This window comes from Vigna unguiculata, chromosome 7 (genome assembly GCF_004118075.2).
Source record: "Vigna unguiculata cultivar IT97K-499-35 chromosome 7, ASM411807v1, whole genome shotgun sequence".
Taxonomy (NCBI): Eukaryota; Viridiplantae; Streptophyta; class Magnoliopsida; order Fabales; family Fabaceae; genus Vigna; species Vigna unguiculata.
The window spans coordinates 1,754,301-1,896,359 of NC_040285.1; the positions used below are offsets into that span (position 1 = coordinate 1,754,301).

Genomic DNA, 142,059 nt, shown 5'->3' on the forward strand with positions numbered 1-142,059 from the left:
AACGTGTTATGAAATAAAGCGAATAACAGAGAGAAGAAAGAATAATAGATAAGAGAGAAGAGAAAGAAACATTAGAGAATAGAGAATAGGGAGCAACTCATCTGTGTATTATTATTGATAGGAAGAGTCCTATTTATAGATACAATATGTAATCCATAAAGGAAACAAATCAACTTAGTTAATACAAATATTTACCATAAAGAGTAATGAATCATATCAGTAAATATATCAAATCAATGGACAATCATTAATTCATAATTCATAACCGTACCAGTGAAATATAACTGTAGAGAATTTTATTTTATTTTTTCAAAAGTGAGTTATACAAATATTTTCTACCACATGTTCAAATATTTCTCATCAAAGTGGTACTATAGACTCGTGTGGGCAATAAAAATATCAAATTAAATTCGACATAAATAATATCTCAGAATTTCCAAAGCGAAAATTATTGTGTCCAATATGTTATGAGTAGGATAATTTATTGTCATAAACCTTTAACTTCTAAAAAGTTAAATATCATTTTATTAAAATAATATTAAAAAATGTTATGTTAGTTGCTTTTAAATAGGGAATTTTTAAGTAGATCACTCAAATAAAATTAGGAAACAGTTGGCTGGGAAAATATTACATTAGGAAATACACTTAAATAAATTTGGCTTAAAAGGTAATATATTATCTCTTTAATAAAAGTAATAAATATTAAAAAAATTAAATAAAAGTTATATCGCGCCAGGTAGGGGTCGAACCTACGACTTTCTGCTTAGGAAACAGACGCTCTATCCACTGAGCTACAGGCGCTTACGTAAGTTTGCACTTGATTACATTTATGGCGTGGTAGCATTAAAAAAAAAAAGAACTAATTAATAGCTTCAATTTAATTAATTATTGAATTAATATTTTTAAAAATGAATTACAATATTTATTTATATTTCCAATTGATGAATGAAAGAGCATGAGATTCTCTTAATCTGAATCTTATCACAACTTGTAACAATCTATAGGATAAAATTGAGTGCATTATTTAGATTAAGCATGTTTCATATGATTGGGTCAAATTTTGGTCTCAAATTGGATAATATTTACTTATTCAGCTTAAATTTGAATTTTGTACTTATATTTTATGATAAAAAAGTTAACTTTCAACTAATACAATTTTTTTAAGATTAACTATTCCGCATTATTCATATAACTTTTTATGTTCTAAGTCGTGTTAATATTTTACAAATTAAGAAAATCAAACCCCGAACCTAACACTTTGAGATGTGGTGGTGACTATAGATCATGAATATAAAAATAGTGATTACATATAATCATTTAAATAAAAGAAATGTCAATCTTAAATCAAACACATTAAACTTAATGTCTACTTGTTTATATATAATTATTTAAATAAATTAAATGTCAATCTTAGATATGTAGGGTTAAATATATTTTTGTTCTTTTGATTTTCAATCAAAGTTGGAATTTGTCCTTTTAAAAAATTTAGACCAATTTAGTTATCAAATTTTAGAAACGTATGAATTTAATCCTTTTAACCACATTTTATTAAATTTATTTAACGTTTGATGATAGCATTTCAATTAATATTGAAGCAAAAATGTATCAAACGGTGTAAACAACTCAAATACTATCATAAAATGTGTTTAAAATATCAAATAAACTTAACAAAATCTGGTTATATTATATTACTTCATTTCTAAAGATAAATGACTAAAAATGATCAAAATTTCAAGAGGATACTAATTTCAACTTTTATTAAAAGTGAAGAGACTAAAAATATATTTAACATAACACAACTCAATAAATTGATATTTACTTCCAGTTTTTCAAGAAGCGAAGACGTACCATGTGTTCAAAGAGTTCTTATTTAAATAAAAACACTTGTATCAACACTTTTCATTGAAAATTAAATATTTTTAAACCTTTAAATTTTACAAACTAAAATATAAATATCAATGATGAAACCACACCAACATTTGGAATATAATCAAACTATGAATACAAATTCATCAATAAGTAACGTTTTAACATCCAAGTAACTACTATAAAATATAAAGATTGTAACATAGTTACCAAATTTTATGTTTTGGTCATCCCTATAGTAACAAAATTTGCCTTAAGATAAGTATGTAGTAACAAATTTATCAAGACTCAACAGATTATATTAGGTAAAAAATAAAATATAAGGTATAAACCAAAATATAGAAAAAAAAAATATAATAATTATATACTATTCACAACAACAATTTGAGATCAATTAATTCTCAATTTAGAAATTAAGTTTAAGTCTCACAAATAATGAAAAAGGAATAACAAATAATTGAAATAGAAAAATAGAATCATTAACGAATATAATTTAATACCCATTAATTTTTTTCTCATCAACTAAAACAAATTAATTAATTAAGAAATTAAATTTCATAACTTAACGTTTCAATTGAAATGAAATAAAGAAATTAATTAAAAACATTGGTCTAATTCAAATGAATAGTTATTGTTTACCTATGTAATTAATTATTATAATTAAGTTTTGAAAACCACCCTATACTTTAAATTTATCCAAAATTGATATAAAAGCCAAAAGACTTTTAAATGTCTTTATTATTTTTAAAGCTAATATAAGGTACTGAGATTTTAATTAACAATATAGAACAATATTCAATTTAACTTTTAAATATATTTGTCCTTAATCGTTTGTAATATATAACAATATTCAATTAAGATAAATAAGTATTTATATTGCAATTTATAGAACGCTATTCAATTAACATAATTAGTATTTATATTCTATTAAAAAAAAGTACTGACAAACGTAAAAGGAAGATTAGAGATAGTAACGGCTGAAGTTCATAAACAACACAGAATATAGAATGCATCATAAAATAAACCCCAAAACACCAATCTTCATGAGTCTTGACTAGAACCCTAAAAATAATGATTTTCCATATCCAAGTTCAGCGTCCAAATCACACTCTTCGGATCCTTTTATAGCTTTCACCAGATCTCTTTTTGCCATTTCAAGATTTACCTCTGCTTCAATTATCTTTCTCCTCAAAGCCTTTGTTTTCTCCTCTAAAGTACACACATTCTCCTCTAAAGTATCCACATTCTCCTTCAAAGTAATCACATTCTCTTCCAACCTTTTCACTTCAACAACTTTCTCAACACGAGTTTTAATGCCTAAGGCAGATTCAACATGTGGTTTTAACCAACCCAAATCAAATCCAAATGTCTGAAGTTCCTCCCATAAAGTTTGGAGATGATTGCAAGATTCATCATCCATGTCTCTCACCTTTTTAGTCTTCAGAAAATGAAGAACTCTACCCAGAGCTGTAAAAGCCCATTCAGTAAATCTTTGACTTTTCCTCTTCTTGCTATCGATAAGTGATGGATAGCATGAACAAACTTGTTCAAGTAGAGGAACAAAGTGTTTCTCTACTCTTCCTATGTCCCTAAAATCCACCATCTCAACAAATGATGAGGTTGGGATCATTTCCTTGGGTGAAACATTCTCGATGCTTCCAGCAACCTTTTCATCAATTTTCATCTCTGATTCAACAACTTCTTTCTCTTGTTCTGATTTTTTGAACCAGCATATGAACTTCAATTATACAAGTATCATTCATTATGAAACCACGACTAGAGTCACAAAGATCACCCAAAGGTACGAAGGATTTGTAACCATGATCATCCTCTACTAAATTGAAGGTGTGACTAGTTTCTGACAAATTCATATATGAAAAGTCAGTTGCTTATAAAATAGTTTAAAACATATATGAAATTGGAGAGTCTGACTATTCAGGAATTTAAGGTAGAAAAACATATTAAGGAAAAACATATAGATAGAAAAAGCTAGTTTCATTCGCCTGAGAAAATAATATTAAAATATCAACAAGAGAGAAAAGTGTGAAATATACCTTTGATTATATTCTTTCCGTGATCGAGCTGATTAATAAGATTGATTTTGAAAACTGCAAATTTTTGCCATCCATGAGGCATAGTAGCAGCACCAGAATCCAAATAAAGTGACAAATCCTCAACTTCATTCCCTTTTGGAAAGATAAGAATCCTCCTATAAAAACAAAGTAACAAACTTAATGAGAAAAAGATTTATCCTCCTATAAAAACAAAGTAACAAAACTTAATGAGAAAAAGAGACGAAATCATATGAAAGAGGAAGATAAAAAGTATGTATAATAATTAAATGAAGCACCATGTATGGCCATGGAGAGAAAACTTTTCCGAGTATATTTTGGAGTCTAACTTGGAGAAGTTGGTAATGGTCCATGTAAATTTCTCAAACACTTTATCCTCAGTATTCTGATCATCCATTTCAGTAACTCCTGAGTTTCAACCTTGCCACTGACAAAACAAACAGTGTTGAGTTTCACTTAGGAAGATCAAACCCATGATTAAACATGACAAATAAAGACATTTTATGGTCGAATAAAGTTTTATCAAGGATGGAAGTCGTTAGGAAAGAATCGGTTTCGAGTGAAACCGTTTTGGATCCTATCGGTTTTGCTTTTTTATTTTTTTTAAATTTTCATTTTTATATTACAGGTAAATTTATTAAATAATACTACATACAGTTTTATATTTTATGTTTATTAGGATTAAAAAATAATAATGTAGTTGACACATTTTACTAAAATAATATGTTTTGGAGTATTATATTGAGTTTTAAACTAAAATATGTAATACTGATATTAATTTTTAATATTTTTTATGTTTAAGCTTTTTTTAATTAATAGGCGTACTTTTTAGGAAAAAGAGGTTTAGAAAATTAATTAAAAAAGCACAACAAAAATCTGAAAATTAATAATATAAAATAAAAAAAAAGTATTACATTTTTTAGTTTTTTCTTAAAATAAACTCTAACCTTATAATATATTCTGCCATGACATGAGAGATGCAAACTAAAATCATGTAATAAAAATTAAAATAAATGTAATTGAAAAAATTTAAAAACCAAAACCGTTAGATCCAAACCGATTTTATTTGAAATCGGTTCTAATCCTAACCACTTCTATTTCTATTATTTCTATTGAAGTTGTTATCATTTATAACGTTTTTTACTTTTTAAAAATTTTAAAAGAAGACGGTGCCACTAACGACTATCTACTTCACTTAATGTATCGTTACCCATTTTCATTTGATGTATTGTTATCCATTATTTGATGTGTCGTTATTCATCATGACGATTTCACCCATCTTGTATAATATTTTAATCAATTGATTCATATTTGTAAATTAATCTTCAAGTGATCCAAATCTGTAATTTTGCCTATGTTGGTTGTTAGTTATTGGGTGTTTGAAAAACATAGAAGGCTGAAACATGAAAAATAAGCAAAATTTGAATAGCAGAAAATTATATTTTAATGTAAATTTAGGGAAATAACTAAATGAAACTTCATTTGGGTAACAGTAACAGTGGAACCTCAAAGATATCTATAAAATGGACAGCTATAGAATTAACATAGCATGTTACACAGCACTGACAACAATAGGAAATTCCGATGAATGAGAGAGATTGTGGCAAAATGAGAGCCAGTGAAGGTTTATATAGAAAGCCAAATGCTGCAGGTTTAATTAATAAATATAAATTTTATGATGAAACTTACTAATAAATAAAAATATTATTTTAAATTAAAAAGTATATATTCTTAAATTAAAAGAAGTTGTTAATATAAATCATTCATTACAATTTATAAACAATTTGTACGTATGAAATTTAAAATAATTATTTTATTTTTAAGCAATTCGGCCTTGGTAGACGCGATTTTATTGGGTTGCTCATTGAGAACAAGTTTAGAAAGTTGTTTTTACATTGTTAACTCTGTTTTCCAATGTCCTGGAAATTTAACCACACAATGATAACTGTAAAAGTCACAAATTTTAATAACTCTTCTTAGTGTCTAGTTTCAAAGTTGATTCATTTTCTTGGATGAAATTGAGTTCAATTTTATTTTCCCTGCTCAGCCTTTTTTATCCTATTCTTATTTTTATTTTAAATAAATTTACTCATATGATAAGAATACATAATTTTGTGAATAATAAAAAATGATGTTATAATTAATTAAGACAATAAAGCTACTTTCATTATATTATAATTATAATCATAATATCATTCTATATTAATTATAAAATAGAAGTCACTTCCGTCGTCCATTCTCTCAAATATTAAAGCAAACAAGTCACAAAATTTAATAACTCTTCTTGCCGTAGTATTTGAGAAATGTTTATTGATTTTCTTGGATGAAATGTCGAGTTCAGTTTTTCTGCTTTCTGTTTCAGCTTTTTTTAATCTATTTTTATTTTTTAAAATTAGTTTATTTATGTATTAAGATAATAGAAATTACTTGTCCTTTTAATACTATTCTATATTAATTACAAAACGTTACATTTTTCTAAACAATGAAAATGAGTAAGATGATGATAATAGTCACGCTATTTGGATAACAAAAAATTAAGATAAAAATAATTTTTTTTGAGCATTCAAGAAAAAAAAATTAAAAATTTTAAATTAAAAATATTTAACTTTTTAAGGGGTTTAAAATTTAATTAAATAAAAAACATATAAAACACTTGTAATAATAAAAGAAAATTGCTAATATATGGTAATAAACACTTCAAGAAAACTGTTTTGGGAAAATCATTTATTTTATTTCAAACATACGAAAATTTTCATATAGGTAGAGTAGTTTCAGAAGTTAATAGAAGTATGACAAAATATATATATATATATATATATATATATATATATATATATATATATAAATAAGGTTGTAGGTTCAACACTTTCCTTGATAATTTCGAAATATAAGTTTGTATTACTAATACCAATTTATTTATATCATTAATCTTCCTATAGTTTTTTTTTTAATTTGAAATTATTATTAGTTATACCTCTCGTCATGGTACTTAATGAAATAAAATAAAATAAAATAAACAAATATAAAATAAAAAGTATAAAAAAGTACCGCAAAAATACTGTGCACAACACCAATTTAAGATCAACTTTCCCCTTTAGAAATTAATTTGAAGTCTAAAAAAATATAAAACTGATGAAAAAAGGATAAAAATATTTTGAATAAAAAAATAGAAATTAATTGAAATGAATAATTATCTTCTCAATACTTGTGTAATTTACTATAAAAAGTAATATTTACAATTTCACTACGATCATAAAAACCCCTTATAATCTTAATCGTAATTTCAATTTTAATTATCTATATCACTCATGTTAATTAAGATTACGAACAACAAAAAGAATATACCATGCATCCTAAAAGAAATACATAAATGAACCCTTAAATATCAATTTCATACTCACATCATTTGTGGTCAAAGAAGTTCAAGACACAAAAATCATAATGATTATGAGAACATATAATTGTTCATAAAGTTAAAAAAAAAAAAAAAACATGTAAAAGAACTATAATAAATTATTCGACAAACAACATAAAGAATCATGATTTTTCATATCCTAGTACAGCATCTAAATCAAAGTCTTATAAGCCTTCTTTTAATTATATTCTCGTCCAATGAGCTACAGGCGTGCAAAGCGTTTGCACGGATTCGAGTTGGGTTGGATTGAGAAAATTTCAACTTTTTCAAAAGTGGGTTGAACTCAACCCGGCTCACTTAATCCACGGATTAAACGGGTTCGAGTCGGGTTGGCCCACTTAACCTACCAACATTTTTTACAATTTTTTAAAATTTTTTAAATTTTTTTTTTAATTTTCTTTTAATTTTTTTAATAATTATTTACTACTCCTATTATATATGTTCACAATTTCATATTTTTAAATGCTAGAATGTTGCTTAATTATATTTGAATAGTTTGAATGTTTAATTAATTTGATTGTCAAGTTATATATGTTGATACTTTAATCTGTAACTATAATCTTTATAGTAAATTATTCAAGTAATCGTCTTTTAAACAATTGTTTCTAAATTAGCATGAAAAAAATGTATAATTTTTTTATTTATATTTTGTTGAATAGCATGACGGAAAATTTATAATATTAGCTATGTTTTCTTAGACTATATGGATACTTTCTTAGAAATAATTCTTCATATATTGGTGGTGAGCATGATCAACACATTGGTTCTTGATTTTATTATGATTGTCATCTCATGGGTTACTTAAAAATTTATTTAAACATTTGAATACTAAAAAATAAATAAATAATTTTTTTAGGTGGGTTGGTGAGCCAACCCACTTAACCCACCAACTTGTGGTAGGTTAAGTCGGGTTACAAAATTTATGGCTCACCATAAAGTGAGCCGGGTTGAGTTCACTCATTTTCAATCCGGCTTGTGGTGAGCCAACCCGTGTGAGCCGGGTTGGTTCACTTTGACACGTCTAGTCCACACTTAATTATGTTTATTCACAATTATACTTTAGAAAACAAAAGAACTAATTAATAACTTCAATTTAATTAATTGTTTTGTCGAATTAATTTTTGTAAAAAGGAATTATAATATTTATTTATATTTCCAATTGATGAATGAAAGAGGATGACATTCTCATACTATAGGAGTTATGTAAGGTTAAATGGATTATCAGATTGAGTGCATTATTTAGATTACGCATGTTTTGGCATTTTTGTATTTTAGGATTTTTTTTACTCGAATTTGTAAAAATTAGTTTGTTGAATTTTTTTTTGTAAAATAGGAACAAATCGTTAAGGCAGAGGACGACATTATAGGTGAAGTCGTCCTTCACCCTGCCAGTTTTCTTTTTTTCTTTTTCAAAAAGTGAAGTCATCATCTATAAAACCTGTTTTTATTAATTTAAAAAGTGAAATCATCCTAGCACATGATGACATTATTTTTCATTTTTATTTTTTGATGTTATAGTTATAATTTTTAGATGCTCTTAAAGAAGGATATTTAGGCATTTTTCATGGAGGGAGCAAAATCTCTACACCCTACTATTCTGCAGCTTTTTCTCCCTTTCAAGTTTGAATACATGTTTATATCTTATCATTTTTTTCAATTTTTTACCTCAAAGAACAAGCTGGGATTTATCCTTTTGGATTCTATGATAAGACTTTTAAAATAAGATATATTGAATGGAATGTTTACAAATAAATAAATTAGTTATATATATATATATATATATATATATATATATATATATATATATATATATATATATATATATATATATGAATTTTACATAATTTAATGACATGACAAAAAAAATTGATGGATAATATTTGAAGCTAACTTATAACTTGATTTAAGAATATAGATCTTATAAAACTAAAATATAACCGTGTCGTAAAAAAAAATGAAAAGTGAATCGTCATGTACAATGACGACTTCACTTTTTAAGTTAATAGAAATCGGCTTCACCAATGACGATTTTGTTTTTTAAAAAAAAAGAAATTAGTTTGAAGACAACTTCACCTATAATATATCGTCCTCCACCATGACGATTTATTCCTATTTGACAAGAAAAAAAAATAACTGACCCACTTTTATATATTTAAGTTAGAAAAGACTCTCAAATAAAAAAAGCCGCATGTTTCATTTGATTGGATAATATTTATTTCTTCAGTTTAAATTTGAACTTTGTTCCTATTACTTAGGATAAAAAAAAGTTAACTTTTACCTTCCGTGCACATCTTTAAACCATTTTTTAAGGTTAACTAATTCGCATACATATAATTTTGTTATGTTCAAAGTCGCATTAGTATTTTACATATTAAGAACATCTGAACCTAATACTTTGATACGTGGTGGACTGTAGAGTCATGAATATAAAAATATTGATTACTTATGATAATTTAAATAAAAGAAATGTCAAACACAATAAACTTAACGTTAACTTTTTTACAACAAATTGGTTTCACCATTTTAAATTTAGTCATTTGCGTGTGATTTCAAATGAATGTTTCATAGTATCATCCCTTGACATGAGACATATTTTTCAAATAGCAAAGAAACATTGTGTCCAAAGAGTTCTTATTTAAACAAAAACACTTATGTCAATACATTTTTGTTGAAAATTAAATATTTTTAACCGAGTTAAGGATAAGGTATATTCAACGAACTAAATTATAAAAAAACCAATATGAAACAACCATACACGTTTGGAATATAATCAAAGTATGAATACAAACTCATCATCAGTAAGTAAAATTTTAACATTAAAGTAGGTACTAGAATGATAAAATAAAGATCGTAACGTAGTAACAAATTCTATGTCTTGATCAACCCTTTAGTAAAAAAACTTCTCATAAAGTAAGTATATAGTAACAAATTTATCAAGATCTCTCTATATATTGAATTAACTCTTTCACTTTTTCTTTTTCTTCAACTTTTTCAAAATGAAATTAAAGAAATATAACAAAATAAAACAGATCAATTAATATAAGTTATAACAAAAATACAGCAAAGATTATAAGAATTATATACTATTCACAACAACAATTTGAGATCAATTAATTCTCAATTAGAAATTAAGTTGAAGACTCAAAAATGATGAAAAAGGAATCACAAATAAATAAAATATAAAAATAGATTTATAGACAAATATAAATTAATATCCATGATCTAAAACTAACTAATTAATTAAGAAATTAAATTTACAATGCTAACGTCTAAATCCAAATGAAATTAAGAAATTAATTCAAAACATTGGTTTAATTCAAATGTGTACTTATCGTTTCAATAGCTGTGTAATTAATTGTTATAATAATGTTTTGAAAAGTCCAATAATTAACTATAAGATTTGGGTTTTAAAACTTCCCTAAACTTTTAAACTTCTACAAAATTGATTTAAAAGAAAAAGGTCTTTTAAATGTCTTTGTTCCTTTTAAACCAAATAAAGGTACTAAGATTTAAAAATTCAGAGATTCAAAGCCCTTTGTTTTAAAAACTAACACCCGCATTTACGAAAACCATCTTAGATATATTTCATCGTTTGCAATATGTAATAATATTCAATTAACATAAATAAGATAAACATTTATATTACAATTAATAACAATACTCGCAAACATAGTATTTATAGTAACGGTTAATTTCTAAAACAACACGGAATATAGAATGCATCATAAAATAAACCCTAAAGAAGTTAACACCCAAAACAAATGCATTTGGAAGCCTAAATTTAAAGCATATAATTATAGAATAAATAATTGAAGGGTTGAAGGCTTAAAGAAAATCATAATGATTTTCCATATCCCAGTTCAACGTCCAAATCACACTCTTCGGATCCTTTTTTAGCTTTCTCCAGATCTCTTTTTGCCATTTCAAGATTTACCTCTGCTTCAATTATCTTTCTCCTCAAAGTCTTTGTTTTCTCCTCTAAAGTAGTCACATTCTCCTCCAAACTTTCCACATTCTCCTTCAAAGTAATCACATTCTCTTCCAACCTTTTCACTTCAACAACTTTCTCAACACGAGTTTTCATGCCTAAGGCAGATTCAACATGAGGTTTTAACCAAGCCAAATCAAATCCAAATGTCTCAACTTCCTCCCATAAAGTTTGGAGATGATTGCAAGATTCATCATCCATGTTTCTCACCTTTTTAGTATTGAGAAAATGAAGAACTCTACCCAGAGCGGTAAAAGCCCATTCAGTAAATCTTTGACTTTTCTTCTGCTTACTATGAATAAGTGAGGGATATAGCGAACAAACTTCTTCGAGAAGAGGAACAAAGTGTTTCTCTACTTTTCCTATGCCCCTAAAATCCACCATCTCAACAATTGATGAGGTTGAGATCATTTCCTTGGATGAAACATTCTCAATGCCTTTAACAAGCTTGTTATCAACATTCTTCAGTGATTCATCAACTTCTTTCTCATGTTCTGACTGTTGAACCAGTATATGAACTTCAATTATACAACTATCATTCAGCAGGAACCCACGACTAGAGTCAAGAAGTTCATCCAAAGGTATGAATGATGGGAAACCCCAAGAAACCTCCTTTGAATTGAACGTGTGGCTAGTTTCTGACAAATTCATAAACCAAGAGCCAGTTGTGTATCAAGTTTAAAACAAAATCATACGATAATTGAGAAAGCGTGGTAAAAGAGTCATTAGGAACTAAATAATCTGAATCTTCCAAAAAGTTAAAATTCGTCCAATTAAAGATACTCTGTATATGAAATTGCTAACAGAAAAATAGTTTCATTCACCTTAGAAAATAATATCAATATCAAGTTGAGAGATAAGTGTGAAATATACCTCCCGTTACATTCATTTTGTGGTCGAACTGATTAATGAGAATGAGTTTGAAATTTGCAAATTTTTCCCATCCATGAGGCATAGTAGCAACACCACCACCATTCAAATAAATTGACAAACACTTCACTTTATTCCCTTTTGGATATATAACAACCCTCCTAAAAATAAAGTGAAAAAACTTAATGAGAAAAACAAATGAAATTATAAGAAAGAAAAACATGTAGAGTAGACAGGAAATGAATGAAGCACCATTTGTGGCCATCGAGAGAAAAGGTATCCGAGTACAATTTTTTGGAGTCTAACGTGGAGAAGTTGGTAATAATGGTCCATGTAAACTTCTCAAACACTTTATCCTTTGTATTTTGATTCTCCATTTCTGTAACTTCTAAAGCTTCAACCGTAACACTGACAAAATCAACAATATTTGATTTTATCTGATGAAGATAAAAAATAAAGATCTTGGATGGTTGAATAAAATCATACGTAAAAATTAACAACATGGTAAGTGTTGCTTGTTTGAAAAATATAAAAGGCTGCGACATGAAAGAAAGAAAAGAGAAGTTTGAATCTGTGAAATGACGTTGGAGATAAGGGTGTTGTAAATAATGAAGTACAGTGAAGGAGAAAGAAGAGGAAGGAATAAGTAAAAGAGAGAAAGTGAAGGTTTTAATGAAGGGTTTCTTTAAAGGAAGTAGCAGTTGTGAGAGATGCGAAAGGACGTGATGTTTCAGAAATGGTGGAGTAGTGTGTGATGTTTCGAATTCCATGAAGTGAAGGGTTTTTGATTAATATGAAGGGTTTGGAAATGCTTTATTTGTTTGGAGTGATCTCCTAAAGTGGAGTAAGAAAAAACGAAAGTTGATCGCAAGAAGAAGTGATTTGCAATGATAATAGATGTGCAGAAAGAGATTTGAGGCAATAAAATTTCATTTACCAAAATACTCTTGTCAAATCACACACTCATTTCAATTACAGCCTTGTGCGAGATTTCTGGAGATGGATCACCGAATGTGAAGATGGTTGGTAGGTGGAAAACTTAGCTGCATTTGAAGGATCATGATGCTCAAACAAGGAGTTTATGATTTTTATATACACCGATATATTAGTATACCGATCGTATTTGTTTTATTTTATATATTAAAATAATAAAATAGAAAAAGTATTATTCAATAAAATATTATGAAAATTAAATTATATTATTGTAAATATTGTTATTAAAATAATTAGTAAATCAAAATAATACAATAATAATTTCAATTTTAAATATAATAAATAGAATTGATATCATAATATAATACAGTTAATTAATTTTACGAAATAATTATAATAGTTTATGATTCATGCGAATATTTTTTTTTCTTTTATTTTAACTTTTTTTAGAATAATAATATAATTGTTATTATATTTATTTAACCATTAAAAATACTAATAATATTATTAATATAAATTATAAATTATAAAAAATTTAAAAGATTAAAACTCTATTTAACAAAAATATTTAGTATAACGATGTTTTCTATAATTAAAAAAACACGCTTATAATAATAACACCATTATGAATAATAATAATAATAATAAAAATAATAATGATACCAATAATAATAACATTTATTGTGAGATCCAGGAAATTTATGAAAATTAATAAGTAATGGAATGAAGAAATGAGGGGTTGAGAATACCTTAAGGGAGTTCTTTGATAAACCTTAGACAAGAAACAATGATAACTTAAAGGGTTTAGAGTACTTGGTTATGTTGGGAGGACTTGGGTTCAAGTCTAGTGTGTGCCATTAGTGTGATTTAATTGTGTTTTATATTACCAAAATATTATGAATGCGGAAACATGGTTTAACCTTATATGAATGTGTGAATTAACAAGAATAATGGGATAGCTTGTTGGTGTGCATGTGTTTGACGAATTGGGAGGTTGTGGGTTCGAATCTTGACTAGAGTAAGTAGGCTATTTATATTTTTATATTTTTGCCAAGTGGTTAAATGATCTAGAAACTGTAGAAATTCTCTGGAAATCAAAAAGGTAGCAGTTTAGGTGTAGTAATGGCTATTAAAATTTAAATTAATTTCGTTTTATAAGTTTTTTTATTTATTTTGGGCTGAATTGGTGAGAGGGGGAGGAGTGAGTGAGAAAACAAAGAGTCATATTGTGTGGCTAGGGAGTTCTGAGAAATTGCAATCCAGAGAGGGAATTAGAGTGGAGGCAAGGAGGGGAGCTTTGGGAAACAAGGAAGAATTCATTTGGGATTTGTTGAAGCTAAAACACCAGGTAAGGGGAGTTGATTTTGTTTGTTGTTTTCGTTTCTTCCATTGATTGTGTGTTGTATGAGAATTGATATAGGAAATGGGTGGATATTATTTCAGAATTCTGTAGTGGGTTCTTGCGCCCTTTGTTTGTGTACATAGTGTGGTGTTTGGCCCATTTTATGGGTGGTTAAGTTGTCATGGTTTCCAAAAGTATGTTATACTTGTGTTTATGCCGATTTAGTTGTCTCGCTGCCTCCATGTTGACACAAGCATGATATATGTATTGTGATGTTGTTCTCAGTACTCTTGAATGTTCTTTTAGTGGAGTAATTGCTTATAAATTTATGTACTCGTTGATGGTTATTGGAAGCCATGGCTGTGTGAAAATTTTATTGGTTTCACCTTATTATTTTTAGTGCTGTCATTTTGTTTCTGGTGTGGAGAATTCCTACTGCTATATGAGATCCTTAGTTGAGTGATTCAATGAAAAAGAAATGAATCTGGTAGTACTGTTATATTCAGACGAAGTGATTCCTACTGTTGTAGGGGTTTGACCCTTTATCATTGATTCATGCATGGGTTTCGTTTTAGTTGACATCCTTTAGTATAAGTGTGTGCACGGAACCATAGGGTAAAGCTTGGTCCTTGATTGGTTTTCCTACTATTTGTCTTGGTGCATGTCAGGTGGTAATTATTAAGAAAAGAGGTCATGAATCAAATTCTTCACAATGGGACTCGTGGTGGTACGATCAGCAGTGTTTAGGCTTCCTCGTAGAATTAGTTGGCCTTTATATTTGTTTATGGCTTTGGTACCTTGGCGGGGCCCATAGAAGTATATAAGTTGTAATTTTCTTTGGGGTGCAGAGCTTGCATTAGTTAACATGCGTGACTTTTCAAGTAATAAAGTATTTTAAGTTTTCTTTTCTTTATTATTATATTATTTTAATAATATGAAAGGGGGCCACGTGTGCTAATAAAAGTGTAAGCATATTTTTTTTATGGAGGGCCGTGAATGTTCAGGGTCACAGTGGTAGAAATCATGATGTTCCTTCCATTTGCTTGCATTTCCAATATAGTACCATGTGTTGGAATTTGACCACTTTACGGCTAGTCCCTTTTTTTTTCTTCTTCCTTTCTTGTTTTTCTTTTAATGCACATGTTAATTGAATTGGTACAAGAAATGGCACACATGTAAATTTAATTGCAATTTACGTGAATATGTATTAGTAAAGTTATTAGTTAAAGTTATCTTTATTATCTATATATATATATTACATTGTTGTCTCATAAATATATAATTAGGGGACTAATATGAAAGTGTGGTTTTGATGTTTAAGATTAGTGTTTATTAAATTTGTTATGTGGTGGCATAAGAAAAGTTATAAAGGCATGTTCTATTAAGTATTTGTCACATGTAGTTGGATATTTAGTTTGTTATTTCCTTGTGATGTTTTGACAATGGAATAATTAAATATATGTATATATGAGAAAAGTAAAGTAATATAATTGATAGCCAGGAGTATTACCTTTTTATAAGAAGGGAGATTCACTTAATTGGATAAGTGAATATACTTTAAATTAAAATAAAATGTGTGCGATAGTCACAAACCAGTGGGTTTGGAAGTGTCCAGTGCTTGGTGGCGCTTATACAGCGACAAGCGATAATGTAGGGGCAGAGGTCCATTGCAGATGGATTTGCAAGGATGGGCTTGATGGCTTGGTCAGGGATATGCTGGATTAGTTACGAGCGGGGAGGTTCGTAACGGAGATTTGAGATGCGTGATTGATGCGGGCGGGGAGGTCCGTATCTGTTGTACTCTTGTGTGGGGATACGAGCGGGGAGGTTCGTATGTTCCGTGCTCACACTTGAGGCTACTATGAGCGGGGAGGTTCATAGTAGGTGTTCACGCATGTTGGACTACGAGCGGGCAGGTTCGTAGAGTTGGACTACGGGCGGGGAGGTCCGTAGAGTTGGACCACGAGCGGGTAGGTTCGTGGGAGCATGATAATCCCTAAGGACCAAGGTTGTGAATGGATCTTTCTCATATAGGTTATGAGATTGGGGTATAATGTTATAGAAAGGTCAATAATCTAAAATTGATTAAGTTGGACTGAGTGAGGGTCAATTCTTATTATTTTATTGTTTGTATTATTTTTCTTTTCAGCTCACCCTTGCTTGTTTGTGTGTTTGTGTTTGGCGATGATTACGTGACTTGTTACGTGGGAGCAGACGTGAATTCAGGTGATCATGCTGACGCTTAGCAACAGAGCGGGGCTACCGATGGGGGATTTTCTTTATGTTATGCTTTCCTACCTTTTGTAATAGACATTATGATGTTTTATCCATTATGGACTTGTAATAAAGATGAGATAGTACAAATGGATTATAGCGAGACAAGTTTGAAATTTCCCGCACTTGGGAATTTATTGTAATGTCTGATTTTCTTAAAGTATATTTTGTGAAAAATCAGTTTTATCTAGTAATATCCATCTGGGTGTTACATTTATGCTATAAATATTAATATTAATGTTAACACTAAGGCTAATGTCAACTATAATAATTTATAAATATATATAAAGATATACATTAACAACAAAATAAATAAAAATGACAAGTAATTGAAATATGATCTCGTATTAAATTAATTTAAGATGTGTGTCTAACTATAATAATAATAATAATAATAATAATAATAATAATACCATTATAATAATATCTTGTAGTGATAAAAATAAAAATAATACAATAACTACATATATAAATAAATATACATTTGTTGTGTCCTCTTTTGTTTATACAATTTTATGCTCTTAATTATTATTTGTTAAATTAAAATAATTATTCATAATAAAAATTATTTGTCTATTTTATCATTTTAATAATTTTAGTAACTATTTTTTTAATTCAAATAATTACAAAGATATAAAAATAAAATGAACAACAAAACAAATAAAAAGTGCAAATAATAAAGATATGATCCAGGGGTCCACCCACTTAGTTTCATAAGTATAAATGATTTGGGGCACAGAATCTGCCATGGATGTTCCATTTTCTAATTTTCATTCTCATATTTCTCATCACATGAATGAGACATAACTGCTTATCATAAGAATAGTAAACTAGAAATCATATTTTGATTGGTTTGAGGATTCCGACCTTGAACTAGAAGAGGTTCTATTTTCTTTGGACAGGCAACCCGGAAAGAGAGATCAGGATGATGGAGACTTGAAGAAGTAGTAAATATGTGTTTAACTATAATAATAATAATAATAATAATAGTAATAGATAATAATAATACTAAAATAATATCGTGTAGCGATAAAAATAATAATAATAATAATAATAATAATAATAATACAACTACAAATATAAAGAGATAAACATCTTTTGTGTCTTTTTTTGTTTTTTCAATTTTATCCTTAATTGTTATATTTTAAACTTAAATAATTCTTTAAAATAAAAAATTATTTTTCAGTTTTATTATTTTACTAATTTTAGTAACTATTTTTTTGAATTTAAATAATTATTCAAATGTAAAAATAAATAAACAACAAAATAAATAAAATAGTCAAGTAATTGAAACATGATTCATAGATGTAAGTAAAAGTAAAATATGTATGTAACCATAATAATAAAAACAATAATAATAATAATAATGATAATAATAACTATTATAATAATTATAGTTCTAATTAATAATAATAGTAGTAATAATAATAGTAATATAATAATAAATATAATTTTAATTAATAATGATAATAATAAAACTTATAGTAATACTGATCATAATAATTATATTTGATAACAACAATTATAGTTAATAATAATTATTATTATTATAATTAGAGCTGATGATAATAATAATAATAATAACAACAACAATAATTAGAGTTATAATTGATAATAATAAAAATAATATAAAAAAAATATCATGAAAATTAGGTTATATTATTGTAAGTGTTATTATTAATGAAATAAAGTTATAAATTCAGTTTTAAATATAATAAATAAAATTAATATCACAATATGGTGTAGTTAATTGATTTTACAAAATAATTATAATAGTATTTGACCTATGTGTGCACGCACATTTTTTTTATTTATTTCGAATATGTTTAGAATAATAATATTATTCTTATTATATTTATTTAACCATTAAAAAAATAATATTATAAATTTTAAAAGATTAAAAATCTATTTAGTAAAAGTATTTAGTATAATAACATTTTTTATAATTTAAAAAAAACACTTATACTAATAACATCACTATGAATAGTAATAATAAAAATAATAATGATACTAATAATAACAAACAACTGATAAAAATAATAATTTTTATGCTATAAATATTAATGACAATGCAAATACTAATGCTAATGTTGACATATTAATAATCTATAATTATATATAAAGATATACATCAGCAACAAAACAATTAAAAATGACAATTAATTGAAATATAATCTGGTAGTAAATAAAATTAAGATGTGTGTCTAACTATAATGGTAATAATTGTTATGAAATAAAGCGAATAACATAGAGAATGACGACAGATAATAGAGAAGAGAAGAAACAAGAGAGAATAGAGAATGAGAGAATAGGGAGCAACTCATCTATATCTTATTATTGATAGGAAGAGTCCTATTTATATATACAACATGTATTCCATAAAGGAAACAAATCAACGTAGTCAATACAAATATTTACATAAAGAGTAATGAATAATCATATGGGTAAATGTATCAAATCAATGGACAATCATTAATTCATTAATTCATAACACTCCCCCTTGAGTGTCCATTGATAAAAGAATGTGCCTCGTTAAAACCTTACTAGGAAAAACCCTTTGGGATAAAAAAAACCTAGTGAAGGAAAAAGAGTACAACATTCTGTATTCTGTAATACAATATTGTTCATCACATATTCTATTTCTCCCCCTCATGTAAACTTACATCATTAAGGTGATGGAGTCCGAACTTGTGAATCATTTGCTCAAAAGTTCTCCTTGGCAAAAACTTCATAAATGACCTGCCATATTTTCACATGAATGAATTTTTGGATATCTATATCATCCTTTCAATTGAACAATACACTATTGTCTTCATATATGGTTGTTGATTCCATCTTTCTCGGGGATAGTCACAAGTTTCTTGCACATGTTGAATTATAAACCTTAACCAAACATATTCACAACTTTTCTCGTAATTTTATATGGTTTGTTTCATATACCTTCATGAAACCATTGTGCTACCACATGTGAACAAACATCTTGTTTGTGATCAACCATTGTGACATTGTAAGAATATGTAAAATAACATGCATATCCATAACCCATTGGTCTGAATCTGAATCATTTGGATGGAATAAGCTCATATTACCCTTAAAGTAACAAAGTATATGTTTTACTCCAAACCATTATCTTCTTGTAGTTGAAGAATTATATCTTGCTTAACAAATTTACAACAAATGCAATATTAGATCGAGTATAATTAGCAAGATACATTAGTGTTTCTATGACACTAAGATATGATGCTTCTAGACCAAAAAGATCTTCATCATTTTCTTGAGGTCTAAGAAGAGTCTTTATCAACATTAACGACCTCACAACTATTAGAGTGCATAATGGACATGACTTGTCCATTTAGAACATTTTAAGCACCTTAATTATATAAGCTTCTTGATATATAAAAACACCTTTATTTAAATACTCAATTTATAATTTCAAATAAGACTTTGTCCTTCAAAGATCATTCATCTCAAATTATTTCTTTGAGTAATCAATTGCCTTTGTGAACTCATTAGGAATTCCAACGACGTTTATGTCATCTACATAAACAATAATTATGGCAAATTCATTATTTGGATCTTTTCATATAAATACAAGACCAAATAGGATCATTTTTATATCCTTCTTTTAATAAGTACTCAATAAGACGGTTATGCCACACACGTCTTGATTTCTTTAATCAATAAAAGAGCATGTTCAATTTTATTGAATAACCCTCTTTAGAATTTGTCTTGTTGGGCAAATAAAATCCTTCAGGGATTTTCATATAAATATGATTCTCAAAAGAATCGTACGAATAGGTTGTAACATCATCCATTAAATATAAATGCAAACCTTGTTGTGCAACTAGGATAATCGAATATTGCAATGTTGTTGCATCCAATACTAGTGAATATGTTTTTTCACAAATCAATACAAGGTTTTGTGAACAACCTTGAGCAACCAATTGTGCTTTGTATCTAACAATTTCATCATTCTTAATTTGATTTTTGTGCAAAAATCCATATGTACCCAATGGGTTTCATAACTTCAGGTGTGCGAACTATATGTTCAAAAACCTTTCGTTTAGCAAAAAAATATAATTATGCTTCTTTGCATATTTTCATTTTGGCCAATCTTTTTTTTGCCGACAATCTTCAATGATCATTGCTTATTGATCCTCATTGTCATTCATAACATTCATCGCTATGTTATAAGTAAAAGTTTCGTCAATGTTAACTTTATTTTGGTTCCATATTCTATGAGTCATGACATAATTTACTAAGATCTCATCATTTTCAACCATTTCAGGTACTTGAGGTTCTTCTAGAACTGAACCATTAATTATGTCAAATGAATCTTTTGGGATTTCAACCTTTTCGATTAGGTCATTTTGCATATTAACTCACTTTCTCATTCAAGAGTTTTTATCTTTGGAATCAATAGGTCTACCACGCTTCAAACGTGTCCACATGAGTTTTTTCAACCCTTTTTTTTTCGCATCATAATAACTGATCATGTCAAATAAGTCAATAATTTTGATTTGTAAATTTCAGTTTACCATGACATGCATTTCAATTGTACTAATAAACTTGTAATACAAACTATAAGAGAATGTTGATAATTTCTCCAATACACTTTCTTTTTCAACTCAATCATAGAGATATAAAGATATTTCATATCTTTTTCATTGTTTGTCTCAATATAATATCCATTTAGACAAATATCATTGAAACTTAATAAGTTTCTATTCAACTTCTTGGTAGAAGTATAGTAGCTCTTCTAAAGTCTTCAAATATATTTGTAGTACTATAAATAATACTAACATCGATGTCTCACATTATCAAACAAGAGAAAAATTTATTACTCTTGAGAATTGTATAAGTTGTTGCACTATCAATAAGGCACATTCTTTTGGTACTAGTGCAAACATTCGTTTTTCATATAAACATATATAAACGTAAATATCAATATGAGAATTTTGTTTTAACACTCTCATAATCAATGAGGTGATCAATGCTTCCATTTGCTTTAGCAAAGAAAATAACAATATCAACATGAGTAGCATCCATATGGCCATAATCAGAATCACCATCTTCATAAGCAAAGTGTGTTTCTATGTTCTTCTCATTATTTGTAAGATGCTTTGGTGTACAATAAGTACAACTCAAATGACCTTTACCACCGTAATGATAATATATACTTTCATCTTTTTGTCAATATTTTCACATTTTCCTTTTCCTTTTTTTCACATTATTGTGCCACTTCTGGTGACAAAATGTGTCTTTGAAATTTTCTTTATAACCATGTCCAAAATCAAGATCATGATCACGATCATGAAAATATAAATCAAATGTTGTTGCATTCACTTCTGGGAATGGAGCAGAACCAATTTGGACATGTTTCATGATTTTCTTGAGGTCAAAAGCTCATTGCTTTGTTCAGCCATACAAAGGCATGAAATAAATTTATAATATTGATTGATGCATTCACTTCTGGGAATGGAGCAGATTAGGCGGATCTCATGATTTTTCATCAAAAGCTTTATTGCTTTGTCCAGCCAACCATACATAGGCATGAAATAAATTCACAATATTTGTGAAATCTCTTTTCACAATATTTTTATCATGTTGCTTAGATGCTTTATTTCTTTATTTAATGATATCCCAATATCTATTGCATCTAAATATATTTCAACATTTAAAATCTAATATAAGGAATTCTTCCTTGTAATATCAAGGGTCACAAATCCAAATTTTGCAACATTTCGTGTGTTTAAAACTAGCACATAAAATAATAATAATAATAATAATAATAATCACCGTCAAAATAAAAATAAAAATAATAATATGGAGATGAAAATTGATAAAGTTAAATAACTCTTATCACAAGAGGAAGAAAATAAGGTAAAATTATAATTTGAGAAAGGATTAGAAAGAGCCTGAATTGAGACGCGCAGAGCATTGTCGTTATAGAGAAAAAGCTTCCACTAGTCGTCAATTGGTTGGAGCATGGTGCTGATAACGTGTTATGAAATAAAGCGAATAACATAGAGAATGACAACATATAATAGAGAAGAGAAGAAATAAGAGAGAATAGAATGAGAGAATAAGGAGCAACTCATCTATATCTTATTATTGATAGGAAGAGTCCTATTTATAGATACAACATGTATTCCATAAAGGAAACAAAATCAACATAGTCAATACAAATATTTACATAAAGAGTAATGAATAATCATATGAGTAAATGTATCAAATCAATGGACAATCATTAATTCATTAATTCATAACAATAATAATATTATTATAATAATATCCCGTAGTGATAATAATAATAATAATATCATTATAATAATATCCCATGGTGATAATAATAATAGTCCACTAACTAAATATATAAAGAGATGCACATTTTTTATGACCTTTTTTTATTTTTACAATTTATCCTCTTAATTATTATTTATTAAATTTAAATGATTATTCATAATAAAAAATTATTTATCAATTTTATCATTCTACTAATTTTAGAAACTATTTTTTTCAATTCAAAAAATACCTAAGATATAGAGATAAAATGAATAACAAAACAAATACAAAGAGCAAGTAATTGAAATATGATCCCGTAGTAAATAAAACTAAAATATGTGTCTAACTATTATAATAATAATAATAATAATAATAATAATAATAATAATAATAATATTGTTGTAATAATATCGCATAGTGATAAAAAATAGGCTTAAATACCTTTTTCGTCCTCATTTTTGTAGTGTTTGTTGTAGATGGTCCTCATTTTGACAGAATGTTTAAAATGGTCCTCATTTATTCAATTCGTGTTTTATTTGATCTTTTTTCGTGACACTGTTTAAATCAGTAACGGGCAGGTGGCACTGTTTGAATTACGTTGCATTGGGGTGTGTTAGGTGTATTGTACAGGTGATTTGTTACTGATTTAAACGGTGTCATATAAAAGGACCAAATAAAACACGAATTACAAAAATGAGGACCATTTTAAACATTCGGTATAAATGAGGACCATATTTAAACATTCTGTCAAAATGAGGATCATCCGCAACAAACACTACGAAAATGAGGACGAAAAAGGTATTTAAGCCAAAAAAATAATACTAATACTACTACTACTAATAATATTAATATTAATATAACTAAATATATAAAGAGATAAACATCTTTGGTATCCTTTTTATTTTATCAATTTTATCCTCTTAATTATTATATTTTAAATTTAAATAATTAATTATAATAAAAAAATTATTTTTCCGTTTTATTATTTTACTAATTTTGGTAAATATTTTTTTAAATTGAAATAATTTTTCAAATGGAAAGATAAATTAACAACAAAACAAATAAAAATGACAAGTAATTGAAACATGATTCCTACATAGTAAGTAAAAGTAAAATGTTTATCTAACAATAATAATAAAAACAATAATAATAATAATAATAATAACTATTATAATAATTATAGTTCTTAATAATAATAATAATAATAGAAATAATTATAATTAGCAATAATGATAATAATATTCATAGTTGATAGTAAAAATGATTATTAATTACAGTTGATAATAATAACCCGTGACGGATCTTGACCAATAATTTTGGAGGAGCTAAAATAATTTATAGTAAAAAATTTTGAACTCATCAATAATTTATTTGGAATAAAAATCTTCAGTTATTCCTTTTTGAATGTAAATAACCATATTGTGTTCAAGAAATTCATCTTTCATCTTATTCCGAATTTTGTTTTGATAATCTTCGTTGTAGAAAATGAAACATTAATAGTTAAATAAAATGAATTAGACAATCAATATAGTAAAATATCTTTAATTTGTTTGTTTTTGTCAAAGATTGACATAATTCAATAATGGTCGACAAATCCTTCAAATTTGAATACGAACATCAACAATGAAATGTTGTAGTGAAATTTTAAACTAATCATATATTTATCAATATACCTATTTTTCTTAAGTTTAAGACAAAGAAATAATTTATCATAATCTAATAAAAATTGAGACATAATTACTAACAAAAATATATAATAGTAATAATATTATATATTACAAATAAGATTAATAACTTTACTGCTAATAATGTTAATAATACTAATAGTAATAATATATAATAGTAACATATAATAATAATAAAATCAATTATTATTATTATAATAGTACTAATATTTGTTATAATTTGACTACTATCAATATAAATAATATCTATAATAATAATATTATTAATAATTAGAAATACTAATACTTATAAAAATATTACAAATAATAATATTATTTATAATTAATATTATAGTTGAAATCATAAATAAATAAAAAAATAAAAAAAAATTGACTTTTGTAGGATTTGAACCCGAGTTCTTTTGTACCAGAATTTTAAAATGACGAAAAAACTAATTTTTATGACATGTGTCAATAAAAAAAAATGGGTAATGTAGTAATTTTGGTAGTATCTTCTTTTCTTAATATGTAATAGATAACTTGTTTAAATATTTAAATAAATATTTATAAATCGAAATGAAGTTGTTCATATAAATAACTCTTCGTAGTTTATAAGCAACTTCTACTTTTTAACAATATACATGTATGAAATTTCTATTAAAATAATATTTTTATAACTTAAATAAAAAGACACAAACCAAAATTATGAAAAGAAAAAACTCTATCACGCTTAAGGATGGCAACGGAGTGGGACGGGGACGGGTTTCGCTATCGTATATCCATCTTCGTAGAAAAAATTAATCTTCATCCCTATATCCAAATCCAACTGATATCAAACTTTTGTCTCATCTCCATCTTCACCGAGTAACGGGTATAATCTCGTACCCATACCCGTTTTCTTACTACTTCAAAATTAATTTTAATTAATTTTTATAAAATAATATAAAAAATTACAGTAAAGGAAACATAATATTATCAAATATTCAATATTAGGAGGATGATTGTTTCTTCGATATCAAATACTTTGAAATAAAATATAATTCTTTACATTTTAAATTAGAATACCAAATCAAATTTCATGAGAACCAAAACATTTATTAAATTTGCAAACATTAATGAAACCTAGTTGATAAAATTTAAAAATATTTTTAAAAAAATATAAAAGGAAAACAAATATTCAAATTAAAATATATTTTAAATGTTTGTTTACTTAAATTTGTTAAATTCTAATGAATTTTTTTATACACCAATAAAAGTTATAATACATCACTTTATCAAAATGACGCAAAAAATAAATAATAAACATAATAATAAAATTTTAACATAGATATTGTATCTTTTGAACTCCAATATATGTTAGATGGTGATAAAAAAATATTCATGGCAATTACATTAAAATTTTATATTGTAGTAAATATAAGTTATTTATAGTATAATTGATAATTAGTTAAAAAATAAAAAATAATTAGATAAAATATATTGAAATAGTATTCTACAAGATAAAAATAAACAACAAATAAAAATATTAAAAAATTAACAAATTAACAAATGTGTGTCTTATAAGTAATTAGAGAGACTATTGAAATAAATCGTACAAAGAAAAACAAATGTATTATTAAAGGTATAATAAGATGAAAAATATCTTAAAGATCTAAGAAAAATGTTCAAATATCAATATATATACTCAATGGTTAAGAAATAACAAAAATTATTTTAGCGAAACAAAATAGTTTTTCAAATGAAACAAAAGAGTTTTTCAAATGAAACAAAAATTAATAATAATAAGTATTTTTTTTATATTACCTAGTAAATTAAAGATTTATGTTATTAAGTACTTAAATTGAGAGTATTAAACATTATTATGTGAAATGAATTTTGCTTTAAAAATGTAGATTTAGGAGAAAAACAAACTTAAATGAATGTAGACTTAAACCAATATTTACTGTACATATTTAAGATTATGATATAATAATTGATTATTCAATATTTCTAGAATATACTAATATCTCTACCCATCCCACATTTTTTAGTGGGCTTGGGGCCTAGCCCACCAGAACAAGTCCACACTGTCACCCTTACTTAGAAACATTGGTCTAATTCAAATGAATAATTATTGTTTTCATACCTGTGTAATTAATAATTATACTTAAGGTTTGAAAAGTCCAATAATTAGTTACAATATATGGAAATGTGTTTTGCATAGAACTACAAATACACCGTCGTTATGATCTGAAAGGGGTCTTTACAAGGAAGATGTACAGATGATGATAAAATCAATTGCAACACAACATTGAAAGATCTTGATCTAAAATATGAGTTTCATATGGATAAAAAGTTGCGAGAATCCTTACTGAAGTAAGTTGTTCCTAACTATCACTTACGTCAGTAACAAATTTGCAAATCATAACTTGAATTTCGTTTTCTGGTGAAGGCAAGTTCTTGTAGTCACAACATAGAATTGATTACATCCTTCTGTTGGGATTACAACCTCCTATCCCTTTTTTAATATAACTTAATTATTAAAAAAACAATAATCTACATCAATAATCTCATTTGCCTAGTCACTCTTTAATTATACACAACTCTATCCACTCACTGTTTCTTTAACACCATTTAACCCAATTTATCACAAAGGACATGATTGATATTTCTTTTAGAAAATATAGACCTAATTGAAATTAATAAAAATAAAGGGACCAAATTAATGTTTTCTTACCAAAATAGAGACAAATGCATAATTTAACCTAACAAATTTATCAAGAACATTAACTCTTTTACTTTTCTCTTTTTCTTCAACCTTTTCAAAACGAGATTAATGCAATATAATAAAATAAAAGTTATAAACAAAAATACACCAAAAATTATAAGAATTACATGCTATTCAGAACAACAATTTGAAATCAATTAATTGTCCACTTTAGAAATTAAGTGAAATTAAGTGTGTTTGATGTTTGGGAATTCAAATCCAAGTTTACTTTGCATTGAAAATGACTAATAGTGTTTGGTAAAAAAAAAATTATCTCATTGATCTCAAAAGTGAGTTGGTTTCAAAACAAAATCATAAAACTTTTATGGTAAATGAAATTTTCAATTTCATTCAACCAATCTTAATTTTTTTTAACTCCAATCCAATCACGTCTTAAGGTTAATAAGTCTAAAAATGAAAAAAATAATCACAAATAATTAAAATAAAAGAATATTTATAAACGAATATAAATTAATATCCATTACTTTTTCGATCATCTCTAAAACACCATGATTTAAAAATTAACATTATCTAAGAAACAAATTAATTATTTAAGAAATTAATAGTTATCGTTTCAATACCCGTGTACTTCACTAATTATTATAATTAAGTTTTGAAAAGTCTAATAATTAGTTACAAGATGTGGATTTTAAAACTTCCTTCAACTTTTAAACTTCTCCAAAATTGTCTTTATTCTTTTTAAACCTAATATAAGGTAATAAGATTTTAAAATTCAGGGATACAAAGCCCTTTGTTTTAATGACTAACACACATTTACGAAAACCATTTTAGATATATTTCATCATTTGCAATATGGAACAATATTCAATTAACAATGAAAAAGATAAGTATTTATATTTCAATTTATAGAACAATATTCAATTAGCATACTAAGTATTTAGGTTACAATTAATAAAAGTAGTGGCAAACATACATGTTAACGAAGATTAGTGATAGTAAAGGTCGAAATTCATGAACAACACATAACATAAAAAAATAAATCCCTAAATACCAATCTTTATTTGTTTATGTTTAATTCCATTTGAGTCTTAACTAGAACCCTAAAAAAGTTAACACCCAAAACACCTAAAATGTTTGCAATTGGGTCACCGATACATGTTTGATAGGTTTTGTGTTACTTTTTTGATATCAGTCAAGTCAATATTAATTAGTTTAAGTTCATAATCATTGGTGGTCGTAGATGTAGGTCGGTGTTAAAAGAAAAAAAATAATTTTATAAGTTTTGATAGACTTGTATAAAAAATCTTTTTCAACTCCTCGTTTATTTGTACTTGGACAAGTTAACTTAGTTAATTAGTTAATTAGTTTGAATTCCTAGCTAATTGTAATTACATTATTGATCCATATCAAGTACATGCAAGTTAGTATCTAAAAATAATAATTTTAAAAGTTTTGATAGACTTGTACCAAAAATTTGTTTCTCATTTATTTATTACTTAACAGGTTTTGTGTCATTTATTTGAAGACTAGTTAAGACAATGAATTACCACTAAACTTCAACCAATAATAGGCTAAACAGAACAAATGTTTCAGAAAAATTTTTGTTAACACTATCCTCCCTAAAAAAAGAAAAAGTTTAAAATTGTTATAGAAAGAACATCCCATTTTCATTTTACAAACAAATAAAGATTCCAGCCATAAATACTTGGCTTGCATTCCAAGTACTGATTCAACATCTGACCCTTAAAAACACCTAATTTACTTACAAAATTACTAAAGCACCGGAACTTCTTAACATCTTACCATTAAAAGCACCTAACTTACTTATTAAAGCACTGGAACTTCGCATTTTAAAGCACATACCAACATTATATTTCATAAATTTGGCAAGAATTGTTGAATAGCTCTTTTATGCTCCAAAGGCAAAGTTGGGAATGTTCCAAAAGATAAATAAAAATAAAAATTAAAAGGTCACATCAGAGAATAACAAAGTAGTCAAATTTTGGTGTTCATTACATAATTTTCCGATAAATTATGCAAGAATCAACATAATTATAAATCATGGTATTCCGTACCCTAGTTCGACATCCAAATTACACTCTTCAAAGCCTTCTTTTAACAAGTCTCTTCTTGCTATTTCAAGATTTACTTCTGCTTCAATCATCTTTGTTCTCAAAGTCTTTGTTTCGATCTCTAATGTACTCAAATTCTCCTTCAACCTTTCAATCTCCAGAACTCTCTCAACATGAGTTTTCATGCCTAAGGCAGATTGAACATGAGGTTTCAGCCACACCAAATCAAATCCAAATGTCTCAAGTTCCTCCCATAAAGTTTGGAGATGATTACAAGATTCATCATCCATGTCTCTCACCTTTTTAGTCTTCAGAAAATGAAGAACCCTACCCAAAGCTGTAAAACCCCATTCACTAAATCTCTGACTTCTCTTCTTCATGCTGTGAATAAGTAATGGATGGCGTGAACAAACTTCTTCAAGTAGAGGAACAAAAATTTTGTCTAGTTTTCCTATGCCCTTAAAATCCACCACTTCACCAAACGAGGTTGATTGATGAACCAGTTTCTCATGCTCCGGCTTATGAATCAACATGTCAACCTCAATTATACAAGTATCATTCACGATGAACCCACCACTAGAGCCACTAAGTTCATCCAAACGTATGAATGATGCGTAACCACAAGACCTTGCTTTCGAATTGAACGTGTGGCTAGTTTCTGACAAATTCATACACCAAGAGTTTCAGTTGTGTAGAAAAGGTAAATCAATGGTCATTAGAAGCTAAATAATCTGATTCTTCCAGAAAGTTAAAACTGGTCCAACTAGGGATAGTTTGTATATGAAATTGCTACCAGAAAACTAGTTTCATTCACCTAACAAAATAATATCCCTATATCAATAGGGGGATAACTGTGAAAAATACCTTTTATTTTATTGTTTTCGTGGTCGAACTGATTAATGAGAATGAGTTTGAAATTTGCAAATTTTTCCCATCCATGAGGCAAAGTAGCAACACCACCACCATTCAAATAAATTGACAAACACTTCATCACTTTCTTCCCTTTTGGATATATATAAAGCCTCCTAAAAATAAAGTGAAAAAACTTAATGAGAAAAACAGATGAAATGATAGGAGAGAGCAACATGAACAGTAGAGAGGAATTGAATGAAGCACCATGTGTGGCCATTGAGAGAAAACGTATCCGAGTACAATTTCTCGGACTCTAACGTGGAGAAGTTCCTGATTGTCCACGTGAATTTCCCAAACATTTGAATCTTTGTATTCGGATTCGCCATTTCACTAACTTCAAAGTGAGTGTCACGTATGAATATCAGAATACACAATGAACTCACATAAAAAACAAAAATGTGACATAATACTAATAATTAATATTTGTTCAAGAAAGGTAATTAATGATTGTTTGAAAAACATAGATGGCTACATCATGAAAGAAAGAGAAGCAAAATTTGAATAGCAGAAAACCATATTTTGTTATGTATCAGAATGTGAATTTAGGGAAATTAAAAAACTATTGGCAGCTTCAATAACAGTAACAATGGAGCCTCAAAGATAGCTCTAAAATGGAGAAGTATAGATATAAAAAGGTATATATATAACACGACTAAAATGAGTGGCACAAACAAACCACACACACCAACAATAGGAACTTCTAATGAACAAGAGAGATTGTGACAGCAGGAGAGCCAGTGAAAGGAGGTATATATAGAAAAGTAAATGCTGCAGGTTTTAGGAATTTATTAAAAAATGTATATTCTTAAATTAAAAGAAGTTGTTCGTATAAACAATTTATATGAATAATAACTCCTTCTACTTTTTAGCAATTTATGTGTATGAAATTTTAAATAATAATTTTATTGTTAGGCAATTCTTATGAAGTTCTGGTAGAAACAGTTTATTGGTTTGCCTCTTGAGAAAGTTTTGGAAGTTGTTTTTTTCTGTTTTCGAATATTCTCAACCAGAGGATAATTCTAAAAGTCACAAATTTTAATAACTCTTCATAATGTACTATTTAAAAATAACAAGAGACATTTAATAAAAGGCTGCAGATTTTATTGGTTTCTACCAAAACATATGCAGATTTTAAAAGAATTTCAGTGTAGATATGTTGTGCAGATTTTATTGGTTTTTACCTAAATATGTTGTGTAAGCAGATTTTATTAATTTTCCCCTATTTTTTTAAGTTGAACCTGTCATTATATCTCTCTTACTTTATTTTGTAGACAATTTATCGATTATCAATATTATTCGCAAGAGATTGAACATAACATGGCATATATAACAGCACAAAATGAGTGTCACAAACCCACCCTTTACACCAACAATAGGAACGTCCAAAGAATAAGAGAGATTGTGGTGTGGCAACATGGGACCTAGAGAACGTTAATATCTCACGAGATATTGTTAATATCGTATGAAGTGAAGGTTAATATCTTATGAGATATGATTAATATCTTCATAGATATGGAAAATATTTACTTTTAGTGCTGGTTCAGAATTCGGTTTCCTTCTTTAGCTTAATCTTTTTGTGTTTAGTACTTGATCTTTTATTTTTAGAAGAGTTTTTTTGACTGCTCAACTTCATGAATTTGTGTTTCAAGTAGATCTTCTTGCAGAAAAGATTTCTTTACAAGACTCAATTCCATTTGTTATATCACTTAGCCAAAATGTCAAAATATGATGTCGTGTCTTTTCTACTCCACTAACTCATATCTTCCATAATTGTGGTTCAACTATATACTTTCTTTCATTTTTACTATTCTATACATAAATAGAATTATTTTATGTGTCAATTTCAAATAAAGATTATACTTATTCTTACATTTATCGGTGTTAGTTATCTTTAACCAATGTCTACATTGGTTAACAGGACTCACATTCTTTATATTTAATATAAATACCTTTAAGTCTAAAAAATATGAAAAAGGAATCACAAATAATTGAAATAAAAAAAAAGATTTATAAACGAATGTAAATTAATATACATTACTTTTTTTATCATCATCGAAAAATACAATGATTTAAAAATTAACATTATCTAAAAAACAAATTAAATAGTTAATAAATTAAATTTACTAAATTATCGTTTCAATTCAAATGAAATTAAGAAATTAATTAAAAACATTGGTCTAATAGTTATCGTTTCAATACCTGTGGGTTTTAAAACTTTCTTGAACTTTTAAACTTCTCAAAAATTGATTTAAAAGGCAAAAGTCTTTTAAATGTCTTTATTCTTTTTAAACCTAATATAAGGTAATAAGATTTTAAAATTCAGGGATACAAAGCCCTTTGTTTTAATGACTAACACACATTTACGAAAACCATTTTAGATATATTTCATCATTTGCAATATGGAACAATATTCAATTAACATACACACTGAGTATTTAGGTTACAATTAATAAAAGTAGTGGCAAACATACATGTTAATGAAGATTAGTGATAGTAAAGGTCGAAGTTTATGAACAACACAGAACATAGAATGCATCATAAAATAAACCCCTAAATACCGATATTCATTTGTTTATATTTAATTCCAAATTTGAGTTTTAACTAGAAGACTAAAAAGGTTGAATTTGGATTCTTTACTGAATTTTTTTGTGTTATTTGTCTACTGTGTTTGTATAATACACTGGTTACCATAATTATTACTTAAGATTTTAAAATCTATTAAAAAGATATTTAAAATATCAACACAATATATTTTTAATGCTCGAGAACAACACCAAAAAAATCAGTAGATGATCTAGATTCAAAAAAGTTAACACCCAAAACTACAAATGCATTTATAGACTAAATTATTCAAGGGTTGAAGCCTTAAGCAAAATCATAAATCATGATTTTCCATATCCCATTTCAGCATCCAAATCACATTCTTCGAATCCCTTTTTTGCTTTCTCAAGATCTCTTTTTGTTTTTTCAAGTTTTATCTCTGCATCAATCATCTTTGTCCTCGAAGCCTTTGTTCTCTCCTCCAAAGTAGTCACATTCTCCTTTAAAGTATTCACATTCTTCTTCAAAACATTCACACTCTCTTCCAACTTTTTCACCTCAAGAACTTTCTCAACACGATTTTTCATGCCTAAGGCATATTCAACATGAGGTTTTAGCCATGCCAAATCAAATCCAAATGCCTCAAGTTCCTCCCACAAAGCTTGCAGATGATTGCAAGTATCATCATCCATGTCTCGCACCTTTTTGGTGTTCAGAAAATGAAGAACTCTACCCAAAGCTGTGAAACCCCATTCACTAAATCTTCGACTTTTCCTCTTCTTTATATCAATAAGTGAGGGATATCGTGAACAAGCTTGTTCGAGAAGAGGAACAAAATCTTTCTCTACTTTTCCTATGTCCCTGAAATCCACCACCTCACCAAATGATGAGGTTGAGATCATTTCCTCGGGTGAAACATTCTCAATGCTTTCGACAACCTTATCATCATCGATTTTCCTTCCTGATTCATCAACTTGCATATGAACTTCGATTATACAAACGCCATTCACGATGAACCCATAACGATCACCCAAAGATATATGTGATGTGAAACCATCTTGTCCTAAATTGAAGGAGTGACCGGTTTCTGACAAATTCATATATATCTAAAGTAAAAAGGTTGGATTTTGAAGTATCAAGGAAACAAATGATACCAAGACTCATATCTTTTATTTTTTTAAGGAATTTAGCGTAGATTTTGATTAATAAATCATTATCTTTTCTTTTCAAATAATCAATGATTTACACTATATCACTTTAGAAAATGAAGGAAGAGAATAAAGAAATAGAAGTGTGAAATATATACCATTTATTATGTTTTTTGTGTGGTCGAGCTGATTAACGAGAATGAATTTGAAATTTGCAAATTTTTGCCATCCTTGAGACATAAGAGCAGCACCAGGATATTCCAAATAAATAGACAAATAGTTACCTTCATCCCCTTTTGGAAAGATAAGAATCTTCCTAAACACAGAGTTAGAAAACTGAATGAGAAAAACAAATGAAAAATCATCTGAAACAGAAAAATGTATAATAATTGAATGAAGGAAGCACCATGTATGGCAATCAAGAGAAAACTTTTTCCAGTATATTTTGGAGTCTAACAAGGAGAAGTTGGTGATGGTCCATGTAAACTTCTCAAACACTTCCTTTGATTTCTTATTTCCCATTTCAGTAATTTCTAAGCTTCAATCGTAGCACTCACCAAACAAACAATATTTGATTTTCATGGAGGAAGATCAAACCAATAATTATGGAGGACAAATAAAATTCTCATGAACTTTCGCCATGCTGGTAGAAACAGTTTATTGAATTGCGAATTCATAACAATTTTGAAAGTTGTTTTATATTATTAAATCAATTTAAATACCTTCAAAATATTAAAAATATCTTTATGATATTTACGTAACTAATTATTATATTATATTATATATTCAAGATATTAAGATATAATAATTACACCATCAAAATATTATTAATTTTTTTTAAATAGTTATATAATATTTTATAATATCATAAATTTATTATTATATTTTATTAAATATTGAAAATGTTATTATATAATAATTGGTTATTTAATATCCAAAAAATATAATACATGTAAATTATTAAAATTTTATGATCTAGTAAAACCTACACTTGCCACAGGAGTACACACTAAGTACTAGATAACCAAGACTCAATCTATATTTTTTGGTGTACACTTTTTTTTCTATGTTTACCTTTTATTTTACTAATTTTAATCTTTCTTTTTTTTAATTTAACAGTTTTTTTAAAATTCAATCCTTATTTAAATTTAATTATTTTTAAACAAAATAAACCGCATTCTAAATTGTTTTTAGTTTTTTTAATTTGTTTATGATTTTTTCTTAATTTATTTTCAAAATTATTTTAATTTTTTAAATTATAAATAATTAAGCTACGAAATTATGAATAAAAATAAAATATAAATTATAAATTAAGTAAAAAAATTAAAAACGTGTAAAATTAAATACATAACAGAATTTAAAATTTAGTTAAGAAAATTATCAAATTTCTAAAATTTGTTAAAGTAATTACGGATTTTGAGATTCAGTTAAAGAAAAATATCAAATTTCAAAAAATTCAGTTACAAGAATTATCTAATTTTAAAATTCAATTTAAATAATTACCAGATTTTGTATCTTAAATAAATTTGGCTTAAAAGATAATATATTATCTCTTTAATAAAAGTAATAAATATTAAAAAAATAAAATAAAAGTGACATCGCGCCAGGTAGGGGTCGAACCTACGACTTTCTGCTTAGGAAACAGACGCTCTATCCACTGAGCTACAGGCGCTCACATGATGTAAGCATTTGGTCACGTTTATCGAGATTAAAATGTAGAAACAAAAGAACTAATTAATAACTTCAATTTAATTAATTATTGAATTAATATTTGTAAAAATGAATCATAAGATTAATTTATATTTCCGATTGATGAATGAAAGAGCATGAGACACTCGTATTGTGAATCTTATCACAACTTGTTTACACCAAATTGTAGTAAATATTATCCTTTAACATATGACGTATTTATTTACACATTTTCAAGTAGCAAACACATACCTTGGTTTCAAAGAGTTCTTATTTAAACAAAAACACCAATGTTAACATATTTTTTATTGAAAATTAAATACTTTTAACCGAGTTAAAGATGAGATAGAACCTTTAAATTTTATAAACTAAATTATAAAAATCAATAAAAAAAAATAACCCTACACGTTTGGAATATAATCAATTTAAAATCACAATTTTATAATTATGAAATTTAAAATAAATAATAAAATTATAATTGTCCAAGGATTTGATGCAAGAATTTTTTTTTCACTCTAAAACAACAACAAAATCCATTTGGTTAAATAAAATTATTATTTGAGAAAATTTGTATAAATGTTATGGATATAAAAAGTAATATCTTAATTATATTGAAAATTTTATTAAAGTTTAATTATGTTTCGAGTTCCTAATAAATTTAAAAAATTTCAATTAAGTCCCTAATAATAAAAGTCATGCAAAATTATTGATAGAACAAATTGACATTAAAGGAAGATTGAACAGAACCTTAAACTCTTTATATTTGATTATGCACTAATAGATTATTTAATTCACAAGGATCAAGTACACACAAAATTTTATACTAGTTCACTTAAATTCACAAACTATATCCAATTTTTTCATAAATTTATAACTTAAGAGGATTCATTAATCAATAAATAATTACATCCAGTACATCAATCATTTTAGGTTACATCAGTTACACAAAGATCCCCAAGTTATCACCACTTATTTGGTTTCAAAGGCTTAGGATCTCCAAATCACAACAAAATTTACACATTAAATTTATCAAAAATATTAGTTCAAGGGTTAGTTTCGTCAAATTGTATACATGAAACAAATATATTTAAAACTTATTAATTCTTCTTTGAGAGGTAATTTTACCTCAAGTGTTCAAAAATGTTACATAAAAAAAGTCTTTCAATAATAACTTAAAAGCTGGAAGATGTATCACAAATTCACACATCATTAAGGATATCATTATGTGATAGGTTACAACAATTTTCAATTATTATGCACATTGTCAATGTCCACAATCATATTCAAATATTTTCCTCTAAACATTTCATAGACAAATTACATAATACATATACAATGAACTTTTTAACAAATTTATCGTCCTCCATATCCTAACCCATCATCCAAATCACATTCTACAAAGGCTTCAGATATTTTAGTCAATTCTCTTCTTGTTATTTCAAGATTCACCTTTGTTTCTATAATTTTTTCCTTGAGCATCTTTATTTCCTTCTCTAAAACACAAATATTCTCCTTCTTCTTTTTCACTTGAACACTTCTCTCCACGTAGTTTTTCATTTTCAAGGCTGATTGAACATGAGGTTCCAACCAAGTCAAATCAAATTTGAATGTCTCAAGTTCCTCCCATAAATTTTGAAGATGATTACATGCATCTTCGTTCATATCTTTCACCTTTTTAGTCTTCAGAAAATGTAGAACTCTACCCAAAGCTGTGAATGCCCATTCAACATACATAAGGGTTCTCTTCTTTTGACTATTAATAAGCAAAGGATGTTGTGCACAAACTTCTTCTAACAATGGAATAAAATCTTGTTGGATATCCTTTAAACCCATTAGCTCAACAAATGTTGTGAACGTTTCCTGAGGTAAAGGTTTATCAATATGTTTGGTAGGTTTATCGTTGGTCTTATTGTGTGCTTGATCTACTTGATTTTGCTCTTTTAACTTGCTAACCAAAATCTCAGCTTCAACTATGCAAGTATCGTTTACTATAAATCCATTGTTAGGGTTATGAAGTTCATATAAAGGTATGAATTGTAAGAAACCCCAATCAATCTCTTTGGCACTGAATAGGTGTTCAGTTTCTGGAAAAAAAAAATCATATATCAAAAGTCGCTCGATCACTACATAGAGAAGGATTTATGTGCATTAAACAAGAACGGAACTCACAAATAAAAAGGAATTGTAGAGAAAAAAGGGTAAACCACCTAATTTGAAATTTGGAAACTTCGTGCTACTAAGTTTCTCCTCTTAATTTGGTTTTAACACAAAAACTTTGACATATTCTCTTTAATACACACATAAGTAGGTAGGAGTGTCAAAACGGGTCAGTCTAACCCGTTTTGGCCCGGCCCACCCGTGGTCCATCAAAAATGGATCAGGCTAGACTGACCCGCCACCAGTAAACAGATTAGATATTGTAACTCATCCTGTGTCTCTGGATGAGCTGGCATGCCACTTTTTTTATTTTTTATTTTTTTAATTTTTCTTTTAAATTTTTTAATTTTTTGTTTATAAATTATATATATATATATATATATATATATATATATATATATATATATTATTACTTTTAATTTTAAACATGAAAAAAAAGGTTGGCGGACCAAGGCAGACTGACCCGTTTTGGCCTGCCAAATGAGCAGGCTAGATAGGACGGGTTACCGCGGATTGACAGGTTAGAAACTCTAACCCGATTCACTCTTCTTTTGAGGGACTGACAGACGTGACCCCCTTTGACATCCTATTATAGATTTGTATAACTTATAAGTATTACATCTGTATTTTTGTACTTTTAGTTTTGAATGATGTATACTAAAATTAAAAACTATGTTAATCAGCTCTGCTAATAAAATCTATAAAATCCATTAACTAAACATCTTAGGCTCAAAATTACATATTTTAATAAAAGACCTATATAGATCATATATGATCTACAGATATCCACGGTGTAACAGAGTCTACTATATGAAAAAACTTACCATTATAATTTATCGAAAAAATTATTAGAATGAGAAAATTTGAAAATAGTTATATATGATTGGGTAAGTCATTGTTGAGAACTCATTAAAAGAAATTATTAAATAATAATTAATTTAAAAACAAAAAATAATTAATCACTAAAATAACTAAATTAGACACTATTTTATAAACTAAAATCTATTCATATCTAAAATAATTTATATCAATAAAAAATTATAATTAATTTATAAATTTAAATTTAAATTGATTTCTAACATTAATTATACCAAGATTTTAACTACTTTCATTATTAGCTTCTAATACGCACTATATTTCAGTTTAAGAACATATTATTATACTGAACTGTGAAAAGAGAGAAGAATGTACCCATTGTTCTACTCATTTTGTGGTTGATCTGGTTAATTAAAGTCAACTTGAAATTTGCAAACTTGTACCATGCCCCACCCAAATTTTCGACATTCCCACCACCATCTAAATAAATTGATAAGTAATCCACATTGTTTCCCCTCGGATAAATCAGAATCCTCCTGAAAACAAGTTATAAAATGCATTATTAAAATCATGTCAAATAATATATAATATATAATACACTTATTTGTTCGGAATAGTTTAAGTGTGAGTCAAAGTTTCACATTAGATAAAATAAACAAAATTAAACATTATATAAAATCAAAAGCCCGTAACATCATTGTCTTAAGATTTTGGAATTAAAATGATGTCAAAAACCTTCAAACTACAATCTCTCCGTGACTATAATCATAATATATAATATACGAAACATAACCCAACATAATTGAACCAAATTACCATAAATGGTCATGAAGGAAAAATTCTTCAGAGTATTCATTGTAGTCCAATTTAGAGAAGTCCTGAATCGTCCATGTAAACTTCTCAAACATCTTTTGCTTTGTGTTCTCATTCTCCATTTCAAAAGCTTCACAAATTCAACCTCAACTTTGAAAAAAAAGAATAATATTAAAGCATAAAAAAGCTAGTGATTTAACAAAAGGAAGAGTTTTCTATCATTGAAGGAAATATACCTTTGTGTGAGTGCGAGAAAAGGAAGGTATATACAAAATCAAGAGGGGTTAGGTTTTAGTAACGAAGCAAGAATTTTGTAATATTTTGTTAGGTATTAGTAATTAAAATTCTTAACTTGATACTTCTAAGGATTTTCTCACAAGTTTTGAACTTTTAGACCTAATAATATAAAGTTATTTTGAGAAATAATCCACGTAGACAAATATTACAAGGACAGTGAAAGTGGGCTTTTGTCTGTTGTATTTTGAACAGTTTTTTTTTTAAGAAATATTACAAAATTGAAATTAAATTTGTTTCCATTTGTTGAAAGATTAAATATATTTTTTGTTTATTGGTATATTAAAACTATTTTTTGACTATCGATATATAAATTTAAAGTAGCCAAAATCATGTTGGTTTTTACTCTCCCTGCATCTCTACAATTTTTTTCGCATATTCTCCAAATTTTTAAAATCATCATTTTACTCTAATATTTAGATTATATCTTCTGAAAATTTTCAGGAACAAGTCAGAAATGAATTTTCAGAATATATGAAATGCATTTAGAAACAAATATTCTGAAAAACTTTTCGTAATACATGTAATGCTTTTTAGAATGAGTTTTCTGAAATACCCACGTTAAATATATTTTAGTAAGAGCTTGTTTGGACGACTTTTTTTTACGTTCTTTTTCTTTTTTTCTCCTCTTCTACAACGATGACGGTAGTGTGATGTAATGATGAAGAGTATTTAGTCTTTTTCCTATAAATGGAAGGTGCAATTAGTAATTATGAGGATGCATTTAGTAATTGTGGGGGTGGAGAAAGTAGTAGCCGGACATGTATGGCAAAACGTTATCTATAACTATATAATGAGGATTAGAGAGTTATTGATGTTTATAATAATTGCTATAAATATTTATTGAAAGGAAAAAATTAATTATAGAAGGACGTATTTCATTCTTCTATTTTTTTATTTTATTTTGTAAATTTAAAATCAAGTTTCGTTAAGATTAATTATGCATTAACATTAATATTTTTTAACAAATACATAATGAAAACCATACACAATTTAATTAAATTAATTATTATTAAAAATTAATTTAAAAATAATAATTATATATTAATATTAATTTTCTTTTGAATAAATATAAAACAATTATTAAAAAATAAAATGCGTATGTAATTATTAACAAAATATAAATAAAATTAATAGAATTCAAGTTGTTGTATTGAGTATAATTATTTTACGGTATAATTTTTTTTTAATTTAATCACTAATTATATCTTTGCCTTTAGAAGCTCTATGTTCGGCTGCACATCATTAAATCTGCTTACTAAAAATGAGTTGCTTAATGTTGAATTCGATTGATTTCGTGAATATCAATTTTTTAATATAAAATCATGAATAATATACTTTTCAAACCAAACTCATTTTTCTCTAAGTTGAAAGTCAAAAATAAAAAATAAAAAAATACTAGAGTAACTAAAATATTCATTAAATTGTTTGTCATTAAAAACAATCAAAAGTGAAAAATTAATAAACTTTCAATGAAGCACTTCAACAATTTTATGAACAAAAAAACATAATCATATACAAATAAAACAGAAGACATAAATACTTGTTGTGTGTAATTCATTGAATCTTGAACCACTTATAACAGTAGAATCAGAACTCAAAATTATGAACATAAAAATAACTTAATTACAAAACAAACGATCTCTAGTGAGCAGAATTTTTAATATAAATTTTATGAAATAATGAATTTTAATCTTTCATAATTTTATAAGAGCAGTTTTTAAATTCATCTTATCTTTATCAAATCTCTAATACATATTTTCAAGTTAATATATATATATATATATATATTAAGGGTGAGATGAAATATAATAAATTTAACAAATAATAAAGGTTCTTATAAAAAATAGACTTTAACTCTATTTGATTTTATAAAATTAATTTATAAATAATGATAGAATCACATCCCAAAACAATTAAATAATTGAATAAGACGAGTCAAAGCCTAACATTTTCATATTCCTTTTATATTATTGACTATACAAATAGTTTGTACATACACACAACACAATTGTTGAATATCTAGAAAGTGAAGAAATAGATGCAAGATATTAAGAAACAAAGTATGAGAATAAATGGAGAAGTGATTAAAAGTTTTGATTGACTATATATGAACAAATTGATTATGAATATTAATTAAAGATGCATTAAGTTGCTTGCATAATTATTTTTGCTTTCTTTTGAATAAAAACAAACAACACATAAAACTCAATCAAATGCTTTTGGAGGCACTGTGGCTCCACAAACAGGACTTCATTGTTGAAAAGTGTTCAAAGTAAAAGAAAGCATAAAGAAAAAGGTAGTGTATTTCAGTGTAACTACCAAACTCAAACTTAGTTTAAAAACTTATATATTTCGGTGAAGCGTAATTTTTACTACAGGTTTTTGTATTGTTTTCTATACTTTGTATTTTTTATTTATTTTTTTAATAAATATTTGTGTGATGATATATATTTTTATTTTATTTTATTTTATTTTTTAATAAATATTTGTGTGATGGTAAATGATAGATGAATTTTGAAATGTGAATTTAGTCAAAATATCAAAATTCATAATAATGTGTATCAATAACATTATTTAGGAAAACTTAACAATACTGCTAAAGAATTCTATATCTAAGTATATAGAATATTAAATTAATAAAAATAATTATTTATAATTAAATATATTTTTGGTTACTTAATTTTATTATCAAGAGCTACAAATTTACATATAAATTCATTCATATATATATATATATATATATATATATATATATATATATATATATATATATATATATATATTCTTTATAAGAAAACTTTTTTTTAGGTAAGTTTTTTAAACTTCAACCATTCATATTATTCAAAGATAGACATTCCCCTTTCAAACCTCGAAACACCGGCTTTTTATTTTTTTGAGTATTTATGTTTGTTATTTTTTAATTTAAATCTTAAAAGTATCACTCTTTATGTTATTAAAATAAGTTTAAAAGTCTTTTTTTAGTTGTGTAAATTCAATTTTAATATATATTTTTTCAATCAAGTCCAACTTTAGTTAATTTTGTTCAATTTAAATTCTTTTTCTAATGTCTTTTAAATAATCAATAATGATGAACTGTGACCATCACGTGTCACTTCATAGTTTATTTATTTATTTTTTAATTTTTAATTCTTTCTATTTTTGAAAAAATGTTTACATCTAGCAATGTATCACGTGTTAGAACCAATGATTTATATTCAAATTAGTCCTATTATTTTTGTTCAAAATTTAGTCACATTTTTTTATAAATGGAGTCATTTTGTCTCTCCTCAAATTGAGACCAAATTTTTAATTTTTATATGAATGTTATATAAATTTTATATCAATGGTGTTACTCCTCCTTCTTACCATATTCGTTCTAATTTTAAACTAATTGTAACTCTAAACAAAAAATATGTAATAAAAATATTATTATAATATTTATATAAAAATTAAATTTGGGTTTCAATTTGGAGAGAGACAAAATTATTTCATTTTACAAAAATATGGGATTAAATTGAACAAAAATAACAAATATAAGGAACAAATTCAATATAAAATATTGATTCTTACATGTGCCACATGGTTGAATTTACATGTACACATTTTTCAAAAATTAAAAAAATTAAAAAAAGTTATTTAAAAGAAAATAAAAAAACAAAAAATAAGTAATGGTCATTATTCATTATCATTAATTTTAAACAACATTGCTAAAAAAAATAAATCGAACAAAATTAATAAAATTCGGAATTTGATTGAAAACAAAAAGTATTAAGACTGAATTGAGACAACTAAACAAATACAGGGAACAAATCTATATTTTAATATGTAAATAATTACATAAATAATAATACCAATAAATATTTAATATTATTAAAATAATATAATGACTTCAAAATAAATAGTCAACTAATAGTTTTAAAAAATATTTTATTAAAATTTACCATTATTTTAGTATTTGTCTTCTACTTGTATTCGTTACAACTACTACCTTATTATGAATTGACTAATATGGTATATTGTTAAAAGGTTTTATATCTGAAAATGGTTGCAAATTAAAACTAGATATTGAGGAAAGAATATTATAAAGAGGCTTTTTTATGTCAAATATTTTTGACATTTTATATTAAGTAACGTTGTCACGTGGGTGGATATGGACAATATCAATTTATCATAGACCTACTTAGAACCGACATAAACTTTTATGTTTTCTTTTTTAATTTAATTAATTTAAACTTGAATCAAAATTTAAAATAAGAAACATATCAATATTAATTTACATATAATAACCATGTCGTTATGAAAATCATAGCCAAAATGGTACAATAAAATTTTGGCTGATACGAAACAAAACGGTAAACAACAATAAACTTTTGGTATAATTATTGATTTTCTCCTCCAATTTTTTTAATTTGTTTAATTTAGTCTCTAAATTTTTGAAAGATTTAATTTGATACTCTTATTTTTTAAAATTGATCAATTTAGTATCTCACATTATATTCCAGTTCACGTTGTTTGTATAATGATGAACACTGTACAACAAATTAAACAACTAATCTTAATACCATACTGAATACACATGATCAAGAAAACATAAAAAAAGAGACTAAAATAATGTTAACTACACCCAACAAACAAACAAACCCAATTAACAACTCTACTCACGTTTTTATGTTTTTATTTGATTGCACAGTGACACTCACCAGTGCACAAACGACGTTAACTGAAATATAACAGTAGGTACTAAATTGAATCACTTCAAAAAATAAGAGTATCAAATTGCATCTTCCAAAAACTCAGGGACTAAATTGATCATTTCAAAAATTCGGAGACTAAATTAGACCAATTCAAAAAATTAGGGGACCAAATCAATAATTATACCTAAGACAAAATTATTGAAAACATTTATAAATTATTGTTATTAAAATCTTTAAAAACAATTACCATTAAATTTTATAGTAAAAATATAATCACCTACGATTAATGTATTTGGATTCACAAAATCCAATGTAAACAAAGAAAAGTCTTCAGCACCATGTAACACTCACAATTATCAATTTAGACCGCAAAAATAAGTTCCAAAACTTTCGCAAACACCACGTAGCAACAACATCATTATCTTCGATATCACCTAAAGAAACAAGAAGAAAATGCGAAGAGAAAAATAAAATAAAATGCTTCGAAATATTAGAGATCCTGTAAGGCCCATGAAAATCCACCTTACTTTTCTGCGTTAAAGCTTTAAGGGCTGCCCTTGAGCTATTGGGCCTTAGGGCTGGCCCAAAAGTTAAAGCCACCTGAGTCTGACCTAGTTTCCCACTTTTCAGATTTCTCCTACCTTGGTGCTTAGAGCCGCAGCCGCACTCTCTCCGTTAGGGTTCCACCGTGTTGACAGTCCACCTTCCGTTTGGCCGTTCTTAGCTCACGTAAGTGCTCTCGGACTCGTAGTTTCCTTTCCTTGGTCTGTTTTTCGTAAGTTGTTGTTAGGGTTCCGAACTGACCCATTCTCACGCTGCTCTCCAGCTTCGAGTCCATTCCTAGAAGCTGTTCGTCCCCCACAGTTTGGGGTGTCGAGGTTTTCGGCTAGCTTGTCCAGGTACGGGAAGTTAGGGTTTCAGTCTTTTAGGTGTTGTCTTGGCTGTTCTTGAGTGAGTTAATGATTTCATGAATGAATCCTTCGTTTTGGTGTGATTAAATGCTTGTTATGCTTGATGGATTTGATAAACATGGCTGTGGCAGTGAAGAACAGTGGCGAGACCTGTTAATCTCGCCCAAGCGAGTCCATCTCGCCTAGGCGAGATGAAACAGGGAGCTCGCCTAGGTTTATTGCGCGAAAAGTCGCCCAGGCGGCTCGCTCAACTTTTGAGCGAGCAGGCAACTCGCCCAAGCGAGAGGGATCTCGCTTAAGCGAGATCCCGTGTTGCCCAGGCCCTGGTTTTCCTTGAGCCCTCGCCTAGGCGAAGGGGGGCTCGCCTGAGCGAGCCTGTCTCGCCTGAGCGAGACCCTTCAGCCTGAGCGAGGGGTTTGGGCGAAACAGTGTGGTGTTGGACTGCTTTTTTTTTGTTCTCTTGTGCTTGGATTTGGTTGGATATGACCACTATGATAAGATGCATGTACTGATGTATGAATATATGCCTAATGAGTTGCTATATATGCGTGACATGATTCATAAATAATGAATGATGAGTGTGGTGGGGACTTAACATATGAAATGAGTATGCGGTTTGAAACTAAAGGGATACGTGATTAATATGAGACGAGGCCCTAGACTCATTGGGGCGGTGATGATCAGAGGTATGGATTTGGGATGTGATTGATATGAGGATTAAACTCCAAGGGTTGATATGGAATTGAAAAATATGATTTTATTATTCTCTTATTGCTGATTTACGAACGTCGGTCCGTGTCAGCGTGTAATTCCTTGGGGTCTCTAGGTGAGACCTCCGGGGTCGCGCTTCAGTGGTCGGGACGTAATTCCATGGCCCCTGCTAGTGGGTGTTCATGGTGGTGCCCCATCTGTATAACTAGGTAAGGATTCAAGGTAAGGTTGCATCCTGACGCTCCGAGGAGCCAGTTAGTCTCACTTAGAGCGGACTGACTCTTGTGGTGGGAGTAGCAGGAGGCCTGAAACTCATTAAGGGCTAACCTTGTGGTGGGAGAGATTTTTGATTCATCGTAACACTTGTAACACATAGCTCGGAGATGAGCAGCTCAGGGTCGAGCAGGGGTATCCACCACAAGTGCAAGCATCCGCTGAATCCGACTAAGTTATACGTATCCGGATGAGTCGAGTCGAGTCGTAGTGTATTGAACGAAGAGTCATGACATGCTTGGTTGCTATATGGATATGGGATGATGATAATGTATTTGACTGTATGATGAATATGTGTTGGCTCTAGCTTACCCGTTTTGTTGCATGGTTGTGTTGTATGTGGTCGTTTTTCCTTGCGATGATCATCGACTTGGTTGATGGGAGCAGATGGGCGAGGTCCTCGTGGTCAACAAGGGAATGGTGATTTCGCTGCTTAGCCATCTGGGCTGGAGTTATCTTTATGTTTTCTTTAGGGCTATGGCCCATGTATCTCTTTATGTATTTCTACTCTACACTCTATGTGGTTTTCGTATTCAGTTTTCCTTTGACATCGTGGTATGCCTGGATTTTGTCGGGATTGTATTAAGGACCCCAGGACTACGCTACTGTACCAATATTGTGTGACGTTTTCTTTAATTTCGCTTATTAATTAAATGGGACGTTACAGATCCAACATAAATAAATATTTTTATATAAAAAAATATTTCTGCATAATTTTTTCTCATCTTTCTTTTAATTTTTAATTTCGATATTTGTAAAAATGACCGAAAGACTACGGACTTTGAACTTTAATTTTTTTGTTGGACATCACAGAACAAATTTTACTTTAACGTACTAATTTCTCAATGGTATTATTTAATAAAAAAGCAATTTTTAATTTTAACACTTTTAAAAATTAAGTAAAAATTATGTATTATTTCAAAAATACTAAGACTATTCAACCTGCGTCATCGAATGATTTTAGTAATGGCCACGTGACCTTGTTGGTACTGTAACTTTGACACTCTCGTCGCCCTCCGACAAGTTTTTTTTTTTTGGTTTGACATGATACTTTAACTCTGTGCTTATTTTGTTTTACATGGAAACTATACCAAAAACTCAGACTTTCTAAAGATAATTTTATTGTTGTTGATATTTGTTGAAAATTATAAAATAAAATTCATTAAATAAAATATAAATATAAACAAGTATTTTGTAATTTTCAATAAACAAAATATAAAATGTAATAAAGATGAGTCAAGAGTCACATGGCTTCTGAAGTATCGGACCAACTTGTTCATGTGACAATGTCGAAACAGCCTCTTAAGTCATATATGACTTGTTCAAAAACAATTATCATATAAGTAAACAATGAAAATTTTAAAAAATTACATATAAAAATTATTTTATAGATTAATTTATATACAAGATCATATAAATTTATAAAGGAATTAATTTTAGACTTATTTTTTTTCGTCCTAAATCTTTAAAAAATAACTCGTCTAAACATGGTAATAAATGTTTTTTGAATAATATAATTGAAAATTTAGTAAATATCATTTTACATGTAGTCCAAGTTATTAAATACTCTATTAAAATTATAAGAATTAAATTTTTTTTTCACTAAATATAATAGTTAAATGCATTAACTTTTACTAAACTTTAAAACTGTTTATGTACCTACTATATCACTGAGATTTCATTTAAAATTTTTGTTTAAAAAATATGATTTTATGCAAATAAAGTTATTATGCAAGTAAAAAAATAATTAAGTCAATCATTTTTCATTTAAAAATACTTTCTACATCGATTGCGAACTTAATATACGTATAAAAGGAGGACAAAAATAATGTACAGGTTACCTTTTAAAACTCTTTTTACTATAAATCATTAACATTGAATATGAATGTTATATGATGATTGTTTAATTGATATATTTGTATCTATGTCAATTTTAAAACCATCCAAAAAAAAATATTTAAATTATCATAAATAGCAAATTAACTATTATAAAAAAAATTATTTATTATGTGTTTTTCTATATCAGCAGGACAATAGTGTGTAATCCTAATCCTATATTGGTAACTTAAATGATATTCTATTTTATTCACATTGGAATAAACGTTATTCGTGGAAACTTTTTAAGTAAGTTTGACTAGATTTCAACATTCGAGGAAATGCTTTAAAATTTAAAACAATTAAAATAAGAAAACTAAGTTAAAATATAAGTTAATTATACTTGAGCTTAAATATAAATTTTCACATCAATGTGAATATAACTTTCCCTTGTCGCACAATGAAAATAAAAGTGACAAATCGCATGATAACGATTTTTCTGAAAATGAATGCCCAACAACATATTTTTAAAACTTATAACTAAAATGGAACAAAAAAAGTCATATTCGGGAAAATTATGTTTCAAAATCCATCAAATAAATTCAACGTATACGAAAAAAATTGTGACAAAAAATTAATTTCATGATTTTTTTTCTGTTATAATTATACTGAATAAGTTTAGTTATAAGGTTAGGTGGAAGATTTATTTCACATGTTCCTCCTTTAGACAAAAGAAGGAGACAAAAAGTAAATGAAGCAAGTGCATGGAAAATGGTATTTGTATAATGTTCAAAAAAGGAGTTACTATTGACTCGTGATAAGGGTAGACACTTTTATTGTTGCATGAAACATATACATAATTTAATAACATTTTTATTCTTATAATACTTGAAGAATTAATTCGCACAATTCAAACTAAATAATATAATTTCGAATGTTGACAAAGAGTGTAGTTAGTATTTTTTTTTCTTTTAAACATTTAAAGATGAATTTAATTACTAAGTTTAAAATTTCATATTACATAATTTTAAATGATGTTATATTACCAAAACCATTATAAATAAAACAAAATTATGGATTTCATCATATTTCTTTCCACCATATTAATGTTTTTTTTATTTAAAATATCTCAATATAAAGTTATCAAATCTTGTTAGAAGAGGAGTTTAAAGTCTAACTCAACCTCACAAAACTAATTTTAAAAGTAAGGTTTGCACTCCACTTATGTAGAATGAAATTGTTTTATCTTTAGTCGATGTGAGACTTCCGATAGACGTCCTCACTAAGATATAGACATCTCGTGTATGAGTCTAGAAATTGGTGATCCGTTAACGGTTTGATAGCGGATGGAACTGAATATCTAAGAAAATTCACTAGGATAGACTCTAACTTGATTATGATACCATGTTAGAAATGAATTTTAAACTTAATTCAACAAAAAAAAAAACTGGTTTGTAAGGTGAGGTTAGAAATTTCACTATAATAGATTTTTTTTTTTTAACATGTGAAGAATGCATATTTAATCTTTTCATCACATTAATCAAATTCACTATGAATATTATTTTTTTCACGTTTTGTTTACTTTTCTCCTTTTTGTCCAAATTCAAGGGACCTCGCATCTAGTTATTCTCTATTCTTTATTTTCGTCTCCATCAAAATCCAAAGAAAAAGATGTGAAATAAAAATCACTTGATTTGATATATAGGTGAAAGAGAAACGTACCAGTGAAATGTTGACTGAATCATATACAGAAAATGATTGGTGTGTTAGAATTTATGAGGGAGGAGTTCTAAACTAAGTTATAAACTTGCCTGCAGTTGAAATGTCAAGCACCTAAAATCTAATGGTCCAAAATCTTCCAATTATATTTTCTCAGTGTTTTCAATTTTATACTATTCAATACACATAATTTGTAACAGTACATGCTTTGACTTGGTTTTAATATTGCATAATGCTTAAGCCACACTCATAATTAACTTAATAAACCTTTTCTTGAGATCAGATTATGACTTCCCTGAAAGCAATTGAACTGGTTTTTAATAACATTATATGCATACTCTCTACCATGATTCATTGTGACAGATATAAAACTATGATCAAGTATTTTTAAAGGGAGAGAGATAAGCGTTGGAAGACGATTGTTGTAAGCAACATCTCTAGTAGTTCGGATTCTATACTGACTTTTTTTCTTTTAATTTTTTGTTGAGCCTTCAAAAATAGGGATAACAGTGTGTGGTCCGCTAGGTTGAAAAAAAAGTATGGATTCTCTTTTATAGATTCAACCTAAAGCGGGCGGATAAATTCGGATAAATTGTGAACTATTTTAAGAGAGGATTACCGGAACATACAACATCAATAAAATATGAGTTTAACTTGTTAGAAAAATGATTATTCAAATATTACCATTAATGATAAAAATATAAAATAATATAATAAAAATTATTAAAATAATAATAATACTAAGACATATATATAAATCAACGAATATTAATTAGAAATCCAACAATTATAATAACAATAAGAGAAAAAAAAAACAAGGAAAGGATAGAAAAAGTTTAGGTTGAGGCACACATGATGCTATCTTTAAAAAGAAAACGCCCCCACTGCACAAGGTAATACAAATACACAATACACAATCATATGTGTTTCAAATTATATGCATTTCTCTCCCAAGATATAACAACCCATCAAATCGATCAAGTGTAGCGAAGGATCTCCGAACCTTATGAACATCAATGTCTTAAAGATAATATAAAGAAGAAAAGAAGAACACTTTGGAGAGAACTCTAGTGTTTGTGGTTGTTTTGTTGTGTCATTCCCATGCACCTAGGTGGTATTTATAGGGAGCAAAAATATATACAAAATTAAATTGTAATAAGAAATGTAGTCGTTAATCATAAATAACATTAACTCATAAGATTTAATAGGTATAACAATGCGTTTGACTAGGTTGCAAAAAAAAGTATGGGTTCTCTCTTACACATTCAACCTAAAGGGGACGGGTAAATTATCAAGTGTTTCGATAGAGGATTACTAGGGACATACATCACCAATAAGACATGAGCTTAACCCACATGTAAGGGATTGACATCATTCTTAATTCAAAACAGTAAAACAATTAATTTATGAGCCTTCATCTTTATATGATGTTCAACTTTATTATTTTTACTCGAGATGAAACTTAAACTCACATTTAGATTTCTAATATAAATCCATGTTTTCATCCCTGCTTCGAAATATATTAATACTAATATGTTAAAAGAAATTAATATTTTTTAAAACATCATTAATGTTCATATTATAGAGATAACACAAAAATAACTCAGGAGAGAATCTAAATTACTTCTAGTAATGAACCTCCAAAAATGATATCTTCCCATGTCATTTCCTTGAACTTTCATAAGCGTAGCTTTGTGCCTCATAAAGTTGTGGCCTCCTCCAGTTCAGTTTCCTTTAACTGTTTGCAGTTTGAAATTTCTACACATTAAAAATCCCAGTTTTCTGATTCCTTACACCAAACCATCCTATTTGCATTTGACTTGACTATAGTGCCATTATTTTATATCTCTTTGCTTTTCATTCTCTCTCTCTTTCTCTCAAAAGCATTCTCTCTCTTTCTCTCTCTCTTTCTCTTTCTCTCAAAGTGATAACAAGCATTCATGACTACAAGCCTTTGATCTCCTTCTCTTCTCAGCACCAGCAGAACCTTTTACAGGATCTTTGTGAGTATATAAACTTCTGGGGTTTTCCATAGCACATATATGTATATGTATACGTATACGTATATGTTCTTGCTATTTTGTTTGTATCTTGTAATATTGATTTCTTTCATTTTTTTTTTCGTTTGTGATTACAGGCGGCACCAGATGAACATACCGGAATGGTGAATGAATTGAACAGAAGTGTTGACTTTGAGAAGTTCTCATGGAGAATTGAGGATTTCTCCAAACAAAATATCATGAAATTGAAGTCCAAGCCTTTCAAAATCCGGGGCTGTACATGGTACGTGAAAATGATAAACCTTTGACTGCTTCAGACTTCTGTTCTTTTCATAATAACCGCATTACATAGCCTCACCAAATTGAAAACAAGCACCGAAAAGTTTAGATCACATGGTGATGATACATGACGAGTAAAGGAAAGAAAAAGAAAAACTGAACCTCATCCTTCACTTTATTTCTTTGCTGTGATGACAGAAAGATATTCATGAACCTTTGTTTCTATGAATTAATTTTCATGATGTCACAGGAGGATCCTTGTGCATCCACTGAGGAGTGATGTGAACCATTTTTCAGTGTATTTGATGGTTGCTGATTCTTTACCACCGTACGGATGGAGCAGAAACACGTTCTTCAAGTTGGTTCTCATCAACCAAGTGGACAACAACAAATCAATCGAAAAAGGTACTCAAGTTGTCGAATTTTTAGTTGATTCGGTGGATGGAGATGCATAGTTTATAAATCGATTTTGTGGGTTGAGTTAATTGAGTTTTTAACATTTCTTGCTGGTGTATTTCTGTTGAGAAAACCGATTCTTGTGATGATTTTCAGAGACCAAGCAGAAGTTCAATGGGGGACATCGTAGCTGGGGTTCATTTTTCTTGAATCTAAGTGATTTCTACAACCATAACCAAGGATATCTTGTGAGGAACACCTGCATCATTGAGGCACACATCTGTGTCTCGGATTTAGCACCCAACATTCAGGTTCACCCAAACTGTTCTCCCTCTCATGACTCTTCCTCAGGTGGTCAAGCAACAGAAACATCCTCGGACAGCATCAGTCCAAGAACCTCAGGATCCAGTTCAGCAGAAGGGGAAACTCAAAATGGTTGTTGTTCAAACAGTTTGACACTGAGAGAAGTCGTGGATTTGGAGAGTTTAGCAGCAGAAGAAGAAGCCTTTATTCCACTCCTGGAAGAGGTTTGCATATGGCATCCAAACCTTATACAGTGCCAGAAGGAGAGAACTCGCAGGTTCAGACAATGGGCATTCGCATCATTAGCCCAAGTTCTGCACTTTCTCAAGACCAAAAGGGTTAAAGATATGACTGAAAAAGACATAAAGAATCTTCATGATTTGTGGAAGGAACTTGTGAAATCCTCGGGCTTTGACTTGGCATGGCTTGAGCCATATGTTCAATCAGCATTGGGTTTGAAAGCTTACATGGAAAAAGCAAAGCAATTGAAGAAACTCAAAGACACTGTGGTTGGTTTGGAGATAAAAATGAAGAGACTGAGAGGGGAACTTGCTGCTGCTGAAAGACAATTTGAGGTTTCAAGAAGAGAGTTATCAGAAGTAAGAAGAGGTTTCAATGAGATGGATACGAATTCTCCAATTGGATATGCTATGTTTTAGTGCAAACTGTTTGATATGTGTATATGATGATGATGAACTGGTTTTTGATGAGGCTCGTGCACAAAGTTTTTCAGTTCTAGATTTGTACAAATTATGTTGGAACAATGTTAGTGGCTTTCGTACGAAGCTGGCTAAATTTTTTGTTCAGTTCAAATTTGATTAATGTGTAGATGTACTTTTTTTTTTTGTCTTATGATTACATTTGAAGATGACTTTTTGATTACCGCTTAAAATGATACACCATATTTTACGATAAAGTTGTAAAAATTTAGTAAATAGATCAAAATAAATAAAAGAATACGATAAATATCATCATTGTCAAAATTATTTAGACAGGGTAATTTTTTATTATTACTTTCAAAAATAATCTTATTTTGTTTGTTTTATATTTATTGGGTTCATAATTAGGATGATTTTATATTTTATTTTCTTGATGTAATTAGTGGTTTATAGAATAGATGTCTAGCGGAGGATTTTGGAAAGAGAGAGGGGTGCGCTTAGAGTTTCATGGGTGCAAATAGAAGAGAAGAAAAACATATCTGCCGACGCACGGAAGCATGACTCAAATATCCTCTAAATTAAGATTTATGTTTATTTCTCTTAAATTTGCATTTGAATATGTTTTTCCACATAAATAATTATGTGTTAACAAAAAAAAAATTACACTTTAAATGTGAAACAACCTCTTTGAATCTTAACTTAATTTCTAAGTGGTGATTTTTCATAATTTTAAGAGTTATTAAGTGTTGATTTTTCATAATTTATTTTGGTGAAATATATAATCATATCTTTCTACTACGAGTTCCTTGCTTCCCAAGTCTTCTCGTATGCTGTCGTTGTTTTTTACTTTGCATTGGAGTCATAATCTTGTTATTTATTGTTTGAATGATATTCTTTTGTCCTTATTCTATTCATAAATGTCAACTCTGGTATTTATATAATCACGTCAACTAAATTAGTATTCTGCTTTTATTTTTCTTAAATCATTAAACAACTTTAAACAAATTAAAATTTTCACGCTAATTCATTATTGGTTTGTTTGCAAAATTAAATTTTAATTTATTTCTAACTTTTATCATTAATATTATTAAATATACATAATAAAAGGTAACTATTATATTACAAATTAAATAATATTTATTTTAAAATTTATTTTTCATAATATCTATGCCATTTATATCTTTAAACAGTAGGAGCAACAATTATGATCCCAAATCATTTATTTTTTCTTTATTGCTGATATAAATGATGGATACTGTTAATTCTTTCAACACACAAAATTATCTAGTCTATATAATTCTCACATCTAAAAGATGAATAATGAAGGTGATATATGTTCGCTCCTCTATTTTGTCTTGTTAAAATTTAATTTTGTTTTTCGTATTTTAAATGTTAATTAATTAGTTTCCAATTTTTAAAATATATCAATAATCATTTTATATAAAATCGTCATTAAATTTTATTATTATAATATTGTTAATATTTCATATAAATTTTCTTGTAAATTTTCTCTAAAAAAATTATAATGAATGATTTTTCTTTTTGTAACTTTTCTATGAATTTTAAAAGTTTCATAGTAAGAAAATTTATATCAAATATAAAATATTTTAGTATACCACATATCACATCTCATCTACCACTACAAAAAAAATTTAATTATAGTAAAAACTTTATTGACGAAATAAATTTGTCAGTAAAACAACATTTATCGATAGACTTTATTAATTGAAATAATCAATCGGTAAATTTAAATTATCAATAAAAATTCATAGGTAAAATTTATAGATAATTTAGAATTAGTATCATAGAAGAATTTTTTTCTAATACAATTTGACAATAAAATGAGATCATATTTAATGCTTTGATATTTTTGTGAAAAATTCATTGATAATTCAATTTCTTAAAAGACACCAGTAAAGTACAATTTTGATTACGAATGAAAAATCTGTTGATAAATTTGTAAACAAAAATTGGGTACCAAATTTTCCATCCAATTTAACGAAATGTGTTTATAAATTAAGTAGATATGTATGAAAAAAAAAAAGAGAAGATTAAGAAGAAAGAAGATGAGAAGAAGAAGAAGAAAGTGGGTGAGGAAGAAAAGAAGTGAGGAGTCGGAAACGGTGCATCAACGACATCAATGACAACAATGACATCAATGAAGCGGCGAAAGTAGAATGACAACAATGATGGAGGTGGTGGTAACAACGGAAAAAAAATAGGAAGAGTGAGAGAAGGAGGAAGAGAATGAAGAGAGTTAATGGTGGCAATGATGGATATGGAGGAACCAATGATAATTCTGGTAACTTAACAAAAAAAAAGAGATGAGAAAAAATCAAATCGAAATATTTATTGACAAAAAAATTCATCGATAATTACTAATGAATATTGACTAATAAATAATAATTATTAATGAAAAATTATCAATTTTTTTTTAATAATTAGTAATTACATACAAATTTTTTGATGCGTCAATAAAATTTATTAACGAAAATTTTACTGAGATAAATCATTATAATTTTAGTTTACCTATAAATTTTAAATATTATCAATGAAATTTGACCAAGTGTATATTTTTTAACCGTAACTTTTACAATTGTGTGAGAATAAAGAATTGTCACTTAAAAGTATAAAAAGATTAAATGACTTATTTTCTTAAACAAAAATAATGTTACCAGTGATTTGAAATTGAAAAAATAGAAATAAATTTGTAAAACAAATAATACAATAAAAATATGTTAGAAATTTCACATTTATAATAAATAAAGTATATTTACATGGGAATCTCATTTTACAAGTTTGTACAGTTAGGTTTAAAAATCTTTTCAAATCTCTTGTTACAATATTTATTATTTATTAACATTAAAAAAAAATATATATATATATATATATATATATATATATATATATTACAAAAAATTTTATTAACCAATTTAAATACTTATTTATAAAATAAAAAATTATTATTTATTAAAATAATTATAAATAAAAATTTATAATTATTTATTAATTAATTAATTAAAGACTAATTTAAAAACCAGTTTATTTAATAACAAAAACTTTCATAATTAATATTTAGTGATCATTGTTAATTTTAAAAATCAATTTAGAAATAATTATAGTTTATATTTATAATAATTATTATTTTAATAATTAATAAATTTTTATTTTATAAATTATTATTTAAATTTATCACTAAATTAAATTAGTTGCTAATGAGTATTATGTTATATATATATATATATATATATATATATAATATAATATGTGAGACAAATTTATATATTATAAATAAGTTTTTGTGTATATTGAATTATTCTTAAAAAAATTCTCTCTCTTTTTTTCAATAATAGAAGTGAATAATGATGACATTGAAGATTTGTGCATGAAGGGCATGGCAGCATTGATGTAAAAGGTTTACACGTATTCACCTGTCTTGCAAACATGGACTGTGGAGCTGCCAAGTCTCAAACATTTGCATGAGGAAAACGACACAAAAACCTCAGAAGAAGCAAAGTGTGAGGGGCAAAACCGTGAGAATAAGATGATATAGAATTATAAATATGGTGATAGAAGGATTGAACTGTTAGTGATAAACCGAGGAAAAGCCATGGAAGAAAGTGTTGGAGCAGAACAAGAACAACGAAGGATGAGGATGAAGGTGATGGTTGGTGTGGATGAGAGTGATGGAAGCTTCTATGCTCTGAAATGGGCCATTGATAACCTCTTCACTGCCATGGCTACTGTGGGAGAAGCAACAGAGGAGAATGAGGGCATGGTGATTCTGGTTCATGTTGAACCTAAAGTTCAAAACTTTGTTTACCCAGTTGGACCTGGTGGAGCTGGTTATTTTCATTCCCTATATATTAATTTATCCATGTCTTTCAAGTATTTATTAATTTATCTTTGATTTCTTAAAAAATAATATTTGTTTATATTTTGACTATGTTGTGCTTTTTTTTTTTCGATTGTGTTATTAGGTTTGTTTATATTGTCATGTTGTTGTTTTTAAGTGATTCCTAAAGTAAATAGGACTAGCAATTAAGAAAAATAAAAGTGTATTTCAAAGGCAAAAGAATAAAATATGTGTGTGTTTTTTGTTGGAGTGTATTTTTTGGAGAAAATATATGATTTTTATGGTGGCTTTAGCAGCATTTTATCCTGCAAATGTAGTGGTGGATTCAGTGAAGAAAGCACAAGAAGAACAATCAGCATCTGTTCTCTCAAGGGCATTGAAAATGTGTCATAATAAGCTGGTAATTAATTAATTGTCTCATTACCTTGCCAAAACTTTTATTTTTAACACTAATTATTGATTAACAAAATTTTGATGAGTAGAGATACTATTACACAAACAGAAATTAATGTGTCTTTTAAATAAACATTTTTTAAAGTAAATTTACTCAAAACATATCAGAAATCATAATAAGTTTTTGTTTTCTAAAAAAATTAAAGAAAAAAAGACCAATTTTGAGTTCCTACAAGAATATAAATTATACTTAAAATGCATTTGATTTGATTGAAACACAATTTTGTATTTTATTTTGATCTCTGAACTTAGAATATTACATAATAATGTTCCATGAATGAGGATGAAAATGCAGGTGAAAGCAGAAAGCATGATTCTGAATGGAGATCCAAGGGAGATGATATGTGAAGCAGCAGAACAAATGCAAGTTAATCTTCTTGTTTTGGGGAGTCGTGGCCTTGGTGCCCTCAAAAGGTTTGAATTACTGCCCTTGCAAATACTTTTTTTAGGTTAAAATACAGTTTTCATCTCTTATTTATATGTTACATTTTGAGTGTTTTTTTTTTAGTTTAAAAAAATATTCTTTTACAGTTTTCTTCTTCATACACCAATCCACATTGGTACTTTTTCAATTTTCTTCATTTTTTTATACTGGGGATGTTGACATTCATTTTGACTAATGTGACATGTTTTGTAATTTATTAGTGCTTTTGATCAAAGTAGTATGATATTATAAAGTAATAATCAATTTGATCTAAAAGAAAATCTTTTAAAAATCAAGGTGGAACTCGTTCAATGTAAAACTTCACTGAAATTTAAAATGTCAATTATTACTATCTATATTTATCCTTTCATTTATTTAAGTTTATTCATAGATTAATTTTGATTTTCTTTGAAAGAGTGATGATTCTATGTATGTGTACATTTGGTTGCAGGACACTTCTTGGAAGTGTGAGTGATTACTGTGCACATCATGCAAGAACACCCGTCCTTATTGTGAAACCACCTCCAGAGCAAAACAAAAAGCAGTAACCCTAATTTCCAGTCTCTTCAGCCTATGTTTAATGATGAATAAAAATGTTTTTAATTTTCTTTTTCTCTGAAACCATCTTTTAATTTTATCTGCATTAGAATAATTTAGATGGTGCTCCTTTATTTTGTACTAAAATATTTAAATAGCTCCCAAAATATCATTTCACATAGTTTTACCGTTGAAAATGAATGAAGAACTAAATTTGGATTTGCCATGAAAGCTACACTAGCCTGCCAAAAATGTCCTGAAGTCTTTATGGGACTTTATACTCATCTTTGTCTTCATATAAAATATAGATAAAATATATAAAAAGTCTTCATGGGACTTTATACTCATCTTTTAAAATAGAGTATAAATAACTTTCTTGCAATCATCATTGCAACTTGATATAAGAGAAAAGAAAACGTAGTATACAAGCATCCCTAATTCAATGCTGACATCTAGGAACAATATTTTGTTTTGTGCAACAGAGTCAATTATGAACTGTTGACAAACTACTATAAATCACTTCAAATTAAAATGATGTTGAACAAAAATCCTTGCCGAACCACACAACTAGATTCCATAGCGAAATTGCCCTTGGCAGCACATGCTGCTGTCATTCACAATAGTCAAAGACTTACCTCAACTTGCAAATATCAGAAATCTAACACGACCCAAAACTGTGCCTCTTGCAAGAAATTGAGACAAATGGAAAATATATTGGACAATTATCTGAAAAATTCAAATACACTTGTTGCCTAGAGGCTGATATCAATCCACAGAAACGTTGATATTCTATCAAAATTTCTAGCAGAATAACTTCAATGTCTTTGTAGTGGCAAACATGATCATCCAATCAACCCAACGTCATAATATATGCAACTGCAGCTTCATACACCTACTACCTACATCATATTTCAACTATCATTTTCAAATTGGAAAATCCCGAATGGACCACAATTTATTCTATACTCACTTTCATATGCACATTCCTTATAGAATATAATTTATTCTACACTCACTCTCATATGCACCTTCCTTATAGAACATATGGGATGAAATTGAGTTTCTGACCAGCTATAGAGGGGAAATATATTAAACTTAAGGGTAAGATGTGCTTCAAAAATTGGCATAATTTTATAACTTTTTTTCAAATTTGGCTTTAACCCTTAAAAAAATTATCTTATTTTCTTCCCTTTAATTTGGAGATACTTTACTTCTGATCCTTTAAAGTGATTCTTGTGACGATTTATAACTGTCATTAAATGTTAATTATATAAGTTTATAACCACTTTCACGACTATTGAGTGGAGAATTTTAAAAATGAGATACATAAAAATAAGACAATTTTTGAAAGAGTACAACCAAATTAGGAAAATTTAAAATATATATACAAATTTATTATTTTAGTATTGTAAATGTTTGTTTGGTTCTTGTATTTTCTAAAATGTAATGGATTTCGTCCACGTTCAAGGCAATGAAGTCAAGAATAAAATCTTCAAAATCACCGCTTTTAAAATAAAGGAACTAAAATTAACTTTGACCAAATTTTCAGAGACTGAGAACACATTTATCCGAATCTTTACACAGACATGTAATCAGAGACATGAAAGGCAAGGCAACCAAAGGAAAAGTATGTACCTATTTTTCCCACCCTCCTAGTCTCGTTTCGGGGTCATAGTTAGAGAACAACCGAAACTCATTTCCAAGTTTGCTGGAATGCTGAGGCCTAAATCCACAAGGATACAGGCCCAAGATCTCTGCTGCCCTTTCTTTCTGCACTTTCCCTACAAAAGTGTAATACAAAAATTACAATACCCAACAACGGATACAGTTATATTTCTTAGTAATTCTTCAGACTGATCATTTCGTCATAAACATTACAAGTAAATTATCATTTTTAGAGAAATGATAAAAGCACAATATGATAAAATTCATTGATACCTGTCAGCAGAAGCACAAATGACTCTCCAGGTTGTATGAGCAGACGAATCGTTTCAGCAACTTTCTCCAAGCACTCTTTGCTCTACTACCAAATAATTACGTCAAGAAAATCATTAGTTATGTCACTATGTTTTAAGGTGGAAGTATTGTATACTGCCAGTCTAATAGCCTCACACTTGATGTCTTTTCTATCTCCCCACCCCAACCCCAACCACCAAAGGGACAAAAATTCCATTACAAATTGAATAACAAAGGCTCACCAATTACATTCACTCCTATTCCTAGATTTTGGAGCTATTTGGATGAACTTCTTAGAAGAAATTATTCGGGGATTACGATACTGGTTCAAGACTGATTTTTTTTTATCTCTGGTCAAGCTATTCACCCAAATGAATCTTTAGGCAGTAATCTAACTTTTTTTCTTTAGATTAGGATGGAAGGAGAGAAGGTTTGACATGTCTTAAATAACACCAGATTTTCTTTTAATCTTGCATTGTGGGTTCCTCTTCTAGTAACAAGTACAAATACAAAAGTCAGTTACGGAAAAATAAAGCAGACTGGTGATTCATTGCCAGAAGCTGTGAATACACGAAACAGGCTTTAAATTAGTTCACAATGAGATATAGAAACCTATGTATCCATGAAACATGCAATTCAACTCATTGAAAAGAGATGTTAAGGAATGCACCGTACAGCACGGCCTTTGGTTTGTCCAACACGGCATAATTTTCTATGAAGCAAAATAAAAGACTAGCTGCATATTGATTTCTAATTGCAATCAAACGTACAGGGGAGGAATATCTGCTTCATACCACAGTACTGTTATTACTTTAATCAGGAGACGATGGGGAAAAGGTATACCAGAGATGGAGGAATCCAACTTAATTAAGGTATACAGTTCAAACTCTTTTAACAACTTGCACACTTAAGTTAAAAAAAAATCATTTTTCACAAGAAAAAGACTTGATCAATTTATCCTCAGCCAATCGAACCATTTATAGTTTCTGTGAAGTACAAAGCAATTGACAGAAATGGAAGCAAAAGATACAGAAGACGCCAATTTACAAAGTAATACGTCAGCAATTAATTCTCACCAAGTAAGGAGGATCTGCAACTACAATTTTGCAGGAATGTTTCAATTCTGATGGTATTTCATCAGGAAGATTGTAGTCATAAAATGTGTAATCACTTCCATATTGCTGAAAACGTTTGTCGTACTCAAGAAGTTGCACAGTAGCATCAGGATTCATTTGCTGAAGATTGAAGAAAGGAAAAAGAGAATGTTAGAGCAAAAGCAAATCCAATGGATTATAATTTTCATACAATATCTTTTAACATTGTCAACTAATTAGAAACTAGAAAACACTCTAAATATGATTTTTAAAAGTCTTATAAAAAAATGAAAAATCTTATCGTGCATGCATTTGACAAATGTATGATAGTATGAACGAGTAAAAAATATATACTGTCAGTGTATTCTAATTGAAGTCATTAGATAAGACTAATTGCTGAAAATGAGGCCTTCTTCGTCTCTTTACCAGTCTCAAATGAGCTTAATTTTCATAGACTGTGTTAGTGTAAAGATTTTTACTCTGTCAACAAATTAGATAACATCTCAAGTATTACTTATTAAATAATTATCATAAAAGTTCACAAATTTATGATAAATAACAATACATGATTCAATGCATTACAAATAAACTACCTCCACCTATAAGGATTTGAAATTCCAAACATTTTCTACACTGAGACTTTTTATATTACAAATTAAACCAGGACCACAACAACCTTCATATATTTTTTGGGTAATCATGTTATTGCTCCAAAATGTCCAGACTTAGCACCTGAGTAATCTTCTCGGAAAAACCTCACTCACTATCTCTAGAAGAGTCTTCCTGCAGTTACAATTTTTTCACGCGCAACAATCAACCTCGAACATGAGATCAGACTTAAAGAATCTAAGTTCATTTCAACTGGAACCAAGTAAACTTGTTCTAAGCAAACTTCATACGTAATCCAATCTCTTAAGACAATGCTCAATAACTTTTCAACTATCATGCAAATTTCATACCAAAATCGTGATCGGTAATCCCAACCACTCACACTCAAACAAAAAGGTAAACCCATTTACTAATTAGAAGAAAAATAAAAATAAAATTACAATATCAGAGGAGCAAAAACAAACCTTGAGATAAACATAGAGAGTAGGGCAAGCAATGCAGGCAACGCGAGCGTGGACGCCACCGCAGAGAGTGAGAACTTCCTCGGACACGGTTTTCGCTGTTTCTGGAGTGTACCAGAACTGGCTCAAATTCCAATTCTCGGACACGAGAGAAACCTCGGACCCTTCTTCCGCGTCGGACTGACGCTGCTGCTCGGCGAGGAATTCCTTGAGAGCGGCGAGAGTGTGGGAGCTGAGAGAGGGTTCATCATCGTCGGAGGGCGCCGAGGACTCAGTGAGTCCGGCCACCGAGTTAGGGTTCAGTTGGAGTTGGTCCGTCATTGCTCTAATCTGGTGTGGGAGGAAGAGTTGGCGAAGAGGTTAGTAGGGATTCGAATACAAGCTAATACATTATCCGATTCGGGTTCGGGTTTGAAATCATCGGATCCAAACCGAACCAACATGAAACTAGCCGGCTTTTTTTTTAACTTTATTAAGATATTTATTTTATTATTATTATATTTTAATAGGAACTTTTTTGTAAAATTATATTTAAGAGTTAAAATTATATTAAATATTTAAGTACAATGTCTAAATAGAGTTTAATAATGTTATATAAAGGAATTAAATAATGAATGAAATTTACTGTATTATATATTATAATCTCAAATTATTCATATATTTTCGAAAGTAATATTTATAATAATAATAATAATAATAATAATAATTAAATTAGTAAACAGATGTAAGCAATCATTTTCGTTTTTTGTTATGTATTGTTGAGAAAAATGTGGTTGGTGTAATTAAAATTAGGCTTTAAATACCTTTTTCGTCCTCATTTTCGTAGTATTTGTTGTGGATGGTTTTCATTTTAACAGAATGTTTAAAATGGTTCTTATTTTTACCGAATGCCTAAAATGGTCATCATGCAATTCGTGTTTTATTTGGTCCTTTTTTGTGTGACGCCATTTAAATCAGGAACGGTGTACAGTACACGTAACACACCCCAATGCAACGTAATACAAACAATGTCACATGTACAGTGCTCCCTTACTGATTTAAACAACATAACAGAAAAGGACCAAGTAAAACAGGAATTGTGAAAATGATGATCATTTTAAACATTCGGTCAAAATGATGACTATTTTAAACATTCTGTCAAAATTAGAACCATCTGCAACAAACACTACGAAAAAGGTATTTAAGCCTTAAAATTATATATTTTTGAATTTTAATAATTACTATATATTGGATAAAATTTGCAAGTACAATATTGTTATATTATATCTAATATGATTATATATAACAAAAATGATGATTATAAGTTGATATTGTGGTTTTGAAAGTGTATTACAAAGATTGATATCAAAGGTAAGTTCATTTAGTGCATTAACTGTAAGCTTTGAATATTCATTTTTGAAATAGCCTTGAATGGAGAAACACGACAACTATGATGAAAAATGAAATGTACCATAATTATTAGTATAGTACCCGATCCAATTATCGAAGACCCTTGTTAATTTATATGAAGGGTCCAATTTTATTAAATACAGAGTTTCTTCCTTCACCTCCAACTTTTCTTCTCCACTCCCAAAGTTTTCTAAAATTTTCTAATGAATCTTGACTTTTTCACTGGGGTAAAAAATAATTTTCAAAATTCGGTAATTTGTTTAATCGAATTTCGAAATTTGATAATTTCTTTTAGTGGATTTCAAAATTCAATAATTTACTTAATCAAATTTTGTTAATCAGTAACTACCTAAACCACATTTTGTTTTTTAAATAAAGAATTTAAATAACTTTCAAATTGAGAAAAATAATATTTAAACATTAATTTTTTATCAAAGCTCCTAAAAAATTATTGTATATTTGTAGAACATTTTTCAATTTACATTAAATGGTATTATTTTCAAGTTATAAAATGTTAAATCAAGTCAGATATAGCTAAGATAACACTAGGTCAGACTTATGTAATGTTAGTTTTATGTAATTTCAAACCAAGTTAACCCGAGTTAATGTCAAGCCAAGTCGGCCTAAACTTAGGTTGAGTTGAGTCGAGTTTGGTCTAACTTAAGCAAAATAAGTCATAGTCCTAGTCAAGTTGAGTTGGCTTGAACACATAGAAGTTAACTTTGTCTCAATTTGAGTTGATTCTAAGTCAAATCGTACTGGGAGAGATCCAAATCTAAACAAATAAGTGTGGGTCTATGTTAAGTCAAGTTAGACCCATTGCTGATTAAGTTAAGTCAATCCTGATCAAGGTCGGGCAGTGTTGGTAGAAATCCACATTGATCCAAGTTAAGACTGATCCACATTCATCTTAGTCCCATGTTTCGCCAAGTTAGTTTAGACTAATAAAAACCGATCATGGTATGCTCAAGCCATATTAACTTTAAGTCAAGTTGAACAAAACCAAAACATTTAATCAAATTTGAAATTTAAATAATTCTAAATAAAAATCTGTCAAACAAAGTCAGTGTCGAGTTGAATCCAAACCAAGTAAACTTGAATCTAAGTCAAGTAGTTAAGAATCTAGAATTCATGTCAAGTAAAATTTCATCATAAAGTTTCATCATGATGAAACTTAGCCAAATGATACAAAGTAATAAGTTAGATTTACCCATACCAAAATGGAACGAAACCGCCTAAACACACCAAAACAAAAATTTGAAAACATAAAGAATTTAAAATAAAACTATAGAATTGTCATTTGAATTTTCTTTAAAATTCTACAAAAAAAAATTATAATATTGAAATACCTCAATATTAACTAAGTTTCTAACACATGAACACGATAAAGCACAAAACAAATTATATTTTAATTGTAACCATATTAATTATTTATCACTTTTCTATTGGCAATCGAATTGACAAAGTATTTCATCTTCAATTTCGGTTAATGTTATTTGAAGGTAGTTTGATTAATATTTATCTCCATTACATTTACTCATTCGCAAAGAACAAACAGTCAATTATACACCGACATGCATATTAGTTAAATTAAAAACTGCATTTCGTTATAATATAGTTATTAAAATTAACAATGACGTTTGAATTATACTTTATACCGACATTACCGTGGCCCATGTAACAGCTTTGATTTTAACAAAAATAAAATACGGGAATCAAAGATTATTCCCATTTAAATCATAACAAAAATCCAAAAAGCAGGGTACTAAATTCAAGTCTTGGAATATAAATTTACGTCCAAGAATAAAAAATCCTTCATTTAAATCCTTGCTTAAAAGGAACTAAAAATAAACTAAAGCCATAAAAAAGTATTACACAATATTCGATATTGTAATAAATGAAGTACAAAGATCGAATCAAAATCTCTGGTACAGTACAACTTCGAACTGCTTAACGATTAGCCTTGGCAACTCTTTCAATTTCATCTTTTTTCTTGATCGCATAACTGAAATAAAGTAGCAACCTTAAGTAACACAGTATAATTAAATACGATAATGTAATTTCACTTGATCAAAGAAAAATTATACCTGTTGGATGAACCTTTTGCGGCATTAATAAGTTCATCAGCCAAACATTCAGCAATTGTCTTGATGTTTCTAAAAGCAGCTTCCCGTGCACCAGTTGTTAGAAGATAGATAGCCTGATTAACACGTCGTAGGGGTGAGATATCAACGGCTTGTCTCCTCACCACTCCAGCAGATCCAATTCTCGTGGCATCTTCACGGGGACCACTGATAAAACAATAGCAAATAAATAACTACAATAGAATAACATAATATTTAATCCACTACATTACCAAAAACTGAAGACTTCATAAAACAGAAGAGTATTCCATAAAACAATAGCAAATAAACAATAAATATCAAAAATATCAAAAACATAGGAGAATGATCAGATAGAGCTAATACAATAGCGCCATCATCCTGGCAATCAAACCAATAGGGAAATACTTAATCGTCATGTCATTCTCCACATGCTGCATCATTGACCTTTCACCCCAAAAAATAAAACTAAACCCAAAACCTTTGAATACCTTTTCCCTGAACTAATAATAAACAAACACCAAAAAAACAAGTAAAATAACTTAAGCATCCGCGTAAGATAAAATGAGCTAAACCCATATAGGAGAATGATCAGATAGAGCTAATACTTTTGCCATCATCCTGGCAATCAAACCAATAGGGAAATATTTAATCGTCATGTCATTCTCCACGTGCTTCCTCATTAACCTTCCACCGCTTAAAATATAACTAAACCCAAAACCTTCGAATACCCTTTACCTGAATTAGTAAACAAACACAAAAAAAAAGTAAAATAACTAAAGCACCCTCGTAAAGACAAAATGAGCTAAACCCATATAGAAGAATGATCAGACAGAGCTAATACTTTGGCCATCATCCTGGCAATCAAACCAATAGGGAAACAATTAATCGTCATGTCATTCTCCATTTGCTAAATCATTGATCTAGCAACCCTAAAATTGCACCTAAGCCACGAAAATTTAATTTCCTAACCCCAGAAGTTGTAAATCAACAATTAAAAACAAGTAAAATAGTTAAATCACAACATAAAGATATCATGAGAAGTACTATTAACAAATGAAATAATAGGTTTCCCTTTTAAATACTATATAAATATAAAATATAGTTTTACGACAATAGAAGATAAAGACAATTACCAATCATACTTAACTACCAAAATATCATGAAACAGTAAAAACAAACAAAAAGGAAATAGATAATTAATTTCACCTAAGAAATTATAATACATTTCATGATATATTTTTAGCACAGAAACTACTAGAATAATTCAAACCAGATGCAAAAAAATCATAAGCTTATTTTTATTTATTTAATGAGAATGATCAGATAGAGCTAATACATAAGTGCCATCATTCAGGCAATCAAACCAATAGGGAAATAAATGATCATCATGTCATTCTCCAACTCTCCAACTATCATCATTGATTCCTAAAATTAGGTGGCCCTAATCAACTAAGGATGTCCATTACTTCTAGTATAACCAGCCAGTGTACCACTTCAAAGAATGCTCTTACGTCAACATACTTAATAACTTCTACCCCCAAGCCAAAATATTTTATCACGCACAGATAACAGTAAGTAACAAATATAATTACGAGAATGGTCAGATAGAGCTAATACAAAACGCCATCATTGAGGCAATCAAACCAATATGGAATTCATAATCATCATTCCATTCTCCAAATCAATAGACACTGACTTCCCCAATAAATTATACTACAAATTTTAAGTTCAAAAAATTAAAAACGGAAAATATTTGTTAATGTGTGTCCAATTTCATCGCATACTTTTAAAGAAACAAGTTTACAGCATCCCAGCGACATATACACAATTAAAACCAATTAGAAAGTCATCCGTGCATAAAAACATCACAAAAACAATTACAGGCACTAGAACATACCTATTGATGACAGCATCCACAATAACCTGAATTGGATTCTGGTCAGTGAGCAAGTGAATGATTTCCATGGCATGCTTGATAATCCTAACAGCCAAAAGCTTCTTTCCATTGTTTCTTCCATGCATCATAAGAGAGTTAGTAAGCCTCTCAACAATGGGGCACTGCGCTTTCCTGAACCGCTTCACCGAGTACCTGCCGGATGTGTGAGGAACGTACGTGGCATGCTTCGAGGACACCACTCCGATATAATCAGCCAACGAAATATCGTTAACCTAATAACAAAAAAAAGGAAGATAAATTAAAAAAAAAAAACTGTCTAATCAATTTAATGTCAAAGTATTACCACTAACCTAATTACTAAAGAAAATCTCATAATAAACAAACTACATGGATACACATTTCAAAAACTTTCATGAAAAGTCGTGTAATTTTAGAATTTAGCAAGATTAATAACTAGATAACAGCAAGTGATAAGTACCTGAATGTCTTCGAAGCTCCAACGGTTGAACAGTTTGACATCTAGTTGGGTGGGATCTGGAACGGCCCCAGCTTCAGTGACGATGTCCGCCATGGCTGCAGAGCAAAATGAAAAGAGAGAGTTAGCGAAGAGAAGAATGAGAAGAAGAAAAGCAGAAAAAAATGTGAGAGAACGAACTGGTTTGTAGGCACAGAGGGTGCAGTGGAGTGGCGGAAGAAGCTGCAAGTGCAATTGCAACGACACAAACCCTAGGTTTATCGAATTGACATTTGGTTATTTATAGTGATCGAAAACCCTAAGTTGAACGGTTAGGCCTGGCCCATTGAGGTTTGGGTATTTCTCTTCGGCTGTGGACTTGGGCCTTGGTGGTTTGCGTAGGATGTGTTTGCTTTTGTTTTCATTACATGGAGAGGGCGATTACCTGCACCATATCCTTCCATTTCCAAACTTTATTTTGCGGAATATAATAAATAATTACACAATTTTTTTTTCGAAAGTAAACATTTCCTCCTTTTAAGGAAAACATTTTGAAGGGGTGGGGAAAGGGATATGATGGGGTGTAAGAAGTAATTGTCAAAAATTGTATAATGTTACCCGCGTATTGTACAGGGTTAAATATGTTTTTTGATTAAGTGAAATTTGGAAATGGTTTTCTTCGAAAATTTTGATCAATTTAGTCTTTCATATCTATAAATGTATGAATTTAGTCCTTTTAACCAGATTTTGTTAAGTTTATCTAATGTTTCAAACGCATTTCATGATAGTATTTGACATCGTTTGACTCATTTTTGCTTAAATGTTAACTCAAATATTATCATAAAATGCATTTGAAACTTGAAATAAACTAAACAAATTTTGATTAAAAGGATTAAATATATGTATTTCTGAAAATGAATGACTAAAGTGATCAAAATGAAGGACTAAATTAGTTAAATGTTTGAATGAGGGATTAATTTTAAATTTCAGTGAAACTTGAAGGACAAAAACATATTTAACCAAATTATATATTATGTATCAACGCCGGAAAATTGATCTTTTTTTCTTTTCTCCTTTGCCATGCCATAGAATCAGCTTATTAGAGTAAATCAGCATATTTACTCTTTTATTTGAAAACAAATTCATTTTGGTGAGTCTAAAGGGTTCATCAATTTTGAGAAAGATAAACGTTTATATTTAAGAAAAAACGTTTATATTCAGCGCATGTGCATGTATTAGACGCTTATAGTTAAGAACTTGGTTGGATTCATTTACTTCAAAAACAATGGAAGCAAGTCATGATGTTTTTAAAAGACTTTTACTTTGTAAAAACTTGTTTATCTTGAAATGAATTACAATCCATCGATACATTATATCTGCACACTGAACAACACTGTAAGACAAACGATCTTTGTTATCATACAAATTTTAAAGCATCAGACTTGTCGTATCATATGGTTTTAGTTCCAACACTTTTTCACATCCAGAGAACTTTGTGAAGAACAAAATTGGAACAGTCCTCGATGTTAAAATGAATGAAAACTTGAAAAGTAGGATCCTAGGATTGTAAGCAAAATTCATTTTTTTTTTTACATTTAACATAACCAAGAGGACCATTATTCACCATGCCAAAAGCTAAAACCATTAGGAGATAAATACCATCCTATATCAGATTCTGAACTTTCCCCTATATAATGTCATTTCTTAATTTTTAAACATTCCCTCCCCAATTGGTGATTCCGAATTTCTATTTACTTTTCAAGTATCCACCGCCAATCTGTTGTAAGTTTTAATGACAATTGTTTGGCAGAATAGATGCCTTAGAAATCAAAGTTCAGGTCTGATTAGAAACAAATTCGGTGGACAATGTTAATCTAAAAGCATGATGCTTCTTTGAAATATGAATAAGTGGATAACAATCTGAAACCATGAAAATCTTAACGAAAGTGCTGAACTATAAACAAATTTGCTACATCGCAATTGGAAAAAAAAAACACCAGTGTAATATTTTAGATACCAAGAATGCCAAAAATTATATTGGATTGATCACATCCATTGCAAAAGGAACATAAAATGAAAAGCAGTACATAAAACCCAAACCACAATTTTACTCAAAACTCTGCCAGCTCAATAACATCAAAAATAGAGTGTCACAGTGTAATAACAGATTCAGGACAATAAAATATGGCATTGCTAACTACCACAAAAAAACAGCATTGTTTCACATGAACACTGAATCAAACAATCAAAAAGACTCTAGCGCAATCTCCTTGCTTCTCTCTCAGACTCAAGAAGGGTGAGAATGTCTCCCTCTCTCACTGGTCCCTTCACATTCCTCATGATGTGACGATTCTGATCATCCAAAAACTTCACTCTAACCTGAGTCACCTGCCCTCTGGACCCAGTTCGGCCCATAACCTTCACAACAATAGCATGCTTCACCTGAGATTCCATCCTGCTCAAATATAAGCCATTTTTATAAGTATGTAGTTAGTAAGGTCTGCATATCACATTAGCAGTGAAAAGGGAGAAACATAAAAACAACACAATCAATATCTACAATCATGAATTCAGCATCAAATTTGAACAAATGCAGTGAAAACCAAAAGTGAAATACTAACAGGACATAATTGAGTAACTAATACGCAAAAAGGTTTATCAGGTGTGATAAACAGTTTGTTCAAAATGAAGTCATACACTGTATATAAACCAACCATGAACTCATTTCAACTTGCTATGGAGAATGATCAGATAGAGCTAATACATGAGTGCCATCATTCAGGCAATCAAACCAATAGGGAAACAATTAATCATCATATCGTTCTCCAACTTAACATTGTTCTATCTCCTAAATCCCAAACATGAAAAATTCCATAGCATTACATGAAAAGCATGTACATTATCATTAACAGAGCAAACAGCTTGATTTCAATTCCAAGTCTAACACAGTGGATCGAACATAAAAAAAAATATAGAACCAATTTAAATACATTTCTTTACTACGGCTCCTACAAGAAAATATTAAAACAATCAAGCTAATAAAGTTAAAAAAAAAAAATCTACAAATTAAAGACAATTATATTTTCTAAACCGACTCAAACCAAAATAAAATAAATTATTGTTCACTGGGTGTGATGCAACAAATTTATCATCAAAACCAACACAACTCAACAGCAATCATAACACTGAGGCTTCACACCGTCATAAACCACTACCAACTGAAAATCATTAGGATCATGAATAGCAAACAAATCACATTATTAAGATAAAATATACTATTACGGCAAATTTATAAAAATATCATTAACCTTATATGAATCAAATTTATAATGAAGAAAATGAGTGTTGAAATTCAATGCAGATTTCAGAAACACCAATGGGCATACCTGATATTAAGAAAGAGGAAGAGGCTAGGGGTCGCAGCCGCAGCTTTCACTTCAAACTCCACAGAAGAAAAGCAACAAACCCTAGGTATTGAAATTTATATGAACACTAGATTAGTTGTTAATGACAATTTTATCCATGGAATACCATCTAGGTACATAATATGAGTGTGGACCTTATTGGAAATTACGATATTCAATTTTAAATATTTTTATAACATAATTGTAATATGAAAATATGTATTGTTATATTATTTAAAAGTACACGAATACATAATATGATACAGTAAATAATAAACATTTATAAATTATATTCTAATTATTCATTGTATTCTTGTTCCTGTCAATATTAAAATAATAATCTTCAACTAAATTATAGACATATATTATTTAGTTATATTATGTGTTTAATATATATATATATATATATATATATATATTAGTATATATATATTAGTATTAGTATAAATATAGCGTTATGCGTATGTGTGTACACATTTTTTAAATATAGATAATATTATATTAATAGATGATAATAGTATAATGTTATTAAGTTAATGTATAAAATACATGTATATTTATTAAAAATAAAATGAAATTAATAAAAAAGATAATTGTTGATAATAAAAAAAGAAAAAAAAATAAATCGTTTTATAGAAAATAGGTAAAAGTTATCGTTAATTTTACAAAGGATATAATTAGTATAAAATGTGGACACAAAAAATAAATCTTCTTTATATATTGTTATAAATATATAATAAAAATTTTAAAAAGTCAACTTGGTCTCTGATGTGGTATTTAACTACGACCGACCATCATTTAACATCTCTATGCTAATATATGCAATTATTGTTTATATTTTTCTTCATGTAAAATTACTTAATAAATAAATAAAAGAATTACAAATTATTATTTATTTATGTATATGTAATATTCATTAATTAACAAATGAAAATTATAGAAGTAATCAAAACATAAGAAAAGTCTTATGATTATATTCTATTCTAAAGTTTACTTTCAGTTTCAATTATGGTGATGAATAATTGGGATTTCCTCCATGATAGATTATCTTCTAGCTCAAACTTTTTTTATGATGATTAGTTATGGAAGTTTTCTCGTAAGATAGAATTTCTTTATAGTTTAACTCTTAAATTTGGTGTTCAAGGTTTATTTGCTCTAAAGTTTTCTTCATATTACTTAAACAACAACATTGTTGCTCAAGTGTAAAGGACATATTTAAATTATGATCTTACAATCTTTCACCCCTTAGCTATATTACAATTCACACAAAATAAATTACATTTCCACATATTTGATTTTTTCATGCCTCGTTTTGTTATTTATAAGTAAAAGATAGTTAATTTAGTTAAGATTAAGTCAATCTCATTCAATGTAAGTGTCGAAATCATGTATAAAATCAAGAAAAATAAACATTGATGGATGAGAGTAACAACTTGTGATCCCTTTTCCTTGTTTTAACAAAGTTTCCATCTCATATAGAGATAATCTATTTTCATCTTGATGCTCCTCATAACCCTTTTGTATAATCTCCAAAAAACATTGACAATCTTGCAACGCTTTCATATAAAGACACCATCTTTTATAATTTTTTTTTTTAAGACGAAGAGATGAAGGAATTAAAAGTTGGTATATCCATTGATTGTCATCTCTCGATTATATTTGTCTCTAGCAAACTTTTTAGATCAAACCTATCCATTGATACCACTCTAGTAGAAAAAGATGTTATAAGAGAGCTTCTAAATTTCCTTACTTGAAAATGTCAAATACAAGAGGTATTTATAAGTGCTAATGGAAATATATAGACTCTCTTCTAAGAGTTCTCTAATTTAAAACTATATAATTTCCTACATCGTTTCTAATTAATAACTTTATAGATTTTATAAAATTTACTTAGAGAAACTCAAGAGTCGTTATACATATTTCTATATTTCAAAATTACAATAACATTCATATATCTTCTTCATGTGCTTATGTTTAAAAATTGTAACCTCAAGTTCATGTTGTTATAATTTTTATGGGGATTACCTTTCATAGTATGTTTGCATTTCATCTCTAAGTTGCTTATATGTACATGTTAGTTTATAATATTTAAATTTAAATTTCATTTTACTTTGATTCTACAGTCTACTAGTTTTGAATATGTTTTTCTTTTAAGCTCCTTAAGCTTGCATGCGTTTTTATTTAAAATCTTTAACCTCAACTTAAGGTTGTTCGGATTTGGTATGTGACATTTCACGATACGTCTTCATCTTGTTCTAAGTTGCTTATTGATTTCATGTGCTGACATCTTTCGATACATTTTTGCCTATTAAGTTGCATATATGTGCATGTGATTTTGTTTGTAAATTTTGACCTCTTGTTCTACTTTTTAACCTCACATTGTTCTAATTTTAGCCACGACTATCTTTCATATATTTTATTTTGAGTCTCATTTATATGTGCATATTGTTTTTTATTTCAAATATTTTATGTTCAACTTCATTTTTCTTTAAATTCATATGTCAATATTTTTTCATATATATATATATATATATATTATGCATGTGCTTTTGTTTAAAATTTTAACTTTATATTGCTATAATTATATATTGGAATTATATTTGGCAATATGTTTGTATTTTTCTTCTAAGTTAATTTTTATACACGTGTTAATTTTGTTTTATATGGTTTTAAGTTCAGTTTCATTTTAGTTTGATTCAATGTATTATTACCTTTTAGTACATCTTTGCCTTTTGTATTGTTTATATCTTCATTTGATTTTGTTTAAAATATTTAACCTTAATCTGATATTGTTAATTTTGTATAGGGATTAGGTTTCACAACATATATACATTTTATTTTAGTTGCTTATTTATATATGCATTGTAGATCTACTTACAGTGTTTTATACGCTAATATTTTTATTATTAAATTTAAAATAATAATATTATTTAAAATAACAATAATAATAATAAATTACAATAACAATTTAAAGTATTTTAAATTATATCAATAAAAAATAATAATGATAAAAAAATATGACAATTATATAAAAAAATTATATCCTAATAATAAAAAATGTAATAATAAAAAGTAATATTAATAATAAGAATTACATAATAATGACATAAATACATGTATACTATAATAATAACAAATTTAATAATATTAATAATATAAGTTATTAATAATAAAATATATAATAATAATAATATAAATACATTTAAATATTAATAATATATAAATTACTAATAGTAATAATAGTAATAACTTTTATCATAAAGATAATCTGATCATTTTACAATGTTATTTATTAAAATATTTTTATCCAAAGTATTATTAACAATTAATTAAATATGAACGATATATATATATTGAATATTTGTAATCAATGACCATTTAATTAAACTATATATTTCTAAATAAGTGTGTACACTCTTAATCATACTCTTATTTCATTATTGTTGCATATATATCTCACACTCACTGTTCCCAAATACATTTAAATTATATGTTTAAATGCCAAAAAAATAAATAGTTGATTTCGAAAAACATTAACTTTCAATTATTTATCTAACAACTATGATTATACTTAAGTAGTCTTATTTAATACAACATTCAAAACTTCATATTACCAAATATATAATTACTCATCAATTCCTCTTATATATATTTTGGTTTAATTAGTGGTAAATTTAAAAACTTTTAAGTGAAGGGATAAATTTAACTTTTGTGTTTTATTATTAAATTTATTTTTTTAATTAAGTTATCGCAGTTAATTATTATTTTTTTAATTGGGTGTTGTAACTATTAACCGATTGACGCAGTTATTATTTTGTCGTATCATTTTGTCACCTTCTTCGATTATTAATACATGTCATTTTATTATTTTAAAATTTTAAAATTTTAAAATTTATAATTTACAAATTTATAATTTTAATATATTAATTTAAAATTGTATAATTATATTATTATGATTATAAAATATAAAATTATGATATATTTTTAATTTTTATTCAAATAATAAAATCATAATTTTTATAATCATACAACTTTGAATTAAACTAAAAAATTATAATTGTCCAATGTTTGATGCAATATTTATTTTCTCTCATAAACAACAAAAATATCTATTTTGTTAAATATAAGTATTATTTAAGAAAATTTGTATAAATTTATAGATATAAAAAGGAATGATATTGTTATGCATTAAACTTTTATTTTAATTATGTTTAGTCGTACCACGAGTTTTTTTCATAACTATTAAATTAGAGACCAAATTAAATGTATATTTTAAAAATTATTGTTTTTCTAAAATATTATTTAAATAATTAGACATGGTAATTATATTTTCTCACATTTCACATAAAATAAAACTATTTTTTCAAAACTATTCTTCCATTAAAGTGTTTGTCGCTTAGAGCATTTGTTTTAACAGAGTTGAATTTCCAACGCTGAAAAAGTGTAAAATTAACTTTCAATTTCTCACCAGGGAATCCAACAAAGTGTCTCTCTTAAGATAGAAGGTTACAAGAATTTTTCAAAAATAAAATTATTATGATTTTATGAAATATAAAATTATGATATATTTTTAATTTTTATTTAAATAATAAAATTATAAGTTTATAATTATACAATTTCGAATTAAAATAATTATATAAAAATACAAAATGATACAATTTAAAAATTATAAAATTATAAAATTTTTAAATAATAAAACAATAAGATAATATGTGGTGACAACTTAACAATGTAACATGATAAAATAATAACCATATTAGTTTTTTAATAACCACATCATCTCATTAATAAAAAAAGTTAACTGCAAAGACTAAATAAAAAAATTTACAATGAGAGACTTAATTAAAAGTATCCAAATTTATGGAAGTATATATTTATAAATATAAAATGTAATGCAAGTGAGAAAAAAAAACCTTATTATCATAATTTTTAAATTCATACATTTATAACCCTATATTTAAACTTCATATTTGTAAAAATAACTTATATTCATTTTATTATTATTTTATGGTTTATATTTATTATAACAATTATATTATTCATTATAACAATTATATGGTATTTGTTACATTTCAACAACATTTTATTTCTAATCAGAACCAATATTCATTTCAATTATATCTAAATATTACCTAAAACACTTCCTTAAACCCATAATCAAACACCAACTTAACTATTATTATATATTTTAATATTTAAAAATCTACATATAAATATGTTTTAGTATATGTAATGATATAATAACATGATTATTTAACTTTTTTAAATTATTAAACTTTTCATTTTGATACCACATCTATATATTATACATAATTATAACAGTTAAATATGTGTATTTAAGATTTATTTATTTAAATATATCTTTTTTATAAAAGAAATTAAAAAAGAAAATTTCCTTTTAAATTTTCCGCATCTTATCACCATTTATATGTAATAATATGCTGATATGTTGAAACAATTTAAAAAATCATTGTTTTCTGTTACATTTTTTTGGCCTTTTGATGTTTTTTTTTTGTTTAAAGTTGATGTGTTCGTCAACATAACGTTACATAATGTGAAGGTTGAAAAACAATTTTAAGGATAAATTTCGAGAATTTTTTTGTATAAATAGTAAACTAAATATTATTATTCTTGTTATTATTTAAAAAAAAAAAACAAGGAAAACATAATCTAAGTTCAGTGGTGGTGGCCATAGAAGAATGCTAGCTGGTTTGAGTGACGGATAGGTCTGTCAAAATCAATGCCAATGAATGTTAATCAATTTGCATAAAAAACTATGTTGTTCTTCCAAATTTCATGTTCTTAACTTGCTTTTGAGGCATTCACCATGAACTTAAACGTATCCTACCACACTATGCAACTGTGACCGTGTTTCAGGAAACACTTTTCAGACAATTCTTTTGCCTTGTGTCTGAGATTTGGAGTGGTTTTTTTCGTTAGCTAGCTGTGTTCAGCTTCGCATGGAGCTCTCACTCTCTCCAACTTCACATCGGGTTCCTTCCACAATTCCCTATTTGAATTCAGCTATACTGTGCACTAAGGCCACACTTGGATTTTCCAGTCACTCCCACTCAATTGGGTTGCAACATCACCGACACAGACGCTGCTCAATTCCGGTTTCCAAGACACCCCAGAGACCAAGTTCCATAAGGGTATGTTTGCTTTCCCTTAAAGTTCCAATTTTGATTCATTTACTTGTGTTTTCCTGAGAAAAAGAAAACAATAAGATTGATGGGTTTTGCTGAATGTTTTCAAATTGCGATTCCTGCTGTGCTTGGAATAATGGGCAATTTCTCAATCTGTAAATATGAATGTCCGGAATTCCATTTCTTTCGAGCATGTTCCTCTCATCTGGTGTTCATGACTTCGTTTAAGAACTGGTTAAAGTGATCTGGTTGTTCAGAAACTGGTGACTGTGATTGGTTCTGTGAGGCTGACCCAATTACCTTTTCTATCCTCCTTTATGTTTTTTAATATATATATATATATATATATATATATAAAATTTTGGTTTTATTCATTATATGTTTATGATTTAGAGAATATGCAACTGCAATATAAACTTGTTATTTTCATTTAATATAAGTAGGTTTTGAAGGATTGTTTTAACCCCATGTGCTAGAGTTTGAGATTGTAAAGTTTCCTGAGTGAAGTCATTGACTGGAAGGAAGTTTAGCATTGAAGTTTGGCCTTGGGGTGAAGATTTAGCATTTAAGAGAAATAAAATATTACAGTAGACATGTACAAATCATGTTTGAGATGGTTAGATTATGTAGTGATTTAATTGAGTCTACATAGAAAACAATAAAAAAAAAATAGTGACGATGATACCAATGGAAATGTGGTCGGAGTAAGATAGAGGCCACTTCTACAAAGGCAGTCAACGGGTGAGGCTTTTTGTTTGGTGATTAATAGGATCAATATTGCAATAATAATATAGAAAAACTATGGTATCTTGACAAACTAAATGATGGCATTGGCATGGAAAAATGATCAAAACAGTTCAATGTGGCAATAGAACAATTGAAGTAAAAGGTGTCAACAATAACATGCGGCGATGCTGATGATTGTAGTGAGGTGAACTGCAAATAAAGAAGTAACAAATATGAACTGACATGTTTTATATACAGTAACAGTGTTAGTGGATTGTGGCTGTCACAGTGTTAACTAGATATAAGTCAATAAGTATGTCTTTTTGTGATCATTTCATAAAAATTGCATCAATGATACTTGGAAAATTGGGCACTGAAGATTACAATTTAGCTGCAACAGCAGCTATGTATTGTTTAATTAGTCTCTTAAATTTACTATAGCTGACTTTATTTTGGTTTAAAGGACATTTTCTACCCTACTTTTTTGTTTTGGAAGAGATTTGAGTCTTCTTTATCAGTTTAAATGAAAAGGATGCTGGCAGGCTTGCACTGGAGTTGGAGCTGCTGGATCTGATCGTCCATTAGTTGAAAAACTTTTAGATTTGAAAGATGCTTGCTGGAGATTTCTAAGGCCACATACTATACGTGGTACAGCACTAGGCTCATTGTGAGTAACTTTATAACTAGCTACCAACTGTTTCATGCAGCTTCATGGCAAGTATACTTTGTCTAAGCTTCATTTTCTCTTTGTTTTACAGTGCTCTGGTGGCAAGAGCATTGATTGAGCACACAAATTTGATAAAGTGGTCTCTTTTGTTCAAAGCTTTCTCTGGTCTTTTTGCGCTGATTTGCGGAAATGGTTATATCGTTGGCATTAATCAAATCTATGACATTAGCATTGACAAGTATGGTGCAGAAATATAAACAACTGTATTGTTACTTTCTGTCTTCCACTAGTTTTTTCCTCTCTATCATCCACATTTCACATTTCTTACGAAGTTTCAATATTTTGTTCTTGAACATGTTTAACTGCACAGGAATTTCATTTTAAGATTCTTCTGCTCTGGTTCCAAAACTTTTCCAGTTGTAATTACATGTCTATGAAATAAATCCTGATAATAATATTAGCCTAAGTTGGTTTTATATTCTTTTTCAGGGTAAACAAACCGTATTTACCTATAGCTGCTGGAGATCTTTCCGTCCAATCTGCATGGTTCTTGGTTATATTTTTTGCAGTAGCTGGCCTGTTCATTGTTGGGTTCAACTTTGGGCCCTTCATTTTGTCTCTTTACACACTTGGCCTTTTCTTGGGTACCATCTATTCCGTTCCTCCATTTAGAATGAAACGCTTTCCTGTTGCTGCATTTCTTATAATTGCTACGGTATGATAAGTCCCAAACTTTTGTCAATTTGTTTGTTTTTCGTTTTGGCAAATTAAATTGGCAGTTGAATTTTAAGTAGTTGGGGATATATTTGAACAAGATTGACAGAAGAGTCTTATGCAGGTACGAGGGTTTCTCCTTAACTTCGGTGTCTACTATGCCACTAGAGCTGCCCTTGGACTTGCATTTGAATGGAGGTGGGTTATGGCTTATAATTTGTTGCTTTGTATATGTAATTGGTTACGCTGAACAACTGAGCTCATGGTTTCCAATGTTTAAATAGAGGATCACCGAAGAGTACACTGATCATGAATTTTTGATGTTTTAACCAAGAAAATAATTGAAACAAAAGAATAAAATATCTAAGGTAGAGTTGCTAAATTGAGGGCACCTCTGATTTATAACAGTCATAATGTTAGAAGGACGAACTCCACACCTTCAAATAAATTGTGCTTCGCTAACATCAGTGAAAGCTTGTGATGGTGTTGTTAGCCTTTCACCACATTTTTTTTAAGTGTCCAGCTTATCTTTTGTGAGCTTATTATATATTTCTTCTTGTATCTTTGGCTGCAGCTCTCCTGTGGTTTTCATCACAACCTTTGTTACATTTTTTGCATTGGTAATCGCTATAACAAAAGATCTTCCTGATGTTGAAGGTGATCGCAAGTAAGTTTTGGTACCCAATTGCATGCACATTGCAGGTTTATTGAACTTATTTTCCTGAGCTGTTGATTTTTCTGTTCACCTCTATTCCAACAAATATGTATTTTTGCTTGTATATGTGTCTAATATATATGTGTGTGTATGCATATCCTCTGTATACAGCATTATCTGCTTTCACGCTTTAACATGGGGCTGCATTTCTTAACTAACTTCAGGTATCAAATATCAACCTTTGCTACAAAATTAGGAGTTCGGAACATTGCTTTCCTTGGTTCTGGAATTTTGCTGATGAACTATATTATTTCAGTATTGGCAGCCGTTTACATGCCTCAGGTGAATATCAACTTGCATCATGTGCCTAGCATGAAATTCTTTATTCATCCATGAAAACAAAACCTGATGTGCTTTCTGAACTGTTAACAGGATTTCAGGCGTTGGTTGCTCATACCAGCTCATGTGACTTTTGCAATAAGCTTGATTTACCAGGTTTGTTCATTGGATTAATAATATTGCAAAGGTTATCATTCTAGTTTAGTGGATATTCATAAATGTTTTATTTAGTCCAATTTACTCTGAATTGTATTTTGATAATTATTTTCGTTATATTTGTTTAGAGCTGTCGATTTTCTCTAGATTTTCTTGAGTTCAACTTGGATATATGTGTTCCTGAACAATATGGATTGTAGTATCACATCGGTCCTCTATTATAAGACTTTTGCTGTGACTATCAATTTTTTATTTTCTTAGACAACTCGAGGGAGGGAAAGTTGGGGGAATAATGAATAGAAAAAGAGAGGAAAACAGAAGAGAGTCACCAGAACATAGAGGAAGAAGCTTCAGCTCTATTAAATCAAAACTCGTGAGCTGAAACATGAAGAAGCTAAGAAAGCAAGCCTCTCCCTGAGAAAGTATGTAGATAGAGAGATTCTCACAAGATATTCTAGCTAAATGCATCAAAATCCAACATTAAAGAACCCAGTTGCCCAAGGCTTTGCTCTTGTTGAAAGAGGAAAAGAACAAGAGACATGAAAAAATTCCATGTGGGAAATTACACAGCCAATGATGGTCTTATTCTCATGAAATAGGATGAACAACTGTTGCCCTAATTACCATAATCACATTAGCTTATTATATCTCATAATATCTCTAAGTACAATGTTTCCCTATTAACATAAGCTCTAGCAACACATAATTCTATTTCCAAAACTAATGAACTAAACATAGTAGAATTCTGTCAAGCCTTAACTTAATCTTCACAAGGTTGTTGAATCATTCAGTGTCAACTTCACAGAAGTTTTCCACCTTTCCTCTAAAAGTTGGTGCTAGTATGCAGTCTGTGATATTAGTTGACTGCCCAGTGCCTACTTTCTGATTTTAAGTCTAAAAACCAAATTGTCCACATGAAAGGAAGCCAAAATACCCGTTTTCATCTTAATATTAGGTGGCATAAGATATAACCTATTGTGATCAAGACTGCTAGTGCTTTAAGATATCCTTGGCACCATAAACTGTAGTATTTTACCCGTATCTAACATTCTTAAGATTGTGGGGGCATGTTATACTGATTGGAGTGCATTCACAATATATGCTTGGTGATATTACAAAAGCAAAGCATTTCCCTCATCTAGTGTTGTTGAGATTTTGTCTATCTAATGCATTATATGCTTATTGGGACCTTAGTGCTATGCAGGATAGACTTGTCTGGTGCTTTCTCATTTTTCTGTTTCTTTCTTTTTTTCATAATGCACATGTGGTTGTGAAATTGTAAGGTAGACATGACTTGTTTTCTTGTATTTCAGACATGGGTACTAGAACAAGCAAATTATACCAAGGTAATATTCTATCTTCTGTAAGAAAATGATTGTAGCAACTTATTAACTGCTTTTGATGCTCAGATATTGGACCTCTATTTTTGTCTCTTGTAGCATAGCAACTTTGGATAACGTGAATCACTTCAACTACTTATCAATACCATGAACCTTCTTCTGGCACATTAGTTAATATTACTACCTATTTATTTGTTAAATACTCTTACTGTGGCACTAAATAATAGATTGCTTGATACAACATTCCTGCAGTTTAGTATTATTAGATCAGGATAACATAGCAATGCCAATTGGCTTTTAAAAGAACTTGCTTTGCTTGTTCTGGTAATTCCACTTTGCCCTTTTGGGGTCCATATAGAGACCAAGATTTTTTATCAATGCAGTATGAATAGTTCAATACTCGATTACTCTAGGTGGCAAAAATACAGTGACCAAATTATTCTTTTAAAAATATGTAGATTCCCAAATCAATGATTTTATAATAGGACTAAAATCAAAAACAGTTTCCAAAATATTGTGTATACAGCTTTCTGTACACCATCTCTACTTGCCTAAGTGATGCACTTTTGATTTCTTATCTCTTCCACTAGTGTTTAAGCTGCTTTTAAAATGTCTGCCTTTATGATGCAGGATGCAATATCAGGATTCTATCGATTCATATGGAATCTGTTCTATGCTGAGTATGCACTATTTCCTTTCATATAGCAAACATCGCTATGTTTTTCTTTGGAAAAGGTGCACACCTGCATAGTTGGAGAGATCTTCTTTGTTGTATCAAGTACATCAACTAATAAACTATCTATTCTTATTTTAGAATTTTTATATGTAAATGTTTGATAGTATTTGCTTTTACTTTGATGTAATGCCATTAACATATTTCATAATATTACACTGAAAATATTTTGTACTGTTTTTGTACCTCTGCTATTCTTTGTCGACCATTTTTAGCTAAAGCATGTGTAGTTTATTTTACAAATATAGAGATGTAAACTGTAAAAACAAAATATGTTTATGTGGCATCACTCAACTTTTGGATTTCTTTTTAGGACATTGGGTCTGGTGACCAATGTGCATAATTTTCCTTATTACCGTTGTACAACTCTAATTTTGATTACAGAAAAGTTAAAACACAAGGTTTGATCTTTGGTGATACCTCCTTATATAGTGATATATAGAGAAACAATAATCATGGTATTACATAACACATTTAAAACCCAAGTAAATACAAAAGATAAAACACATAACGTATATTTAATATGGATTTTGATGAGTGCATGGGAGACATACAATGAAGGGTGAAGAAAGAGACTCAAAGGCTACATTGTATATTAGAAATTGTATAATGTTGTGTTGAACTTTTTGTATTTCTTTCTATCCTTTTGTAATTAAGAATTTGTTTTGGCATTATTTGCTATTAGGCTAATTAGATAACTTGTTGAATCAGTTTAATTAGTCTTAGCTTTATAATATAAACAGACATTTGTTAATTTTTATAATTAACTCATTTATTTATGAAGCTTTTTACATGTGGAGAGAAATTCTCTTTAGATTTTGTGAAGAATTTTTTATTCTTTTCTTTAAGTTATTGATTTAGGGTGACAAATTTTTCTCAACTTATCAATTAATCTTATTTTGGCCTTCTGCTTCATCTTTTATCTCTTCTGTACTTTCAATTTTGTCAATTTTAATATTACCAATTTCATATTCAATCCAATTATCCTAATCCAAAATTAGGCGTTGATCAAATGTTTGTTTGTATAACATATAAGATAACTTATTGACGTCTGATAAGAGTTATTGAAGATGTACCAAGATGTTCAAGAAGTATCAAGATGTCAACAAATTTAACATTTGTAATAGTTTGTGTAAAGTTCTTTTATATTATGAGTGTATAAACTATTTACTCTCGTAATGGGTTAAGTGAGTGCACCTCTACTACTCATACATGAACTTCAAAATATAGAGGCAGGTATTATTGTATAGCATATTGTACATAACTCAAATCTCAACCTAATCAGGGTGTTTCTTTATATCTGATATTAAGGATTGAAACCACTATGTAACAATTTTGGTGTTGGTAACAATTAATATATTCTGACTACCCTATTTCATCTCGTCCATTCCCTTTCATGCTATAATATAAGATAAACACAGTACATGTTTTGAAGGATAACACAAAGGTGGGGATTTGAGAAATTTTCTGCGTAACTATACATGTTATTAATGATTTGCAAGTTGCTATCATCTCAATCTAGATTGGATGAAAGAAGCCAATCAGATTCTATCCTCATTAGGAATCAGAAGATACAAAGTTATTTTGTTCCTCATCCATCACATGACCTACAAAAAACTATATGGCTTAGAAGAATGGCACTAAAAGCATGGCAAAAAGAACTCCTATGTCATTTTTTCAGCAGAGTGGCATCCCTTAATTACCACTTCATCCTATGTATTGCAAGCTGATACACTAGCTGCTTAAGGCACTTGGAGCATCAGGCAAAGAAGGTGGAAAAGCAACATGAGGGCTGAAGCGGGATAAAGATGGTAGCCGGGGAGATGGATGCGTTGTTCTTATCCTTGGAGACAAATTTTGCTGCTCCAAAATCAAATTCTGAAGCTCTAGTGGGTAGTCTCTCATGCAACCAATTCGAGGGCCTGCACCTGTTGTCCATTTAGTAGACAAGTGATTAGCCAATTGATATGATTTCCTTCCCTTGTGTGAATCTATCCTCTTCAAGATTTGCTCCTTTGTAATAGTATTCCCATCTTCATTTTGATGTTCAACAAACATGTTTGATTTGGAAACCATGAATTCCTCCTCATTTATAAATGATTCTTCTGCTGTCTCATAACCACTACTGTCTGACTCAATTGGAGAATAAAACTGGGTACGAGGACCGCTTTCTTGCTCTCCGAAGAATTCAGGCACTATCACTCTTTTTGGTATCTCAATTCTTGCTATTTTTGATCCTAGTCTTAGAGACAGTTTTGACAATGGTGGTTGAGAGGTTGAATGAGCATTAGAATCCTCATTTGTCAAGTCAAGGACCTTTTCAGGTGATGTGTTGTGACTTTCTGTTTCAATGTTTGGAGGTTTCATGGCCTCTAAAATATTGTGTTGGAAGATATCTTGGTTGTTTTCGGCTGTGTGTTCTTCTTCTTCATCTGGATTTTTCTGGATATAAGAAAATGGCAATCAGCATTTCACAAGAACTTTCATTCATGTGATGTAATGAAAATGGCAATTAGCTAATTTTTTGTGCATGGTCAAAGTTAAAATCTATGTATAATTCTATCCCAAGTTAACTCTAAAGAGATCATAGTGAATATGCAGTTATGTTAATCTAGGAGTTTAATTTTCTTCAGTCATGCAAATCCTGAATGGAAATTTGCATTGGATTGACAGATGTTATATCTTATACTGAAGAAAAGGTACCATTTAGTCATTTTACCTTTACATCTGTAAGATCCACATTATTCTCCACAAGGAATGACATGAGTTCCTCAAAATTTTCTTCTGTTGGGAGATAATGCCCACTGTGAGGCCAAACCGCCTATGGAGTTGAAAAAACTCTATTGTCAGTATGCAAACAATAGCATATAGAAAGAAAAGGAAAACAACATTATATCCGTTGTGAACATGAGTAATGATACTTTGACACACATTACATTCATTTGACACACATTGTAGGGGTAAAATAATCATAAAAAAGTGAACTTTTGTATTTGTAAAGGAAAGAAAGAGTGAAGGGCGGTGTCAAATGGGTGTAAAATAATTATGTGTCAAAGTATCATTACTCTATGAAAATAAGTGGTCTGTGTCCTTCTTCATACCCTAAGAACACCATCTTCTGCCACTAGTCTACCAGCAGACAATGTGGCTCCCCCTGCTAGGAAGCTTGAATGTTGAAATGTGCCCTTGGTCTTCTGCCCTACATAAAGAGTCTTGGATGTACTAAGTACAAAAATCCACTTTGCTTTTCCTGTTGTGTCAACAGGTTTCCCACTTTTCTTGAACATGAGTCTTCCATTCTCAATAACTACTTCATAATCCATTCTCTCCACCTGCAAAAACAGCTTTTAGAATTACTTTTACATGTTGCTTGACAGTTAAGGTACATAAACAGAAAGAAGATAAAAAGGGAAATCAAAGGGAGCAATAAACTCACTGGACCAAGATATTTGATGCACTGCTGCTGAAGTTTTAATCTGGAACATCTCTCAGAAAGGACTTCCTTACCTTCCCCAACATCAAGCCTACACTTGTAGGTTGATTTATCCATTAGCTTGATCGAAAGTTACATGTTAAACAGAAATTGGACTTTCATTCTTGTTACAATCTTACCAATAGAAGAAAGGTTCACAGCTATCACAGCGAAGCCATTTGACGTAATAAAATTGAAGATTGTGACCATAGCGATGTCGAGGGTCAATCTGTTCAAGTTGGTAACTAGTTAGAGAAATTATCAGTTTAATTTGAACAATGTCACGTTAGCTATGAGACTTACTGCCTCTAGCCAGTGCTGCAAGGCAAGTTTGCGAGCCCTCACATCCTTAGACAGACCCTTTCCAACCTATTATTAAATACAAAGTGAAAACATCTTACTATCTTTCAATCTACAACATCAACAGCTCATGATATTATGATACAAGTAATGTCAGAACCTACCTTGGCAGCTCTCTTCCTCGCCCTAGACCACCGTGACACGGCGGTCTCCGGTTTCTCAATGTCAAAAAATGATATTGAACTGCGCTTAAGTTCGGCAAAATCCAAAGCCTTCCACCTATACATATGAATTTAGTTCAGTGGCCTAAACAATATTATGGATATCTTGGTCTTTCTTAGAGACCACAACCACACGAGTTATGGAAGTTTTTTTTAAATAAAATCATATTAGGCATCAAATAGAAACGCGTTCTAACAACCCAAAGCCCATTATGAGTTATTGCACTAATAGAAACACGTCAGATAGAAGTCAAAATCTTAAGATAATGAGTTATAGAAGCTTTTTCAATCCCCTCATATTTCAACTTAATTTGACAGCACTCTATGAGATTGTTCAAGACTCCTAAATCTAAAAGTGTACGCTCTCACACAAAAGATGAGTAAATATGCATGGATAACGTAAGTTATTTTTATTCTGTCATCCAATCACAAATTGTATGGTAAATTTGTTGACATTTGCAATAATTGTCTGAAAAATTATACCTACCTTGATGTCTGGTTGGTTGACACTGTAAAAAATTAATTGGCATACGAAGTAACAAATAAAATGGATAATGTTTTACGTAAATTCCAATTGTGTTTACCCAGGTACATGTGTTGAAACTAACCATCTCTGCTCTGCAAGAACTGCACAATCTGCAAGTTGCCTCCTTGTCCTAAAACTTTTGTAAACTTTCTGCAACCTCAGAGCAGCTTGATCCCATATACTATGTGCCCCCCGCAATGGCATGTATGTGTTTTTCTCCAACCAGTTACCACTACTGTCTCGACTCTTTGTGCTTTCTGGTTTACCAAAGTCCTTTTCCAAATCTGCTTTAGGAGATCTTAAAGAAAACATGGTTTCTAACTCGACCGAACCTCCAACCATCATCTTCCCTGCATATTTGGATTTCTTTGAGTCAAGTTTTAAGTCTTAACCATGGAACTAACTTACAGACAAATATGTTCTATATCTTCACCTCTGAAGTTGATCCACCTCAAGAGAAACTTTCACAATAATATCCAAATCAAGTAATGTGTAAGGTAAGGTTTTTCTCGTCTAAAAAATTGCTATAAACATAACTCAAATGAACAAAAATTAAGGGTACAATCAAGTTTAGAAAAAGAAGTAGGAGAAAAGCTCAAGGCTTCATGGACTCTTAGCATTCATGACCCTTTATAGAAAGAGGAAGGAAAACCAATGCATGAATGGGCATAAATTCCAATCATTTTTATTTGGTTCAGAGCAGAAAGAAAAGTGAATAAATTCCAATAATCGCCAGATAAAATTACTGGCCTCTGAGCTTTAATTTTATTTTCTGTCTCAGTGTCTTATCCAGCAAAAACCAAATCCAATAATTCCATAAATAATTATACGCAAAAGACTTATCCGTTGCTTCATCAGATAGGTTTCTATAGAATCCAAAAAATGACATATAGAACAAAGAATCAAATCTTCAACAGTGACTGTTTACAAAAAAAAATAATAATAATCAAACATCGTCTTGTCTAACATTTCAGAAAAGGAGTTGAGGGACATTGTCATTGTCATTGTTGGAAAATAAATTTATAACAAACCAACAAAAAAAAAATGATCAAATTGTCCCTTAATCCTCCTTCCCTTGCTTTGATGCCATTTTTCTCCTCCCTTAATCCTCACTCACACCTCCCCAACGTAGCAAAAACCAATGCCATGGTTGTCATCAAACCAGAAAACATGCAACCAACATGGGACATATTCAATCATAAGAATCATAAAAACATTGTCACATCTTTACGCATGTTTGAATATTGAAAAAGACAATGACAGCATCATATAACAAGAACAACATCAACACCAATGTTTTGTCATTGTGATTGTGATTGATGATTATGAAGGAGCATGAGCGTACCTGAATATGTGAATTCAGTAGGATCAAGGAAGAGGAAAGGCTGAAGGGGGTGTTCGGCAGAGACACGGAGAGAGAGATGAGAGATTGAACAACAACAGCTACAAACAAACAAAAGGGTAGAGAGAGAAGATGAATGGGGAGAGAAAAGAAGGAAGGGATCCACCCAGAAAGGAAGTGGCACAATGGAGGGTGGCAACGTAAGAGAGAGAATGAAAGAGAGAGCGAAGAATGTGGGAAGAGAGTGTGAGGAGAATGAAGAAAGAGTTCTTTTTTCGGAGTTAAAGGGTGCCTAGGTGTATTGCTATGCTGTGCTCTCTCTTCCTTGCAATGCTCATTGCAAACAAACACCTTGTGCCATGTTATATATGCTATTCTTGCACTACCCTTTTTATAGAATGGAGGAATGAAAACGCCATGGAAATGGAAACACAAAATTTAAAAGGTTGGTTTGTTTGTTTCTACAATGTTGTTTGGAGTGAAGTGAGACATGCAAGCTGTCTCTCAAACTCTGACTAACTCACATAACATAATTTTTTTTTTCTAAAACATTTTCTACACACTTTAATGACTTCATTCGTTTATTTTCTCATTATAATTAGGGTTAAATATGTTTTGGTCTCTTAACTTCTGGTGAATTATGGAATTAGTCCACTTTGAAACTTTGAACAAATTTAGTCTTTGAAATACGTGGATTTAGTCCTTTTAATCAAATTTTGTTAAGTTTATTTGACATTTCAAGTGCGTTTTATAACAGTATTTGACTTGACATTAAAGCAAAAATGTGTCAAACAGTATAAACAACTAAAATACAATTTTGAAATGCATACGAAACATCAAATAAACTTAACAAAATTTGATTAAAAAGACTAAATCTACATATTTTGAAAGATGAAAGACTAAATTGGTTCAAAGTTTCCAAATAGACTAATTTTAAAATTTACTGAGAGTTAAGAAACTAAAAACATATTTAATTCTTATAATTATAATCTACATTTATATCTCTTAATAAATTTTACTTCTAGGTAAAAAAATGGTTAGCGGGAGGAAAAGTTTCTAGGGGATGAATTATACTTTCAGTAAAAATTAATTATTGAACAGAATATGTGATCCTTTGTATAAAATTTGTTTTTTTTTAATATGTTTCGTTAGTTACAGTTGCATCCTTGTTATAACAAATGTGTAATGTCGGTATTTTAATATTTCTTTTTTAAATTTAGTAATCTGGTTTTGTAAGTTATTATAAATAAGTAGATCTGATAAATAGGTTGAGTTGGTTGGGTCCAATCTTACCTAATAGGTCACTTTAAAAGGTTTTGTTGAACATGTGTATTTGTTTGTTCTATTTTCAAAAATAAAAAATTACTTTAAATATAAAACAAAAATCAAGTAGGCATTTTAAAATTAAGAAGATTATTGAATTTGATTTTAGATATAATAATTTGATATATAATCTATGCGTGTGTTTTATAAAAATAATATTATTTTACTTAAAAAAATATATAATTATTACTTTATAAATTAGACAAACTTAAATTTATCCGTTAGTCCACCCTATTTCCATTTCAAATATTGTAGGTTAAATTGATTGAAAAAAAGTGACTTAATTTAATTTAGATAATTTTCCACTTGGCTGAAATTATTTTACCAACTTTACAAATAAATAACTAATTTCATTATACTTTTCTTTTAAGGTGTATACCATAGCGATTTGAAATCATGTCACATTAACTTTACACCTAAACGAGTTAATTATACGAAAAAAAAAAACATAAAAGATATATAGTGATGGAAATAATATTTGTTAAACTTATTGTTATTTAAATAATTTAAATATCTAATAAAAATGTCTTTTATTATATAGATATTATGTAAATGAAAAGTGACACCTATATATTTACTTATAAATTTTATTATATGAATATATTTTTTTTATTCTTCAGTTATTCATACATTTTTAACTATTATATATATATATATATATATATATATATATATATATATATATATATATATATATATATATATATATATATATATATATTGCATATTATGCTTATCCCATGATAAAGTGTGACACAAAGGATAAATAGTATCGCAGTATCATTCAAATATGGCCGTTAATTAGTTGATTAATTATTGTATGTACAACTTTTTTTATTAAACTTAAAATCAAAATAATCTTAGCACAAAAGATAGTTTGAAGGGCATATAAAAATGTTTACCATCTAGTCAATGTATGTCGATAGGTTATTTTCATCTAATTTTACTTATATTTTCAAAATATAACTAGTTTGGTGCACAACTAATGATTCAAATAAGGAAAATTCTAATCACTTGATTTTTTTAGTCTCAATAGAATTAGTTTTAAAAAATTTAGTCTCTTATATTTAAACGTGTTTTTTTTTCTAATTTGAGAAATTACAATAAATTTTCTTGAATTTAAAAATTAATCAGATTTTTTTCCTAAAATTTTAATATAAATCAACAATTAAATCACTACAAAGTTAATAAGTCTTTATACATACACCCCGTATTTACTTTTACTTTATACGATATGTGCTCCAACGTATGTTACATTACTAATAATAATAATAATAATAATATAATAATAATAATTATTATTATTATTATTAACATAAACAAAGACACTATCGTGCTTGTGTATACGCAATTTTTAAATATGCGTGATATTATATTAGTAGGTGATAATATTGTAATGTTATTAAGTTAATATATAAAATAAAATTATATTTATTAAAAATAAAGTGAAATGTATCATAAAATATGCGAGAATAACCGTTGATAAATAAAAAAATAAAAAACAGAGATAGACGGTTTTATAAAAAGTTTGTAAAAGTATCGGTCAATTTTAAAAAATTTAATAATTATTATATTTTAAAGGGTAAAAGTGATATTTTAAAATGTGGACATAAAAAGAAATCGTTTTTATATATTGTTAGGTGATGATATTGTGATGTTATTAAGTTAATATATAAAATAAAGTTATATTTATTAAAAATAAAGTTAAATATATAAGAAAAGATGAGAGAATAACCGTGGATAAATAAAGAAAAAAAGAAAAAAAGATAAACGGTTTTATAAAAAATTTGTACAAGTAACGGTCAATCTTCAAAAATTTAATAATAATTATATTTTAAAGAATAAAATTGGTATTTTGAAATATATAATTTTTTTTTATATATTATTATAGATTATTATTATTATTTTCTTTTAAGCATGAAGTTGGTGGAACCGTGTGCAACTAAGGTACGGGTGTTTCTAAAGTGAATGATGGAAACAAGACCACTTACACCAACTGTGGTACTTTGATTTAATTTATATTATAAAGTAACTTTTATCTATATATATAAATTTTTAAATGAGTTTTTTCTTTTTCAAATGTAAGCTTTCTTCTTTAGATCAAAGTCTAAGCATGGGTAAAGAAGCATAAACCCTAAGCTATACAATGATGTAATGCATGAAATAATATAAACTAAAATTTTTAAATTAAAAATGATAAAGATTAAGCTTTCAAGTGAGTGCTTACAAAATAGTTTGAGTGATATCATTCTAATTAAGGTATAAAATAAGTTATATTAAAATTGACTAAATGTATTTAAAATTTAGTCCACTGTGAACATTATTAATAAATCATTATTTAAAATATTTTATGCTTTTAATTTGTTAGAAAATATATAATAATAGGATAAATTTACCATAATTATAATTATTCCATATCTTAATTTAAATTTTTGTGAATTATATTGCTACATAATTTTTTAGATTTTGATGTTATGTTTTTTACTTTTATACAAGAATTTTATAACATTTATTATTTTATTTAGTTATTGTCCAAAATTAACTGAGATAATATTGTTGGAATCAATCAAGTAAGTATGTTAGAATGTGAAACTAACTTCCAGATTTTATTAACTTAAAAGAAAATATTATTCCTTAACTTTGACTTTTAAGTAATATAAACTTCAAGTATGTTAGAATGTGAAACTAATTTCTATCCAGATTAGAGATGGCAAATAAATCCGTGTCCGTGGGTATCATCCGAACCCGTCCCCGTTTTGACGGGGAATCTCCGCTTTGACTGGGTATGGGTATGGGTATGGGTAATACCCGAAATTTTCAACTGGGGATGGGGATGGGGATGGGGATATATATATACCCGCCCAAATACCCGTCCCCGCTTAAATTACTAAACTATTTATAATTTATTAAATAATCTAAAAAATATATATAAATAAATAATATATTTACACATAAAATATAATATAATATAATATAATATAATATAATATAGTATATATACATATAAATAAAATATACTTTTATATATATATATATATATATATATATATATTTACACATATACATGTAATATAATATAATATACATATAATATATATACATAATAATATAATATAATATATATAATATATATGTATAAAACAAATTAATCATTTAACTAGTGAGATCTTTTATAAACAAATTTATAACATGACAAATTTATAAAAATTTAAAAGAAATATATATATATATATATATATATATATAAAAGCATAAAATATCTACGCATATACATATAATATATATACATAATAATATAATATATATTATTATATTTATATTATTATATAATATAATATAATATATACTTAAAATAAATATATATCTATAAATATATATATATATATATATATATATATATATATAAACATAAGATATCCACACATATAATATATATACATAGTAATAATAATATAATATATAATATAATATAATATATATAAATAATTATATATATATATATATATATATATATATATATATATATATATATATATATATATATATATATATATATATATATATATATATATAAACATAAGATATCCACACATATGATATATATATACATAGTAATATAATATATAATATAATATAATATAATATAATATATATATATATATATATATATATATATATATAACATATTTCTCATTCTGATATATATATATATATATAACATATATATATATAACATATATATATATATACTATTATAATATTTTTCTTAATATTTGACATCATGAAAATCAAAAAGAGTATGTTATTTTAATATTGAATATTTTGATAGTATCATGATTCCGAAATGACCCGGCCCCCCTGGCTCTTCCACCGTCCTGGCTCCCTTTCCTACCTATGCTATGCTCCCCCGGCACAGGCCTTCAAATCTTCGTTTTCGAGAGGGATAATCAACTCCGCAAATATCGATCGAAACTTGAACCCTTGTATAGGTATGCAATTTAAGAAAGCACAACAATTGAAATAGGTAGTCCGTTTTGGTATCAGATCTATTCCCATGTTCCGATCTTTCCATTTTTTGAACCCATTTCTTGGGTAAAGTCTCCCAACCACAACTTCTCAGCTCTTTCATTGCAACTCACCACCCAACAATGGCCACCCTCCCTAGGTTTAAGATAATAGGGCTTGATGCCTAGCGGCTTCCTTTGACGGGTTGTCTACCGATCTCACTGGTTCACTCCCTTGAGGAATGTTCCTCGAGTCGTGATGCTTTGATTGTCGTCTTTCGAATGAAGGAGATTAATAGATTATTCTTTTGAAACATATTCTTTTGCGCAGCATTAGTCTTTTCTTTTCAGACTGCTGTTCAAATCTCTTTTCAGCTTCTGCCTAAAGAAAATGGTCAGATCAATCATAGTTAAAGGAGGAGTTTCACGGGAGAGAGTGACCGCGACTTAAGATTCAAGTACCGTTGAAAAGGAACGAACGGGGGGAATGACTACCTGTAATAAAGCACAGGCTAATACGAGCCGACCAGAACTTAGATTACCAGATCCTGGACACAATCTTCCTAATCTCCGAAAGCGTTTTCCTTCCCCCGCCGCATCTCCCTTCGTCGAGCCTTTCCTTTAATGGTTGGGGGAAGCATTCCCTTATCTGAACTTGGCGGGCATTCTTTCCAGCCTTATTCATTCAATCAAATCAAATAGGGGGTGGGTTTGAACATAGGATAGGCTAGGCTCAAACATGATTTGAAGATCCTAGCTACGCCATACGTTCAATACAAAATCTGGAAAGCTGCGGGGATGACAAAAAGAGGGCCTCAGCTTAACCGAAGTCAATATTCTAACAGAACTAGAAAGGGCATACCTTGAATACAGATCAAGATTCACTCATGCACTCTGGAACTTACTTAGGAAAGCTAGCCTTAGCCCAAAAATAAAGGAAGGCAGCCGAAAGCCCTACAAAGAATATCGCTGATGAACAGGCCCATCGGGTGGGGTTGTCAGTTGAGAAGGAAGTCTTTATTGAATTGATCATAGAAAAAAAAGGATAGAAATGTAATCGGTTGTTTAAGTCGGAAGATCAGATGTTTTGAGCGGAGAATCGGGTTCTGCTAAGCAGAAAAGCCTTCTTTCTCTAATTAATGGGTCGATTCGAAATTGGAATGGAGTTTGAGGCTAGTGGAGCAAGCATGAATAAGAAAAGGAAAAAGCCAAAATGAGTGGAAAGAAATTCAAAGCTAAGCCACCACCACCGAATAGAACCGACGAGGAATATCCTGCTTCGCAATACCCTAACACTCCATAGGCGAAAGAAATCAATAAGGATAGATATATAGATTACGCACATAGTGGTCTGGGCATTGATTTCATGTAGTGCGTACCACCAGCGGAAAGTGATTCGCTTAACACACTTGTTCGCTTGAATACAGTAGGTAGGGAAGGGGCGAGAAAGAGCTCCATTGAGCGCCAACTCCAGCATTCACAATCTACTTCCAACCTTTCTTGGTCGAGCAAGTCCAGAACTAGGCCCTTAACAGAACCAGGACTAGCCCTTTAGAGAAAAACGAGCAAGATCCCTTCATCGGAAGGAAAGAGGACAGCTGACTACCGCTCATGCCCCCTAGCCAATTCAAACTCAGATCCGAAGGCTGATGGGTGATTCTCTAGAAAGTATAATATGACATCACTTTTTTAAATTTTTTTATAAAAAATATTTAATTGATATATGGAACAATAAAAAAATGGGTATGGGTATGGGTATAAGAAAATACCCGTTACCCGGTGAGGATGGGGATGGGTCAAAAGTTGTATACCCGTTGGGTTTGGGGATGAGGATGGGGATGAATTTTTATTATGGGGATGGGGATGGGATCATGATACCCGTACCCGCCCCGCCCCGTTGCCATCCCTAATCCAGATTTTATTCGCTTGAAAGAAAATATTATTCTTAACTTTGACTTTTAAGTAATATAAAATTATGGGATGTGCTAAAAAATTTATTATTTTTATAACACATAATTTTATTTTCCATGTCAAATTAAAATATTAAAATATTCAGAGGTATTAGAAAATCCATCTTAGGTCTTAATTTTATGAGAGTGAATGATCTATAATAAAAATGTTACGATTTTGAATTTCCTTTGTATTAATTTCATTTGTAGTCGGTTAGGGTTTTGAGTGATATGTTGTAACATGTTCATAACACAACAGTATTGTAACATGTTCTATAAACTGTCGTAGAATGTTGAAGATGAGTTCAACTTCTCCTTTTTCATCTGTTAATATCCAAAACAATTCAACGCGTTTTTTCTTCTGCTCAGATGTCAACTTTCCGTCATACACAGACACCGACACGATTGCTTTCACACGTGTGATTGAAAAAAATTAGTGAAGTTAAATTTTTTATTAGTGTAAATATACGTACTATTGTGTTTGTGTATACTTTTTAAATATGTATGATATTGTAATATTATTAAGTTAATATATAAAATAAAATTATATTTATTAAAAATAAAGTGAAATATATCAGAAAAGATGAGAGAATAACAATTAATAAAGAAAAAATAAAAGAAACATAAATAAAACATAAATAGATAAATTTATAAAAAAATTGTAAAAATAATTGTCAATTCTTAAAAATTTAATAAATAATTACATTTTAAATAGTAAAATTAAAAATTTGAAATATGAACACAAACATGAAAATCTTTTTATATATTATTATAATAATTATATATTTTTTCTATGAACTGTTTGGTGCATTAACATGATATGTTTTTCTCTGGTTTGCATTGTATATAAATAACTACCCAAAATAAATCTCAGAGTAATGAAGCATTATTGAAAAGTAATCAAAATGCACATTTATAAACAAAAGCTGCAAATTTTTGAACTTCTCAAATACTTTTAAAGAAATTTACTTCATTTGATTTCTATACTACCTCTCACTCTCAGTGCCATTTGGTATTGTGTAATCACTACATAATCATAATTATGTAGCAATTATAAACTAAGTATGTATATACAATTTAAGTGAAATAATACAGCACAAACACAGCATAAAAACACACATAATTAATTTAATAAGAGTAACCATATATCAAAGAACAAAACAAAATACAATTCTTGTTTTTTTAAAAATAATATTAAGTTGGAACTATCACTTAAAACTTATAATGATTGTTTTATTTTGAAAATATTATTATTATTGTTTTCTCATTTTTATAATTACAAGTATCATTAAATTATTATCATCATTACAATTCCTTTATTTATATTGGTTATTACTACATCATAACTACTATTGCCATCATGTCTTTTTTATTTAGTCCATATAAACATCCTCATTAAAGATGAGATAAGATTAATATTTATTTTACTCTTATCTTGTTTCAAATTACCCATCTTTATTTGTTTGAAATCAAACAAATGGTATGGAGTTGGTCTCGAATAAAATTATTATTTGTTGTAGTAACATAATTCGTGGGACATTTTCTACTTAGATGTTAGTAAACATTTTTACATAGTCACAAGAAGAAGAAAGTGGAAGGATCCAGTAAATGCTTTAGAGTAGAAGTAGTTTTTATAAGACACATTTAATTTTTTTATTAAATAAAAAGTTGAAGTTATGTAGAGAAACAATTAATCGAATCTTATTTTATAAAAACTTTCATCTCTTGTAAATCATTTTCTCTTTTTTGTGTGAATAAGAGTCTCCGAAATTGTAGAACTTTTGGTTTTTTTAACTTAGCTTATACTCTCGGTGAGAGGAACACATATTTAAATAGATTATTGTGATTTTCATGTGAATGATTGAGTTGTTGATTCATGATGCATGTGATGATATGATTGAGATGCTTCATTGATTTTGTCCTTTAGAAGCGTCTCGAACATAAAGGGATGAAGGAGTATTTAAATTGTATTTGACTTCAACTCTTAAACGATGTAAGAGTTGAAGTCAAATACAATATCGTTAAGATCAACCACCATGTTTCTAAAGTATTTTCCGCTATGGAGTGTGGAGTTTTGTCAAGATTTTGTCCTTCAAAGACATTCGTAAGGTGAAAAAAGTATTTAAACTGTGTTTGACCTTCATTCCTGATAAAGCTCCTTGCACGGATTGGGAGAGGAGCTTTATAGGTGCAACGAAATTTGGAGTGGAATAAAAGTTGAAGGCCCTTGAGCAATGAAATGGTGTGGTGGAGGTGAAGTTCTAGGAAGGAGAAACTATCATAGACGAAGGAGGATAGAAGAGATCTAAGGAGATTCCTAACCTTCATGACTCTTACTAAGGCAAATGTGTGGAGTGCTTAACATGAAGGCATTTATCATTCAAATGAAAAGTAACCTTTACACAAGCTTAAGAGGCTCCCATTTATATTAGAGAGACCTTCCTCAAATTTAATGCAAATGTGTGAGGAATGAAATGCAATGCATGGCTTAGGCAACAAGCTTGCCTCTTGGATCCGTGATGCAAGGATCAATCTCCAAGTGTCCCTTCACACTTATCATGCATTTTCACCATGTGCACCATGTGCTAGAAAGAGCATTCTTAACCTAGCTTGCAAATGGACATGAATTGGCCAATTTGAAAGTTACTCATCAATGTACTTTGGCCAATTATTTTGTAAAGCATGGTCTAACATGTGGCTCGAAAATAAAAGACTATCTTAATGCTTTTACATGAAACTCATCATATTTTGATGTCTTCTTTAGCCCAAGAGAATAACATGTGAAGCTCATGTGGACTCTTGTTGATCTAGCCACTCTTAAATCTTTTTATCATATTTTTAGTTATTGGGCCTTTTGATGGGTTTGACCTTGAGTTGAGAATGAGTCATGTAATGGATTTTGACTGGATCCATCAACTTCTAATAGAATGTGGAATTATTAGATATTCTGGAATAACATGTAAGAAATAAGTATACTAGCTTGAGTAGAATTATTTCATAGATCTATTTTTGAATTTACAAGAAACTACCTTCGTATATAAATGTGATAAAAACTCTCTGACACTCGATTAGCACAAACTAAAATAATTATTTATAATAAAATATTATTTACAAAATAAATAAAAATTATTAATAATAAAATTATAAAAAGTATTTATATTTATTTCTATTAATTATAATTTTATTATTTTTGTTCTTTGTAATAACAGGGCGCGACAGAAAGAAAAGTATAAAAATTTAGTTATTTTATGTTTTCGGGGTGGGTGGAGATATTAAGGTGTAGAAAGAAAAAGCCGTAATAAGGTCCAAACCGTTAGTGCAGTGGAGCACAGGCCATTGAAGCCCAGGCCCATTAAAAAAATTCTCCATTCCCTGCTTCTTTTTATTTCATGTCTATTACTTTACTTTTAGTCCCTCTAAAGTCTTAACGCAGAGTATGTTCTGACAACAATCTTCTTCTAATCTTGTTTGCATTTTTTCGATTCAAGCTTCTTCTTAATTCGCTTTTCTCTGTTTTGCCATTTTATATTTCAGATTGTTGATATTTTGTTTCACAAGATTTTGTGTTTCAGCCATGGTGGAGAATAATCTCTTCGAGGATATTTTCAGAGTAGAAAAACTAAACCCCGATGACAAAAAATTATTTGATAAAGGTATTATTATTATTATTATTGTTATTTGCATCTGTAGTACTTCTTCAATACTTCGGTTCTCTTGATATGTTGTTTGTTTAGTTTAAATTGTCATGCTTAATTGTTGTACGTGTCTAGGGTTTTTCCTTTTGAGCTCTCTGTATTATTGGCTCTCGATTTTATTTATTTATTTATATACTTTTGGAATCTCGTTTTGTTATTTTTGTAAAATGGATATCAACATTTTGTGGAATTTGAAATGCATGACACTGTTAGTGCATGCACTTTTAATCTATCAGGAACGAGGGTGACAGTGGAGAAACTCTCCGTGCATATATGCATGGACTATTTTGTCTTTTGTTATTTCAATTAGATTCTTTTTGATTTTTAAACTAGTTAGTCTGGATAATGCGAATTAAGTTTAGTGTGTTTAAGATTCATTGTTTTGTACTTGATGTTTTGATTTCAACGTAATTAGGAAGAAGCGAATTTTGTTAACTTCTAAGATTCATAGAATCGCAAATTAAGAAAAGGGAAGAGTGGGAGAGAGAAAAGTGGGTGGGGAAGATAGAGAGAGAAATAAGGAACGCATCAAAGCTTTGGAATGAGAGTGTCCAGTGAGACCGTGAAAAACAATAAAGAATATCCCAAATTTTCATTTTAGGTGTAAAATTTCTATCTAAAAGTTCTTTACATTTGATGTCTGAAGAAGTGTTTTTTATGTATGATATTTTAAATTCACTTGAAGATTGAATTTCCTTTCTTAAAATTCCCCATCAAAACTCGTCATTAAAGTTTGTCTGTTGTTATTTGATTTCCATTTGTAGCGTGTCCTTGGTCTTACTAGAGATGTTTTTGATCTACTTCTGTGTATTTCATTCTAATACTTCGATTTTGTGCATCTCTAGTTACTCGAATTGAAGCAAGAAGTGAAAAGTTTGACATGTTTATGCACCTTGATATCAATTCTGAGATATATCCATTAAAGGTTGGTCAGAAGTTCACCCTTGTGCTGGTTTCATCACTTAATCCTGATGGAACACCAGACACTGGCTATTATACACAGGTAAGAAATTGATTATGTACAATACAATGAACCTTTCTTTCACTATGAAGGATTGCTATTATGGTTATCAAGTGAAACCATGGTACAAAACATTAGTTACTGTTAGAATGTGCATTTAACGCTGTATGTATGCACTCATTCTTGTCAATTGTTATTACGTTTCATGTGGCTGGGAGCTTCTGTCCCTCATCATGAATTTGTAATTCAAATCATAAATTGGGTTAATGGTGAGCGTAGACAAGATTGATGTAGAAGGGGTGGTTTTGTACTTTTAATGCATGGATCTTGATGATTACATGATACCGTTGCTTAATTTAGTACTATAAGAAGCAAATTTTCTCTGTTCGATAGACAGTTTGCTCTTTCTACGCTTTTATTTAGTGCCTTTTTTTTGAGTATTGGAATATTCAGTATGTTATTTTATAACTCGAGAGTGATACAAAAGTAGTTGATGGGTTTAAAGGGATTTGAATCCAGCCTAAATAGGGACATTCTTCTAACCACAATGAATGAAAATAGATGAAAAACTTCAATTGTTTTTAATCAATCCTTCTGACAACCCTCAGGCTTGAATTTCTTTATATATTAATCCTAATTAAACATGTTTGTGTCCTGGAAAATCATAGTAACCGGGACACTAGTAACATGCAAAATAACATTGCTGTGGAAGATATGCCATCAAGTTTGTCAATCCTAGAGTCTAAACAAATTCATGTAGCTTCTGTCGTCAGAGTATTCCTAATACAAAAATAAAACCCCCTGATTGCATCTAGCATTCAAACATAAAGTCGGGACCCATTGCCAATTTGTAATAGATATACAAAAACAGGGATCTGCATATAACTCATCTCTTGCTTTGGAATTACGGTAAAATGAATGTTCACACAACACAATGACAAACTACGTTTGTATTTGGTTCCAACATGTGATGTTTCCTAGAAGGATATATATTGGTGTTCATCCAGAGAATATTCCATATCAAAGTTCAATACCTTAGTCCTAATGGCTCACCTTCAGTTACCTTATGTGTACATTTGAAAATGTTAACTGCGTTCCTCTCAACAGTGAATAAAAGAACACCAACTCCAAAACTAAAAGTAAAGAACCTGAATTTGGAATGGAAAACTTAAAGTCTTTCCTTGTTGTTCAAGCACTCTTTTATCTAGACATCTTCGTTCCTTCATGGTGAGTTGTCAATAATACTGGGTTATTGTGATTTTGGATTCTTGATAGATACTGGGTTCACAGTTGTTGTGGTGGAAGAGGGATGATCGGTTTATAACATTATGGTGCCAGAACTTATGTTATGTCAAGTGTCGATTGATTCATAGAAAACAAACAGCCAATTTGAGAAGGCTAACAATAACGAGGGTTTCACTTCTTGTGATTAAGTTTTTCTCTGCCTAGAATCTTAAGATCAGTGCTAGTCTTTGTACAATCATGAGCTCGAAGACTATCCCATATTGCTTTTAACAGACTTTGTGTCTATGCATAACCCAATTTATAACTAATAGTTTCCTTTGTGTTTCGTAATTTTCTTTCTATTTTTATCTATTTCTTCGCTTATATTTTCTCTATTGGTTTCCAACTCAGTTAATTTAATTTATCTTACGAAATTCTGCTCTATATTTATTTTTTCCAGATCAATCGACAATCACTGGCCAACAATTTTGAATATGTCATGTATGGGAAGCTCTACAGGATAACAGAGGCTTCTGGGCGTGAAAAGGCGTATGTCTATTTCTAGTTTTGAGTTTCAAATGCATCATCCTTAATAATTTGCTAAGTGACTAAATTCATGTTAGTAACTTAATTCAGTATGGCCTGCATATATTGCCAAATAGCCATTTAGATGGTAGTTACTAGGAACAATGGCTTCGTCCTTCGGATTTGAATTGTTTTTAATTGATTGTGAGCATGAAATGAATAAGTGAATCGCATATTTGTAGTTCATATAGTGCCGATCGATTCATTTTGTTTATAAATTATCTTTGCATTGTATAGTTGTGTTGTGCCAATCAGTTATGAATTATCTTTTAATTGTGAGATAATGAGTTATCTGAAGTTACGAGATTATGAAGCAGATTTTATTCCTAGTAGTAGGTCTCCCCTAGTCAGAGATGAATGCGATCATTTCATTAATAATTTAATGTTGCAGCGAATGTTATTTTGGCCATTCTTTTTAGTAATAATATTTTTTACGGGCTTTGAATTGTAGGGAGCTAAATATTTCATTTGGTGGGCTTCTGATGCTGCTGAAGGGAGATACCTCTCATTGCAACAAGTTTGAGCTTGATCAGAGGTTGTATCTTCTTATAAGGAAGGTCTGAAAATTGTATTTAAAAAGAAAGGAAGGAGCCTTGTTGTGGAAAGAAACGAGTATCTCTACTATGAGTCTCAAATTTAATATTTAGGTGTTATAAACAAATTTTATTGTTGGTTCATGTTGATGAGAGAGTTTTAAGATTAAGACTTACGAGTTGTATAAGACTTTACACTTTAAAAAATTAAAAAAAAAAATGATACCTATTAGACTTTAGATTATTTTCTTTTGGTATTTGCCTGTATCAGGGCCATTTAATTGTGTTTACCTATCAATGCTTTTATAAACTTATCGTGTTTTCCTAATTAGGCATCAAATGCTATGACTCGTCACACCCACTACATTCTGTTTTTAGCGTTTATCTTTATGTTTTGGAACTCAAAAATGAAGTTAAAGTTTATATCTATTTTCTATATTTTAATATGATAATACGTAAACATTAATTGTTCATATTATCTGAATTCACTCGGTAATCGATAGGGCTGGGCAAAACATACTAAACTGCACTAAATCATTAAAAACTGCACTGAACTAAAAAATAGTTCGTCTGAACTGTACTCAACTGAAAAATAATTCAGACAAACTGAACTAAACTGTTTTTGTTGTCTAATAAACTGAACTGCATTGCACTATAATGTGAATTGAACTATTATAAACAGAACTGTTGTACAAACTGCACTATTTTTAAACTGAACTACACTATTTTTAAACTGAACTACACTATTTTTGAACCGTTTTTTAACCAAACCACATTAATTTTGAACCAAATTGTATTATTTTTGAACCGAAATTTACTTCATCATTTCAATTGTTAATAAATTATTACATCAATTTAAATTGTTGAATTTTTTCTTCAATTTTTTTTGTTGTTTTGCTAATAAACTTAACAAGTATATTAATAACGAATTAAGTTAAAGTATTTTTTGCGATACGTATTCATGTACAATAGTTTGAAATTAACGTGTTTTGTTACATACTAAAGCGATAATAAAAATAAAACTTAAGATATTATTTATAAAATTTAATTCTTCCACTATTATACCCTCTTTCATGAATAATAGTAATTATATGATATATAAAAAAACCACATTTGATTCAAGAGGAAAAGAGGAAATTACAATTAAAAGAGACAAATTTTATTTTGTGTTCGATATAAAAAAATATTTAGAAAATAAGTGTTGGAAGTATTAAATTTTTTTTATCATAGATAATTATATTAATTAATATAAATTAATATAAATTATATATAACACTATTTTTTATAAAATAAAACAAATATTACAGACTATTTTTTATAAAATAAAATAATTAATATCAAGTAAACTGTAACTTATAATATAACCATAAAATTCACTTAAATATATTATTATAACATAACCTAAAAAGTGTTACGTACGTTTTTTTATTATTGTATATGAAATGAAAAAAAAAATCAAAGAGTAAATTTTGTGCATAGTGTACATGAGACGAGAAAATCACAGAGTGTCGTACATTATCAGTACTATCTAAGCGTGAAGCACAGAAAAAACTAAAAAACAGTTCAGTTATAGTTAACTTATTTAAGTTTAGTTCTTAAAATCTGTACCGGATAATAGTATAGTTCAATTTTTAATACAATCAATTCAGTTTATTTTAGTATAAAACAATACAATTAACTGTAATACAGTACAGTTAAATTAATTATGCCCAGCCCTAGTAATCGATGGAACTTAAAGGCAATATTCCTGATCCTTGACTAAATCAACAATCATTAATTTTAATTCAATTAATATTTTAAGCTTAGTTGAATTGATGATGTATCAATGTATCAACCTTAGTCGAATATACAATGTCTCACTCTCATATAAGTAGACAATGAAATTTATGAATTGTCCTACAGTGTAATTAAATATTTAAAAGATAGTATAAAAACTAAATGTAAAAATATATTTTCTAAATATAAAAATTCAGTTGCTAAGAATACATCTGAAATTAAAAAATAATTAAGAAAAATGATCAGTGAGCAAGTAAATTTTAAAATTATATATATTCCTTAAAGCTTCTATCTACATTTTATATATCGTTTCCTGAAATCGTAAATCTCAACAACACTCCAAGCTAAAGTTTATAATAATATTAATATTGACAATTACATCTAAGAAAAAGAATAGTGAAAACCTTCAACCTGATAAAAACATAAGAAAATAATCTAATTTAAATAAAAGTTAAATATGTTTTTTTCCCTTAATTTTTACTGAATTTTGAAATTAATCAAATTTTATTAAGTTTATTTGACATTTTAAACATGTTTCATAATAGTATTTGATTAACATTAAAGCAAAAATGTGTTAAATAGTATAAATAACTCAAATACAATCCTGAGATGCGTACGAAACATCAAATGAACCTAACAAAATTTGATTAAAAAGACTAAATTCACATATTTCGAAAGATGAACGACTAAATTGGTCCAAAGTTTTGAAATAGACTAATTCCAAAATTCACTAAAAGTTAAGGGACAAAAACATATTTAACCCTCTAAAGAATAATATATTGAGTATACTTTTACTTTTCTTTTTTAGCTATACCACTGCTCATTTTGTTCTACCAAATACAACTCAGGAAAATAAAATCATACAACTATTTTTAGGTGCTTGAATTGATTCCAAATTAAATAAATTCACTTTGTGTAATAATTTTGTCAAACTTCACACAACTAATCTAATACTATATACAATTGGGAACTAACAAAAAGCAAGATTTTCAATTGAATAATATATCTGACCTACTTCTCAATTCAAATTTTTATCTACAAAAGGTAAAAACGCTGATGTGTCAATCTCTCAGCATTTTGAAGTCTGAAAAAAAATGGAAAAGAAATTGAAAACCGAAAGTTTTAATTAAAACTTCTTTCTCTCTCTTCCTCAGTTTTCCTCCTTCTCAATTCTTTCTCTCTCTTTCTCATTCTCTCTGTGACCGCCTTCTTTCTTCTTTCTCTCTCTTTCTCATTCTCTCTGGCACCGCCTTCTCACTTCTTTCTCTCTCTGTCTCTGTTTCTCCGCGTTCATCATGGTTTCTCTGCCTTTCTTAGCTTCTTCTCTAACATCTTCTTCTGTTCATCTTCTTCTTTAAATCGAGTTGTTTTTAAATCGCAAAAAAACGACTATGGAGATGGTTTATATTTTTTTCTGAGCTTTGTTCTGTTCATCATTTTTTTTCTTTACAGGCTTCAACTGACGCTTACAAAGACATGCATCTGAGATTTGCCGTTCATCTGTCCATTTTTTTTGTGGATATCTATTTTTCTTCTTATATTTATCAGATCTAACTTTTTCATGCGTTTTTTTACAGGTTTAAACCCAGAAGTCGTATTTATTTTGATTTTTCTCAAGCAAGCATCTCATTTTCTTCTTATATTTTGTCAGATCTAACTTTTTCATGCGTTTTTTTACAGGTAAGAACCCAGAAGTCGATTTTATTTTGAGTTTCTCAAGTGAACAACTCATTTTCTTCTTATATTTTGTCAGATCTAACTTTTTTCATGCGCTTTTTTACAGGTAAGAACACAGAAGTCGATTTTATTTTGAGTTTTCTGAAGCGAACAACTCATTTTCTTCTTATTTTTTGTCAGATCAATCTTTTTCATGCGTTTTTTTACAGGTTTAAACCCCAAAGTCGTTTTTATTTTGAGTTTTCTCAAGCGAACATCTATTTTTCTTCTTATATTTTGTCAGATCTAACTTTTTTATGCGTTTTTTTACAGGTTTAAACCCAGAAGTCGATTTTATTTTGAGTTTTCTCAACCAAACAACTCATTTTCTTCTTATATTTTGTCAGATCTAACTATTTGTTTCGTTTTTGTACAGAACTAATATGGTTCACTGAGACATATGGTTTTATTACGCAGATTTCATTTTCATTTTGACCTTTCTCAAGCGAACAACTCATATTCTTCTTTTATTTTCTCAGATCTAACTATTTTTTTCTGATGATGGTATTTTCTAGGATTGTTACATGTCTAATATGGTTCACTACGACAGATTTAACATCAGGTTTATAAAAAAATTTATCTAACTATTTTTGGCGTTTATGTACTTTGATCTAACTGTTTCTTATATTTTTCTTCTGTTTACAGGCTTCAAATCAAGATTTCAAACTGATTCAAGAGTCTTTTTCGCTGTACAACTTAACTGGTAAGTAATTTGTATCAAAATCTACCTTTTTATTTACCAATTTATCTGTATTTTTCCACCTTTTACAAGCAACCCGTTCATCTTCTTCATTTTTCTACCTTCAACTCTCTTGGTGTCATTTTTTTTTTCGTTCATGGTATTTTTTTAATAATGCATTCTATAAGCAAATCTCTTTATTGTTACCCGATTTACGTTTTTATTTGGACATTTTTCAAAGAGTTCATCATACACTATATTTTTTGAAAGTTCTACACCAAAAAGAGTTAATCTAACTATTTTTTCCGTTTATCTACCTTGATCTAACTGTTTTTCTTCTGGATACAGGCTTCAAATCAAGATTTCAAAGTCATGCACGAGTCTTTTTCGCTTTACAACTTAACTGGTAAGTAATTTGTATCAAAATACCTTTTTTTTTACCAATTTACCTGTATTTTTCCACCTTTTACAAGCAAACCCTTCATCTTCTTCATTTTTTTACCTTAAACTTTGTTTGTGTCATTTTTTTTCGTTAATGGTATTTTTTAATAATGCACTGTATCACCAAATCTCTTTATTTTTACCCAATTTTTGACTTTATTCGGACATTTTTCAAAGAGTTCTTCATATTTTTCCAATCACCGTTTACTCCAACAAAACCATTTTGTTTACAAAACATTTTGTATTCCAACCCCTTCAAATACAACTTCGAATTTTTTCCAAATCAACCTGTCAATCAGTATTCAAACGCATTAAATTTCGCACTGCTCGAGATAATGATGAATAAACTGTTCCATCATCTGCCACACGTTATAATTATTAAACTTTACTCTATTCCAATATTAAATACCCCTTCCTGAAAAAAATCAACATTAGTAAATTACATTAAATAATTCTTCTTATACTTTTACGACGCTTCATAATTCTTTTTTTTAACGTATTATTTTTTAATTCGTATTTATTATCTTGTAACTTTACCAGTTCAGACTGTCCAGTATGTACGGATACTTCCAACAGCTATGATTTCTCCTATTCTTTTTATATATATATTCCATATGTTTACCAATTCAAAGTCAGACATCTGATTTTTCTACTGTTACCCATTTTCTTCTCTTACAATTTTACTTCATCACCAACCTATTCTCCTGCAATGAAATCCATGCCCACACCACAATCCATACTTTTTTCAGAAATGGTTGGCAGATTCATTTCTATGTTTTTGAAAGATCAGGTATATTTTTTGATTCAAACTCATTTATTTTTGTTATTTATATTTATTTATTTCTTTATTCTTAACTTGCTAATCTTTTAAGGACTTTGGACACGTCGACCGAGTGTTCATAATACGCTGTTGGAAGGACCTTGCTACTAAATGGATTGTTGTTGATTACCAAAGTAATGTTCACCATGTTACTTACAACATGGATATTCACACTTCAATGATTACCCAAGGCTGGAACCAACTAAGATCTTTCTATGGAGATCATCAACTCTCTGCAGAGGATCACCTTGAATTGTTTTTTGAAGTTGAAAGTGAAAGAACAAGCAGAGATATCAAAGTTCTTTATCCATTTTTTTGGTATTAAAGTTGAAAATTTTGTATGTAATTTTGTTTGAACTTCTTATATATATCAATATATAAGAAGATTTCAATTGGACTCTTATTTTGTATGCAGTTATTATATATCTCAACATAAAAGTTATATTTTATTCTCTTTTATTATATGTATTTTCCTTTTTTGTATTAGATTTTGTTCGACTTCATTTTAGTCAATATAAATTAGTTTTAATTAGAAATTGAATTAATTAACATTAATTATCATTCCATATAAATTGGAAATTTAAAAGTCAGTGAAATACAATAACTATAATAATTATTATTATTAAAATAATATAAGTTATAAAATAATTAAAATATTTTTCACCATTTTCATACTCAGAAGAATTTAAGATCAATTTTTATGGAAAAATAAATTTAAAATGACTGTTTAAAAAACTTTTTGTATTCCAACGCCTCCAAAAAGTGGTTCGAATTATCTCCAAATCAACGTGTAAATCAATATTCAAATGCATTAAATTTTGCACTGCTCGAGATAATGATGACAACGTGTGTCAATCAATATTCAAATGCATTAAATCTCGCACTGCTCGAGATAATGATGATTAAACTGCTATATCATCTGCTACACGTTTTAATTATTAAATGTTTTCATATTCCAATATTAAATACTAAATCGCCAACCAAGGAGAGTTTCATTTTTTTAAATTTCTCTTCATTATGGTTTTCACTTCTCAAGATAAAATTAATTGCACTGTCCAGAGTTATCAACACTTCTCAAGATGATAATTATGATTGCTCTACGTAATATTATTATCACTAACACGCTTTGATTACCGGTACCTCTCTTCACACTCAAAGAACGCTGCTACGTCTACAATTTACAACTTATCTTCTTTCAAGGATACTCATATGGGTTCATATGTGTAGATTAGATTTCCAGACATGTATTGGAATATACAACATTCATTTATTATAGTAAAAGAGTGTCATGTCCCAAAAAAACATAATTGGTGGTCTTTATAATTAATGTTTTGGAGCAGTAAGTGTCATAAGATGACATTTTAGGAACCTTTACAAAGTTTTTTAGAGAAAGTAACTATTGTTTTTAAAATAAATTAAACTAAAAATGGTAATACAATAAATTAATTAGAATTTGGTGTGGAATTTACAAAATATTACACGATATTTACTGAAATGTTCGTAGTTTTGAGAGTGAATACTTTCAAATATAATTTTTATGTTATTTGATACAATAATATTTACTGTTTAAGAATTATAATAGTGAAGTAAATGGAAATCATAAGTTACAATTTATTTTTAAAATAAATGCAAATCGAGGTAAAATCTAAATTTTCTAAATTTTTCAACAAACAAAATTGAAATAAAGCTCATGCTTCAATAAATATTTATTAAAGTTTAATAAGTTAAATCCATGAATGAAATATATTTGTTTGCTTCCTCATTCCAGTCCCACGTCTTAAAAATTTCAAAGTACAAAAAATATTAATAAATTAAAATTAAAAGAACACATAATGATAACTACCAAATATTTTTACATAAATATTAATAGTTTCTCCTTTTTTATAGACAAAATTAGTTATTTTTTTAATTTTTGTTTTAAAAATAATATTACATATTACACTTTTGTGAATCTGATTAATTAATAATTTCTTATTAATAAAAAATGCAAATAAAATTATTTACTTTAAATACATTTATTTACCAAATTAAAAATTAAAACTTTTTTTTATTTGGCCTGCTAGATATGCTTTTAATACTTTTCAAAAAATACTTTTCATCTTCCAGAAATTAAAAAATGTTTAGGAGAATAAAAACAAATTTTCAGTTTCTTTCAACACTACTTTCAAGATAAAAATTTGTCTCTTCCAACACATTTTTATAATCAATTTAAATTAGCATTAATTATGAAGAAACCAACAACTTTTTTAGTGTCTCAATACAATGTTATATTTGAATTTATTGTATTATAATTTTAAATGGAAAATATTTTAAAAAATCTACATACCTTCTTGAAAAACTTTTATACGGGGTCTAAAAATCTTCTCACATTCCCATAGAGTAAAAGTCATTTTGAATGACCAAAATCTCTAATAGTATATAATCTAATATATAATTATATAAAATTGCAAAGCTAACAATACTGTTTTGAGTTCTAATGGCATTGTCCCAAAATATACATCATTGATGGTCTTCATAATTAATATTTTGAAGTAAATATGATAAAATAACAACTTTAGAAACTTTTACAAAGTTTCTTGGAGATGGTAGCTAATTTTTATAAAATAAATTTAATTAAAGAACGTAAAATAATAAATTAATTAGGATTTTGTGTGGAATTTACGAATATTACATGACTGAAATGTTTTGTAGAATGAAGAGTGAATACTTTAAAATATAATATTAAATCTTATTTGATAAAATAATATTTACTATTTCAGAATTTTTATAGTGAAGTAAATGCAAATCATAAACTACATTTTATTTTTATAATAAATACAAATTATAAAGGCATAATCCAAGTTTTTAAATTTTTGAACAAACAAAATTAAAATAAAGTTCTGACTCCATGAATTTGTCTCATTAATGATAACATAGACTTTTAAAAAGTTTAAAGTAGAAGAAAGATTTATAACTAACAAATATTTTTTATATAAGTATTAATATTTTCTCCTCTTCTACAGAAAAATTATGTATTTTATTAATTTATTTTAAAAATAGTCATTACATATTACACTTTTCTTAAAATCTGATAAGTTAATAGTTTCTTTAAATTAGTTACCTTAAATATATTTAATTACCAAATTAAAAATTAAGACTTTGTTTTTTTTACCTAGCTTACTGAAAAATATTTTTATATTTTTCAAAATCTACTTTTCATCTTCCAAAAATATAAAGATGTTAAGAATTAAAACAATTTTTCAGTTTTTTCCAACACTACTTCCAAGCTATATTTTTTCAACCTCTTAAAGAACTTTTCAGTTTCTTCCAACCTACTTCCAAGATATATTTTTATGACTTCTCACAGATGAATGTCTTTGTCATTAAATAACATTAAATATTAGAAACCAACAACTTTTTGTGTTTCTCATTGCAATGTTATATATGAATTTATTGTATTAAAATTTTAAATGGAAAATATTTTAAAAATCCACCTACCTTTTTAAGAGAGCTTTATACAGTTTTCAAAAATCTTCTTAAATTTTAACTAGCTTATTGAATAAACTTTATAAATCAACACTTACGTCTTTCAATATAAATGTCAAAAATATATAGAATAAATGGAAAACTTTTCGTCTTCCAAGAATTTTTCATTTTGAATTATGATTATTTATTATGAACAACAACAATCATGATTTGTGGGACTCAATGAATCATGAAGTATCAATCAAACACATAATTAGAGTTTAAGACATTCACGAAAAATATTATTTATCAATTTTAAGTATATAAAAAATATAAAAATTTTATATCATCATGTTTTTTGAGATGTTATATGCTTCTTTATTTATCGCTAATGATTAATACAAAATGCAAAATCTTCTTCTATTAATGTGCTTGAAAACCGATTGATCTAATATTACTTATTATGGTTGTATTCTTAACTTTATATCAATTATGGTTTTAAAATATTGCATTGGAAACCAAAATCTTCTTCTATTAACGTGTTTGAAAACTGATTGATCTAATATTACTTATTATGGTTGTATTCTTAACTTTATATCAATTTATGATTAAATTTAAATATTAATTTAAGAATAAATTTATATTTATGTAGGATTAATGTAATATTATCATTTTATATTTTTATATAATATTATATTACATTGAATTTACATTGGAAACTATTTTTTTTTCTCATTTAATGTCCTTCGAAACTGAACTTTTCTTATAGTTGATTTTTGTAAACATAAAGCAGTAGATAATATTAGGTAATATATTCCTTTCGTGTGTTTTTAGAATAAATTTCAAAATTAATTCATTGAAAATAATATCGTTTTTAAGTTGTGAAAAATTAATCATAATACATATAATAATATTAATAAATTTTGGATTCAAATTTAAAATCGTAACGAACAATAAAAAAAATAGAATGTGATAAAAAAAAATTAAATTTAACATTTAAAATGAAAAATATATACAAAAAGTTAATTTTTGTAATAAATACTTGAATATTTCTGATAAAAATATATAAATTCAAATATTCAAAAAATTTGATGACCCATGATATAATAATATATTATAAAATATAATAATATGTAACAATGTAAGTATAAAATATAATAATATTAATATAATTAAAATATAAGGTAAAAATTATAAATTATAAATTTTTTAAACTTTTAAAGATATGGAAATAATTAACTATTTCAATTTCAATATTATTGCAAGATTAAAATTCATATATTGTGAAAATTGGAATTCGAAGTATATACAGTAACATTTTCTCTAAAAGCAATTACCAAACTGAAACTTTAGAATGAAAATGGTACTATTTGACTAATTAAACAAAAAATATACCAATAAAATTTAAATTTTAACATTAAAAAAAATTGTAAAATAGTGTAGGTTTTTCAATAGATTCTTATAATGTCTCTAAACAACTTTCAAATATTTTTAACTTATAAGAAAGGTCCGTATTTTATATATTATCAAAATATGAAAAATGATAAATTAAAAAAATTTAATGGAAATACATTAATATTCACAATTAAAAACAATAAAAGTTAAAAATATGATATAGAAAATAAACAAGTAATATAATATTTAGGAACAAAAATCTATGGTTTTTAATAATATAATAATATATTAACATATTAGTCCTAATATAATAATAATAGTAAAAATAATTAAAATATAGTGTAAAATAATAAATAAATAATTGTAAAATTTAAATATGAATTGTTAAATATTTTTAAATATTTTTCACATATTTTTTGACATTTTACACAAACTTAAACAATAATTTAAAAAATAATTTTTATAACATAGACATTGGTATATCATTACAAGTTAAAATTATACATTCTTAAAATTTTTAAAGATATAAAAATCACTAATAATGTCGATTTCAATATTTTTTTTCTAAATTAGGATATATATTGTCAAATTTGAAATTCAAAATATATAGTAATAAAGTTTGAATTTAAATTCTAAATTTTAAAAGCTATGAAATATGGGAGCAAAGTTAACATTTGAAATTCAAAATCCAAAAAAATTGTAAAAAAAGGACTCCGATAGAAGAGTCTATCAATGTCTAACCTTTGTATTTTTGCATAGTGTACTATTTATATTTGTCTACATAGTCTACATTTTGTAAGTTTTGATTGTTTACTATTTATATTTTGTTTGCAGTCTAACATTTGTATCTTTAAAGAATCTACTATTTATATTTAGGTGTAATTAGTCGGATAATACTCACTTTTGTTTGGATATGTCAGTTTCATACCCACTTTTACAAAGGTGTCAATTGGGTCCTAACTTTGGAAAATATGTCTCAATCAGGTCCCTTTGAGAAAAAAATATTAACGCCATTAATGGTATCGATATTTAAAACGACTTACAAGAGTGAAAAGAACCTAATTGAGACATTTTTTCAAAAGTTGAGATTCGATTGACACATTTTTAAAAGTGAGTACCAAACTGACACATCTGAAGAGATTGAGTACTATCTGACTAACTAAACATTACATTTATTTGCATGATCTACATTTATTTGCACGATCTATCATTTGTAGTTTTATCTCGCTTACTCTTCACATTTTTTGTATCGTCTAATGTTTGTATTTTTATTAAGTCTACTCAACAATTTCTATATCATCCATCATTTTTATTATTAGAGAAACAACTATTATATTTTTCTACATTTTTTACTCAATATTTCATTCAAAATTAAATTTGATTTCTTAATTTTAATTATCTAAATCTTAATATATTATTTAAAATAATTATATATAATACATTTTATTAAAAATATATATAAATAACTTAAATACATTTTTATTATAAAATCAATTAAAATATTATTATTGAATTTTATAAAATAAAATTTATATTAAATTTAATTATATTTTTATAATTTCAAATTAATTTAATAAATATACTGTAATTTTTAATTTTAAAATTCAATATCCCGTGTGCGTTGCACGGGTAAAAATACTAATTCAAAACAAAACAAAAAAACTTGAAGACAGTTTCCTCATTTAACGTATGCAGAGTTATTAATGGAAATTTCAATTGTAGGTTCTGAGCACATTTCTTAGCATTCAACATCAACATTCACAGTATAAAAACCCTAACTTTGTATCACATATTCTTTGCAACAACATCATTGCTATCCCTTCTCTTGTAACCAACCCTTCCCATGCATCTGCAACCCCTCTTCACATCTTACCCAAAATCATAAAACAGAAAAAAAAAAGAATAATATTTTTGTATTATTCTTATCATGGGACTTGAGATAGTACCAATCAATTCAAGTTTTGAAGACTATCAAGCCTTATATGAAGAGTGGTTCAATTATGTAGATGCAGGTTTCAATCTTCATTCTCTTTTATCATAATTGAAATCCACATGGTGTTACTTGTTTTCCCATGTTTGTATATTTGTTTCTTAATTTCTCATTTTTTGATTGTGTTATGCAAAATAATTGTATTTGTATGTATTTAACCCTTTTGCAAGAGATTATTATTCTGCATTTTGGTGTGTTCAGATGGAGATGGTCGCTTTACAGGAAAAGAAGCCATCAAGTTTTTTGCCATGTCAAACTTGTCACGACAAGAATTAAAACAGGTTTTTGTATTTTTATAGATTTATTTTATGCATTGGAAATTAAAAAGGAAAATGTATTTTTGGATTGAAGTTGAGACATTTTAAAGTGCTTGATCACACATCATGGTTGCCCTTTTTCACATCTATAACGAATAAATTAATTGTATTTTTCTTCATTTATTTATTTCCTTCTTACTTAATGTACTCATTTTGTTGTGAATTAAAAATGCTTATTATATTCCTGTTGGGTCATTTTTTAAAAGGATAAAACTTATATGCAATATTATAGCTATAGGTAATGTTATTTTATATTATAAAGTAAGTTTATGTTTTTATTCCATTTTCACAAAAACCAACTTTGTAAAATGATAATTGTATTCATTTATATATATTTTAATTTGATCATATATCTAGTTGACCTAAGATCTTCTATATTTTATAATCATATTTGGAGTTTTATTTGGTAATATACAATATTAATCTAATAAGATGTTTATTAGTAATGTATGATAAAAAAATATCCCATAAAGTAATAGAAAATATATGCACGTTTTATTCTTTTGAAAACTTGTAAATTTGTATAGGTAAAAGTTTACTTAAGATACAATTTTTTCCATAGTGTTCAAAATAAAGTATGAGTTATTTATTTAAGTTACATTATCTGATATTTTTTACATCTTTGTTTTAATATTTTTTTTTCTTCCTTATAACTAATTATTTTTTCATTGTTCTCTTTTATTAAAATAAGGTATGGGCCATTGCAGATGCAAGACGAGAAGGATATCTAGGTTTCAGGGAATTTGTCATTGCTATGCAGGTAGAAAAATAATTCTTTTCTTCAGAAAGTATATTTTTTTAAATTTTTTTACCAATTTCCAAAACCTAATCCATTTTCATTTGTAGCTTGTTTCTTTAGGACAATGTGGATACTCAATAACACATGATCTACTAACTAGTGATGGTAACTTCTGTTTGTTTTTATGTTGTTTGGTTTATTAGTTTTGTTGTCTGCATTGATTGAAATTAGGTTAAATATGTTTTTCATCTCTCAAGTTTTAGTGAAATTTAGAATTAGTTTCTCTTCAAAAATTTTGACCAATTTAGTTTTTTATCTTTAAAAATACGTGAATTTAGTCATTTTAACCAAATTTTGTTAAGTTTATCTGACGTTTCAAGTGCATTTCATGATAGTATTTTAATTGTTTACACCGTTTGACACATTTTCGCTTTAATGTTAACTCAAATATTATCATAAAATACGTTTAAAATATCAAATAAACTTTACAAAATTTGGTAAGAAGAACTAAATTCACATATTTCTAAAGATGAAAGACTAAATTGGTAAAAAATTTCGAAAATAGACTAATTCCAAAATTCACTGAAACTTAAGGAGGGACAAAAACATATTTAACCCATTAAAATTTTGTATTTTCATTTTTGTCACTCATTAAATTTTTACATTATAAAAGTTAATAACATATGATTGACTTTTATTTCAGCTATGAAATATGTAAAACCACCCACAATGGAGGGTTTGGATGCATTAGTTGCAGTAAGTATTTTATTTTATTTTGTTGATTCTATATACATTCATTTAGTGATATGATTTATCATTAATTAAATGGTTTTGTTAATGCAGAAGAAAAAACGCAAAAATAGTAAAGATTTAAGTGGTAATGTATACTAGTTTAATTAACAAGTGCATTCATTTATATTACTTTCTTTTTTCTTTTTCTTTTTCTTTCTTTCTTTATTTTTTTTTTATCGATTTCACTCACTAATACAGTTAGTCCTCAACCATCACCCTCGAGTAATTGGTTTCATACAAAGTCGAAAAAAGAGGTAAACATTTTGTCACTTTGATTGGTACTTCATTTCTAGCTCTTTAGAATTAACATGATTTGGAAAATAGTTTGTTACTTAATATTGTTCATCTTTTGCTGCCTTAACTTTATAATTAATATTGTTTAGATAATTCACTCAAACATGTTAAACTTATGTATGAGTAGAGAAAAAAATCTAGTGATTTTATTTATCTTTGAATTATGTATTAGGTTTTCTATGCTGTTATGGGTCTAAGAACTTGTGAAGATTTATTTAAAATATAAGTTAATTGTTTTATGGCTCTACATTGAAGATTAACCTAATGAGAGTTACTTTAGATTGAAGACTATGTTAGAGTTTTAATTTTATAGGGGAATAAAGTCATACATTACTTCAATATACTTGTTGTATAAGAACATAAAATAATGTCAAGTTTTCCTTGGATTTAAAGCTGTCAAAACGGGTAATCTTGTCTGACCTGGCTCGATCCATCATGAGTTGATTATTTAGTGAACTAATCCAACCCGATTCACTTATTAGCGAGCCAAAAAAATTTGAACCCGACCCGATCCACCACAGGTTGGTGGATTAAACGGGTTGGCTCATAGGTTCACTCAATTAAAAAATACAATTTTTTTTCAGTCAAAACTAAATTATAATTCTATTTAAAATCTAAATAAATTTTAATACAATCCAAATACAAACCAAAATCACAAAAGTATAAATTATCTATGTGTTGGCTAAAAAAAACAACTTAAAATTACCCAAATGCAAAGCCCAATTTAACAAAAAAACACTTGTGTGACCCTTAATTTGTGGGTTGGTGAGCCAACCCGGTTCATCACAGGTTCAACCCGGGTGAGCCGGATTCTAGGTGAGTCGGGTAAAAAATCAACCCGTATTGAAATTTGTAAGAAAATTTCAATCCAACTCAGTCTGAACCCGTGATGAGCCGGGTTGACTTGCGGCTTCCAACCCATTTTGACAACTCTACTTGAATTAAATAAAAGATTTCTTTGAAGGAACATTTAACACAAGATATTTGATGTAACAATAAAATGAAATTGTAAATACCTTGCACTAACAAGTTATGATTTCATTTCTTTATTCTTCTAATATTTTTATAAGTATGTGTAAAAGGAAGTAATTAAGTAATAATTACTTGTTCTTTTAACCTTTAATTTTCTTCTAGTATCTTTAATTTTAATTTTTAGAATATGTTCACAGGTGTCTGCGGCTTCAGTGACCTCAGTTATAGATGGTTTGAAGAAACTTTACCTTCAAAAGTTGAAGCCTTTAGAAACTGCATACCAATACAACGATTTTGTCTCTCCTTTTTTGGTTAGTAGGTCATTCTATTTGTTTTTGTTTAATAAAAAACTTAATTCAATTGTTTACTCACTCATATAATGAACACCATTTATAAAGAATGTTGATTCTCTGTTGAGTTTTTTTTTAGTGTTTCTCTACTGTATCTTCATAATACACTAATTACCACTAATTTTGATGTTTTAAAATATATTAAAAAGATATTTAAAATATCAATACAGTGTATTTTTAATACTGAACAGAAAACAACATCAAAAAAATCAATAGAGAATCTAAACTCATTTATAAATATGCAATTAATATTTTTTTATTGATTACTATTCTTTATTTATTACAGACAAATAGTGATTTTGATGCCAAACCTATGATTCTACTTTTGGGTCAATATTCCACTGGAAAAACAACATTCATTAAACATATGCTTAGAACTACTTATCCAGGTAAGTGATTCTCCAACCTCAAATTCTACGTCTATAATACATATTTGAAATTGCTCACACAAGTTATGCAATTTGTATTAGTGATTTGTTTTCCTCACCAATGTTATTAGGAGCTCACATTGGACCAGAACCAACAACCGATAGGTTTGTTGTTGTTATGGTATGTGTATACCTTAAACTCTAACTTTGTTACATTTTGGTCCTTATATCTGATGTGAAATTAGAATTCGCTCTTGTCCTAAACTTTAATATATTTTGAATATCAAACTCTAAAAATGAACTGATGTAGTCATTTTAATCTAATGTCGTTGATTTTTTTGAGTTTGTTAAACGATGTTCCAGACTGACATTTGAGTTGAAACGGTCAAAACAGTATAAACAACTCAAATACATTTTAAAATGAGTTTGACACCTAAAAGAAATGAACACAGTTGAATTAGGAAGACTGTATTTACTTTTAAAGTTTAGGAGTCAAAATGTACAAATTCTAATCTCATATCAAAGTTAGGAACTAAAGACATATTTAACCATTACAGTTATCTTGGAAAATCAATTGTTATTGAGTTTTGAAGAAGTAATTGTAGTTGTTTTTTGCATAGTCTGGACCTGATGAAAGAAGCATTCCTGGCAACACTGTGGCCGTCCAAGCAGACATGCCATTCAGTGGTCTTACCACATTTGGGACATCATTTTTGTCCAAATTTGAGTGTTCTCAAATGCCTCATCCTGTAAGAATCTTTTATACCTATATCAAAATAAAATCTAAGATATTTATTTTGTAGCATTCAAAACCTAACTCTCTCATTTTGTATGAATTGTTGAAAGTTATTGGACTACATCACATTTGTTGATAGCCCTGGAGTTTTATCTGGAGAAAAACAAAGGACACAAAGACAATATGACTTTACTGGTGTAACATCATGGTTTGCTGCTAAATGTGATTTGATACTCCTTTTGTTTGATCCTCACAAACTTGACGTTAGCGATGAGTTCAAGCGTGTGATATCATCCCTACGAGGAAACGATGACAAAATTCGAGTGGTTTTAAATAAGGCAGATCAAGTTGATCCTCAACAAGTAAAAACACACATTACTCATATTTTAATTTTACTTAATCTAATGTGATTTTATTTAAGGTAAAATTTGGCTTATATTTTTATATTTTTGTATGATCCAATGTTGTAGCTAATGAGAATATATGGTGCATTAATGTGGTCACTTGGGAAGGTATTAAATGTTCCTGAAGTCATGCGTGTATATATTGGGTAAGTCACTTTATAATTTGTATGTGTTCACTTCTACACCTTAAAAATGTCATGAACTTACACATTTTTGTTATTAACATTCTTTTATAATTTAGATTTGGTTATACTTTTGTTTCATTCATTATCATATAAAATTATCTTATCCTTTTATGTTCAAACCTTTTTTTCTTTATTTGCAGTTCTTTCAACGAGAGGTCTGTACTTGATTCCATTTGTCCACTTGAAAATGAATTATTTCAGAAAGAACAAGATGATCTTCTGTCAGATCTAAAAGATATACCAAAGAAAGCTTGTGATCGTAAAGTGAGTTTTACTTATAATTTTCATTATAATCTATCTACTGCTTTAGGACTATTCTATGTACTCTTCTTTGTTAAAATCTATTTTGATGAAAAAATATTGCCAAAGAATACAAATTTGTGAGTTTGATATACTTCTTTATATAACTTTTTGTCATGAAACATTTGGGAAGGGAAATTGTTCTCACGACACCCAATAGTCTCACATTACTTAGATATCGAGGTTTTAGACGGTTTAAATACTTATTTTTTTCACTATTTGAGATGTCTTTCAAGGCAAAACCGTGATGAAGTCTCTATTTCAAAATGGACAATATCTTAAATATATGTTAATTTACAACGATCTATCATGGGACTTGAGATCGGAACAAAACTAATACTTACTATTTTGTGATAGAAAAGTTTCATAGGATAAAATCTTATTTTTGATTTGGTATACCTTTAATAATTGCTACTATAGACTATTACTCTCTTAGATCTAGTTTCAAATAATCGTTATTGTGGTTTATTTACTTATCAAGGTGACTCTTTTGATTAACATTTTTTTTCATATTGTAGATCAATGAATTTGTAAAACGAGCTAGATCTGCTGTCATACATGCTTACATTATGGGTCATCTTAAGAAGCAAATGCCCTCTATGATAGGAAAAGCCAAAGCTCAACAAAAACTCATTGATAATTTGGATGATGAATTTGTAAAGGTATGAATTTGGCTTTATATAGACTCAACTCACATGCATTTTTTTTTTTTTTATTGGCAAATGCTAATCGTTAGTTTTTGTTAGCGGAGAAAAATTAAACTCATAACTTCTCTTACCCTTCTTTCTATATCTACCAAATTGACCTCATTTCTCCAAATTGTTAGTAAGAAGTATCAATCCTACGACTTTTTCTTCCCTTTCCTTCCATCTAACCACTAAATCACCTGTCACATGCATAGTTATGATAATTCTTGAAAATTGAAAGCTAATGTATAAATAACACAAATTGTAATCAGATACAAAGGGAGTTTCATCTACCAGCTGGTGACTTTCCAGATGTTGAGCAATTCAAAGAGACGTTGAGCTGTTATAACATCGACAAATTTGAAAGATTGAATAAAAAGATGATTCAGACAGTGGAAGATATGCTTGCCCACGATATTCCAAAACTCTTGACTACATTCAGAAATCCATATGGCTAATTAGTTAAATCATTTATGAGAAAAATAAATAAATAAACAGCAATGTGCTTGCCAAAGTAAATCTTTATGTATAACTGATGCGTATTAATATTATTAATATGCATCAACATTTTTGTAAAGTTATGCAATGGCTTCATCAACACTTTTTGAGATGAAACTATGTAAGACATGTACTAATATGATGTCTTTTTTAATGACTATAATAAGGGAATTTTGTTGTTATAATATATATTCCTTACTGTGTTGTTAACTTTATTGAAATACTTGTTACTAACATTTTAACATAGTAAAATGTCTAATGTCACTAATTTCTAATATCATTCAAAGAAATGTTTACTATTTATTTTCCTAAGTATGGAAAAATGTTTTCCAACCTTTCATAAATTAAAATCGAAAAATTCTATCTTGTAAAATGTTAGGATACATTATTTTATATCTCGGTTATAATTTTGAGGACTCTTATAGAATTCAATTTTATTAAATACTTAGATGTTAACTTGATTTAACAAAACCAATTTAACTTGATTAATAAGAAATTGTCTCTCATATTTATTTTAAATGTTAACTATATTTAAAATAGCTAGGTAAAAAGTTTTCTAAAAGTTGAAAACCTAGTTAGTAGATTTAAGTTGTTAAATTTTTAAAATAGGGACTTATTTGAACAAAATCGAAACAATCATTATTAAAGTAATCCACCTAATATGAACAGTGTCCGCATGTACACTCTATCATTTTCAATTAAAACGGTGTCAATTAAAAGGACAAAATTGAACATGATTTAACAAAACATGGACCAAATTGAATGCGCAAAAAAGGGATCAAACTGAACAAATTCGACCAAACCAGGACCAAAATAGTATTTAAACTTATAGTTAATCATTTTCTGTAAAATGTGATTAAAAGTATCATTATTAATGGTGTAAAATACTTCTTTTTATTTATTTTCACTATATAAACAACAAAATAAAAAATGCCTTCCTAATCATGTTCAAAGAGTGAATTTATACGACAAGAAACAAATAAAAGTCATCTTATATTTTTTTTTCAGAATTGTATGTTATAAGTGGGAACTTAGAAAATGACTTTAGAACAATGGTGATTGCTATAAAAAAATACTATAATATCTTAAAAGATTTAAGCTAAATGTGAAGTCTTCGAGTCCAAGTGAGGGTGTAATTTTATTGGACAAGTCTATGAATTTCAAAGGTGCTTTATTTAAGAAGAAATTGTGCTGAGAATTATTATGGGTGTTAAGAAGTGGACTTTAAACCTAACTCAATCCCCCAAAACTGACTTATAAGGTGAGGTTTGCACTATGAAATCACCTTATTTCTAGCCAATGTGAGACTTCCAACAATGGGTTTGAGGTAAATGTTTCAAGGAAGTGTTCCAATATAAATGAGTGTGATATATTAATTGAATGTTGTAATTGAATTATATGGTCATATTGTTCCTAAGGAGGAAGGGTATGACATGTGAGTATAGTGTGATGTATTTACTCGGAACACTCATTTGGAAGGTATCCTTATACTTTACTAGGTGGCAAAGAGGAAAGGAGGTTCCTATAGTTGGTCTTAGGGTTGTGTATTCCTTTTCTTTTAGGCTATAAGTGAACTCACATTGTCATGAGAAGGACAACCATATTACTGGAATTGTAATATTTTAGGATTTCATTTTACATGACAAGGCAAAGCTTCTAGAGTCTGAAATAATTAAGTATAGATTATGTATATGAATATGGATGAGAATTGTGTTGTGATGTGTGGAATATTGTGTTGGTTAAATTGGTATGTTAGATTATTGTTATAATATTTATGCCATAAATGTTTATGTCTTCTTAAGTTATTATTAACTTATCCTCCTCTGTTGTTTGTGTTTGTGTCTTCTTTTGCAATGACCGCTTCTATGGCATGGGCATATGAGGTTATAGGTGGAGGTGATTCTAGTTAGTAGGATGAGGGTTATGAATGAAGTTCTATGTTTTGAAGTGATGTACACAGATATAATATATGGTGTAGTTTCTTGATTTTTTTATATTGTATAAAAGTTTTAAGTTTGAAAGGACTCTATCTAAATCATATTAGTGTGCTTGTGTATATTTCTTTCATCCATATAACTGAATTTACTTAATACCTAAATAATTTAATTAATAGAGTAAATCTACTATTGAGATATTCATTATCATATATATATATATATATATATATATATATATATATATATATATATATATATATATATATATTGTGTTTTTTTAATCCATCCACCGGTTATATAATAGTTTTTTATAAAAATTTGTCAATTTATACATATCACTAAAAATTGGGTAAAATCCTACATGAATTCATAATTTCTTACGATCTCAATGAAACTGCAATCATTCATTTTTTATCATTCAATTTAAATTCTTATGTATTCATGATTCTTATATCTTTGTTGTTGATAAAAAAAATATTTTATGAATAGTATCATTTATATCGCGCTTGAAATATGAAATAAATTTAACAAAATTTAATTAAAATAATTAAATTTAAAAATATTTTATGAATAGTGTTATTTATATCACGTTTGAAATATGAAATAAATTTAACAAAATTTAATTAAAATAACTAAATTTACGTATTTCAAAAAAAAAAGATTAAATTGGTCTAAAATTTCAAAATAGACTAATTTTAAAATTTACTAAAAATTAAGGGACAAAAATATATTTAACTCTTACATTAATACTTTAATTGTGTTACAGGTATTTATTTTTTTATAATAAAAATATTAAATTATTATCATTTTTATAAAGTTAATTATAAATGATTTTTATAATTTTATTATAGATATTTTTATTTATTTAAGTAATTTTTTATTATTAGTAGTTATTTTAGTTTAAAAAATATTTAAATTTAAAAATATATCAAATAAAAATATAATTAAATAATATCTCATAAAAAAAATCAGTAAGATAATTATTTTAATTTAAAAAAACAATATTTAAAAGGTAAAATGAAAATGAGAATGTATATTTAAACAATGGTCATAGAATGGTTCACCGGTATAAAAAAATATTTGTCCATTGGTTATAAGAAATCCTGTTCTTCAGTTTCAGTTTTTCGTTATATCTCATCTTACACTCACCGGCCACCCTTACTCGCGCCACCGTCCACGGCAACTCCGGCAGCCACCCTTGGCTCCTTCACTTTCTCTTTGTCTTTCTCAGGTCCCTTCTCTATTCTATCTCGATCTATTCAAATTCCAACTTAGATCTTCTGATTCCGTACTCATTTTTGCGATCCTTCTTATTTATTGGATATATCTCTCTTTCTTTTGGGACAATTTCCTCACTTCACCCACATTTTTCTCGCCAGATCAGTTTATTTTTAAAGATTAACCATTTCCCCCCAATTTTCCTTTTTAATTTACAGGGTTTGATGTTTATAATATTTCGAATTGCTTGCGATTCTATGATCATTTATAGATCTTGATTTGCACGGAATTGTGTTTCGCTTTATTCAATGCTAAAATCGATGAATATTTGTTTAAAAATTTAAAACCTTTGGCTTGGTTTTCACTTTCCATCACCTTGGGAATAAGCATGGGTATTATGTTTTTGTTGATGGATTTATTATTATGTGTAGCGAATTGTTTTCTGAAGTCTGATGAGTTGCGTGCTTGGAAAATGTTATAGATTTGTGTATTTGGTATTGAATCTTATGCTTATGATTTTATTACTCCTTCATTGTCTTTTATTTGATATCTGTTTTAGCTTTTCTACATTGAAAGTGACTAGTTGACACTGGGTTTAGTTTAGACTATGAGTTTTACTTGCAAAATGTTGTTTGAAACTAACTGTTTGCATTGTGCGTGTGTGTGTGTGTGTTTGATAGCAGAAATATGCCTTCTCAGAAGGTTGAAACGGGTCACCAAGACACGGTACATGATGTTGCGATGGATTACTATGGTAAGAGGCTGGCAACAGCTTCATCAGATCACACAATTAAGATAATTGGAGTGAGCAACACGGCCTCTCAGCATCTAGCAACATTGACTGGTCACCAAGGACCTGTTTGGCAAGTAGTGTGGGCTCACCCTAAGTTTGGTTCTCTACTTGCATCGTGTTCCTATGATGGCCGTGTCATTGTATGGAAGGAGGGTAACCCAAATGAATGGACTCAAGCTCATGTGTTTGATGAGCACAAATCATCTGTGAATTCTATTGCATGGGCGCCCCATGAGTTGGGTCTCTGCTTGGCTTGTGGCTCATCAAATGGGAACATATCTATTTTCACTGCAAGAGCAGATGGTGGCTGGGACACTGCAGGGATTGATCAGGCTCACCCAGTCGGTGTCACTTCTGTGTCATGGGCACCATCAACAGCACCTGGTGCCCTTGTTGGTGCAGGGTTGCTTGATCCTGTGCAAAAACTGTGCTCTGGTGGCTGTGATAATACTGTGAAGGTATGGAAGCTCAACAATGGACTGTGGAAGATGGACTGCTTCCCTGCTCTTCATATGCACACAGATTGGGTTCGAGATGTTGCTTGGGCACCCAATTTAGGGCTACCTAAATCTACTATTGCTAGTGCATCACAGGATGGTAAAGTGGTTATATGGACCGTAGCAAAAGAGGGTGATCGGTGGGAAGGCAAGATTTTGAATGATTTCAAGACACCTGTTTGGAGGGTCTCATGGTCACTGACAGGAAACATACTGGCTGTGGCTGATGGGAACAACAATGTTACATTGTGGAAGGAAGCAGTAGACGGGGAATGGCAACAGGTGTCAACAGTGGAGCCTTAGAATGTGATTTGCAGGCCTTGTTTATTAATTTCAAAATGGTTAGAATTTTTTCTTGAACTATAGTTGACATCTTGTTTCCCTGCATATTATACAGTTGATTAATTTTGCTTCATCAAGCGCTAGTTCCTTGATGTTTGTGATCCATTACATATTCTGTGATTGGAAGAATGAAGTTCATTAGTCCGAGGTATTTTGAGACTAGAAGAATGTTTTGCTAGTATATAATGTGACAATAGCTTCTGTTCTTGAAATTGCATTTAATTTTGAATGCGCATGATTAATCCATCCCCATTTACGTGCAATATCCTTGAGAATTTGTTTTTTAACCAAGCCTGTGATAGCATCATGTGATCTATATAATTGATCTTGCACGGATAAATATATTTGTTTTTATGCAGTGCATACCATATCAGTCAACCTAGCAACAGATTGGGCTGCATTTTTGCTGATGATTATCTTTAGAATTGAAGTAGTTCCAAAGTCATGTAACAGTTTAACTTAGGAAATGATCCCCATAAGTGAAATAAGTTTAATGAACAATAATCATGAAATGGGTTTGAAATGTATATATCTAAAATTAAATTTTAACAGGTAGAGAGAGGGGATGGAGAAGAAATCTTAGAATTGAAGAAATCCAAAGTGAGGAAAAAAGATATGGATGTTGAAGTTGTCATTATTTCTTGAAGTATAAAATCTCATTTTTAAATTGCAAAATTATTTTTTGGTTAGGTTCTTGATCTAGTAACATAAAATATAAGATGTTTTAAGCTTTTATTTAATAGTAGATTTTGTTATGAGATTTTAAATCATTTGTGGTTTCACGATAAATTATTTTATAATAAAAGAGATTTTAACGTATAATTTATTATTATTATTTTCAAAATCTTTAGAATTATCGCAGAGAAACTCATTTTTATAGTTGAAGTTTTATCTTTCCGATCTTGTATATGATATGATAAATATTCTATTTAACATCTTTATTAGTGTTTTAAATCATAATTAACATTGGTAAAAAATAGTCATGCTAACTTTGACATAGATTAACTAAAAAATAACTTTGATTAAGTTAATCAAAGAACAATTTTAACTAACATAAAATTAAAACAAGTCTTGATCCAAAATTGGTTGAATTGACAATGCTCGAAAATTGACCAAGATGATAAAGTCTTGATCCCAATCAAGTTAACAAAGTTCAATTACAAACTTGTCAATGAAATTTTGACAAAAACTAAGAGGATACTACCACAACAATAATATGCTTTGATCAAAGTTGAGTTAATAAGGAAGTATTAAGACAAGAGTCATAGATTAATAAAAACGAGTTAATATAGATAATTTGAAAATTTTAATTTTTAGATAAAGTTTAAAATTTTTTAATTTCAATAATTAAATTTCTCTCAAAAATTTGAAAATTTGAAAATTCTTTTAAAATTCTTCATCTTAAAAAAAATCACCTACTCTTATCTTAAAGCATTTCAATTTTTTTTACAAAAATTATTTATCTTCTAAAAAAATTACATCATTAAGGATTTCGTACAAATAACTTTTTATTTTTTTTAATTTTAAATGCATGTTACCATGTTTTTCTCATGATTTTACTTTCAATACTCTTTACTATTGGGATGAGATTTCATGTGTGTTTTACCCACCTAATAGTAAATGTTAAAAGTATACTACCACAACAATAAATATTGAAAGTATATTACAAATATTTCTCTAGCTAAGAAAATATCAAAAAATAAAACTAATTAAGAAAAACTATCGTACACACAGATACAATATCAGGTCTGTGTACGATTTTTAAATATGAATAATAATATGTTAGTAGGTGATAATAATGTAATGTTATTAAGTTAATATATAAAATAAATTTATATTTATTAAAAATAAAGTGAAATGAATAGATAAATTAATTGTTGATGAATAAAAAAAAAGATAAACAATTTTATAGAAAATAGGTAAAAATAACCGTTGATTTTAAAAAATTTAATAAATAATTATATTATAAAGAATATAATTGGTATTATAAAATGTGGACACAAAAGAGGAAATTTTCTTTATATATTGTTATGAATAAACAAAGACCATATAATTAAACTTAAATTTTTACATATATTTTTCCCTCGAATTATAAACAGAGACCATATAGTTAAACTTAAAGTTTTACATATATTTTTCCCCCAAATTTCTATCTAACCTGTATATATCCTTTCTCGAAATTAAAAATACACACACAAAAAAAATATAGAGTAACACTGTTAACAAATATATGCAACAAAAAAGTTAAAAATTGAGTGAAAAAGAAAAAAACCTAGAATCCAAATTGGATAGAAACATAGGAAAATTATACAATTTCAAGAATATATATATATATATATATATATATATATATATATATATATATATATATATATTAAAGAATAATAAAGTAGGGAGTATAATTTTAGTATTTTTTTTCTATAACCAACTATATATTTTTAGGTGCTTGAATTTATTCCAAATTAAATGAATTGAAATTAAACAATGAGTGGTGTAATAATTTGGTCAACCCATTCTTATACTAATTTTAAGAAAAGTTTCAACATGGTTTCCTCTTTTAACGTGTTCATATGAAGTTATTAATGGAAATTCCAATTCTGGATTCTCAACAAGTGCCTCAACACTTAACATCAACATTCACAACATTATAAAAAGCACCAAATTTGTGTCATGCATGGTTTGCAACAACACCAATGGGATAACCATTCCTCTGCAAGCATCTGAGACCCTCTTCATATCTCACACAAAATCATAAGAATCAATTTTCTAAATTGTTCTTATCATGGAACTTGCAATTGTACCAGTCGATTCAAGTTTCAAAGATAATCAAACCCTATATGAAGAGTGGTTCAATTTTGCAGATGCAGGTTCTTCTTTCAACAACTTTTCAATCTTTGCTACATTCTTTATGATAATTCAAATTCATTAATCTTTGTGTTTTCAAGCTTTTAGGGTTTGGCTTCATTCCGATCCTTACTTAGTGATCAATATAAATTTGTAAAGAAAAATGATAGTATGACTTTTATTTTTTAATTTCTATCTTTTACTTTCTGACGTAATTTAGTATGATTATTGATTAATGTATTATTATTTTTTTTAAAGAATCAATAACTCACACTAAATCACGTCAGAAAATAAAGAACGAGAGTCATAAAATTATTTATCATTTGTAAATAATTAAATGTTGAATTAATTTAAAATTGTTTGTATTAACCTTCCTATTTTGTCATTTGTGTGATTGTTTTATGCAAAAATGAATTTGTTCTTTTTTGCAAATAATGAAATTTTTATTCATTTTTTATGTCTTCAGATGGAGATGGTCGTTTCACAGGAACCGAAGCCCTCAAGTTTTTTGCTTTCTCAAACTTGTCACGACAAGAACTGAAACAGGTTTTGTATGGATTTGTTTGGGAACATGGAAGGGATATTGATAGGAATTATTTATTTGTGAATTAATATTAAGACAACATTTTTAGAATATTTGTGTTGAAAATTTATGTCCGACTAAAAATAAGAATAATTATAATATATTAATGAATGTAAATTTTATCTTATAAATTATTTTATAGAAATGAAATTTAAATTTACTCACACATCATAGTATATCTTTTTCACGACTATATTGAATAAATTACATATTTAGGGTTTGGTTTTAACTAACAACATCCACTATTATAATTTTTAATATTTGAGCTTTTTTATCCAAATTTGTTATAAAATTTTGCAAAATGAAAAAATAACACTATTTTTTGACATTTTTTCTACAAAATTTAATTAACTTGCAATTTTTTCATAAATAATTACTTTTTACAAAATTATAGAATTTGCAAATATTTTTATAAAATCTTTTGCGAAAAATATTATGTGCAAAATATTTTTTTAAAATTAATATTAAATCCTAACACTTTCGTGTAACATATCTGTAAATGTTTCCTAATAAAAAAAATTGATAAAAAATATATGTTTTTATAGTAATAACCTAATATATTAATAAAGATATTAATAGTGAAGATCAACGTTGGAAAGGAGAAAACTCACCTACAATATTAAGTGTTCTACAATCTTGTTTAATAAGATTTATATTGTTAATTAATGTGAAACTTTAATATGAACAAAGAACATACTATATAGGTAATACATGTATTAAGTTTTATCCTTTTGAAGCCTTGAGATAAAAAATGACTAAGATAAGTTACATTATTTGAAATTTTTTGCAATACTTCTTTTGATATATTTGTTTTTTTTTTCTTGTAACTAATTTTTTTTTATTCATTGTTCCCTTTTATGAAAAACAAGGTATGGGCCGTTGCAGATTCAAAACGAGAAGGATATTTAGGTTTTAGAGAATTTGTGATTGCTATGCAGGTACAAAAATAATTATTTAATATGTTTTTGGAATTTAATGTTTTCCAATTTTCAAAACCTAACTAAACCCATTTGATGAACTATAGCTTGTCTCTTTAGCACAAAGTGGATACCCAATAACACAAGATGTAGTAAATAGTGATGGTAAGTTTTGTTTGGTTTAATGGTTATATATATTTTTTATATCAATATAAAAATTGCATTTTCATTTTTGTTACTTATTAAATTTATTTCATAGAAGCTACTAACATATGATTGACTTTTTATTTCAGCTATGAGATATGTAAAACCACCCACAATGGAAGGGTTAGATGCATTAGTTGCAGTAAGTGTTTTTTTTTTTTTTTCAAATATGTTTTTTTTCCCTTAAATTAATTTTGAAATTAGTTTTTCTTTGAAACTTTATACTAATTTAGTCTTTTATCTCTAGAAATACGTGGATTTAGTCTTTCCTATCAAATTTTGTTAAATTTATTTGACATTTTAAACGCATTTTATGTAATATTTGAGTTAACATTAAATCGAAAATGTGTCAAACAGTGTAAACAATTCAAATACTATTATAAAATGAGTTTAAAACGTCAAATAAACTTAACAAAATTTGGTTAAAAAGATTAAATTCATATATTTTTAAAGATAAATTACTAAATTTGTCAAAAATTTTGAAAAATAATTAATTCCAAATTTTACTGAAATTGATGAGACCAATCATTTAGTGAAATAACTTCTCATTACATGAATTTGTTTATGCAGAAGAAAAGGCGAAAAAATAAAGATAAAGAATTGAGTGGTAATGTATACTAATTCAATTAGTAAAGGCATTTATTCACATTACTTTTATTCTTTTTATTCTTTTTTTTTTTATCAATATGCAGTTATTCCTCAACCATCAGCTGCAAGTAATTGGTTTTCTGCCAAGTCAGTAAAAAAGGTAAGAATTTTGTTACTTGAATAATTACTTCATTTTAAGTAGTATGATTTGAAAAACATTTTATCAATTTTTGATAATTATTGTAAGTTATAATTGGATGTTCTTGACTAAAATTTTTCATGAAGTGATAGGAGTTGTATGATAGTAAAAAGAAAAAAGAACAAGTCATGCTACTCCATGACTAGATAAATAATTAAGTGATTTTTTATTTATCTTTGAATTATGTATTAGATTTTTTTTTTATATTATGTTGTTGGGTATAAGAATTTAAAAGATTTGTTTAGAACATCTATTAACTATTTTATCACTCTACATCGAAGATTTACCTAACAAAAGATAATTTTTTTCTAATATATTTATGTTTTGGGTATATGAAGGTTCCTGCTTCTTCAGTAACATCAGTCATAGATGGTTTGAAGAGACTTTACCTTCAAAAGTTGAAGCCTTTAGAAGCTACTTATCGCTATAATGATTTTGTATCTCCTGCATTGGTTAGTATTTTATTTTATTTTCCTTTCTTTGATTAAGAAATACAATACATGTTTTATATTCAATTTAATTTGTTTACTCTGACATGACCAACACCCACATTTTGTATATATGGAGAAGGATACAAAATTAAGTTTTCCATGATTATTTTTCTTTATGCATTACAGACAAATAGTGACTTTGATGCCAAACCTATGATTCTACTTTTGGGTCAATATTCCACTGGAAAAACAACATTCATTAAACATATGCTAAGAACTAATTACCCAGGCAAGTGATTCTTCAACCTCAAATTCTATGTCTATAATATATATTTGAAATTGCTCACACAAGTTATATGTAATTTGTGTTAGTGATTTGTTTTCCTCACCAATGTTATTAGGATCTCATATCGGACCAGAGCCAACAACCGATAGGTTTGTTGTTGTTATGGTATGTGTAATCCCTAAACCCTATCTTTGATATATTTTGCTTCTTTCAAAGCGAAATTAAAGTTTCTCTCGTCCCAAATTTTGATATATTTTAATTTTCATGTTCTAAAAATGAATGGATATATTTTTTTAAATTAATGTTGTTGATTCTTTTGGGTTTGTTAAATAAATGTTTCAGGATGAATTTGAGTTGAAGCATGTTGAATTGTATAAACAACTCAAAGACATTCTGAAATGCGTTTAGTACCTAAAAAAATTAATGAAATTGGTTTAGATGGACTATATTAGTAACCAAAGTTTGGTTTATACAAAAGTTTATGAAATAAAAATATATTTAATCTTTATTATCTAGAAAAATCAATTGTTAATGAGTTTTGAAGAGTTAATGGTAGTTGTTTTTCGCATAGTCTGGACCTGATGAAAGAAGCATTCCTGGCAACACTGTGGCTGTCCAAGCAGACATGCCATTCAGTGGTCTTACCACATTTGGGACATCATTTTTGTCCAAATTTGAGTGTTCTCAAATGCCTCATCCTGTAAGAATCTTTTATACCTAATCAAAATAAAATCTAAGAGATTTATTTTGTAGCATTTAAAACCTAACTCTCTCATTTTTTTTGTATGAATTGTTGAAAGTTATTGGACTACATCACATTTGTTGATAGCCCTGGAGTTTTATCTGGAGAAAAACAAAGGACACAAAGACAATATGACTTTACTGGTGTAACATCATGGTTTGCTGCTAAATGTGACTTGATACTTCTTTTGTTTGATCCTCACAAACTTGACGTTAGTGATGAGTTCAAACGTGTGATATCATCCCTACGAGGAAATGATGACAAAATTCGAGTGGTCTTAAATAAGGCAGACCAAGTTGATCCTCAACAAGTAAAGACATATATTACTTATTTTTATTTTGTTTTTACATTATATAATGTAATTTCACTAAAGGAAAAAATTGACCTATATTTTGCAGCTAATGAGAATATATGGTGCATTAATGTGGTCACTTGGGAAAGTATTGAATGTTCCTGAAGTCATGCGTGTATATATTGGGTAAGTCACTTTATAGTATGGATAACGATATTTTGACTACTAAATTTTGAAAATTTTCTCTTACAACATGAGGTATCATCTTTTAAGTAATTTTAGAATATTGAGAATGAGAAAATGGAAAAGAGGAAAACTACTTACAAAATGACACCTAAGATTGTAAGAGAAAGTTGTCAAAATTTAGTAGTCAAAAAATCATTTTCCTTATACTATGCATGGACTCCTTTATAGACCTTAAAAAGTTTCTCTCTGCATTGAGAATTAGTTTGTGATTTTCTTTGTTTTTTTTATTTATTTATTTGCATGATTTGTGTTTAAGAATATTGAAATGTCATTAAGTTACATTTTTGTGTAAGTTATATTTAATTACTCTTTATTCTCATTGATTAATATATAAAATTACCTATTTTTTTTTTTCATGTTCAAACGTTTTTACAGTTCATTCAACGATCAAGATACGCATAATTCTATCAGTGGTCCACTTGGGAATGAATTGTTCCAGAAAGAACAAAATGACCTTCTATGTGATCTAAAAGATATACCAAAGAAGGCTTGTGATCGTAAAGTGAGTATTATTCATAATTTTTATCATAGATTACTACGTTAATTACGATTTTTTAGGCAACTCTTTTTGTTACAAACTATTTTTTTATGGTTGACATTTAAAATTAAAAACTGTTTTTGATGAAAACATAATAACAATACAAAATTACTTACAAATTTTAAAATATAAAAAAAAATTGTGAAACATTTGAAAAGGAAACATTGTTATATATGCGGACAAAGCTGCCTTTTCCATGGAATTTGGATTTTCTGTTGGTTTTTGTGTGTGTTGTTTTTCTATTATATCTTCATAATATATTGATTATCATTAATTTTAACGTTTTAAAATATATTAAAAAAATATTCAAAATTTCAAAATAGTGTATTTTTAATACTCAGCAGAGAACAAAATAAAAAAAAATCAATAAAGAATCTGGACTCTTTTTCTATGCTTTCACCATTATTATACAAAAGTTTCAAACAATATTTAAAAACTCTTGTTTTGGTTTGTACTATAGGTTATCATTTTCTTGAATTCTAATATGAAGTTAATGATTGATTATGTTTTGTTTATTGTTAAAGTTGATAAATTTTTGAATTAAGATAAGGTTTGTGTGTATGTTGCAGATCAATGAATTTGTAAAACGAGCTAGGTCTGCTGTGATACATGCTTACATTGTTAGCCATTTAAAGAAGCAAATGCCTTCAATGATAGGAAAAGCTAAAGCTCAACAAAGGCTAATTGATAATTTGGAAGATGAATTTGTAAAGGTATGAATTTGGCTTTATATAAATTCAACTCACATGCATGTTTAATTATATATAATAATAATTATTGAAAATTGAAATTGTAAAATCAGGTACAAAGGGAGTTTCATCTACCAGCTGGTGATTTTCCAGATGTTGAACAATTTAGAGAGACTTTGAAGGGTTACAACATTGACAAGTTTGAGAGATTGAATAAAAAATTGATTCAAACAGTGGAAGATATGCTTGCTTATGATATTCCTAACCTCTTGAAGACATTCAGAAATCCATATGGTTGATGAGGGGACAAAATAATTTAAACAAATATGTGCAGGCCAATCTTTATGTATATATATGATGCATATTAATATTCAAATTAATATTAATATGCTTTACAATTTTTGAAAAAAATAAATATTATACAATGGCTTCACCAACACACTTGCATAGATGCAAGTTTGTAAAAGATGTACTAACATGATGATTTTAATGAGCAGAAGGAAATTTTTTGTTCGATAAAAATATATTATCCTTGTTTGGGTTATAAAAAAAAATATTTAAATTTAAATGGGAAATAATTTTTCTTACCATACTTAATAATCTCACAACCAATGCTTAATTGAGAATAATTTGTCATTTGTCTAAAAAAAATGGAAAGAGGAGGGGTATTTAGCTTATAAATGATATTAAGATAAAAACATTTTCAATATCTTTTCTAATTTTCACATAAGTGAATGCAAGTCAATTTTATCAAGATTTAAAAAAATATATAAAAATTTTAGCTGATTTTTTGAAAAGTTAGCTTTTTAAATTATAGAAGTTCAATCAATCCATACGCTAAAGTAACTTATAAATGTAAATAATAAAATTAGACAGGTTTTTGTGTACTATTTTATGAATTTTATTCTTTTAGCATTAATTATGTTTGTTGTTGTTTTCAATTTTTATAAGATTATGTTTCACATTATATTTACATTTTATTTTAACAACGATTTGTATACATTATATTTACACATTTCATTTTTAATATAAAACTTGTATTAAAAATTTTAATCATATAATTATATTATTTTATTAAACATGACCGATAAATCACAGAAACAAACTCATATTATAATATTATTCTTTGATCTTAATATTTACCATTTAAAAAAAAGAAAAAAAATAGTGGCTACACACTAATAAGACTTTGCATTTTACTTTAAACCGAATGATGTATGTGTATGTTACCTTTGTTTATAATATTTTAAGTTTAACTTAATTTTTCTTGATTTTATATGTCAACACCTTTCAATAATATTTGATTCTAAAGCTTAAGCTGACTTTATGTTTACATGTATTTCTCTATTTACACATTTTAACATTAATTTCATGTTTTTGGTGGTTTTTATTTTATACATATATTTTTCTTTTATTTTTACATGATTACAATTACTTTAATTTGTTTTTTTTTCCATTGTTAATTTATTTTTCATTTTATTTTGACGTACAATGTAACGTGAGGAGAACATGATGTTATTAATATTATTTATTATATTATTATTAATATTATTATAAGTATTATTGACAGCATTTTTTATAATATTTCATTACTCTAACATAAAAAAAGTTAATATTAAAAATAATATTATTTATTTTTAATTAATATATTTAAAAAAATACTCCGTGATTAGGTACTTAATTTTTTTAAAATTATCAAATGATTTAAATATTATATTTTAACTATACATAATTATAATAGTTAAATATTATTATTTAAATAAATTATTTATTTCAAAATAACAGTAATTATATCAAATTGATAGATAAAAGATGTCAAAGAAGTTATGCATTTCACTTTGATACAATCATGTTGCAGCTGTTATTATAATATATATTATTTATTATTAATTTTACTTTTATTAATACATTTAATTTTATATTTTACTTTTAGGTTTGGTTTGGCAGTATTTTTTTTAATCTCAGTTAATTATCTTATCTATAATATTATCTATAAATATTAAATAATATTATCTATAACAATATGTGATTCTGTTTTATATCCACATTCGTGCAAGTGTTGAAAACAATATACACAAAAGAGGAACTTCACTTGGAAGATTGAACTACTCGCATGTTTTGTGCAAATACATCTGTGTTATAGATAACGAGATCTATCTTTTGTGTTCACATTTCAAAATTCTAATTTTATCCTTTAAAATATAATTATTTATTAAATTTTGAAAATTGACCATTATTTTTATAAGATTTTGTATAAAACGGTCTAGATTGAATCGAATCGAACCAAATTATACAAAATTGAACCGAACTGGACCGAACCGAACTGAACCAATCTGAATTGAACCAAGCTGAATCAAACCGGACCAAACCGAAATGAACTGGACCAAACAGAATTGAAACGGCCGGACCATATCGGACTGAATTGGATCGGATCGAACCGAACCCAACTAGACTGAACCAAATCGGACTAAAGCAGACCAAACCGAACCAAAATGAACCAAATCAGACCAAAATGAATCGGACTGAACCGAATCGAACCAGACCATACTAAATCGAATCGGACCAGATTGAACCAAACCAAACCATACCAAATCGAACCGAACCAGACCGAACCAATCGAACCGCACCGGATCGAACCAATCTGAATCAAACCAAACTAAACCAAAATGGACTGGACCGAAATGAACCGGAGAGGACCAAACCGAATCGAACCAGACCGGACTGAACTGAACCGAACTGAATCATATTGAACTGAACCGAACCGAACCATACCAAATTGAACCGAACCGAACCGCACCAAACCAATCCGAAAGGGACTTTAAGATCACCTATTCAACAAGATTTTTGGAACAAACTTTATGAAATTCTAAGAACATGATTTCCAAAATAGGATTTCTATAAGAAGAATTTTGAATAGAATTTTTGAAACATATGAAATATATTTTGTAAAGAGCTTTCTAAATAAGCTTTCCAAAACATATGAGTACTCTTTTAGATGAACTTTTCTGAAGAAACTTTTCAAAACTTATAAGATGCATTCTGAAATAGGATTTCAAGAATAATACTTCTGAAATAAATTATTCAAAACGAGTTTTCTTGAACAATCTTCCTACAAATTATCACCAGTTTATACTCTCTCTTATTGCTTCCTCTCAAAAGGAATGCAACAACAATGGAGAATGGGGGTGCAGTGACAATGGCTACGGATGCGGAGGCGCGATAGCCGCAATGACATAGTTCAATGACGAAAGGTATTTTAATATTTTTACTTTTAACATGAGAGTTAAACTTATCTCAAATTTCTCTAAAATATTAAAAAATGTGAACACAAGATTGATCGTTATTTTTATAAGTTTTTTTATAAAACAATCTATCTTTGCTTCTTCTCTTTTACTCTATTTATCAACAGTTATTCTCTCATATTTTTTGATATATTTTATTTTATTTTTAAAAAATATAATTTTATTTTATATATTAACATAATAATAATATTATTATCTACCAATATAATATGATGCATATTTAAAAAGAAGTATATATGTCTTATACATGTGCAATAGCCATGTGTTTACGTCATAGCCACGTGTTTACGTAATTTGTAATAAAAGAGATATTTGTTTGACGGCTATTTTCTATGATTTTTTTATTTAAATTTGATAATACTTTTTTAACTAATAAAAATACACACTAAGTAAATTTAAATAAACAGTAATTATTATTCAAAAATTAAAATTGCGAAAATTTTATATAAAAAGAAGAATTCTTTTATATAATAATAGAGATAATTGTGTAAATAATAAATTTTTATCATTTTATCATCATTAGAAGAAGAAAAAAGTGGATAGTAAATAATATACTTTTGCATTGGTTCTAAGAATTCGTGTTCTCTAGTGTCAGTTCATCAGTTTCTCCCTTAGATCTCATTTTACACTCACGGGACACCCTTTGTCGGGCCACCGTCCACGGCAGCTCCGGCAACCACCTTTTGTTTCATTGCCTTTACTCTCTCTTTGTCTCAGGTCCTTTCTCTATCCTCTTACTTTCTCTCTTGATCTATTCAAATTTCAAACTTTGATCTTCTGATTCCATACCCATGTTGCGATTCTTCCTATTCATTTGAAAACTCTTGCTTTTGTTTGGGACAATTTCCTCATTTAACCTCCTTTAGTGATTCCCTCGTCTGTGTTGCTTGGAGCGTTTGTTTTCAAAGATAAACAATTTCCCCCAATTTTCATATTCTTTTTACTGGGTTTGATGTTTTTAAATTTGCAAGTTGCTTGGGATTATATGATCATGATTTTCACAGAATTACATTTGGCGTTCTTTAGTGCTAAATTCGATGATATTTGTGTAAAATTAAAAACCTTTGACTGGGCTTTCATTTTTCATCAGCTTGTGAAGACGGTTTTGCTTTAAGGCATATGTTTTGTTGATGGATTTATTACTATGTATAGTGAATTATTGTTTCATGTTTGAGGAGTTGCTTGCTTGGAAAACTATATTCTTTTGTATATCTTGTATTAAGTCTTGTACTTATGCTTTTGTTATTATTTCATGGTCTTTTATTTGAGATTTGTTGCCTTTTCTTCAGTGGAAGTTACTGGTTAACAGAAGTTTTAGTTTAGTTCAGAATATTAGTTTCACTTGCAAATTGTTCTTTGAAACTAACTATTTGCATTGTGCGTGTTGATAGCAGAAATATGCCTTCTCAAAAGCTTGAAATAGGTCACCAAGACATGATTAATGTGTGTGTTGATAGCATACATGCTCTTTAAAATAACTCATAATTTTTAGGACGACCACATGAGATGTTTATAATATTTCAAAGGTTTCAAATGATTAAAATAAATGTGGTGTAGTATTTGATCTTTACTTTTAGGTTTTATCAAGAATGGAGTTGCCTTCAAATAACTTGGATGTTGGGCCTAAGAAGATTGAACACGAGAAAGACGAAGGGCCTTTGTTGCATTGTGATTTTTGTGACATAGAAGTAGTTCACAAACTGGCTCAAATGTTCATGCCAGCACTAGCCTGTGCCTGTGTTGATAACACAACAGGAGATCCCTTCAAGACCCCTGGTTTTGTGGCTGTTGATTTGAGAAAGGAGATGATAGAATTTGTCACCCAAAAGAGTGAATTATTTGTTGCTGAGTCTATTATCACTGAGGATGTTCCTGACGGTGAAGCTTTGGAACACCCTTTTGATATCATTTCTTTTTTTGTTGATGAGTTTGTTAATTCAAAGAGAAATTTGTTGAGTCAGTTTTCAGGGTGGTTACTAAGTGATAAGAGAGAGGACAAAATAGATGATTTTGTTCAGGAGATGGAAATAAATGGTTTTTGGCCACTGGATAGAAGAGAAACACTTGCCAAAGATTTGCTTAAGAACGTGGACTTCAAAAGCTCATTTCATTGTGGTATGAGTTTTAAATCTGCAGAAGATCTTGCCAACCATGTTGATGCTTGCAACTTCAGGTCTGTGGTATGCCAAAATCTCGGGTGCAATGATAGATTCAGTGCTGGTCAATTGAAAGAGCATGATTCAATTTGTGATTTCAAGATAGTTCCATGTGAACAAAAGTGCACAGCCAACATCTTGCGACGTGACATGGATAGGCACTGCATAACTGTTTGTCCACTGAAGCTTGTGGATTGCCCTTTCTCTGCCATAGGTTGTAGATCTACAATTGGGCAAAGTATAATAAGAAAACATTGTTCAGATGATATTGAGTCTCACTTACTACTAATACTTAAAGGCATCCATCAGCAAGCATCAGACAAAGATCTTCAAAGACGTGTGGAGCAAATTGTACAGGTTAGTCAACATAAATGCCATAGTTGCTTTTGGTTTAACAAACAAATTCTGGGACTGAATTCTAGTACTGATATTTTTTATTAAAAAATTTTTTAGTAATAAATTTTGTGCTTGAAAACATTATG

At 28.1% G+C, this 142,059-nt stretch overlaps 17 protein-coding genes, 2 long non-coding RNA genes and 8 other non-coding genes across 32 annotated transcripts in view; 10 read left to right on the forward strand and 17 right to left on the reverse strand.

Moving 5' to 3' along the window:
• Positions 1 to 728: 728 nt before the first annotated feature.
• Positions 729 to 801, reverse strand: TRNAR-CCU. Its single transcript has one exon. It is a non-coding gene; the product is annotated as a tRNA-Arg (tRNA).
• Positions 802 to 2,920: 2,119 nt separating this feature from the next.
• LOC114189989 (MATH domain and coiled-coil domain-containing protein At3g58250-like) lies at positions 2,921 to 4,335 on the reverse strand. The gene is made up of 3 exons (XM_028078723.1): positions 4,217 to 4,335; positions 3,921 to 4,075; positions 2,921 to 3,579 (listed from the first exon to the last, which is right to left on the reverse strand). Exons 1-3 carry the CDS (start codon positions 4,333 to 4,335, stop codon positions 2,921 to 2,923), a joined length of 933 nt encoding a protein of 310 aa, XP_027934524.1.
• A 6,853-nt stretch (positions 4,336 to 11,188) lies between these two features.
• LOC114189990 (MATH domain and coiled-coil domain-containing protein At3g58370-like) lies at positions 11,189 to 12,588 on the reverse strand. The gene is made up of 3 exons (XM_028078724.1): positions 12,464 to 12,588; positions 12,215 to 12,372; positions 11,189 to 11,979 (listed from the first exon to the last, which is right to left on the reverse strand). Exons 1-3 carry the CDS (start codon positions 12,586 to 12,588, stop codon positions 11,189 to 11,191), a joined length of 1,074 nt encoding a protein of 357 aa, XP_027934525.1.
• Positions 12,589 to 29,475: 16,887 nt separating this feature from the next.
• LOC114189993 (protein RESTRICTED TEV MOVEMENT 3-like) lies at positions 29,476 to 30,726 on the reverse strand. The gene is made up of 3 exons (XM_028078727.1): positions 30,605 to 30,726; positions 30,353 to 30,513; positions 29,476 to 30,146 (listed from the first exon to the last, which is right to left on the reverse strand). Exons 1-3 carry the CDS (start codon positions 30,724 to 30,726, stop codon positions 29,476 to 29,478), a joined length of 954 nt encoding a protein of 317 aa, XP_027934528.1.
• A 2,556-nt stretch (positions 30,727 to 33,282) lies between these two features.
• On the reverse strand, positions 33,283 to 34,041 carry LOC114189995. The gene has a single exon (XM_028078731.1). The coding sequence runs from the start codon at positions 34,039 to 34,041 to the stop codon at positions 33,283 to 33,285; it is 759 nt and encodes a 252-aa protein (XP_027934532.1).
• A 1,647-nt stretch (positions 34,042 to 35,688) lies between these two features.
• Positions 35,689 to 35,761, reverse strand: TRNAR-CCU. Its single transcript has one exon. It is a non-coding gene; the product is annotated as a tRNA-Arg (tRNA).
• A 1,214-nt stretch (positions 35,762 to 36,975) lies between these two features.
• LOC114192505 (MATH domain and coiled-coil domain-containing protein At3g58270-like) lies at positions 36,976 to 39,745 on the reverse strand. Its single transcript, XM_028082245.1, has 3 exons — positions 39,568 to 39,745; positions 39,127 to 39,287; positions 36,976 to 37,862 (listed from the first exon to the last, which is right to left on the reverse strand). Exons 1-3 carry the CDS (start codon positions 39,684 to 39,686, stop codon positions 37,132 to 37,134), a joined length of 1,011 nt encoding a protein of 336 aa, XP_027938046.1. The 5' UTR covers positions 39,687 to 39,745; the 3' UTR covers positions 36,976 to 37,131.
• Positions 39,746 to 45,072: 5,327 nt separating this feature from the next.
• LOC114189639 lies at positions 45,073 to 46,875 on the forward strand. The gene is made up of 3 exons (XR_003605703.1): positions 45,073 to 45,284; positions 45,382 to 45,454; positions 46,838 to 46,875. It is a non-coding gene; the product is annotated as an uncharacterized LOC114189639 (long non-coding RNA).
• A 4,891-nt stretch (positions 46,876 to 51,766) lies between these two features.
• On the forward strand, positions 51,767 to 53,814 carry LOC114190148 (MATH domain and coiled-coil domain-containing protein At3g58270-like). The gene is made up of 4 exons (XM_028078930.1): positions 51,767 to 51,987; positions 52,122 to 52,267; positions 52,514 to 52,668; positions 52,816 to 53,814. Exons 2-4 carry the CDS (start codon positions 52,146 to 52,148, stop codon positions 53,619 to 53,621), a joined length of 1,083 nt encoding a protein of 360 aa, XP_027934731.1. The 5' UTR covers positions 51,767 to 51,987; positions 52,122 to 52,145; the 3' UTR covers positions 53,622 to 53,814.
• A 3,366-nt stretch (positions 53,815 to 57,180) lies between these two features.
• Positions 57,181 to 59,012, forward strand: LOC114192712 (universal stress protein YxiE). Of its 3 annotated transcripts, none has more exons than XM_028082504.1 (4): positions 57,181 to 57,466; positions 57,795 to 57,877; positions 58,226 to 58,344; positions 58,806 to 59,012. In XM_028082504.1, exons 1-4 carry the CDS (start codon positions 57,232 to 57,234, stop codon positions 58,900 to 58,902), a joined length of 534 nt encoding a protein of 177 aa, XP_027938305.1. In that variant the 5' UTR covers positions 57,181 to 57,231; the 3' UTR covers positions 58,903 to 59,012. The 3 variants fall into 3 exon arrangements, with proteins under 3 accessions (XP_027938305.1, XP_027938304.1, XP_027938302.1); XM_028082503.1 differs by having other exon boundaries at positions 57,188 to 57,466; positions 57,774 to 57,877; XM_028082501.1 differs by having other exon boundaries at positions 57,190 to 57,466; positions 57,771 to 57,877.
• A 241-nt stretch (positions 59,013 to 59,253) lies between these two features.
• On the reverse strand, positions 59,254 to 63,379 carry LOC114192711 (EEF1A lysine methyltransferase 1). The gene is made up of 5 exons (XM_028082500.1): positions 63,015 to 63,379; positions 61,924 to 62,082; positions 60,830 to 60,911; positions 60,527 to 60,672; positions 59,254 to 59,790 (listed from the first exon to the last, which is right to left on the reverse strand). Exons 1-4 carry the CDS (start codon positions 63,330 to 63,332, stop codon positions 60,527 to 60,529), a joined length of 705 nt encoding a protein of 234 aa, XP_027938301.1. The 5' UTR covers positions 63,333 to 63,379; the 3' UTR covers positions 59,254 to 59,790.
• Positions 63,380 to 66,149: 2,770 nt separating this feature from the next.
• LOC114192466 (40S ribosomal protein S5-like) lies at positions 66,150 to 69,168 on the reverse strand. The gene is made up of 5 exons (XM_028082198.1): positions 69,058 to 69,168; positions 68,881 to 68,975; positions 68,403 to 68,674; positions 66,488 to 66,691; positions 66,150 to 66,405 (listed from the first exon to the last, which is right to left on the reverse strand). Exons 2-5 carry the CDS (start codon positions 68,971 to 68,973, stop codon positions 66,351 to 66,353), a joined length of 624 nt encoding a protein of 207 aa, XP_027937999.1. The 5' UTR covers positions 68,974 to 68,975; positions 69,058 to 69,168; the 3' UTR covers positions 66,150 to 66,350.
• On the reverse strand, positions 66,846 to 66,928 carry LOC114192857. The gene has a single exon (XR_003606176.1). It is a non-coding gene; the product is annotated as a small nucleolar RNA Z102/R77 (small nucleolar RNA).
• On the reverse strand, positions 67,088 to 67,168 carry LOC114192858. Its single transcript, XR_003606177.1, has one exon. It is a non-coding gene; the product is annotated as a small nucleolar RNA Z102/R77 (small nucleolar RNA).
• Positions 67,324 to 67,404, reverse strand: LOC114192859. The gene has a single exon (XR_003606178.1). It is a non-coding gene; the product is annotated as a small nucleolar RNA Z102/R77 (small nucleolar RNA).
• LOC114192855 lies at positions 67,819 to 67,901 on the reverse strand. Its single transcript, XR_003606174.1, has one exon. It is a non-coding gene; the product is annotated as a small nucleolar RNA Z102/R77 (small nucleolar RNA).
• LOC114192860 lies at positions 68,100 to 68,180 on the reverse strand. The gene has a single exon (XR_003606179.1). It is a non-coding gene; the product is annotated as a small nucleolar RNA Z102/R77 (small nucleolar RNA).
• A 1,711-nt stretch (positions 69,169 to 70,879) lies between the features above and the next one.
• LOC114190384 (40S ribosomal protein S28) lies at positions 70,880 to 72,356 on the reverse strand. Its single transcript, XM_028079239.1, has 2 exons — positions 72,243 to 72,356; positions 70,880 to 71,311 (listed from the first exon to the last, which is right to left on the reverse strand). Exon 2 carries the CDS (start codon positions 71,308 to 71,310, stop codon positions 71,113 to 71,115), a length of 198 nt encoding a protein of 65 aa, XP_027935040.1. The 5' UTR covers position 71,311; positions 72,243 to 72,356; the 3' UTR covers positions 70,880 to 71,112.
• Positions 71,598 to 71,680, reverse strand: LOC114192856. Its single transcript, XR_003606175.1, has one exon. It is a non-coding gene; the product is annotated as a small nucleolar RNA Z102/R77 (small nucleolar RNA).
• Positions 72,357 to 77,933: 5,577 nt separating the features above from the next.
• On the forward strand, positions 77,934 to 83,930 carry LOC114189752 (homogentisate solanesyltransferase, chloroplastic). The gene is made up of 10 exons (XM_028078424.1): positions 77,934 to 78,412; positions 79,675 to 79,799; positions 79,891 to 80,037; positions 80,289 to 80,514; positions 80,638 to 80,711; positions 81,088 to 81,180; positions 81,393 to 81,510; positions 81,601 to 81,663; positions 82,977 to 83,009; positions 83,634 to 83,930. Exons 1-10 carry the CDS (start codon positions 78,221 to 78,223, stop codon positions 83,706 to 83,708), a joined length of 1,146 nt encoding a protein of 381 aa, XP_027934225.1. The 5' UTR covers positions 77,934 to 78,220; the 3' UTR covers positions 83,709 to 83,930.
• A 919-nt stretch (positions 83,931 to 84,849) lies between these two features.
• Positions 84,850 to 89,856, reverse strand: LOC114190924 (IQ domain-containing protein IQM6). Its single transcript, XM_028080002.1, has 9 exons — positions 89,601 to 89,856; positions 88,338 to 88,605; positions 87,673 to 87,787; positions 87,512 to 87,577; positions 87,349 to 87,437; positions 87,173 to 87,260; positions 86,838 to 87,068; positions 86,456 to 86,557; positions 84,850 to 86,178 (listed from the first exon to the last, which is right to left on the reverse strand). The coding sequence occupies exons 2-9, from the start codon at positions 88,598 to 88,600 to the stop codon at positions 85,471 to 85,473; spliced, it is 1,662 nt and encodes a 553-aa protein (XP_027935803.1). The 5' UTR covers positions 88,601 to 88,605; positions 89,601 to 89,856; the 3' UTR covers positions 84,850 to 85,470.
• Positions 89,857 to 100,229: 10,373 nt separating this feature from the next.
• LOC114189898 (DNA-directed RNA polymerases II, IV and V subunit 8B-like) lies at positions 100,230 to 104,115 on the forward strand. 3 transcript variants are annotated; one of them, XM_028078623.1, is made up of 5 exons: positions 100,230 to 100,307; positions 100,432 to 100,526; positions 101,414 to 101,571; positions 103,214 to 103,302; positions 103,790 to 104,115. In XM_028078623.1, the coding sequence occupies exons 2-5, from the start codon at positions 100,448 to 100,450 to the stop codon at positions 103,899 to 103,901; spliced, it is 438 nt and encodes a 145-aa protein (XP_027934424.1). In that variant the 5' UTR covers positions 100,230 to 100,307; positions 100,432 to 100,447; the 3' UTR covers positions 103,902 to 104,115. The 3 variants fall into 3 exon arrangements, with proteins under 3 accessions (XP_027934424.1, XP_027934423.1, XP_027934425.1); XM_028078622.1 differs by having other exon boundaries at positions 100,254 to 100,307; positions 100,408 to 100,526; XM_028078624.1 differs by having other exon boundaries at positions 100,289 to 100,307; positions 100,446 to 100,526.
• A 3,908-nt stretch (positions 104,116 to 108,023) lies between these two features.
• On the forward strand, positions 108,024 to 109,267 carry LOC114189946. Its single transcript, XR_003605749.1, has 3 exons — positions 108,024 to 108,066; positions 108,391 to 108,448; positions 109,233 to 109,267. It is a non-coding gene; the product is annotated as an uncharacterized LOC114189946 (long non-coding RNA).
• Positions 109,268 to 115,956: 6,689 nt separating this feature from the next.
• Positions 115,957 to 122,936, forward strand: LOC114192478 (EH domain-containing protein 1-like). Its single transcript, XM_028082213.1, has 16 exons — positions 115,957 to 116,154; positions 116,334 to 116,413; positions 117,141 to 117,209; positions 117,296 to 117,353; positions 117,892 to 117,944; positions 118,032 to 118,065; positions 118,179 to 118,234; positions 119,444 to 119,557; positions 119,883 to 119,985; positions 120,096 to 120,145; positions 120,585 to 120,713; positions 120,811 to 121,062; positions 121,171 to 121,250; positions 121,430 to 121,553; positions 122,108 to 122,251; positions 122,548 to 122,936. The coding sequence occupies exons 1-16, from the start codon at positions 116,070 to 116,072 to the stop codon at positions 122,731 to 122,733; spliced, it is 1,617 nt and encodes a 538-aa protein (XP_027938014.1). The 5' UTR covers positions 115,957 to 116,069; the 3' UTR covers positions 122,734 to 122,936.
• A 2,839-nt stretch (positions 122,937 to 125,775) lies between these two features.
• LOC114189830 (protein transport protein SEC13 homolog B-like) lies at positions 125,776 to 127,789 on the forward strand. Its single transcript, XM_028078530.1, has 2 exons — positions 125,776 to 125,941; positions 126,612 to 127,789. The coding sequence occupies exon 2, from the start codon at positions 126,616 to 126,618 to the stop codon at positions 127,519 to 127,521; it is 906 nt and encodes a 301-aa protein (XP_027934331.1). The 5' UTR covers positions 125,776 to 125,941; positions 126,612 to 126,615; the 3' UTR covers positions 127,522 to 127,789.
• Positions 127,790 to 130,245: 2,456 nt separating this feature from the next.
• On the forward strand, positions 130,246 to 136,613 carry LOC114192516 (EH domain-containing protein 1-like). Its single transcript, XM_028082261.1, has 16 exons — positions 130,246 to 130,427; positions 130,871 to 130,950; positions 131,857 to 131,925; positions 132,012 to 132,069; positions 132,198 to 132,250; positions 132,679 to 132,715; positions 132,801 to 132,856; positions 133,234 to 133,347; positions 133,513 to 133,615; positions 133,728 to 133,777; positions 134,184 to 134,312; positions 134,413 to 134,664; positions 134,753 to 134,832; positions 135,268 to 135,394; positions 136,000 to 136,143; positions 136,233 to 136,613. The coding sequence occupies exons 1-16, from the start codon at positions 130,343 to 130,345 to the stop codon at positions 136,416 to 136,418; spliced, it is 1,623 nt and encodes a 540-aa protein (XP_027938062.1). The 5' UTR covers positions 130,246 to 130,342; the 3' UTR covers positions 136,419 to 136,613.
• Positions 136,614 to 139,938: 3,325 nt separating this feature from the next.
• LOC114189739 overlaps positions 139,939 to 142,059 on the forward strand; it is a 2,980-nt gene continuing 859 nt past the window's right edge. Inside the window, exons 1-2 of one of the 2 annotated variants that reach the window (XM_028078408.1) lie at positions 139,939 to 140,138; positions 140,999 to 141,934. In XM_028078408.1, the coding sequence (XP_027934209.1) occupies positions 141,011 to 141,934 (924 nt within the window). In that variant the 5' untranslated portion in view covers positions 139,939 to 140,138; positions 140,999 to 141,010. Of the gene's footprint in view, positions 140,139 to 140,978; positions 141,935 to 142,059 lie in introns of both variants that reach the window. The other variant, XM_028078409.1, reaches the window with a different exon arrangement.

What these genes read in the sequence shown, in the direction of transcription:
- LOC114189989 (XM_028078723.1), bottom strand. Translation starts at nt 4,335, where the DNA reads ATGGATGATCAGAATACTGAGGATAAAGTGTTTGAGAAATTTACATGG. An exon ending in TCTCTCCATGGCCATACATG is followed by an intron (nt 4,076 to 4,216) that starts GTGCTTCATTTA and finishes TTGTTTTTATAG; the next exon opens with GAGGATTCTTATCTTTCCAA. An exon ending in CGGAAAGAATATAATCAAAG is followed by an intron (nt 3,580 to 3,920) that starts GTATATTTCACA and finishes TCAAAAAATCAG; the next exon opens with AACAAGAGAAAGAAGTTGTT.
- LOC114189990 (XM_028078724.1), bottom strand. Translation starts at nt 12,588, where the DNA reads ATGGAGAATCAAAATACAAAGGATAAAGTGTTTGAGAAGTTTACATGG. An exon ending in TCTCTCGATGGCCACAAATG is followed by an intron (nt 12,373 to 12,463) that starts GTGCTTCATTCA and finishes CTTTATTTTTAG; the next exon opens with GAGGGTTGTTATATATCCAA. An exon ending in CAAAATGAATGTAACGGGAG is followed by an intron (nt 11,980 to 12,214) that starts GTATATTTCACA and finishes TGAATTTGTCAG; the next exon opens with AAACTAGCCACACGTTCAAT.
- LOC114189993 (XM_028078727.1), bottom strand. Translation starts at nt 30,726, where the DNA reads ATGGCGAATCCGAATACAAAGATTCAAATGTTTGGGAAATTCACGTGG. An exon ending in TCTCTCAATGGCCACACATG is followed by an intron (nt 30,514 to 30,604) that starts GTGCTTCATTCA and finishes CTTTATTTTTAG; the next exon opens with GAGGCTTTATATATATCCAA. An exon ending in CGAAAACAATAAAATAAAAG is followed by an intron (nt 30,147 to 30,352) that starts GTATTTTTCACA and finishes TGAATTTGTCAG; the next exon opens with AAACTAGCCACACGTTCAAT.
- LOC114189995 (XM_028078731.1), bottom strand. Translation starts at nt 34,041, where the DNA reads ATGAATTTGTCAGAAACCGGTCACTCCTTCAATTTAGGACAAGATGGT.
- LOC114192505 (XM_028082245.1), bottom strand. Translation starts at nt 39,686, where the DNA reads ATGGAGAATGAGAACACAAAGCAAAAGATGTTTGAGAAGTTTACATGG. An exon ending in TTCCTTCATGACCATTTATG is followed by an intron (nt 39,288 to 39,567) that starts GTAATTTGGTTC and finishes ACTTGTTTTCAG; the next exon opens with GAGGATTCTGATTTATCCGA. An exon ending in CAAAATGAGTAGAACAATGG is followed by an intron (nt 37,863 to 39,126) that starts GTACATTCTTCT and finishes TTTTTTTTCCAG; the next exon opens with AAACTGAACACCTATTCAGT.
- LOC114190148 (XM_028078930.1), top strand. Translation starts at nt 52,146, where the DNA reads ATGGTGAATGAATTGAACAGAAGTGTTGACTTTGAGAAGTTCTCATGG. An exon ending in AAAATCCGGGGCTGTACATG is followed by an intron (nt 52,268 to 52,513) that starts GTACGTGAAAAT and finishes ATGATGTCACAG; the next exon opens with GAGGATCCTTGTGCATCCAC. An exon ending in CAACAAATCAATCGAAAAAG is followed by an intron (nt 52,669 to 52,815) that starts GTACTCAAGTTG and finishes GATGATTTTCAG; the next exon opens with AGACCAAGCAGAAGTTCAAT.
- LOC114192712 (XM_028082501.1), top strand. Translation starts at nt 57,232, where the DNA reads ATGGAAGAAAGTGTTGGAGCAGAACAAGAACAACGAAGGATGAGGATG. An exon ending in AAATGTGTCATAATAAGCTG is followed by an intron (nt 57,878 to 58,225) that starts GTAATTAATTAA and finishes ATGAAAATGCAG; the next exon opens with GTGAAAGCAGAAAGCATGAT. An exon ending in GGCCTTGGTGCCCTCAAAAG is followed by an intron (nt 58,345 to 58,805) that starts GTTTGAATTACT and finishes ATTTGGTTGCAG; the next exon opens with GACACTTCTTGGAAGTGTGA.
- LOC114192711 (XM_028082500.1), bottom strand. Translation starts at nt 63,332, where the DNA reads ATGACGGACCAACTCCAACTGAACCCTAACTCGGTGGCCGGACTCACT. An exon ending in CTCTCTATGTTTATCTCAAG is followed by an intron (nt 62,083 to 63,014) that starts GTTTGTTTTTGC and finishes TTCAATCTTCAG; the next exon opens with CAAATGAATCCTGATGCTAC. An exon ending in TTGCAGATCCTCCTTACTTG is followed by an intron (nt 60,912 to 61,923) that starts GTGAGAATTAAT and finishes ATTTGGTAGTAG; the next exon opens with AGCAAAGAGTGCTTGGAGAA.
- LOC114192466 (XM_028082198.1), bottom strand. Translation starts at nt 68,973, where the DNA reads ATGGCGGACATCGTCACTGAAGCTGGGGCCGTTCCAGATCCCACCCAA. An exon ending in GGAGCTTCGAAGACATTCAG is followed by an intron (nt 68,675 to 68,880) that starts GTACTTATCACT and finishes TTTTGTTATTAG; the next exon opens with GTTAACGATATTTCGTTGGC. An exon ending in GCAAAAGGTTCATCCAACAG is followed by an intron (nt 66,406 to 66,487) that starts GTATAATTTTTC and finishes ACTTTATTTCAG; the next exon opens with TTATGCGATCAAGAAAAAAG.
- LOC114190384 (XM_028079239.1), bottom strand. Translation starts at nt 71,310, where the DNA reads ATGGAATCTCAGGTGAAGCATGCTATTGTTGTGAAGGTTATGGGCCGA.
- LOC114189752 (XM_028078424.1), top strand. Translation starts at nt 78,221, where the DNA reads ATGGAGCTCTCACTCTCTCCAACTTCACATCGGGTTCCTTCCACAATT. An exon ending in AGAGACCAAGTTCCATAAGG is followed by an intron (nt 78,413 to 79,674) that starts GTATGTTTGCTT and finishes GGATGCTGGCAG; the next exon opens with GCTTGCACTGGAGTTGGAGC. An exon ending in CAGCCGTTTACATGCCTCAG is followed by an intron (nt 81,511 to 81,600) that starts GTGAATATCAAC and finishes AACTGTTAACAG; the next exon opens with GATTTCAGGCGTTGGTTGCT.
- LOC114190924 (XM_028080002.1), bottom strand. Translation starts at nt 88,600, where the DNA reads ATGATGGTTGGAGGTTCGGTCGAGTTAGAAACCATGTTTTCTTTAAGA. An exon ending in TGCAGCACTGGCTAGAGGCA is followed by an intron (nt 87,438 to 87,511) that starts GTAAGTCTCATA and finishes CAACTTGAACAG; the next exon opens with ATTGACCCTCGACATCGCTA. An exon ending in GCATCAAATATCTTGGTCCA is followed by an intron (nt 87,069 to 87,172) that starts GTGAGTTTATTG and finishes CTGTTTTTGCAG; the next exon opens with GTGGAGAGAATGGATTATGA.
- LOC114189898 (XM_028078623.1), top strand. Translation starts at nt 100,448, where the DNA reads ATGGTGGAGAATAATCTCTTCGAGGATATTTTCAGAGTAGAAAAACTA. An exon ending in ACACTGGCTATTATACACAG is followed by an intron (nt 101,572 to 103,213) that starts GTAAGAAATTGA and finishes TATTTTTTCCAG; the next exon opens with ATCAATCGACAATCACTGGC. An exon ending in GCTTCTGGGCGTGAAAAGGC is followed by an intron (nt 103,303 to 103,789) that starts GTATGTCTATTT and finishes TTTGAATTGTAG; the next exon opens with GGAGCTAAATATTTCATTTG.
- LOC114192478 (XM_028082213.1), top strand. Translation starts at nt 116,070, where the DNA reads ATGGGACTTGAGATAGTACCAATCAATTCAAGTTTTGAAGACTATCAA. An exon ending in AAATAGTAAAGATTTAAGTG is followed by an intron (nt 118,066 to 118,178) that starts GTAATGTATACT and finishes TCACTAATACAG; the next exon opens with TTAGTCCTCAACCATCACCC. An exon ending in ATTTTGTCTCTCCTTTTTTG is followed by an intron (nt 119,558 to 119,882) that starts GTTAGTAGGTCA and finishes TATTTATTACAG; the next exon opens with ACAAATAGTGATTTTGATGC.
- LOC114189830 (XM_028078530.1), top strand. Translation starts at nt 126,616, where the DNA reads ATGCCTTCTCAGAAGGTTGAAACGGGTCACCAAGACACGGTACATGAT.
- LOC114192516 (XM_028082261.1), top strand. Translation starts at nt 130,343, where the DNA reads ATGGAACTTGCAATTGTACCAGTCGATTCAAGTTTCAAAGATAATCAA. An exon ending in GTTCAATTTTGCAGATGCAG is followed by an intron (nt 130,428 to 130,870) that starts GTTCTTCTTTCA and finishes TTATGTCTTCAG; the next exon opens with ATGGAGATGGTCGTTTCACA. An exon ending in GCTAAGAACTAATTACCCAG is followed by an intron (nt 133,616 to 133,727) that starts GCAAGTGATTCT and finishes CAATGTTATTAG; the next exon opens with GATCTCATATCGGACCAGAG.